The sequence below is a fragment of the Dufourea novaeangliae genome, unplaced genomic scaffold, assembly GCF_001272555.1.
Source record: "Dufourea novaeangliae isolate 0120121106 unplaced genomic scaffold, ASM127255v1 scaffold177, whole genome shotgun sequence".
NCBI lineage: Eukaryota > Metazoa > Arthropoda > Insecta > Hymenoptera > Halictidae > Dufourea > Dufourea novaeangliae.
This window is the reverse complement of record NW_015374070.1, coordinates 761,798-905,976: the sequence shown is the minus strand read 5'-3', so window position 1 is coordinate 905,976 and position 144,179 is coordinate 761,798. Positions and strand designations below refer to the sequence as shown.

The 144,179-nt window shown below is 33.6% G+C and overlaps 6 protein-coding genes across 8 annotated transcripts; 3 read left to right on the top strand and 3 right to left on the bottom strand.

The window, feature by feature from the left end:
* Positions 1-76,778: 76,778 nt before the first annotated feature.
* Positions 76,779-77,965, bottom strand: LOC107190385. The gene is made up of 3 exons (XM_015579180.1): positions 77,881-77,965; positions 77,526-77,597; positions 76,779-77,356 (listed from the first exon to the last, which is right to left on the bottom strand). The coding sequence occupies exons 1-3, from the start codon at positions 77,894-77,896 to the stop codon at positions 77,088-77,090; spliced, it is 357 nt and encodes a 118-aa protein (XP_015434666.1). The 5' UTR covers positions 77,897-77,965; the 3' UTR covers positions 76,779-77,087.
* A 1,671-nt stretch (positions 77,966-79,636) lies between these two features.
* LOC107190376 (alkylated DNA repair protein alkB homolog 8) lies at positions 79,637-82,207 on the top strand (the record flags this gene model as incomplete). Its single annotated transcript, XM_015579174.1, has 7 exons — positions 79,637-79,755; positions 79,852-80,083; positions 80,177-80,296; positions 80,392-80,595; positions 80,667-81,052; positions 81,122-81,277; positions 81,674-82,207. Coding segments are annotated over exons 1-7 (1,734 nt in total), but the record flags the coding sequence as incomplete, so codon positions are not given.
* A 663-nt stretch (positions 82,208-82,870) lies between these two features.
* On the bottom strand, positions 82,871-85,380 carry LOC107190370 (high mobility group protein B1-like). Of its 3 annotated transcripts, none has more exons than XM_015579167.1 (7): positions 85,080-85,158; positions 84,288-84,372; positions 83,821-83,998; positions 83,554-83,672; positions 83,336-83,478; positions 83,101-83,275; positions 82,875-83,024 (listed from the first exon to the last, which is right to left on the bottom strand). In XM_015579167.1, the coding sequence occupies exons 3-7, from the start codon at positions 83,927-83,929 to the stop codon at positions 82,962-82,964; spliced, it is 609 nt and encodes a 202-aa protein (XP_015434653.1). In that variant the 5' UTR covers positions 83,930-83,998; positions 84,288-84,372; positions 85,080-85,158; the 3' UTR covers positions 82,875-82,961. The 3 variants fall into 3 exon arrangements, with proteins under 3 accessions (XP_015434652.1, XP_015434653.1, XP_015434654.1); XM_015579168.1 differs by lacking the exon at positions 84,288-84,372 and adding an exon at positions 84,942-84,970 and having other exon boundaries at positions 85,080-85,104; XM_015579166.1 differs by lacking the exon at positions 84,288-84,372 and having other exon boundaries at positions 82,871-83,024; positions 85,080-85,380.
* Positions 85,381-89,951: 4,571 nt separating this feature from the next.
* LOC107190362 (exosome complex component rrp45) lies at positions 89,952-92,743 on the top strand. The gene is made up of 9 exons (XM_015579157.1): positions 89,952-90,059; positions 90,135-90,229; positions 90,768-90,990; positions 91,456-91,673; positions 91,755-91,982; positions 92,059-92,192; positions 92,300-92,385; positions 92,454-92,580; positions 92,679-92,743. Exons 1-9 carry the CDS (start codon positions 89,994-89,996, stop codon positions 92,741-92,743), a joined length of 1,242 nt encoding a protein of 413 aa, XP_015434643.1. The 5' UTR covers positions 89,952-89,993.
* A 295-nt stretch (positions 92,744-93,038) lies between these two features.
* On the bottom strand, positions 93,039-94,838 carry LOC107190368 (histone deacetylase complex subunit SAP30 homolog). Its single transcript, XM_015579164.1, has 3 exons — positions 94,482-94,838; positions 93,266-93,493; positions 93,039-93,167 (listed from the first exon to the last, which is right to left on the bottom strand). Exons 1-3 carry the CDS (start codon positions 94,650-94,652, stop codon positions 93,039-93,041), a joined length of 528 nt encoding a protein of 175 aa, XP_015434650.1. The 5' UTR covers positions 94,653-94,838.
* Positions 94,839-114,955: 20,117 nt separating this feature from the next.
* LOC107190406 (high mobility group protein DSP1-like) lies at positions 114,956-143,371 on the top strand. Its single transcript, XM_015579204.1, has 5 exons — positions 114,956-116,059; positions 130,476-130,703; positions 140,737-140,900; positions 141,047-141,221; positions 141,530-143,371. Exons 1-5 carry the CDS (start codon positions 115,487-115,489, stop codon positions 141,638-141,640), a joined length of 1,251 nt encoding a protein of 416 aa, XP_015434690.1. The 5' UTR covers positions 114,956-115,486; the 3' UTR covers positions 141,641-143,371.
* The last annotated feature ends 808 nt before the right edge of the window (positions 143,372-144,179 follow it).

Genomic DNA, 144,179 nt, shown 5'->3' with positions numbered 1-144,179 from the left:
GGTAAAAGTGAAAGGATCCATTAAGGCTCCTATGAAAGTGTTGGACAACCGCAGATATCTTGAAGAATGTACGTTTCAAGACTTTAAAGAACAAATGTATTTTCAGGCGAGTAGTAATATCGAAGGTTACGTCAGAAATAGATGTACACCTGCTACGGAAGAGAGACTCGGTGTAATGCTGACACACCGGTAAGTATGTACATACATCCTTTGCCTACTTGGTGATGAGTTGATGACATTAGCGCTTAGCTCTTTTAACCACGTCCCTTAGTTACGGGGTGACTCAGTAAGATTTTTCTAAGATATTCGATTTTGTAATGAGAATGGAAACAAGTATGAATAAGATGTTTTTTTTTTAGCTGGGAGGTTGGTCATGCAACACGGGAAACGGTAGGAAAACTTGTGCTTAACCCTTCGAGCACGGTCCCTGGGTCACGCGTTCGCGAGAGCGATATGCACACAGTGACGGAGCTGTCGCGTAAATCGCATAGCGACCGATGTTTGTTTACATGCGAACGACCGGGCCAAGACGCTGCGGAAGTATTAACTACTAAATATAATTTGTTTTATAATTCACGAGATTTTTATTCTAGTTAGTGTAATAAGACCCACGAAAATCCAAATGTAATGTGGAACCAGCTAATCATTACATTGTATACATGGTGACGGTGGCTCGAGCTCAAGCCATACTGGCACTGTGTTAGTACAGTGTCAGTGAGGGCCTCGAGCTCAAGCCTCGTCGCGCTGTGAGTAGTAGAATATCGGTGTGGGGTCAGACATGACATAGGGACCGGTGACCATGTTTCGTGCTCAGAGGATTAATGGAACTTCAAATATTAAGAAATTACTGTCACAATACGCAGTGATTCAGAATGCCGAAATCACTAGTAAAATCCATTTTTGAGTTATAGGTGTAACAAAAAATTGACTGTAAGTGTTAATGAGATGATGTGAGCATTTTATCCATATGTGCACACTTATAATTAGATCTTTGCCTGTTCTGTACAGAAATATCAAAAAATTATGGTAAAATGCAGTAGTATCGTATTGGGTTTCATGTCTTCCATTCATTACATTCTCTGATTCCACAACATGTGTAAAATCAGCTATTTATACGAGAAATTTCTCTCGGCTCTGATCTCGGCTTTGAAGTTATATGCGTGGGAATCAGACCATCGGAAAACAAAATTATGCATGTATTGGATTGGCCAAAAAGTTCGTGTGGTTTTTGGTGATAGTTGTCTTCAGGCGCTCTGAAGTGCAACTAACTTTGGTTCAAATTTAAGAAACAAATGGTTATTTGGTGGCTCACATTTACCTGTACATTTTAAACAAAAAGTTTGAATATTCGATTTACTTTATAATTTTGGCATAATTTGAAGTAACCAAAAGAAGCTTTTTGGGTATATTTTTCTGTTTTATGTTGAAATAAGAAAAAAACATGGCGCAAACCTATAAAAAGTTATGCACAGTATACGGTGACATCATATAAGTGCAAAACTGAAAGCAATATTTTGTGGTAAAATGCTGAATAAATTGAATTTAGTTCAAACCTAAAATATTCGAGTAGATCGTGGAATTAGTCACTCTAAGAAATCTTATTTTCGAGGTTCCAATTTTATCGAAGAAAGTTGATTTGGCTTTGTTAGATCTTTTATTACTGTTGGTCTGGCAATCAACGTGTTGAGATTGTACAGTGGCGTACAAGTTTACGAACAGACAGATTTTACACTTATTTTCTAAAAGCAATATGTGAAAGAAATTTAACTTACATTGGGTACAAGTGCCTAAATATTTATTCGTGGTACTCTTTTCTTTTACTTGTCATGTCCATGTATCCAATATTAATTAATATTGTTTTAAATACCTATCACTTTTGGAAAACAATATGAAACATTTATCTGTCCGGAAACTTTTGCATACTCCTGTATATACTATCTACGCGTAACAATGTAAAATAATAATAAAGAGTAATTGAAAACAAGAAAAAAAAATCTACGATACTATCGTCGTGACGAAAGGTATGTACACCATTACACGCGCGCTCCGTTTCACGAGAGAACGGAATTATTCCACATACATATGTATGCAACATTTGTTAAGTGTTACGTGTAAATGTCGCAATTATTCAATCTTTTGACCCGCGCCATGGGACGATGATAAATACCGGCCGGGTGCCGAATAAGCGGACGGAGCGGCGAAGATCTAGCGCTAACTATATTCACCTTGTCAAGTCATCCTGACTTAGTAAACACCACGACAAGTAATGCCCAAGATTTTACGGTGACTTGACTTACGACAGAAGCGGCTGTTTATCACGATGTCAGGGTGACGCTCGTCCCGTTCAAGACGATAAAACGAATGAGCTATGCGAGGAACACTCTGAGAAATGGTGCGTCGGTCTTGAGGACCTTTTGTTGCGACACTGATTTTAAATTAGAATTTATAGGGTGCCTGAAAACGTTCGGCCGAGGCCACTGTAGTTACTCCGGGAAATCTATTTATCGCGATGTAAAGCCTGCTTCGGATACGCGAAGAAAAGAATGTTACCGTTACCCTCTAATAAAATGTACGACATATAGGATGATTTTGGGCAAGTATGTGTATCTTGGCACGGATTGAATTTTTATACGAGAAAAATTCTGCGCTACGGTTCGACAATATTTTAATAAAAAGTCACAGAAATTATTGCTGTATTTTTTATTATGTAGTAATGAGTAGGCTATCGATCTGAATGTAAAATGACATATTTAAGTGATTTGTAAAGCCAGATGTAACATCGACAATTTTTTTCTTCTCTTAAGAATTGTATTAGAGTAGGAAGAATATAGAAAATTGATTAAATCTACCCGCAGTTTAATATTATATTGTATTTTGAACGATTTCTTATGTTATAAATTCATAAATCTGCTGTACTTAGTTTGAAATATTTGTACAGTGTTTTGTTTAACCGAGTAAAAGATTTTCTTTAATATTGTATTACATTTCTATTATTTGATTCAAAATCATGTGTTTGATTACTTTATTTTGTAATTAAATAAATATTTTCGGGAATAATCCTGATTCTGTTCAGAAATAGTCGATAAATTGGAATCTAACACGTTCTTTGAATGTGAAACAATTCAGAAAATATTGAATTGTTGGGCACTTCTGAAATGATATTATTTGAAATATTATTTAAAATATCACGTTATTTTCTTTCATAATTATTTCCCTGTGTGTGATCACGTCTGAAATAACATTATTTGAAATATCATTTCAAATAACATGTTATTTTATTTTCTAATCGTTTGAAAGAATTTGTAGAAATAATTTTGAAATTGTTCTTCGAAATTATATCAAGTGACTAGGTCTGAGTTTGGATAATTGACACTTTCTCTAAAGTGTAACACCTCTCTTCTATCTTCCACGCCAGTGGAACGATTATTTTCTTTCATGACAATATTAGATGGTCCCAAGCAAAAACCTATCACGGATGAGTTTTTCAAATAGCGGGTTCTGTTTAAAGCAAATTGCTTATAAATAAAATCTTTTTCTTGCATATTATTTTGAGTATTATTTCTTTTGCCAAATTTCAAATACAAAAATAACAAAATAGTTCATTGTTTGAAATTGCTATTATTTCAACTGAATCGACAATATAACAGTATTGAAAATAAAGTTCCGACATTTTTTTGTTTCAAACAGTTATTTCTCAGTTTCATTTCAAATAAAATTAGCCCAGGCTGCGGCGTACGCAACGTGATGGGAGAGTGAATTTGTGTGCGTGAAAGTACGTGTGGAGGGGAAGTGCCTCGCGTGGCAATGTGTCGAGTGGCAATATCGTAAGAGTCCATTGTAGTTTCTTTGCAAAAAGAATCCCAAATGTCACATTGCACAACAGTCGTCTACACTAGAATACTCCCTTAACGCCGACGTCCGTTCCCCTAGCTCGAGCTGTCCGGAGCATTATTTTCGTCCGCGCGTATCACTCGGCGATAACACAACGATCGAAACAACTGTGGCAGCCGTTTGGCAGCGATCTGGGTCGTGAAAATTTCAATCATGCCGCGCATTAGGGGCATCCAAATCATCCGGATCATCCGGCTGGCGTGTTTTAAGCCGCGCGCATCAATCTGTTCGGTTCAGTCGAGGCGCGTCGCGATGAAAAGACGGATGCTTACATGGATAGGTGATCTGGCGGCACGCCAACCCCGTATGGTCAGTAACGTTTATTCCGGCCAACTGGGTTCGTTGCAACGCCGCGCGCCCCATCGGGGGGATCCGCTTTGGTCGTCGGCTAACATACGCCTCCGAGTTTTTATTTTTATTCTCGAACGGTTTCAGGTTTATGTATCGTATAAAAAATCCCGGTTGCGTATCAAACGAATCGCTCCTGGACGTCGCGTTCCGCTCTCCGATTCGATTTTCTATCATGTCCGATCAATGAATATCCAAAGTGTTTCCCTCCATGATATCGATTTACGCTGAACAGGACGCGTCTTGCCTGCTGATGAGCACCGCGCGACATGCGTCAACTGCACAAAGACATTCAACGCGTTCACTGACTAAACGTCTACTGTCTGAGTAACATCGTGACGAAACACAAATTTTAATGATTATTGGAACTGGTTGTTACTCTAAGTAGTTTCCCTCGTTTCCTGAATGTTTTTTTTACTATTTTTCTGGCGATGGTTGAATATGGTATTAATGAAATGAAATAAACTCACGAATCGCCTTGAATACAATGAACATTATTTTTGAATGCACCTACAATTTATATGAATCGCTACTTATTATTCAGGGTGTCCCACCTAAGACCAAACACCTAAATATAATTTTTACTTTTAATGAAATGAGAAATGTTTCAAACCCAGTTTGAATGGTTTCATTGTTATGATATTCTTATGATAATTTTTTCAAAATTTTGTTAGGTCGTCGGTTATTTTTTACAAGACAGGATGCATTTTTTTATTGCATCGTGTAGCACGTGTTAAGGTGCATTAAAACATGTCAAACGTCTGACCTTGAGGCGAACTTGAACATGGAAAAATAATGACTTAAACTTGTCACATGAACTATAACATATTTCAATTTGAGCAAAATCATATAACATTACATATAATACTCCACACACACATATAATACTCTGTCTCATATTTTCTGGCTTCCAGCTTATAATAAATTTTATATACATATAAGAAAACTATATTCTTCTTCTTATACCATAAATAATCAGTTTGGCAAGTGTATTTATGGAAATAACGAATGAATTATTCATGTTATAAGTTACAAATAATGCGTGATACACGCAACTAACCGTCCAGGTAAAAATAAGTTGGAATAACATTCACCTTCGTCTCAATTATGCTCACTTAAAAATAATTGGACATTGCTCAGATGAAATCTGAGTGCTAGGTTTATACTACTGATATAATGAAATAAACATAATTTCGCAGTAAAATTAACAGATATTATGTGACTGTCTGAAATAATCATATCATACCAGGTAGAACAATATTTTTCATTTCTCTCTGATAATTTTCGCTATAAAACACAATTTCCGTTAAATGTAATTTTTTGAATTGTCTAAACATTAATACATATTCATGTGTTCAGTTTCCTTTTATATGACAAGAATGATAACAGAAGGTACAGAATTTTGTTCAAATATATGAATTATTCTTGAAATGATAATTGAAATAAAATAAAAGATTCTCTTTTCAAGTATTTTTTTACGCCATCAATATTATAAGCCATACTTGAAATAGTACTTATTCTTAGGAAACACTTTGAAAGGATAATACTTTTATGTGACGGCACATTCTTGTTGCAGCAGGATAATACGAAAAATTTAAAACAATGGTATAACAATATCAAAATTATAGTGCTAGTCTAAATAAAAATGATTAATTTACTATTGATTCAGATTCATTGTAAACATATAAGGTTAAGCATTTTAAAGATTTTACTATCTACCTACGTTTATACAATTACAATAACATCCGCCCTCCCGATACATGTGACGTTCTACATATTTAATTAATGGTAAAATTGGAAACATTAATTATAATTTGCATTAATATAAATTTTGATAAATATATATTATATCGTAATATAATATTATTATTATTATTATAACGCATCGTAGTGCATTCAATTAAGGAATTACGCATAGTTTATTTAGAGAAAGTATTGTTATCTGCGGAAGTTAAAGCGATATCTATATAGAACAAACTTATTTACAACAAATTACTACGTTGTTGAATATTCTCCTGTTCTCACAATTAATTTTAATCTGTTATGTATAAATTAAACTAGTTTCTATATGAAATTTGATATGTGCGTTTTCCTATCACTTCCTGAAATAACAAATTTTAAATAATAAACTGTATATAATTTGTAAGCTGAATATATCCTAATCTAAAGTATAATAATCAAGTTTCAATTAATATGAATCTAAATTGTTAATTTTTACTTTAATATCAATTAAATACGTTATATGTATGGGTTAGCTGGATATTTCTGTGATTAACTATACATATATGAACATCCTGTATCATTTGAGACTTTAACGTAGCTCTTATATCAAATAAGCTTGCCAATCTGCAAACCGAGAATAATCTGGTGCAATGTTACGGGGTAATTGAATGTAATCTTTCGTACAACATTTTAATACGAATAACTGAAGCTTAATTGTTAACTGATTATAGATCACAATAAATAACAGCTATTTGTTAATGCAGTAACACGAATATTACATGCAGGGATCGATGCATGGTTAGCCGAGCGTTCATTTCTCTCCATTAATCACGTTCATGAAATCCAAGTGCGTCTGTGTAATGGCCTATTAATAGGATATAATGGCCATTGCATCTGCTGACATGTGACTTTGTAACTGAGTAATTTGATTAATGTAAAATCATAGGCGTAAAGTATCTACGTTACATGTAGATGAAACAAAATAGTACCTTGCACAGGATATTCCATTTCCTGAGTTGACGTTAGGTAATTCTGTTGAGAAAATGACTAAAAATACGAAAATTTTCAGACAAAAAATTAGTTGTTTAAAAAAATTTGTATATTCTGAGGCTTGAAAATTGTCTGTTTTCTCAAAGGATTACATACATACAGGTGATAGAGAAGATATTATATGTATACATATACAGGGTGTCCCATGTAATGCTACTCACTATTTTTCTGCCATTTGCGGCCATGCAGCAAAAAGTGTTTTAAACTACTCGATCTGAGACACCCTATATAACAATGATATTTATAAGTTAATACAATACATACAGAGTGTGACCGAAAAAGTGGTACAAACAGGCAGAAAGTGATTTCCTATGCCAAAATAAGTCAAAAGTATTGAATAAAATTTTCTTATTCGGGGCTTAGTACAAATTCAAGAAAATCCAATTTTAAAAATTCATCTAAAACGTATGTATTCGTGCTGGCGGCAAGTAGGAATGAAATGTAACGAACAGACCGTGTCAGCTCGGTCCTATTCAATTGCACGCGTATCCAGCAGATTTTCAAATTCTCCAATCTTGGAAATGAAGCGTCACACGAAAGAACTTTATTCTACATTTTCGACCTACTTTTTTATAGAAAATAACCTTCTGTCTGTTCGTACTATTCTTTCGGTCGCACCCTGTACAATCAATACGTACATGCAAACATGAATTTTAAATTATTCTTTAACAACTGACTTTGATTTCAATTACAGAATCAGAATTCAATTCAAAAGAGACGCCATCTTTTACAGTTGAAGGTCAATAACGTTTTTGGTTTTGTAGTAATAAATACCAATATTAAGTTATTATCATCCAATCCAATTTATAACCGTCGAATTTAAAATGTTGATCGCTACAGGTCCTACAGTAGTCCAGAATCAAAATTTAGCAGCTCACACACGCTTACTTATAGCTCAAGCGATCGAAAATTTCGGAACTGACAATTTTATGAAAGTAGAAGCAGATAAATGAACACATTATTATCAATCTTAGGGATCCTCTTCGATAACATCATCATTTGTAAATCTTGATGAATGTTTCAAATTTTATGAAACTTTTTTCTATTTTTAATTGAAACTGATGATACGAAAGAGTCTGATGAAAAATAACGCATGGGACAAATCTTCCATGGTTACTAATAAATTGTTGTAAATGTTTTGAAAAATACAAGAAACTTGTTCTTGACCATTTGAGCTGCTTAATTTGGATTCTAAACCACTGTGCGTCCTTTCTCTGGCGTCATTTCACTGCTGCAGACGTTCGCGCATCGCCAAAAGACAAAACGATACAGATTGGGGTAAATTCAGAAGGTACGCCACCCTTTTCGGTTGAGGGCCAATAACTGTTTTGGTTTTAAAGTAATTAATATGATCTGCTTTTTATTACAATAACACGCTACGAAAACATACAAACAATTCTAAACTTTTCTGATGCAAAATCAACCAATTTTTCTAAAAATGACTGTTCGGCAAAGGACGTCTCTCCCAAATATTGTAGGAGAGATGTCACATAATTTATTTTTCTTACATTTTTCTTTCTTATATTTTCTGTCCCACGGTTGTTGTATTGTAGGGCATACATTGTGGAAGACTCATAGAACCATTTTTGGCATCAACAGCATTTGATCCACTCAGTTGTCTTTTTAGTAGCAAAATCATTTTCCCAACAATCTACGCAATATTAAATTTATAATTTAATATTATAATTCGATCATTATAAGCCAGCCAAAGCACCTATCACTTTATGTGGCATCTCTCCTCATTTTACCGGACAGACGCCACATGTCCAAAAAACACATGTACAAATAAAAGTATATAATACGAGAAACACTGTATTTACCAATTAACGAGAAACCATATTAAACAATAAAATAGGTACTAACATTGCTTGTCTCTGTTACGTTTCTAATAGGCTTTAATGTTTGACATACACAAAATTCAGTTTCTTCTTTAATGCGACAGGTGCAACGACAGCCGAGCAGACAGTAACTTGTTGTCTTAGGCACACAAGTGGGGTTATAAAAAGACGCAACATATGTAATTATCTTTTGCCAATCGAAAGATATTGCAAATGCGGTGCGTCTCTCCTTAATGTATCCTATCTGCCTGCGAGATAATAACATACAATTCCGACGATGTACATTCTAGAACCATTTCAAACATCAATGAACGAAACGAATAGGTAATATCGGTCATTCCGACAAAGCATCGCAATTAACCGTGTAAATCGACGTACATACGGTCGCGACGGGTGTTGGTATCTCCCTGTTCGTCGTTCCCCATAAAAATCTAAATGCACCTGTTCGACGGGAATGACACGACACGACACGACACATCATCCAGGCGGTAATGCTTCTTTCTCGGGTCGTTATCGCGCCCACCGGTTTTCTCCGTGGCCCCCGAGCCCACCGTCAAGGATAACTTCAGTCAACAAACTGTACGAACGCGTTACGCGCTCGAAATGCGGTATCGAGGCTGCGATAAATTCTTCGTGGTGTACCCGCGCCGTCCCGCCACGAGGGTGGCCGACGTATCTTCTTTCAGAAAATTGCATGGCTGCTCGTAAAGATAAGTACTTAATTCCCTGTTTTGCCGGAAATTGTATTTCTCCGCGGCGCGCGGACTCCATTCCGCTTTATGTATCGTACCCGCGAACTTTATACGACATGTAAGGCTTAGCACGACCGCGAAAAGGTGTTCGTTCCTTGCCAGCACCTGGTTTCGAGACACGAAGACAGTAGACGGACTTGCTTCCGGCTGACCGCCGGACGCCATTTTAACCGCTTATCTGCGGAATCAGGATACACCCGGATACCCGAAGTATTCTGTTCCGATAGATTAGATAAACATAGATCATTTTACTTTCATACTTTCCCGGAACTCTTAGTTTTCCCCAAGCCGACCAAGTCAGACGACATCACGGGGCCTCGGCGCGGGGCAATGGTATTTATTCCCTATAAACCTCCGGCGACCGACGCTCGGGTTACGATACAACACACAAAACGAATCATCCATGAATAAAAATGTTAACTTTTACTCCTCTCGGTGTATTTTTTAAAAAATATTATGAATTTAGTAGGAGATTCTCCTGATGAAAATAAGTTCAAACACCACATAAATCAGAGTACCTTTAAGAAGATACAATTTGTATCGCTACATAAACGTATTAATAAAAATTGTTTTCATTGTATTTCCCTATTCAGAAACACGCAAACATTTTGAAAAACAGTGCACACGTTGCAAATACCGGGGCACCTATTACAGAATTTTCTCCCATTTTTCGATTGACAATTCTAGGTGAAAAAAATTAAGAACCCTACAAAATGATGACAAATACGATATAAGGCACTGACGTTTTACATTCTTTTTTGTTCTTATTTAACACTATTTGGAGTGTGTATTAACAGACATGTGTGTAAGGTGTCATGCTGATCGGCACGTACCTACATAGGTCAAGTCTTGTTCGGCGCATTATTACATATTAAAAGAATAATCAACGATCGCGCTGCATCAGTGAAACGTAAAAAATGTCTGTGTATGCATTAACCCTCCAAGCACGGAATATGGTCACCGGTCCCTATGTCATTTCTGACCCCACACTGATATTCTACTACTACACAGCGACGGCGAGGCTCGAGCTCGAGACCCTCACCGATATTACTACGCAATGGCGGTTGCTCGAGCTCAAGCCGTTTTTCGACTCTGTTGACAAAGGATCACTCCTTTTCCAGTTGTACTTTCAAACTAAATTATTTAGATGCGATCACTACATTTAATATTGAAATATGGAAAACTGTCATATACAGGATGAGCCACGTAAATAAAATCACCTAAATATCTCCATTACCTACTTGTTATTATATAAACAAACACCTCATGAGAAAATTACACTATTTGAAGAGACACGTGTAACGGTTAAAGAAATTTTTTTCAATCATTTTTACAAGGTCATTGTAATTTTTTTAATTCGACTCCTATATTTCGTTCTATATCCTTGGAAACCACAAAAAGAGCAAATTCAATAATCTTAATAACTATACTGTTCCGGTTAGTTAATCTCAAGATATTTTCATTTGAAGGTAATTAAAATTTCCTGCAGATACATGTGGCATATCGAATCATACACTTGTATCGAAACGTAAACATAACTGTTATTGAGAGCAAGTAACTGAAAATATCTCCACATTAAATGACCGGAACGGTATGGTTATTAAGATCGTTGTATGCGGGCACATGACAGATGAATAATACGTTTTAAACAAATCAATTAGTTAATAATATAAGATGATGTAAATTGAACTAGAACTTTTTTTATCATATTACAGATATAAATATACGTATACATGTAATATACATATAGTATATATTTAAGAATAAACTACTAAAAAATTAAATGAACATATGTACGTACATGAGTAGTGATTAGTAGTAAAATCACTGATTTTATATTCATAGTTTCCTGATCGTGTACAAAAATTATACGCTGGCGTAGAATGACCTATATACGTTGTGTTTAAAAAAATACAGTCCACACATACAACCAAACGAAATCCCCTAAATTCAACGTGCCAACGAAATCCATGTTTTACTATGATTACAGATTAGTATGGACATTAAATTATGCCAATAAGTCAAACACAAGAAATATAAATATTTTCAACGTCGCGTACAAATTGAGACCAATCATCATGCCTTTCTAGCATAAGTGTCATCTATTCACATAACAATCCATAAATTAAGCGAGTCTCATTAATGAAAAACTTTTTCACGCATCAGATTTCAGACGATCCGATGTTCTCGCAGATGTTACAGTCGCCCCAAAATCACCTGGCCGCTCGAAGTCACTTCATCCGTTGAAAATAGCGCTCCCGCAAAAATTCCTTGTGAGGGAATACATGACGTCACAATTCCTCCTACTGCCATTTTATACTACGTCACTTGCCTTCATCAGCGTGTGGAGCAGCCTACACAGGTATACTATTTTCCCCCACAACCATCTGACTTTTTCCCTGAATTCCGTCGATCTGGTAACGCTGGTTGTAAATTACATCTGCCATAATCCCTACCTCTATTCTATCTTAGTTCTTGTTTCTATCCAACAGACGCGGAGCATGGATCTATGATCTCTGGGAACGGGCCAAGTACAGGGCATCAGGGCAATTAAACGCTCTGACAGGCATCGGTATACCGAATGACCTTGAACGACCGCTTAATTTTGATCCTACTGTATCGCTATAAGACCCCAGTAGAAAGGCCTGAGCTGTTTGACGTGGGTACGCATAGAAATAAAGTGTCGATGGAAACGATGCCTGGCGTTGCACCGAGACATTAATAGCCTTTAGACACGGAGTATTTTATTGCCGGTAACCTTTCAGTACATGCAATCCAGCAGTTCTGCACCGTTGGCAATCGTTACCGTCCGAGGGTCCACATTTCCTTAGAGGGAAAACGTCGGACGACGCATACTTAATGAGCGGCTCCGATACCGCGGTCTCTTAATGCGTCTCGATTGGAGCGATTAATTATCATTCACGACGCAACACGAAATAAATGTTTGACGTCGCCGGAAAATTCATTCGAATCGCTCACCGTCCGATTCCCAAGCGTCACACGAAGTCGATGGTTTTAATTTAAAACCCGCGTAAGGATTGACGATGTCCCATGTATGTGTGTGTGTGTGTGAGTAAACTAATCTTATTTCCCATTTACGTGCCGACACTCGATGAAATCTCCTTGTACGCGAGACAGTCGAGTAATTCCGTCAATCTTTCCTCTTCTATGTTGCTTGTCATATTGCGAAATATTATAAAGGGACTGCGGATTTTGTGCACTTATAGCCTATGTGGCTCTTTGAAATACGATAAAAAACAAAACGTCTAATCACGTCTCAATTTCTGCTCAATACTTATATCTTTTATTTAATGTAAAAAGTTAAATAATAAATTAGTTACACAAAAAATTATTTAAATTCGTTCAGTATTTCCGCACAAAATACTACAGCCCGCTGTTGAATAGATGGCAGCATTTTAATAGAAATAAATGTAATAAGTGTGTCCGTTTTATAGAGCATAAAAATCCATTCAATGTTATAGAAAAAAGGTTATTTATCCTAACTGTATTTAGATGATTTTACTAGTTTACATTTTCCTACGTAACATCTACTAATTATAAGTTAGATAGTCCTGAGTTATCACTTGAAATGTAGATCGCATTATAATAATAATTGTAATAATTACAAGTCGCTTTCCGTTTTGTGAATCATTAAGAATTTCTAACAATATTAATAACGATGATGTTGTGTTATGTTTAAGTTGTTGATGGTTCAGTTACTTATATTCAACTTGTGTGTAAAAGAATATAGTAAGTATGTTTGAAACTGTTTCCTACAGTAAAGATATATCTACTAATAAAATACTAACTATACTAATAAAACACCATCTTTTGGATGTTTTAAATGTTGATTAAGATAATTAAACTAAAAGGGGCAGGTTACTAAGATACAAGATATATATATGATCGTATTTTTGTTCAATACCTGATATACTCTATTGAATAATGATTCAGTTCTGCCTAATTCTCTACTTGTGTTGACCAATGCAAACTATATTCCATTCTTGAATGTTTTTAAATACCTACGTGTTAGATTAGAATGTACAACGTAAATACATGTACCTTACGGTTTTAATGAGGTAATAATTACAACGGCCTCCACATAATTAACCAGGTTTTCAATCCATTAAAATAGTAATAATTTACGTTCGTTTCTTCATACAGGGATTGATAGCATTACGGTACAGTTACAGCTCTCATAAAGCCGTTGCGAAAGAATAATTGTGTGCAAGAAGGATATTATTAAATCAACTAAGGCACTGTCTGATGGCAATAAATTAAATACACGGAAGTCAACGTAATCGATGCAGATTAGGATTTCCTGTTTAAGTGTTTGCTTTTTGTAGATCGGATCTTTTCTGGAATTAAAAAAAACAGGTACAGTGGTGTGCAACTAAGTACAAAAAATACAATACAATCCTCATCACGTTAAAGTATTAAGTAAAATTGTATTAGAATTAAGATATTTAATTTTTACATTCTACTTAACTAATAATCCTGCAACATCAATTGAAGGGTCAGATACAATTAAGGGAACTAGCGCTCGAGAATATGAAAAATATTTTTGCAGAAAAAAAAACAGCAAATTGACGCTTATTTGAGAGAACTTTATTTTGAAGAATTATATTTATATTCTTCTATTCTGAGTTTTAATGTTAAACAAATTTGTAAATAATTATTGCAAAATGTGTAACTTTATTTTGTGCAACCCACACACGTGGTATAAATTATGTACAGATGCCTGATCAGGAGTGTTATAGGCGAAAGTCAGGGGACCTGGCCCCTCCAAAAAAAATTCCAGTTACGCCAATGTACATAACATATTATACTCGTAAACAGGATATATTGTGAATAGAATCATGTTTTAAATAAGGACATATTGTGAATGCGGTCATGTTTTATGCACTTCACACGTTCTGCAGCGCATTCATTATCGTTACATTAAAATGAAAAACACGGGCTAAAGGTGATCCTGAAGTCGTTGGACAAGACTTAAAAAGCAATTGTACACGAATTTTTGTCAGAGTTTTTGTAAAGTGATATTCCAAAGTTATAACAATGAATTATTAAAATAGTCGACCGAGACTTGAACTTCACTATTTAATCGAAACTAATTTAAAATTCTAAAACACAATCGGAATTGAGTGTCTGCGAACGTTGAATATGCAAAAAAAATTATACACACGTGATTTTCATATGGAACCGGTATTTCTGCATGTTGTTATTTTGTTATTATCATTTTGCATTGTTTTGTCTTCGCACGTTGTACCTGATATTTTACACTCTATTAATTCTTAGAAGATAGCCTGTCTTGTATTACACGATCCATAATGATACAACTGTCCGACGTGTACTAGAGCGGTAATTCATTTTCGTACTCGCCTTTTTACTCTTGAAAATCTTCATTAGGCGCGCTAGTTACGTCTCTGGCTGGAACTACCCAGAAATAGGTCATCGTACATTCATACCGGTAAACGTGACAGGAATTATGAATAAATTCCGAGACAACCAGTTATTAACTACTATTAATCACAGACTTCCTCAACCGATTTGATCGTGCGAACGTACGATACGTAAGAAGTATGATTTAACCACGAGATAAAAATCGTACAATTTATCTCGTGATATTAAAATTTTTGTTCTGAGCTCTTTTACGCTATACATATTTCATAATTTTATCACCTTGAATATGAAATTAAAAAGCATAACAGTGTTTTAATTATTCGTAGTCAATATACTTTCTTCTGACATTGTAGTAGGAACAAGTATTAGTTTAGCTTTACCTTCTTATTTTGGAATAATAATTACAAAATTACAAAGTATCTGTGAAGTAATTCTGAAGTGAAAGGAACTCAATGGTAACTGTGAAGAGGTTTATAGTCGTTTTCTTGACTACATACCAGGAATTATAGCCATACATTTATTCAAGTATTCCGTGACAAACGAAAGAAATAAAAAAAAAAGAAATTGTTCCTTCTATTTTACAATTTGTTGCCCATCGTTTAGTTAAGTTTTATTTTAAATAATAAAACACCCACAAAAAAACACGTACCTTATAAGATGTGCCCCTTGATGCCATTTAAGTTCAACCCCTAAAATTTGTCACAAAGCGTACTGTTAAGTCATTATTCGAGGTGATCAAATTAGATGAGAAACCCTGTACATACATATGTATATTATTCATATAACGTACTGTTGTGTCATCGTATTATTATTCGTTGTAGATACCTGGTAATAAATAAATAAATATACTAACACCTCAGGATAATAAAGTAACACAATAATACATTTTTATACTCGATATCTGGATTCCTTTGTAATAAAGAATGTATTTCTATAGACACAATCATCTGTTTTATTCGCTATTATGTCAGTACCTCGAACAGTAAGCTTCGACAGGAAAGTTTGTAAATCAAATAACATTAGCATCTTTCCGTGAGCATGATACAACACACTATCATACGTGGGTTCCACTATAAGCTGGAGATTATCGCACGCATGAAGTTAGTGCTAAACTCCTGGTAACAACTAATCTAGAGCCTCGGATAATATGCATGCCGGGGCTTCCATACAGGATGCTTCGTGGAATAGACACACGTGAAACTTTAATCAAGCCATTATACACAACGGTAATTTTACTTCCTAAATCTAATTTTATAATATTCCTTTCATAAATATTTCATTCGGATATACGGCTGCTTATATTCGTTCCGAACGTTCGAATATGGAAAACGTTTGCCTAGGAAAAATGTAGGTCAAAGAATTACGAATGTAGCGTGTTACGAAAACATGTACAGAAACTTAAGTGAATTAGCGGTTACCATGCAAGAACGCATACGGCAATTATCTTATTGTAATTACAGGTGGAAAAATTTATATAACGATGAGTGATACTTTAATTAGTAGAAATTTAGTAAATATATTTGTACATAACGGTACAGTGTATATAATATTTTTTAAAGTTACATTTCATTGTATTTGTTAATGATTTGATTGAAGACATAGTATAGTCCCGCACAGTTACTCGACTCACCCTGTACAATAATGTCTCGATGAGTGCGACGAACTCGGGTCCGCTTCGGAGCATTCGTGACAAAGCGGAAAGGTTTTCAGCCTCTCAAAAATTTATTTTGTGCCCGAAGCCGAACCGCTGCTTAGTTTCTATTTACTCTGTTTTCATTGGTTCTACAGGGGGAGTCCCCCTATTTGAAAAAAGTTAGATGGGCCTAAGAAACAAATTTTCGAAGGATTCCTAGTGTCAGGATGGAGGAATTTCAATGAACAAGAAATTCGTTTCATTGACATAGAGTGCAAACGAGTATTTACAATTCATTCGGGACACGTACAAATCGTCGCTCGTTAATATCTATCCCCGGTGCGGAAGGGGAAAAATAGAAAATTTCCGTTACACCGTTTCTGATTTGTCACGGAAGGAGAAAGAGGAGGGGGGAGACGAGGGACTGTGTATCTCCATTTAGGTCCGTAATAAAACACGCGGTACGCGAAAGTACAACGAAAATGACATCGACACGAAAAACTCGTTGACGAGGAGGGGGAGTGGGGCCTAGTTTCATCGTGTCGTGTCCTGGCCAATAAATTAATGGCCGGTCATCATTGCGCTCATACACGGCTCTACAGGCACGCGGACACATCGTAACGCATCATTTGTCTTCTCATTATAAATGTGAGCCACCGCTCTGCCACGCCGTGACAGTGGGCCTGAAATAAATTGCCGTACGCTATACGTTTGTACTTTCGTTTTATATTTAAAATGACTACATCGGTGAGGGCTCGTGCGCGCATACGCTCTGCCTCCCGGAGACAAATTGCGCATTTGCATAATGCTGTTATTTATTAATGATTGGCGATACGGGCCACTCCTGATGCTACATAAATACCCACCTGCGGCGTCGGCCAATCGACAAGCTTCTAATTCGACGTCCGATTGCCGCTTCGTATCGGACAATTTATATACGTTCCTTTCGTCCCTGATACCATTTCAAGCCGGGAAAAAGAACGAGTGCCGCCCTGGCATTTACGATTCCGTGTATACTACCTTTACACGATTCTTGCCGTAAAGAAACGGCAGAGGAATCTGATAATCCCGGTTCGGTCCAAATCTTATTTAATATTTGTAATTCTGGGTTCTCATTTGTACAGGAACTTTTATTTAAAGGGATACACCACTTTAAGGCGTCCACAAATAAGCGACGTTTGGGAGTTTTTTCGTAGGTAATTACTGAACATAAGTTTCGAGGTTTCAAATGATATAAATACAACTTCCTGCTTTAGTTTCTAGTTTTGAGAACGTAAAAATGTTACAAAATTGATTCGTTTTAAGAAAAGCAACTTTGATCGTTTGTAAACTATTCAATAATTAACATGTCGAAAAAAATCCTCAATCCTTGCTACATTGTGGACAATACATTCTTCCTTATCGATTAAAAGCATTTTTCATTTCGAATATTCTAGTCCTTGCAGGCAATGACGGCTAACAATCGATGTTCTAGCACTAAATATTATTTTCTTGAGACAATCACGTTTACATGCTGGGCAGATGAAGTTCAGCTCTGCAGTTCTGCAAATTTCGTATCCCCATTTGAAGCAAATGTAACAAAAAACTACACTATTCCTACTACTATTTCCGTTAAGAAAAATATTGGAATCGATTAAACTGCATAAGCATATCATTACTTGAATACTCCCAGTAAATATTCATGCATTCACAGAATTTTCAAACTTGTCTTCCCCGAATGTACCGTAAAATTAGTGGAATAAATTATTACACTACCAAGATTTACTGCAATACTTCATACCCGCTAGACATTGCTCATATGACGTTGCAATCTTAGTATGCCTTCGTACACATAGGTACTTACATAGCCATTAGTTTAAAATTCGATGTGGTTTTTAATTTCCTTCGAACCACATAAACAGAACTTTTAATAAAGAAAAGAAAATTCTGTTTAATACAAAAGTGTATGTATACATTCATAAAGTTGAACTAATAGTTACTTTTCATAATTATAATTTATAAAGACGATCGAATATATGTTGAAGTGTAGTTCTTATAAGCTTGAATGATTAGTAAGAATCTTAAGCATCAGGTTACAGTATTCAAAGTTATTAAGCTCAGAAGTTAATATGTAGCAAATACGAAATTCAAGACAAAAAGTCTTTAGATATTTTGAACTGAAAAATTTGTATTTCTTACACATCAAACTACAATATTCAATATTAACTTGGACAATAATTAATATATATCAAATACGAAATATAAGACAAAGAATCTATAGACCTTCAAAACTTAAGAATTCTTATCTTTTCCCAAATTTCAAAATTGCTTCCAAAATATCGAAAACATGTGTCCCGTTCAGCATCTACGTCATTTTTATTAAACAAAAGCGGGACTAGCCACATAGAATTTAAATTCTATTACCATTTACGAGAAGAAGTGTGGATTAATCTTTGGTCAATACTTACATTACGTAATACTATAATAACGATACCTTAAATTTTGAAGACAGCTAGCACGCGACTAACCAATCACACTGTCTATCAGAGACTGTCAAAACATTCCCCTTGAGAATACTGGTCACCGGCTGACGGCCTGGCGGTCAGATGTGACGGTGACGAATAATACGAATATCTGAATGCAAAACCCATTGAACAATATTTTGACATACGGCTGACGGTCAGTTTCCTGCTGTCAGTTAGACGAGAGTGTGAATCAACTTTTACATGTTTGCGCCTTATACAGGGTGTCGCTTATGCACATTGTGTTTTGCACAAATAATAAATTGGTTCCAATCCTTCAACTATGCGTGTATGGCCTGATATTTCCATAAACAGTTCATTTGTGAATGTAGTTATTAATTGACGACGATTGATTAGTTGATTCGAAGCATCGAATTGGTGACTCTCTACAGTTGTGTTGCCAGAAAGAAAATAGTGCACAACGTGTTAACAATAACGTACTGATTGTTATATGACAAGAAACACTTCAAAAATAAATTTTCTACTTAAAGATAATGGAAAAGAATATGTACAGTACACTTCACGAAAATTTTAAGGCCTTGAAACTTAAATGGCATCAAGGGGCACATCTTATAAGGTACGTGCTTTTTGTGAGTACAGCCATTTCAGAGATTTCAAGGTCACCTTGATTTTTTTGAACAGAATGACCTATTTTTTGTACCATAGATCGATAGAGTATTAAATTCTGAGTAAAAATGCGTTGATCTTCATACATCGTAAACCTAATAGTTAACGAGACATTTATAGAACAATCATTGTATTGAACTTGAGGGGCATCAGTTCGAGCACGTATAGCTTCCAAATAGTAATTTGATGCTCTATCAATATGTGGTACAAAAAATAGGTCATTCCGTTCAATAAAATCAAGGTGACCCTGAAATCTTTGAAATGCCTCCACCCACAAAAGAAGCACGTACCTTATAAGATGTGCCCCTTGATGCTATTTAAGTTCCACGCCTCAAAATATTCATAAGTTAAATCATTATTCAAAGTGGTCAAGTTAGTTGAGACACCCTATACATATATGTATAGGATTTCTCATAATCGGAGGTATGACTCAAAGAATGGTGATTCTCCAGAAATAATATAAGTCGAAAATATGGAATAAATTTGTTCGAAACCTGTTCCATTTACGAGAATATTGAATATGACCTTGAATCGAACCTGAACCGAAAATAAATCGAACTTGAGTCGAATTTGAATCGAACGTAAATTAGACTTGAATCAAAGTTCAGTTGATGGCGTTTGAGGGATATGCTCAGGTAAGGGGAACGATCAATTACGTATCTAAGGATGAGCAAATAACGTTCAAAGCTTTATTCCACGTTTCTGACTTATTTTTTGACCAGAGATTTGAGGCTTTCACGGCCCGGCATCATACAGTTGGTACGTTGAGGCTTTCGTTTCCCTACATTACTCAAGCTAATTAGATTTATTATAGAATAGCTGTTGAAAAGCAGAAACTTCAATTTCAATTAAAATTTTTATTGTGACCGTATCAGTTTGAGAATGAAATATAAGTTGTAAATGATTGAAACGAAATTTTGATACCCGTTACACATAAAATCTGATTCCAATCGCTGCTGCATTTCCTGCACGACGAGCGCGGCTCTTTAAATTTTTTATTAGACACACTGTCACGAAGCAACAATTTATATCAACGAGTTATACAAGTTTCCACGCGTATATCGTATACTAGCTTCCTGATTACGCAAATTGTACCTACACCGATAATGGATCCACTTATTTATCCTGACAGATCGAAAAACGAAATATGTAGACGTATATGGATCATGTATGTACATATAATTTTTTCTGTGAAACCGTAATAAATAAACCGGAGTTGTCCCATTTCGAACCTCTATAGAAAATGAATAATGACTAGATTATTGGATCAAACAAGATATATGGGAATCAAGAACACTTAAAACATTGACTGCCGTATGTTGTCGCTACTAATAACCAAGCAGTAAAATTTTTAAGTAAAAAGAACCGGTGATTATACTATCGTGGTTGACAAAAGTATTGGCCCGCCGTTGTATTAAATACATAAAATTCAATGAATAAAAACAAATGGTTATACAATGTTAATCTTTTTATAATATTTATATATAATATCTAGTTACTTCTGCGTAAATTGCGACCACGTAAGTAGATAATAAAAATTAATAAAAATATGTCAGATACAAGGGTCGAGTGCAAACGAAAGTGTTCTTAATATTTAATTAGCAGTTCTTTAATTTAAGTACTTCTTTTCGTTGCCATTCCACTAATAATGCTTGCTTCAAGTGTATTTTATCGGTGACAGCGTGCTTTCTTATCCGTTATGACCTACCATTATTAGAATTTCTATATATTTTTTTAACTTAATGAAATTACATAAGTTCTAACTAAATTTCCTTTATTTCATATGTAGTCTTAAAAAATGTTTTTATTAAAGTGCAGACGATAAGGTTTCATGTCTCACCTAAATAAATTTACCATACTTCTTTAATGAGTTATATTGTTACATAAGATTCACACTGCAATTTACACGCAGGTTATTACATGTAACCATTAATCAGTGTTCGAGACACACTTTGTCTAATACAACCTGTGAAAGTGTTCCACATTTTCATTAGCACCCTGTAAAGTTATATGTAAAATACTGTATTTAGCATAACATGAAACAGGAAATGTGATGCAAAGTACAGGACTACATAGTTCGTATGAAACGTCACATTTTCTACATATTACAGCCAGTGTCCCAATATTTATGAGCAGAAGTTTACGTGTGTACATACGCCGTAAAACAAACCATTTAACAGCTTCCGAAAGTGATCCCCGCGATGGCGCCGAGTAGCAAAAGACCCGCCGCGGCGCGCTGCGCGTTTGACACCGACGGGAACGTGGGGTGATTCGAGGCGGAACGCGGCGCGAGGCCTAAATCAAACCGGAGCCATTCGGTCAAAGAGAAATGGCGAATATAAAATATCGGCGAAAGATACAGAGGGAGAGTCGGAATTGCCGGGTACGAGCGTGCCCAGGCGTTGGAGTTCGCGCGACTTCGTGGCGTAACCAAGATATACGAGCACTTTTCCCCAAAAAAGTGTTAAGGAATTATGCTTCGCGGAGTAAATGAGATGTGTCTGCACTGGGACATAGATCACCGGCACGCTATCCATTCTTGAATGCCGATGGTCGGAACGGAAGCGCAGGATACCGAGGACAGAGAGCCAGAGGGGGATAGGAAAATCGTCTCCTAGCGGCCCGTATCCCGCAGCACATCTTTCTACCCGACACTCGGGGGATCCAACGTAGCCATTTCTCTGCCCTGTTATACGCCGCCTATATACGTATCTACTACCCCCGGTGGGTACCTACAGCCAGCAAATAAATTGATCCATTACTCAACCAAGCAGTCATCTTCCTTCCTTTGCTTCCGTGCTCGTTCGGTTCGCTCGTCGCCGCGCGCTGTCCTTCCGCGTGGAGCCTTTTTCCTCCTTCAGACTTTTCCGGGAATGCTGCCAGAGATTCGGTAAAGCCCCTTTCACGCCCTGTTGCAAAGACGATGATACGCCGCGATTTACTCGGGTCGAGTCCGTCTAGCACCCGGCAATCGGGGAACCGGGTGAATTGATGGCAGTTCGAACGAATTCGTTACTACATCCGTTCGCAAATTGGTTGCAACTATCGGACGGACGGAGAAAGGTGCTTTGTATCTTCGATCGTCATCGTTAGACCCGTGGAGATTTATGTCGACTTGTATATTACTTTTTGACACGGAGATTGTCTGTCTTGAATGTATACTTAATATTAATTTGATGCAGATTGAATTGAATTCGAATTCATTTACATTACTTTTATTGGTTGCATATAAAATAATAAAAATATTAGGTTGTTGAGTATGAAACTTGACAAATGTCAAAACGCAAACTTTGACATTTATTATCTCTCGTTTGGCGCCACATTTCAGTGTCAGGTTAGGTTAATTTTAAAGATGCATCTTCTGTTTACATGAGTCACGTATTTGTTTGCTTAATATCTTCATTAGTTTTATTGGTTGAATCATGTTTACAAAACTATGGAAAAGTCGAAAATTGTTTGGTAATGGAATTTCAACCTCGCCATAGAGTCACGTGATAGACCACAGTCATAGGTGTGTAATGATCACCTGAGAGTCGTAGTAGACTCCAATCCATCTCGAAGTACCTATGAATTGGCATCAATATTCAGTATATCCACACCTTTCATATTGTCTCATTTTAGTCAAATCGATAAAGTAGAGATGTTATATTCTGTTTGTCAAATTTCATACTTAATAATACAATAATATTTATTTTAAGGAGAAAACTTTTTGGTACAAAGATAGGATGCGTAGTGTCCTTTTTCTCTTAGGTTGCAGATGTGCCATGGTTTGTTTTGACCCCATTTATAATTAATGCGATTTATGCGGATTTTTATTGTTAAATAAAAATTAATGCTCAACTTTAAGTACCCTTACGTATTTGTAACCTCTGTCAGATACAGGTATACGGGCCTGTAAATAATTTGAATTAAAGTGTATAATATACTAAAATACAATAATATAATACAGTATGATATAATGAGAATAATAATTGTAAAGTAAGAAATCTGTCATTTTAACGGGTTTCGTAGTTCTAGTATGAACATACGGAATGGTGTAAAGTAGTGGAATAAATGTAAGATGTGAAATATTTTAAAATAGTGTTTTTTTCTTCAACTATAGTTGAAAAAGAATTATGGTTGTATACCTACTACCAATTCGTGGCTTAAACATTTCTTGTTAGGGTAACAGATTAGAATTGGTAACAGGGAAATCTAAAGAAAATGTTTCGTTCTTTCTTTTTCATTTCTTAAAGAGCAGCTGTTTTTTAAAAGTAGACAAGAACTATCATTTTCAGTAAATGAGTATTTGTTTTTATAGAGTTAGGTGTTCATAGTATTAACAAATGGATTTTTGTACAATTTGTAAAGTTTTGTATTTTAAAATACTGAACGTTTAATCTACACATAACATTATGTTTGAACATTGTATAAACATGCACGGAATTGTATTAATTTGTTGATTAAAAACAAAAAAATGAATATAAACAATATAATTAACCTACGGCTATTGTAACTAAAATATTATTTACTGGTGAAAGTTCTTAATTTTGTCTCTTTTATAGCACGAATCTTATAACATGCATAGTTATATGTAGAAGTCTCGAAAAACTGATTAAAAATGAATGTTAAGATATTATGATAAAAATATGACGAAAAATTTTGTTTTGTGTTGCATAAATGGCACCGTCTACCCTTTTCTTATGATTTGAACAATTTTCTCAAACATTTCCTACATGATAGTATCAGGTTATATCATAGGTCACACGGTTTTTTCTCTTACAATAAATAATTTAAAAAATCAATTTCTTAATATATTAGTCACAGAAAGGAATTGTTTGCATATCAATAATTTAAAGTAGATCCAAGTATTAGTTTGTATGAACTTAAAATAACTCTTATTATTGTTAGAAACTATATTATCTCATCGAATGACCTGATATTATTTAAGATTTTGCTCTAATATACTTGTAGTGCAACGTCAGATCAGAGAATTAAAACTCAAATAATCAGGTTTTACAAACTAGGCATAATATAGGATCATCGAATCCTTCGATATTCTAGATATAACCCAGTTTCAAGTTTTAAATTTATGAAAGACGTGAAAGTGTTAAATCCACCGTAAACGTCTCCGACATAAAATTATTATCCAACAAGGTCGTATTGTCCACAGTATACCAGCAGGAGACCGTCATAAAACAGCTACTGATGTTCGAAATGAATTCTTGGAACGATATAATGCAAATATAAACTATAAATTTGTACAGCATCGCCCAACTGACTCTGGTTTTCCATTCATTTTTAATACCACCTTTGCTTATTTACAAACTGTTAAATTCAAGAATAATCAGATACTTTAACTTTATAGTGTATATACAAGGTGTACACTAACTCTTGAACACCTTAAATATCTCACTTATTTTTTATGATAGGATTGAATATGCAAGGAAAATGCTATTTATTTGTAAGGGGCAAATATTATGATAAGTAAACAATTTTTTTCGAAGTAATATATTCCGACATTTCATGATCGTGTGAATTTCTTTAGATGGAACAACACATTTTTATCATCATGACGTAATAGCTGAGGTTAAGACCAATGAAATAACCTACGATAGCATGACCTTTATGTGACCTTGAGTAGATTAAACCGAGGTGTATCTGGTCACAAAGCGAATCGGATCAAAATAAGAATTCAGTACATGTTTCTTACATCACGATAGAAACGAACATTCCGATTGTTGGTATTACTTCACCCCTCACTTCCGCAGCTACCGCAATTGTCCGTTATTAATTATTAATCATTACTAATCGTTTTGTTCTGATTCGCCACGATATACCCAACGAAAAATCCAGAAATGTATGGAAATAGCCGTAAATAATGAAATAATTGCGATAGATAAATTAGTGAAGAAAATTTATTTTAATATTCTGTAGATGATAAACGAACAATTTTCTGGTCTTTCTCATGTTTCTGAAAGTGTATGGTTATTTGAATCGTGACTAGTATTAGTAAACACGTTTCTTGTAGCCTCGGTGTTGAACAACTCTAAACAGATTAAATCAGAAGTTTTACCAGTGCTTACAACTTATGGTATAGTCATGGTAAGTGCTTAGAACTGTTTGATACTGAGGTTACAAGAAACGTGCTTACTAATATTAGTCAACGTTCAATTACAGAAATACTATGTTAAGCTGAAGAAGTTTTTACACTGCCATGGGGATAAACCATTAGAAAATTTTCTTAAAAGACAATCCTTAAACTTCAATATACAATATAGAACTTATAATAATACTGTTCGTCAAATGAATACTGTTCTGTGGTCTGATGAGGAATGAATGGTCACTAGACTAAAGAAGTCATTTGTTTAATCTATCGCAGAAGTGGGCAAGTTCTTCGATAATAAGAGCCACGTATAATACTTTTTGGCGAGGTGATGGCTAGAAACGTAGGAAGGAAAGGAAAGGGAAGCGTTTCCTCCCAGTGCTGCTAGTGGACTCGTCAGTAAAGCTACCTAACAGACTCTGCCTTAGACGTGGGCATATTCCGATGGTCGGTTAAGGACGTATATACATATATAAATATCTATGCAAACGAGGAAGGATTTAGATAGTTGCGGGAAAAATGTCAATTCCACAGGCCTCTAGTGGTCACTGCAGGAGGTAGTGCCGCCACAACTTCTCAGACATTTTTGAATGTTCCAGAGCTACAGAAATAAAATATTTAAATATTGGTACATACTATACTGCCATAGATTTTCACGGGACCCGCAGAGGGTTGCTTTGTCTTGTCTTCTTTTCTATCTAAAATTACCTCATTGTAGACAACGGTGTTAGGCGTTTTGTAATAACTCCGCGCACACAGTTGCGCTAAATTAAATTGTCTGCACACGCACGTTTCTTTGAAAGTAAATCGTAAGGCAAGGTGTTAAAACGTTTGTTGATACAATCATAGGTAACGAGTTATTATGAAGAGTAGTTCTTATTAACTCACTCTGTGTATCAACATATACCAACGCATGAACTCTATACAAATATAGTAAAAAAAATGTACCCCAATAATGTATGATACATATGAAAACCGGTCGTTCAATAAGCTTCGTTACTCCCTGTATGTATAAATACATACTTTGAAGCATTTTCAGTCGAATATTAAAGGTGAATTGCATCATAAAATCAAAGTTTTCAACTCGTGTCCATCATTAAAATTGAGTTATTAATCATGCGAACATTTGCTGCTTTCTCCCTATTACTCGCCTACTTTACTCTCTGGGTTGTTCTACTATGGATCCTTCCACCACTGACTTCCTTGGGAATTGTGCCAAAGATTCGGTAAAGCTCCTTTCACGCCCTGTTGCAGTGGTGGTGATACGTCGCGACCTCTCGGCGATTTACTCAGCCGCGTCTGCTTCTTTTATTACGACCGGGGGTGTTTACTGTGGATATATCCAACGAATCTGAACAAGAACTGCACATTTCCGACGACTACACCACCGATGACAAGTGGACTTCAGATTTTACACATCAAACATGGAGTTGGGGAAAATACACGGAAACAAAAAAAAAGTTAACTGAAACTAGTGAAGTATTTTTCTTATTTCTGAACGTAACCCATTGTTGACGGAAGACACGAACCTTCGTCTTTTGTTCTTGAAGTGTTGATGACGGGAGACGGCACTTCGCGTCTTCTACACTTCATCGTATACTTTTATTCACTAATGCTGGAACAATCTGTCAGATGTACCAAGTGATGTTGAAAGTCATAGTTCTGATAGTGGGAACTTCTAGGAACTGAAATTGGGGCCTGGAACTTTTGGGAACTGGGAGCTCATATGGGGACATGCGAGTGCGTATTTTAGAGAATATTGTTGTCGGTGGGAAACAAAAATATCTATGTACGAAATACCGTGTATATACTGCAAAAAAAGGAGGGGCGTAACACGATATATTTGTAAATTTTACTTGCTACTCCTCCATAAGGGAAAATCTTTTCAAGCATATCACACCAAAAGACACTACTAGCATTATTATTCAGTGTGCTTATAAAATTTTTATAAAAAATTTGTTGTTGTTAACACTTATTTTGCACAGTATTATACGCAGTATTATGAAAAATGTGATCATCTAAATTTTTGGAAGCTTTAAATAATCTTGAATAGAAGAGATTACATAAGTATTAATTGTAACATTTTTGCTATGATAAAATGTACATCGACGCCCAATTATCAAAGTATATGTTGTTCCATATAACAAAATCTATTCACGATGTTAATATTAATAAACATTCGTTTTATTTTCTACAACCTTGCCCTCCTTGGTTACAAGTCCTATCTAACAAATTATCGTGCTTCAAAATTTTTTGAAATATTTCAAACTCCACATGTTTTTCACTTCTTAATTAAAATTAAGAAGCCCTGCGTACTTTGTAGAACTCTAGAAACAGTCTAACTGTTTGACCTAACTGTTTTTCATATGTTTTTACTAGATTACATCGTTAATCTCAGTTGTCATTTGAAATGCTGATTGTTTATGCCTAAAAAATATAGTAGATATGATTTAAACCATTTTCTATATTAAAATGTCTTTATGTCTATATTAAATGTTTAAACCATTTTCTATCTTAAATATTATGATTTTAACCATTTTCTATATTAAAATTTTATGTAGTTAAGACAATTGATTCAAGGAGGGCAAAATTATTTAATATAAATTCATGTAAAGAAGAAGATCCCTAGGAAACGCGTATCACCATACTACTGTCTGTATTTCCTACGAGTAGAATCAGCGAGTAATAATCAGACATATTAGAATGAATTTTCAAAAATCCATTTTCTTGAAAGTAAAACTCTATGTGAAATAAGTTAATTGCAAAATTTTGATTTATTGTTGCATAGCGAGTCACCTTACTCTCCCTTGCACCAGAAACGTGGCAGCGTCCTGTGCATCCCTAGTGCATGAAATTCTGTCGAAATGATTTTCGTCGCGAAACGTTCGAAGAAACTTTTCACCGACAAATCAAGAATATATTTCATGACTAAAAGTACCTTTCCAGGTATCTCCGAAACGTCAGATTGCTTCACACTCCTGCCACCGTATTCTCTATTTCTTTTTAAACGTCGTCCCTTTCTCTAGCGAAGAAGCAGTTGCTTGAAATGGGCCTGTAATATTAAAGCGTGCGAGCAATTTCTCCCGTTGTCTTTCTTGCTTCTATCCATACTATTCACTTGACATGACAAGTATGCAATCTCTCACCGACTTCAACTACGGTCTTCTTGAACACAGATTTCCACTCACTTTCTTGCATATTTTCCGACGAACAAGTACTTCATCATGCCACGAGACAAGTGTAAAAATGGTATCTAACTTTTAACTCTCATCTTGACAAGACGTTCGACAGGAAATTGGATACTTGACGTTGTGAATATTTAAATGTCGTTGCAATGAAGTTATTTTTTTTTCAAATATAAATTGAAAAATTGTTCGTCAAATTTAATTGAATTTATGCTGTTTTTCATATAAACACGTGAACTTAAGATTCATTGCTCGACACGTGTATTTTATCTTGTGCACGTCACGTAAAAATTGTAAGATATTTTCCTCGAAGATAAGTAGGTATAGTTAGCATTAGGTTTTATTAACAGATAGACCAATATATTTAAAATTTTCAATTAAATTAGGCTCAGGTATTCTAATGAACAAATTATTCAAAGGATATAATAATTCATTGTATAACAAGTAAAATTCTTTAATTAATATCTTACTTTTTATGCACTTTGTGCTTGAAATGTACCAAGTCTAGTAATTATAACGTTTAATCTGAAACATAGTAGTGAATTTTGCGTAGACAATATTATAGGCTTCAGCGAAATAACTTCGAAAATCATAAGTGTTTACAGTAAATGAAGATGTTATATTTCAAGCTGTACTGAATTTTTCAAGTATCTAACAAGTATTTAAATTCAATTTTCATGGAACGAGCATTTATTTTCAGCTAGCAGATTAATCTCTAATAAATTGAGGTATTTATCAAATCGTGGTAACTCCATCGCATGGAACAAAATCGTCCTAACCATGAAAAGTTCTCTTAAAAATAAATTAAATTTCATCTGGAACGCCTTTTTTTAATTATCAGAACCCTCGGAATTAATTAGGTGGAAACATTAAGATAAGACACCCTAAATGTAATTAACGTTAAGGTGGCGTTCTCGATACATATTTACTCTAATGCAGTTATCTAATAATAAATTAGTATAACTTCTTTATTTTCTATATGATAAGCAAACAACTTAATTTTTTTCCGTTTCGTACAAAAACAACAAATCTTTTTTGCACCAATCTGATACAAGTACACACGGAGTCACAAGCAAGATGGAAGGAAAAAAAGTGTGTGACAAGATGGACACTTTTGCCGTATGAATACGCGTCGAAGATTCAGAAGGGGACGCGGATGGTCGGTCCTTTGTAACGTCACGCGTGATATAAAAGAAAATGGATGGCATCATTAGTCAGCGCGAGTTCCGGTTCCTCGTTTCTTTTTTCCAACGGCATTTGTCAACAGCTATCGCAACGTCTTCGTCAACGTTACACCGAACCGGCTCAATTTGTTACCTGTATTTAGTTTTTCATACAGGGCAATCAACGTCCGTATCATGCCTTAATGACCCTCTCGCGTGTGTGATCCAGTATATAATTCAGTTTCGCTGGATGATCTTTCCCGCGTTGTAATGACTTACTATTTTCACTGTTGCATACCGTCGTTCGGTGTACGTTGATTAAACAAGAGATTAATTAACACACATGGGACTTCCTGCTTCGTACAATACATCAGTTTGTCATATGTCAAACTGAAATACGTTAACCTATGTTGGTGGAAACTATTTATAAAACTATAATTTGAGGATATTTGAAAAAAAAAACGAGGAACTACTTATTTTATTAGATAGAGAATAAGTAATACAAACAATTTAAAAAATATGTTATTTTTATTTAGATTTGTTATCATCAATGTTATTGACATTTACGTAGGTACATTATTATATTGAGTCACTTGTTTCATACTTTTTAGATCCGAATTTAATTTTTACATCTATCTTTAGTTCGATCTAAAGGGCTGTGTCTTTTTTACGGATATTGGAACATTCTAAGTTTCTCTTCAACAATATGACGACCGATGACAATGCTGGCGCAATATTAATGTCACCTGGTAGTTTTCAAATATTCAACGTTATTGAATTTTTTACCTACATACATTTTTTACGTACATTTTACATACGGATTTTGCTTTAATTTAGAAAACAAACAAAAGACAAAATTTCTGCAAGATTAACAATATTTATGTCCATGCGGCACATTTTACATGAAATTCCCCGAAGTTATTCAGTCGAATTTTTTATTTATAACTATTCTAAGACTCGCTCGGCCAAAAACTAAAATGGGTAACCCGTATTCGTGTCCTCTCCTCCATTTTTTCGAATTAATTAGTTTATTTTTCTTTAGATATTTCACGTTGTTTAAAATGGAATTAACGTGGGCAAAGCTCTTTGATTAAAAAAGAAATAAAAATTGAAAAAAAAATAAATAAAAGACGTAGAATAAAAGTTTCTTGTACGAGACTTTATTTTCGATATCTGCTTCATCAGATCAGCTGTAAACATTAATTTTGTTCATACATGACTGTAATCATTTAATTATAAAGTAATTATTTAATTAATAATAATTATAAAAATGATAATCGATGAGCAGAAATATTATTTTCTAGCAATGTTGTTTCTTAATTTTCGTGTCTCTAGACCTTCGACTGTTAAACAAAACATTTCATGTATGTACATATATTATAATTATTATTGAATATAATTATGTATTAATAATAGCTATTCTGAGATATTATTAAGTAATAATAATATTACATACGTTTTCTACCATTAGTATGTACTTATTTTGAATAATATTAGATATAAAAAATGCGAAATAGTTGTATTGTTATCATAGTAATATCAAAACATTGTAAGATAATCGCTACGTGATGATTAATAAAGCAATGTTTATTGCCTCCAATCCAGAAAGGAAATAACACGATAAATCGAGCGCGTATTACAACAGTGGAAGGTTTCACCGACAAATTAAGCAACCGTATTTTTCACGTACACGCACTCGTCGTTAAAATTGCACTGCTCTCGAATTATACATACGGTCCTCGCAATAGCTTGACAATAAATGGAAAACGAAAAGGATGGAATAACAATTTTTACGTTGGCTCGTGTGTGAAATTGCTTTTTTTATCGGGCATGGTCGAACGATTAAACCTGCAGTTGTTTGCATATCCGGTTTATGTTTCAATCTGGTTCCATCAATATGAATAAACACCGGTACGTGAGATAGCTTACTTCTGCATTAATATGTATTGGCAATAAATCGATATCGATAATTAAAATCTGTGCCTGCCAGCAGCGGCGGGGCCTCCGGGGCGCGCGCGATCGCGTTTATATAAAAGTTCAATTTGTTATATGTAACTGCACGAGATGACTATAAATATTACGTTACCCTTTTTAACTGCGATCGTAAATCCATGTGATTTATGCCCCGACCGTCTGTAAGAGCGTGAAGGGGTCGAGATTTCTATGTATCGTTCGACTCCGTCGTTGGATTTTCATATTTCTTTCCACTAAACAACAGCCGGATTACATTCTTCATTTCGCATTCACATAATCGATGATAATGCGCGTCAAGATAAATTCAACGAACTAATAAATAGTAATAGATATCTTAAAAATAGATTTTCTAGTTTGAATTTTTGTGTTAAAAACTGGTAAATAAGGAACTTCATTATTAGTATCGCCGCCCTTATTTACTTAATTTTATTTAATTAAGAATTTTATATGCAGTGTTTACTTTTATATCTATATACATATGTATATGTGTACATAGCTTTTAAAACTTATCATTCAAAAGCAATATTTTCTAATTTTTATTTTCATAAAATGAAATAAAGATTCTTACAAAATAAATGGTTCTATTTAATGTGAATATTTCATTCCACATATCAGCACAAAACTAACGTATAATGTTTGTAATAATGATGTTATGGCTGATAAATAGCTACCATTAATTACCTACACGAATATAATCCAATAAACATGACTACATATCATATGCTATCTTGGGCTGTCCATAAAGATAGTTCATTCTTGTATACCAGTAGTCTTACAAAGATTACGTATAAAACTAATTTCATTGAATTCTGTTTGCCTAAAATTTTCATAATCATAAAAAAGAGGTTTGATTATTATTCTTACTAACAAAAATTTCACAAATAATGAACAATCTACGGCAGCCCCTTGGTTTGGCCGCCCAGGTGCGGGGACACCTTTCGCACCCCCGCCAGGAACGGCTCTGCTAACACGTTACGTACATTTGGATGACAATTTTTTATTCAGAGCTAAAAATAAATTTTCGTGATAAGGTATTTAATGACTTGAATTTAGTTGACACCTACGACGACATTCAAAAAGTCTAGAAAAATAACTACCATCCGTTTCATTGAAAAAAATGTTCTACTTCCATCAGGTCGATAAAAACGACACTTTTACAAAACTATAAAGATTTATAAGTTACCTACTTAATTTCTTTGTTTATATATTGTGATAGAAGTTGTGAAAAATCTCTTTAAATGCATTGTTATAACATTTTAATCATTTTTAATGCTAACTAAATTTCGTCATTGTTACAAATGGACTTAAGGTGGACCGAGGCTAATCGGATCACGTCATTAGGGGTGAATCGGATCACACTTTTTCTTCGTTTGAATATTTTTATGATTATAAAGGTGATAATTATTTATATATAGATGGTTCGTAAGTACATTAAAAAGACCAATCAAGGTTCATTGTGTCCAGAAAAAATGAAAGAAGATTGGAAACAGTGCAATATCTGCAAAGAGTGGTGTCAAGAAAATTGTACTGATAGAGGTGATGTTAAACGACACTAACTTGCATCCTATTTGCCAAGTAGAGTCAATTGATTCCATTATCATTAAATTATATTTTTTTAAATTAATGTAAAGACATTTTTAATGAAAATTTGAGTTGTTTCAGATATTTCTCACTTTTTCGTTTTTTCTTTGCAAAAGAAAGATTTTTAAGTTTTTTTTATTCTTTTATTATTAATGTTCAAGTTAAATGGGTACTAATTACGAATTTATAATACACAATTAGCTTTCTAAACATTAACTATTATTTTTTTATTATCAAACAGAAAATGATCCGATTCGCCTCGGTCTACCCTGTACCACTTTTAAAAAGTAAATTATGAAGCTAATCGTTTATCGAGAAACAAGTATAAAACCTCTGTAGAAACCATTGTAATTGTATTAGGTTGATGAATATGAAATATCGTTTTCACAAATGGAATCTTAAACCACACGTAGTTTCCTCGACGTTACTTAAACGCCATCTCTCTTGTTGTTTATCGTGAATTACTTTCCATAATACCACTTAAAACATTATTGCAGACAACATTGTTTTGCCTTTCTTTTGATTAATTCCTAATAAAGTATCACCAGCCTCGAATTTCACGATCGAACGTCGAACTGTCCTAATATTTACATAGTTTATGTTTTCAGCCACTTTTACAGCACTTGTCCCAAGTTTAAACTCATACAAAAATATCACACGAATTTTCTGAATATGCATAACCGTTTGATAGTGATGTTTTAATATATCTGTTACATATCTTATTCTTACGAGTATTCAGAGTGCGTGTATTCAGCGTATTTCGTCTTCTTCAAAATAGTTCGAAACAATAGAAAATCAGATAAAATTTAACGGATGTTATTGACCCAGCAAATTCAAGTTCCGGAAAAACGACATTTCGTATGCACCCACCGTGTAACAAATTGCAGAAGAAATTAAGAGAAAAACAGTATTCCGTGTTCGCTAATTTGATAATTAATACAGCACGCTTATCATGACTCGTCGAAAGTCGTAGAGAATTCTGGGCCACCGGCGCCGCGACGCGCATCTGGAATGAATTTTTCGCAAAAGACACCAACGGCACCGGGCCGAATCTCGTCTGCGGGTCGACGGGAGCCGAAAAAAAATATTTTCGCAGGGCAGATGCGTGCGGGGCGGCGTTGTAACGGGGCCAACGAGTTTGCACATCAGTCACGAAAAAGAGGGATTAAAAAAAAAAGAGGCGGGGTAGAGAGAGAAAGAGAGAGAGGAAGAGAGTGCCAAAAAAAACCGGGAGAGATGGGTTGCCCGAATGAGTGGGTTGAGTGAGTGAATGACAGATAGACAGCAACCAGACAGGAAACTGACAGCACGGCGACGGGCTGACAGCTTGCCACTCTGCCGAGCGTTCGCAACATCGAGAATTACCGGCTACCGTACGTGTTGATCCTTGTCCCATTCATCGACAAAAAAGCGAACGAACCTTCCGATTTTGTTCTATCTGGTCCGACAGGATCAATGATCATTTTCAGGCGAACGGAAATCCTAACCCTTAACTGTTACGTTTGAATTACGCTAATATAATATTTAGAAAGTGGAGTATTATGTAGCTTCTTCCTATTTTATTTATGTCAGATTGTAGCATATCACTTATGCACTATTTCCTCTTTTCCAATTGCATTGCTGCTTTATTCCTGCTATTTTTTTCAAGTTTATTCTGAAGGGTAGATTCTGATGTAAACACCGTAAAAAAACGGCTTTTTTAAGATTTTTGTAAAAAAGAAACATATAACACATAGTTGTGTAGTAAACGGTCAGTCTGGGGTTTATCAATGTACATTTTAAAATATGAAAACAATTTCTTTGTTATTTTGTCTAACATACAAGTACAAAGCCCAGTAATGACGGTGACGTGAAAAAAATTGATGCCCAAACGGTATACATAAAATCTTGAGATCCACTCATCTGAAATTAGAAAACCGAAGTTTTTTTTAAGACTTATAAGGATGGATATCGTATCAAACATATTCAGAAGTTTTGGTTAACAATTACATGTGTTATTTAACATTTTTTAATGATTATCTATTTTTAGAGCACTTTCACAAAAGCGGGTACCAATCAGCGAATTTTCTTTATTTTTTAATAAAAATGCTAGATCTCCATCCATTTTGGAATATGCTGGATGCGCGTCCTATTGAACAGGACTTGATTAACGCGCCTGTTCAGAACATTCCATTTCTACTTATTTTCAACATGAATACATACACATGTACGTATCTGATACATTTCGAAAATTGATTATCTTGAAAAGGAAGCATCGGACGACAAAATTTTATTGTCTATTTTTGAGTTCCTTATTACCTGTTCGGGAACTAGGAATAGGTTACAATTTAAAAATTAAATATCTTATAAACTAATGGCAGTTCTCTTCGGTCACCAATTAGAAAACGTGTAAAGTTATAGAACGCGATTAATATTTCAATGTTGAAAACGACGACGTACCAAACGAACAACAGAACCTCTTGACACAGTGTTTAACTTCGTGCTGAACGTATTACCGAATTCCTATGGAGGCGTCATCGGTCAGAATAGGAGCGACGATTCCATGAAAGTACGGGTTACTGTCAAAAGTAAACCAACGGCGAGGTATACTTATGACTACAAATTATGTATAATTCCGGCGGCCGTAACGACGTAACAACGGGTCGGTACATAATTATTTAACGTAATCACCAGTACGCCGGAGCGGTGTACTGCCTTTTGAAATTGCGCTTAAATTACAGTCGTATGGCATTTGACGAATACCAGTCACGTGTGCCGTGCTAAATGTGCTCTCAGATACGAGCAGACGCTCGAGACATAGATAAAGGGGTTATGAATTCTGCATACTTAACAGTTCAATCTCGAGATATTAAAAATAGTATAGGGCAAATTGCATCTGCTATACAGAGACTATTCTAAAAACGAATTGGACAATCGCGACTATGTGCTATTTTTTAAGGTAAACAAAGTATTCAACGCCTGTAAATTTGGAAATTATATCTAATATTGCCCAAACGTCAGTTTATTTTAGTAAATTCATAGTTACTTGACAGTTTTCAAATTGCGTAGTGTTGTGCAAAAGTCTTAGACCACCTAAAAGAAGAATAGATTTTAGAACATTCATTACTTTATAAATGGATTTAACAGTAGAACTATCAAACAAGTCAAAATGACTTGTCAGTGCGCTCTTGTAACGATGATTAAAATGTTATAATAATACATTTCTCAAATTTTTTGCAACTTTTACTACGATATGAAAGTGAAAAAATTATCTTATATTTGATATAGTTCTTATTACAATTTCTTCCATTTATATGCGACACTGAATATACACGATCGCTCAGAAGTATCTAGACACTTCATTGATTGGTAGTAAATGAATTGCAAAATTTAATCCTATAATGTCACAGTACTTATTTGTTTAAACGTAACAATTGTTACTTTCGGTATTAAAAAATATTTCTGTGAAGCATAGTTATGCTTCATAAATGTACCAAAGTATTAACATTGCTTCGAAGGTCTTAAAGATTAGAAGAAGAGTAATTTCAACCACATGAAAATAAAAAGTTATAAAACACAATCTACCGAGCGTATTATACTGCGGAACTAAATCATGTCGATTATATACAAGCAATTTCAAGGTTAAGTGTACAATTACAATTTATTAATAGCACTAATTACCTGAAAAGGGTATTAAAGCATGAATCTGATGAAATAAAAATACTGTGCAAATTGTTTTAGTAACTTATGGTAGTTTCCACAATGATTCAAGTGGAAGCAATTAATCAACGTTAACTTTAATGAACACCTGTAAATTTATTTAATTGCATTCAGTCTACGATTAAACGTCACACGATTTAATCAGTCCGCAGTCCTGCTCGTTAAAATTGCGGGGGAACGGAAGTACAAGGAACTCACAAATTGCAAGAATCAGTGTGTTGAATGTCAGAAATGATACAGTCACGTTTTCCGCTGCATTCTTTTATTCTCGTTGAACATACGTAGAACTATTGATATTGAGTATAACATCGTCTATCATTTTCTTATTTGTACAAAAAAAATGAAAACAATACTAAGAAAACATAAAGTAACTAAATTCTATATAAGGATCTATCTCACAAAAATATTTTGTTTGAAACACTCAATACTTCAAATTCTATATATCATTTAAAAATTTCAAATATCGTTCACTACTGTGTGTCAAACAACTTAGAACTTTCCTTGGGAAATATAATATCATTAATAGTATCTGTATTACTACAAACTAGAATTTATAATTCTCTGTATTCCATCAGTTGCTTTTTTAAAGTCGATTAATCGCTGTGTGATTAATCTCGTTGATATAGTAACGACATTTTATCTTGTTATGTTAATCTCTGCTTCTTTAACATTCTTTTTCATGATTTCTGTGATTTTATTCTTTTCCTTGATCATTCTTTTTTATATTCGTCTTAGTTTCTATTTCTATTTGTCACTATTTTCATGTTAATCTCTTTTTGTATCAAAAGGCTACCGTACATACATATTATTAATAAATGAAAATCTTGTTATTACTCTCGCAATATTTGAAACACAATATAGTATCTCATCAGTCAGTTATCCGGAACATCTAGTGTCCTCTGACATTTCTTAACATTAAATCATCATGAATTAATATTAACTACACACATTTATTATACAAAAATTATTTATTTTCTCATTTTCTAAATTCAAATTTTATATTATTTTTTACAAATTCCTATAAGTGAATGTGAAAGTTTTATATAATATATGTATATCGTGTCGAATATGGATCACGAGTGACCCGACCTTCGACTTTCCATCATGCAAGTGTTATACAATGTACAAGTACGAAAATTTTCTTTACACTTAATTCAACTTCAGTCCAAATCTCATAAATATTAACTGTTCGATTATTCGACATAATTATTTGAAGTCGGACGATACTTTTCGTAAGTAGCTATAGTTACGAGTCGACGCTTATTAGATTCATAATCAACTTATTCCTTTCTTTTCTTAAATCTTTTCCTCTATTCGTAATAATCAGTAGCCATCGGTGTTCGTTCACAGAACGAACTCTCGAAAAAGCGTCACGGTGCTGTAATATTACCTCCATAGAAAAATACGAACAGTACATAGTTCCTTGTGCGGCGAACACGCACATCCCTCCCTATTCCTTCGTGATTCAACGTAAAAACAATATATGTAGCTTACCAAAATAAAAAAAAACACGCCATTCTGACATTCTTCAAATACTCCCAGCACTGTTAACAACACTCCGTTTCATGTTTGAACCGTTTTCGTCCGTATTTGGTATTAAATGAATCCAGCATGACAGGTCTTTAATTCATAGAGCGTATCCTACGGCGATCACTCAGCTTGCGTAAAAACGGCAGAGCGTTATGCAGATTGATTGTCAGGTCGGGGGAAACAGGGAAATGGGAGTGCGGAGGAAGCAGCAAAATAAACGCAGTATCGTAGTGTACGAGTAACAAGGGGCAAAGTGGCCGTCTCCCCACCACAAAATGCACACCCGTGTTTCTCCTCTTCTCCCCCCTGGCGAACCCCGTTCCTACCTCGGCCGGGCAGGTGAGCACCGGAGTCCGTGGCGCGGGTTACCATTATGTCTACAGCCTTGAATTAAAATGCCATATAATGACACAGCTAGGCGGCCTGTATAATTTATGTCCATAAAAATAAAATCATAATTACAGAGGCGCGGACTGCGAAAAGACGGTAATAACATGGCTGCCCGCCGTGCTCGTTGCGTGTTCCGCGCGTGTATATCGGCGTCGGCCGTTGATGCTCGGCTTCGTTGCCGTTGTTATTGTTGCCGCTATTATTACTATTGCTGCTGTTATACCGTCGATGTCACATGCCAGCATCGACGCGCTGTTTACTACCCTTTATTTCGAGTAAGAACGTTTAACGTGAACTTATAGGAATTTTCAACGACCGCCAAAGTGTCTGAATCATGTTAAAAAATGGGACAACTGAATCTCGAAATTTTCTATGAAGATAGTGCTGGTCCTAACGTATTACGAAATGCTAGGAAGATCGAAACATTTCATTCTGTACATTGGAACACATCTAATGATATCTACTGATCACGATTCGTGGTTCACCCTGTATAGTCCCATTTCTGCTGGTCGACCAACGCGTACTTTACTTCCCAAGTCGAAATCCTCATTTTTCAATCGTTAAAACCATATCTCACATGTATTTGCGGATACCACACCACTACAATAGACGTCTTCAATCAATGGTTTTGTTTCTGCTGTTGTTTTCTTGAAATTAAGTACAGAAAAATAAAACGACGGATATGCTCTTCTGTCAGATGCTATTTTAAATCAACTTAAACTAATGTTTTTCGATATAAAATTTAACTTATTGACATATCTTGTTATAGAAGAATGGCCAATGTTTGAGAAACCAAACAAAATCAGTGTGAAATATTATCTCACAGTCAGTACACTGGGACACCACTTATTAACCCAATATATTGATTACATCGAAATTTCAATTTATGTCATTGGTTTGAAGGTCTTAACATATTCAAATGGTTGTGTAAGTGTCAAGAAAAAAAATATCTATACACATACAAAAGCATGATTTTTGTCGTCGATTGACAGTACTGTTTTCATTGTAACATTAGGTTAAAAATTATTTCCACCATATCGTATCTTAACCCTCAGAATTTTTTAATATTCGTACAGCAGCGTTGCTTGGGTCCATTTGGACCTCTAATACTTGCTATACTTTAAACATTATTTTCGAACGCAATCACTCAAGATGACCGGTTTTTTTATATCACTCAATATAAACTCCTAATAATATAAACGATTCATAGGCTAATGAGTTCGATGGAACTTTTAAAAACTCGAGTCCATGTGGAATATGGATCCAGGCACCACCGTGCGAGGGTTAATATAAAACTAAATTGTTGTAGCACAATCAGAAGTAAACAATGTTTAACATAATATTATACTGACAGTAGGATCGTCAATTGATTCAAAACATGTCAGCCATTTTTTCGTGAAAAAATCACACAGACTGATTTCATAATGTACACTCGAAACGAGAAAACGTTGCGAAATAGTCGAACCCGGGATTTAGGGGGTAGAAGAACACTCGCCGTCAGCTTAACGTCGAGATCTTAAACTCCACCTCCCCTGGTGAACAACTGCCGAGTAAGGAAAATTAATAAATGTGCCAGAAAAATTAATGGCGCCGAAAACTCGACTTCGACGACATTAATCTTACGTGGCAAAGTGGCAACGGGTTTTCCAAGACGGGCGAGCGCGCGCGCGCGCGCAAAAAGAAATCGTTTCAGCTCCGTTTCTCACCGTCCGTTCCCGTAGTGCAAATCGTCATGAGACTCTGAAACGCGAACGGAAAGGCGATGTGAGATCGCGTTGATGAATGCCCCCATTACACGAACACCGCTAGTTACTCCTCGGAGATAAACCGCCTTCATTACTCACTTTCTGGCGTGACCTTATTCCCCCCTACGGTCCCCTCCTCCTCCGCTACACACCTCACTCATTCTATCTCTCTCGCCTTCTCTCTCTCACTCTCCCCTCTCTCCCCCTCTCTCTCACTCTCTTTTTCTCTCTCTCTCTCTCTCTCTCTCTCTCTTACTCTTTTTCTCTTCCTCTGTCCGATCTCTTCCCCTTCACCCCTTTTCGCTCCGTCACCTTTCTCTCTCTCTCTCTCTCTCTTCCTCTGTTGTACACCTATTAAGCTAATGTGAATTAATAACAGCAGCTTTTTCTAGTCAACGGCCGCTTTCTTGCAACAATACCGGTGTTTTAGTACATAATAAATTCCGAGCCGCGGAAAATATATAACTGTGACGTGAAAGCGCGCGCGTTCACGTCAAGGGGTGGCACCGCGCTCTTAACAGATTGGATCGTTTATCTTCCGGCTCGAAGCTGCATTATGCTAGATGTGTATTAATGCGACAATGCAATTATCGGCGGCGGCGGTCAGAGTCGACCGTTCGTTCGTTCGGTTTTTGCTTTGTCACGGGGTTGGTACCGCGATAACTATTTTTTGTCCGAGCTCCGCTGATTTATGGAATGATTATTAAGAAACCGTGGGTTTATTAGCGTTCGTTAATACGAGGTGTGTACAACGATAAATTTTCGAACTGATCGCGATACTAGCGGTATCGACTGTCTTTCGCCCGGTAGTAAATGTTCGCCAATCGTACCCGGGAATGTTATGAGACTTTTTAACGACGACGCGTACAGGTTACGGTTATTCGAACATACCCTTGCGTTAGATCATGCGCAGAGTTCTTGTTGTAATTCAAACGGTTATTTCAAGTAAATAATTTTAAATTGAGGGGCTCCTAACAAAAACGACCACTGTCGATTTTTGTACCTTTTTGCCAGGAGAGTGAAGAAATATCGTTAAGAATCTTTAGAGTCGAGTAATTTTCCTTTCAGAATACATCAGGACATACAGTAGCGGACAAAAAATTTATTGCTTTTTCGATTTGTTTTATCTTTTATTACCTTTTAATGTCAACTTCAAACTTTAGTATGTGTTTAATATATATTCTGATAGAGGACTGAAGCTGCATAAAGCCAGTACATTAATAATTTAAGTTAATGTTAAGGAATAATAAAAATTTTAAAAACTTGAAAAGTGGTAACCTTTTTGATCGCTACTGTAGGTCGTTTTTGATCGCATAGATGCAATCATATTGTGAGTCTCGCTTCTGCCTGACAGAATCTGTCATACTCATACCAGAAGTCTAGTTAGTCAGATCGGGTATTAAAGTCCCTTTCAAGCATGTTTAAAAGTAACCTATACTCTGTACAACAGAGATTGATTTCAATGAAAGTTTCATGAAGTGATGGTTTTAATGGAACTTCTTTGAAGATTCGATCCTCCTGATTTATAATCCCTTTTTTAAAGAAACTAGTTTAATACATTTTTCACAAGAAATTCCCAAATATTCATGCATTAAGGCTGCCCCTTAAATGATGAAACACTTACTAAAGTTTTTTTTCATGAAATGGTACATTTCATGACTAATTCCGCTGAACTAAAGGGTTACAGTCAAGAGAGGAATGCACAACTATGTTACTGCGACGCTATACAAGAATATTTACATATCCCATAAGTTCCAATAGCCTACCAGCGGAAAGAATATACTGAACACGACGCGTGTAAATATACGTCCATCTTCAACGCGTCGTATGTTACGCACTTTACGTCAGCACCGCCGTCACGACGATAATAGCCATACCACTGTCAACAAAGACGCCATCATAGTTTCTGCGAATCCGCCGGTACACATGTCCCCGCGTCCTACGCCGCTGGATGCTTGCATCCGATATTCCGCGCACGGCCACGCACGAAAAACAAAACGCCGGGGAATACGTTTCCCGCATATGCACGTCTCGCGTGTATCCTCTCCGTAGATTCATTTCGGCCCCGGGGACATTCCGCTGTCAGCGCGGCGTTATCGCGGATCGCCGCGCGGCCGGTAAAACGTTTTCGGGCTCCCGCGCCGATAAACCATGAATCCGCAATTTACAGGAAACGTGAGTGATTCGTTTGCGTGCACGCGCGCGCGTCCGCCCGACCGCCTGCACGTGTAGGTACCGTTAGGACAGGGGGACAGGGTCATACACGCGGTTGTTTCCTTGCGGTCGGACGTTTACCTGACGGTGTGCTTTCCCGATGTAACAATTAAGGGCCGTTTACCTCGTAAACTTCTAACAGTGCCATTTTTTCGCGGCACGCACACATACGGGCCAACAGCTTGACAAACTCCACGGGCGGGCAACGGGTCGCGCACGTTCTGTGGATAGTCGTTAACACGTAACGTAAATTTCGACGGCGGCATCGCTCGACGATAAATATGCTGCCGCCACTGCGGTCCGTAGAATTGTAATTTGTTAGATTTTAATTGATCGTTAGAGATTCTGGTGGATTTGACTTGTAACCTGTACGCTTCTTTTTTTTATTAATAAAATGTGTTCCATGTACTGCTCTCTTACTAGCTTTCGGGACTTACAGTACCGGACAAATGAATTCGGAGACAGATGCTTGACCTTGTAGAGTGTTTGCTATTGGGGCATTCCACGCGATATCGGACATTTTTTGGAGTAACATTTCGGTTTTTTTGACACTCTAATATGCTGTAGTCTTTAATGATGTATGAACGTGTCTCGAAGGATTTTTGAAAATTTTGAAAATTTTGGATTCTATAGCTGTTTGAAATACATATAGTGTCAACCTTTTATCAATAAATCATAACTGTTCAACTAATAAACCGATCAAAGTGAGCCTTGTAAGTGCCTATATTGGAAACATAAGAGTAGGCCCCATTTTGGGAATTTGTAGGCAAAAACACGAACTATATCCCAACTGTTGGATACCGTTGGCTAGCCACAAATGCTACTAGGGCTAGGGTTAACAGACAGACAGACAGAAGTGTCTACAGGAATCATCCAGCAGCTGAATATCGGTTCCTCTATTGTGACCGCGTAACAAATACAAAATTAACGCGAACTCATGTTAAATTTTCTTCTTTTCATTGACCGTTCCCGGTCTGCGCAGATAGAGAGCGAACGGGTGTTTGAAATGAAATAAACCAACCGTCGCTTTCCTGACGACAGGCGATACATCACTGTGACCAATTCACAATGGGGCATTACTCCCCGGGAGTGGGACAATAGCTATCTCCGGTGTGTATAAACGTGTATGTACGTGGTTATTATTCGCACGCGCACACGTGTCACCGCCGACGGCGACAAGTAGCGCCATTGGTGCTGTCTGAAACGAGGCCCCCGGTGAACGCGACGCGGCGGGTTTCGAGTAGCCGTTGCGGAAGCGCCGCGACGCGAGGCGCTTCACTCAATTACCGTGCTCGTTTAATGCACTCGCGTGGTGATTCACGGGTGGGAACCCTCCGTCGTCCGTTGTCTTCCGCGATAGCTTAGAACCGCGCGCGCGCGCGCGTGTGTGTGTGTGTGTGTGTGTGTGTGTGTGTGTTTTTGCCACACGCGTGTTGCGTCCGCTCGTCCGGCCGCGGCGGCCTTCGAATAGGCGATTTTTCATGCGTCGCTCTTTACGTCTCATTTATCGTGCCAATTAACTCGCCGGTAATTACGACAGGTGTAATTACTCCGAAGCACCGATGTAAATATTGATCGGATAATATATGTACATAGTACACGATTGATTCGACACACTCGCTACACGCGAGGATACTTATACAGGGTGAGTCATTTAAATCGAGCACCGCGAATATCTTCGAAGCCGTGGATGTTACCGAGAAATGTTTCGGATATATTTTTAAATGGTTCCGAGGGGGGAGTAACTTGGCGTGAGTAGTATTTTAGTAGGTGGACGCTTCGAGGACGTAACCCTTACACGCATAGTGTTGCAATTTGGCAACAAATCTACATTTTCTAATCTAGCCGACACGTAAACACTTATTGCATGCTGTATGGAAGGGGGGGGGGCGGGGATCTCCCTCTAGAACCAATCAAAACAGAATAAACAGAAGCTAAGCAGAGACTCGGCTTCGTGCAAAAAATAAATTTATAAGTGGCTGAAAACTTTTTCACCTTGCGACGAATACTTCGAAGCGGACTCGAGTTCGCCGCACTCATCGAGACATTATTGTACGACCAAAGTATAAAATATCGAGATTCAAAAATTAGGTGTAAGTTACTCACATGCAGAAGCGAAAGTGTAAAGTTGCATTATTTCTAAACAGAAATAAGACCTGTTTCAGAAATTTTCACAATACTCCGTTTGCGATTTGTTTATATTTTTGGCGTATATTGTTCATTTGACAACAAACCCTTTTTTCAAATAAAACAATGCAAAAAGAATGAGATCAACTATGGTTTTGCAGCACATAAATTCCAAATTCGAAAATGTTTTATTATGCTTAAAAAAACCGTGCATTTAAGGGTTAAGGTCAAGTTTATTTTTTTTTCTTCAGTTGATTAATCGATGCAGCTCCTTATTTCATGCAAGAATGGTATGAAGCAATTTGTGTCAAGAAACTATTAGTTTAAGAGATATTTCAGTTTCAATATTGCGAAATTGTACTCCATTTTGGTAACGCTAGTATGCGTGAGATCCAATATTTTATGCTTGTATGGATGGCATGCCAACACATTTCATAAGAAATGGCTGAAAGGGTTACTAGGTCATTTGGTGGCCGAGTATGTAAATCTCTGCATTCAAGCTAAAGGACGGAGTTTTGAACGTCAACTTTAAGAAGGTAAACATCATATTCGTAGTATGAATTCGCAATTTTTAAATTAAAATATCTCCTAACCCAATGGTTTTTTGACATAAATAACGGAGAACTACATTGAATAATGTATTACAAAATATATGATCCTACATAAAAGAAACAAATGTGACCTTTATATATTCTTTACATGTCCACCTACAAAAAGACTAGTCGCACCAAATTATTTCCGCCTCGAAACCATTCATCTTTTATCTGAAAGATTTTTCGATATCAACAATGGTTTCTCAATTATTACTCAAATAATTCTCCACTTATGTTAATGTTAGTTCCATAATTCCACAGACATTTAAGATGGTATTTTTCGTTGGACCAGCTTGTATACATGTATCTATTGATAGTACATTCTCCCTCAATAACTTTTCCAATTTCCTTTAAAAATTTAGTTTGTTTATAATTTTAGACATTTTATAAAAGAAGAATAAAAGAATCTTCGAAGTGTTCTGTATCGTTTTTATGCTATAACAAGAATTAACAATCAATATTCTTCTGATAAATCACTTCCGAAGTGTTCTTATCATTTTTATACTATAACAAGATATTAACAGTTAATATTCTTCTGTAAAATCGCTTCTGTAACACAAGGAATTTTCGTTTTCCCAGTCCCATAAATAAATGCATAAAAGAAACACGTTTCATACGGAAATAATTTTCGTTACATCACACGCGAGACATTAAGCATGTTATTATATCGATCAAGCGTCTCTTCTGATGAAAAGTGACCTTTTTGTAGAATGCACGGATACTTCCGTGAGTCCCTGTAATTTCTGCCCGATAAATAACCGATATCTGAACTTTCATCTCTCTATGATAGTATACCATTACAAACTACATAGACGAAACGGGTATTCACTGGTTGTCATAATGCCCACGGAACATCCGTCGCGCGTAATGGATAGCGTTCCTTAATGACACGTCGTTACGCTAACACATTTTCAGTTGTGTTAACTACGTCCAGCGGATCTCGAGTGAGACCTATTCAGTAATATTTCTCGTGCAATGCCAAGCCGGTAACAAGTAACCCCGTTCTTGAAGTTTGATTGTATCGTCTGATTCTACTGACTGCTTGAACTAATTGCTTGATGATTCTACGTGATGTATATAAGATACACGTCCATGATTCCATATAAAACGATACAGCCGGCCGTGTAGTACATCTGTACCTGTTCTTTTAATTCAACACGTCAGATGTGTCTTGTAAAATATTTATTCCTGCACTGCCTAGAGGCAAACGAATACGTTTACATAATTGCAACGCGAATGAAGTATTTGTAAAGCGTGCGGTATAATTTTACATCCGGTATGCCGGTCTATTATTCCAGCCAAAGTAATACAGAATTTCATTGCATAAAAATCATCTTCGTTACAGAAACATGTCAGTAACCTGTAAAATAACTTGCAAACGATTCTAATAAATCATATCAATGCTGCTGATTACGTATTACCGGGAAACTTGAAATGAAGTTGTACGGGAACGTTTTACTAGTTGGATACTAGATCAATTTGAAAGGTTCTAAAAGGTGGAATTAATGTATTACAGACGTATAACGGTAAATACCAGGTTTGTACTAATAAATATTGTATTATCAGATACGAGGGAAAAAGGAGAACTGACAAATCGTTTCGATTAACTGAATTTGATGTTTCTTATCAACTTAACAGTTTCACAACGAGCGATTTTAACGCGCGACCTAAGACTGGAGCCACGTGCAATTTTCAAAAATGTGTAACTGGTTACCACAGGATTCTGGTATTACAATAAGAACGGGAATCCAAAAAATTGTTTCATAATATCATGCTTGTAACTACTTGTTGTTTTAGGTTGAAAGAAATTTACACGTTACAAATTCCAACAGGAAAATTTTCAAATTTGTACATATGGGAATGTTAAAATTCAAAAAACTTAAAATTCATTACATATACATATACTTACATAATAATTTGTGAAGCATTTATATTTATATAAAGGAACCCCACAAAATTTGCAAATAAAGGATGTGTCACCTACACTTTGAAAGTGAAACTTTGAAAAGAAAGCAACGCATTTTCTTAAGCTTTCTGTATTTTGTATCAACAAACACGAAAACAAATCAATTTGATTTTCAGATCAAAACTATGTTTAACTCCATTCAAACGCTCGTTAGACTGTTCAACAAATTTTAACTTATTTCTTACCTCATAAGCGTTAACAGGCGTTTTTGATAGATCTTTATGAGCAGAATATGAATATACAATCTGTTTTTCCCAGCACGTCCAGTTGTTGCAAAATCGATTTTAAGAAAAGGTGCAATAATTATCTGCGATTTTAAGAAAAGGTGCAATATTTTATATATTATATAAATAATAATTAGACGCGAAATAATTATCTGGGCTCACCTGAACAAAATGATGCAACTTGTTGTTATGTAATTTGCATTTAAATATGTTTAAATACTGATAATTGGTGTTAAAAATGGGGAAAATCTAACCATGGCATGCGATAGAGCAGACCTTTCCGCTACGGAAGGTGTGCTGAGCGTAATGCAAGCGCTAAACGCGTGCAGGCAAGGCGACCGCCGTCATTGAGTACCACTGCTGTCGCCGCGTGTTTCGCTGAACTATTTCGCTTCTCTATTGAAAAGAAAACAGATTTTGTAACTTTCCTTGACACCTTCCATAGCAGAAAGACCTGCTCTATGATATACTATGGTAAGATTTTCTCTTAGGCCATTAGCTTTTCGAAAAAAATTGTAGAATATCAGCTAAAATTCATACGTTTTTGATGTCCTTTTCACTTTGACAATTATTTAAATATATTTTAATATCTATGATATAATAAAAATTTACACCATTTTATTCGGGAGAGGCCAGAGTATAATTTCACGTCAAAAGCAACTCAATAATTCTTATTATAAAAGCACAATATACCTCGAAAGTGGAAAATTTCCAATATTTAAAAAAATTGATTTTGTCAAAAACTGTACGTGCTGGGAAAAAACGGTTCACCTATTACATGTTCAACAGTGTTACTGATGAATTTGAAATCCACCCCATAAATATAAAATGGCAACCAGTTATAATATTGAAACATTTTGTCATATAACAAACAGTTTACAAGTAATTCAGGTAGTAACGTTAGGTGAATTACCCTATATGTATAATGACTATAAGTATTTTTTCGTTTCGACTCGCAAATTCTAAACGGCAGTTCCGTGCGCACAAACTCAATAATATAATCGCCGATCAGATAATCGACATACAGACATATCAATGTGTAGATATGCGCTACCGTGCGATCTTCCCAAAGAACAAAGACCATAAAAGACTTATTGCCCGATTCAACGTAATCACTTTCCCGGTGGGGTTGAAAGTACGGCCGAGGCCGTTTGCCGCAAAGTTTTGGGGTGGACGGGGAAGTAAATCAAACTAGAATTACCGGCTGCTTAGCATACGGACCGAAGTCTCGTACGAACAAGATGGGGGAGTGAGAGAGTGAGTGAGTGAGTGAGTGAGTGATGAGAGAGAGAGAGAGAGAGAGAGAGAGAGAGAGAGAGAAGGAGAGAAAGAGAGACGGGCAGGCAGAGTCGACGACGACCGTGAAAGGCAACCAGAAATAATATCGCCATGAATACAAGAGTGAGCGCCATTACACGTAATTGTGATCTATAGGTGTCATATATTACGGCGTCGACGACGTATAAAGGGCGTTCAGGCTTGCACGCGTAAATCCCCGTTCTCTCCCTACCGCCATTTTCCCTTCCACTGCCGTACCCCTCTTGCTTCTCCCCCCCGCCCCTAACCGAAACTACTTTCACCTCATCATAGACGCTTTATACTTTTCGCGTGACAGCGACCTTTTACTGTTTTCATGTTTCGAATGCGGGAAACCTTTCCGTTTATTCCGTTATCGTGTCCCTGCGTCACGTAAATGAAATGGAATATCAGTACACGTCCATTCTTATCAAAGTTTCAAAGCTCTTGGTGTCTCCATGCCTGGCCGTTTCAAAGCACCCCGGTAGCATTGCGCTTTGCAAGTATGGTTATATTTATTAATTTACGATAGTCATCTTGTTCTTGAAATTTGCAGTAATGTATCATTCTTTTGATTTATTATTTATAAACGTTGAGTTATTTTATATCTAACTGCATTGCACACTTAGTTTACAATAGTGTAGAAAGGTTTTTTTAAATATGCGAGGTACGCCTGCACTTCGATAAAGAATTACATTTATTTCTTTCGCAATATGAAAATTAGTAAATTTCTTGATTTGCTGAAGTATGAATCTTACAGCCTAAAACTAACAATTGGGTCCAGGTAGAGATCTTCTACCATTTCATTGATAAATTTATTTCAGTTTAAGAAGCTTCTAAAATTGACATTCATCTGTTATGTATATGCAACGACTATTCAACTTCCTGTATTCCTCATTTAATTAATATTAACTAAATTTTCACCATCATCAGAAGAAATTATTTCTAAATCCACACATTATAAATGTTGCGAAAAGTTTCGATAATTTTTAACTAAATACAAAAATCCTTTCGTATGTAGAGTACATTCACCTGTTTCAGGAGCAGGTAACAATTTCCGCGAGCCCCATGTCTCAGTTTTCCTCGTGCAATATTTTATTTTCCGTTTTCTCGAAATGTTATTACCGCCGGGAGATATACGTGGCAACACGGCCACGGATGGGAAATGCATAAATCACGGCGATACAATGCGCGCAAGGAATCAATCTTCCTTCACGGTCCGTGGTTTCTTGTTGGCGTTCCGTGGCAAGAGCGTTTTCACGGTTTGAAAGTGGCGCGCGCGGGAAGATCGATTGACATCGCCCCGGGCGATAGGGGGGGGCGATCGGTCGATGGCTACGGGTCGGACCAGGACAGCTCTCTTCTGGCTCTCTTCGATTCTCTTTCTTTGTGGGGCCGAGGGCAATATTACATATCGCGGTGATGTATCGTCCCCAGTGTTCGGGGTGCGTCACGGTACGTTACACCCGGATCGCTCGCCGCGAATAAAATCATTGTTGGTAAGTGATTAATGATTCTGTTATAAGGGGCAAACTGAACGCAGCTCCCTGTCTCGACGATGCTGTAAACTTCGCGACACTACCATGCTGTTCCCATGATCGATACATTCAAAGTTACACCGCTCCCTCCGTAGAATTGCGCTTCGTCAATCTCGTTATAATGATGTCGGCATCCCCACCGCGTCATTGGGCTGGCTAACAGTATATGGACCTTGTTTCAGGCTTACTGACTACGAGAGAGGAGGGACAAGACAATCACCAGCTAATGAGACTATCGCAAAGTGGGATGTATCGCTGTTTATAATCGCATTGCCACACGTACTGAAAATATAAATCGTATGGTAACAGTATATCCACTCTATGGTCACGTTTTGTTGATCACCTTGTACCGTGAATTTAACTGAAAGTAGGCAGGCAATACTTTACTATTGTAAATGGCAACGGACGGAGGGAAAATGACAAAGGCAAGATATTAGCCAATGAAACGAATGCAGAATCAGTTTTGCTACTGTTTATAATCATGCTGTTAGTTTCGAGTTACATTTCTATACAGAGGGAATAGCGTAACTTTCGCGCTTCATGTTCTCTTTATGATCGTATCGCCATCAGTATCATATTATGAGTCTAGCCGACAGTAGACAGGATGTCCTTTAGTCTTGTCGGTGACAAGAGACAAAGAGAACAGGACAAAAGCGAGACACCAGCCAATGAAACGATTGCACGATAGCGTAAGTTGTATGGCTCAGTGCTTTCTCCATAAAATCTTTTTACAATCGCATCGCTTTCGCTATCGTGTTATAAGTCTAACTACGGAACAGGAGAAAAGAGGAGAGATCACTATAATCCAAAGATATATAGTATACATCTGTAATACTATAACACTGTATACTATAGTTCATTGATTTCTATAATCGCGTTGCCAATTCCGAATGGTGTACGTGTAGATAAGGAAAGAATAGTACAATCCAAGATTCGAAGCTTTGTGTGATAGAAAGGGTGATCCATATGTTTGAGGTACATTTACTAATTGGTTATCATTACTCATTACCTATATATTACTTTTTAATGAAAAATATCTGTTGATATATAGTTTCATCTTATTTATAATTTAAGAATTTAAAAAGATATTGATTACCACCATAGATTGATTAGAAATTTTCTTCACAATATTAGATATTCATGAAGATATAATTTTTTCAAAATACTGAAAACTAACACCGGCTTCCATATCATAACGCATTCGTAAGGTGAAAATTAAATTTCCAGCTGAATACTGCAAAGTTTTATCATTAAAATGAAGAATCAGAGTCATAAACTACGCTCTGACACATCCTATATCAAGTTACATATTTAGTACTTGAATTTGAAAAAAGCTCTTCCGTTGGAATACCGAATTCAGATAATGGTAAACTCATAGACGTAGGAAGTATCAAATAATGAAAACTTGTGAAGTACATTAAGTTATTGGCGTGAAAAATTAAAACTTTAAAAACCTCTTTTTTTGTGAAATTGCTTGCCAGAAACAGTTGCCTGCGTTCAGAAACAATCGCACACCATTCTCGACGCTCTGAAGTCTGCACCGAATGTTAAACAGCAACGCGATACGGAACTTCACGATGACTCCAGGATTTCGATAATTCTGGTTAACTTACAAACGACCACCGCCACGGGAATAATATAGTAAATGCACGACGATTCTATCAAGCGAAAGAGCATTAATGATTGAATCGTAGAAGGCACGGTGATCGTATCTCAGCAACAGCAACTCCAATCTACACAATTTATCAACGGGGCACCGGCTCACCCCGCGCTTCTTTCAGATTGATGTTACTATAACAACACGTCAGTTATTCATTGTGCGCCAGGCAGTGCATTAATCAAGCCCTCGCTCTGACATCAAATACAAATGATATTTTATAGCGTCATAAATCTTCGCTGGCTGTCACCGTTCGTGGGCGTTTGCTACGAACACGTCTCTTGGGGCACCCCCCCCCCTTCTCTTCCACTCCCGTATCCTGTTTTGTCCTGTCGGATCCTGGCAGCTCCAGTTAGCCGCATGACTTTTATCTTGTCTCCGTTCAATTTGGCCTAATGATTTTTCCTTAATTCCCCTCAGCGTACACGGTTGCACGAAAACACCATAGAACTTTCATTATACAGAGTGTCCCGCTTAGCTTGACTATCTTAAAGATTCTTTTCGCCCCTAGTTATACGAAAAGTAGGTACCGAAGGAGGAAATTGTTTCTTTCAAAGGGACAGATGTTCATGTGAATTGGTCATACCGTTCGAGATTTCTACACCGTCGTCATTGTTTTGGGACGAAGTAACGTACTTCAGTTATGGCATCGTTAAATTGCAAGGAAACGAGTGTAATTGTGCATAACGCTGACTGTAGTAGATATTAAAACGAATTGCGAAAATGAGTTAGGAAGATGATTGGAATTCAATTTGAATTGATATGTTATGTTTAACACTAAACCTACCACGACCGGTCAAATGACTGGGTTTGCCATTCTAATTCCTATCTTGCTGAAGAGTCCGGTAGGTTTAGTGTTAACAAGTATTTTTTAATTGAAAATTTTCGATTCGTAATCTCATAGGAAGAACCTATATGAGTTGAAATGTAAACAAAATTGAAATACTTTACAGCTGTATTTAGAAAATATTGTGATATTTAGAGACCGGAAGGTTTTTTATTTTATTTTAAAACAATGGGTATCTTGGTATAAAAAAATTCTTAATGTTGTAATTTACTTCAAAAATAGATACCGTCCTTCCAATGCTTTTAAGTGACAGCGTACAATATAATTAGATATCACGGATCAGAGAAACGTCTTGTAACTATTAGTATAAAACGTTATGAATTTCCGGAATTTACAGCTTAGACTTATTGTCACCATTATTTGGCAAAATAAATCAAAAATAGTAAACAGAGTTCTTGTTGAATAATGAAAACTCAACAAAAGAACTTATATATGATATGTTTTATATATAATAATTAATTTCTTTAACACACTTTACTCGTTTTTTAATATAATCGTTTGTTCCAATGGCGCCCTATTCAAACTAAACTAATAAAACTGAAAGTTCGAAAAAAGAAGTTAGGGAAGTGAGTTCGTTTTCGTGAGTTCCCCTTAAAACTTTCCAGAAGTGAATTTGTACGTTGGTTCTCCTTCCACTTCTTAACAATCGACTATAGATGTCGGACTGAGTAACTTCACTTTCAAACTAATTGTAAGAACAGTAATGATACGAACACAGAAGATGTAAAATCTCTACACAGACCTTTTTCTACATTACCCTGTAATATAGAAATAAATTTGCAGTCAGGAAACATTTTAAGATTCTGAAAATTTTCATTGAAATAGTGAAAACCATAAACCGGAAGTAGGTTATTGGAAACTAGGAGTGTTCGGATACTCGAAATTTCGAGCCTCGGTTCGGGACATGGTTCTTCAATCAACTCTTCTACTTAAAGTTTCAAGTTTGAAAGTATTTACACATTCTGTAATGCAATCGGATGTAAGAGTTCAGGAGCAAGGAAACCATTACATAATATAATGTATGAAATAATATTATTTTATTTTAAATTTAAATAAAGGAAAACATAACTGCTCCCCTTTTGTGTTATCAATTAATTTCTAATGACTGTAACAATATTGCCAGCACGGTAAAATAACCGTTCGCTGAACACTTACGCTCAGATAGTACATGACGCTCAATGATGCATTGAAAACGGCTTAAAAACGCTTTCGACCTAAAATAGCCGTACACTTGGCGTCTGTAGAAGAATGGGAAGTTACTATCGTGCTGTTGCTGCTAATATGGGCGATTGTGTATGATTGCATTTCCATCAATCTATTACATCGATTTTTCGAACAGTTTTTGATACGTCTACCCTCTACAACGCGTTTTAGACTACTGAATAAAATGGTACGTCGTATCTATCAACAGTCGATTCAGCACTGTTTGTAAACAGCATATCCTACAGTAATCGCGAATATTACTGTGAGCATTTTAATATGCTCTCTGTATCCAGCTTCGGGTATTTGAACATAATTATGTGATTACAAAGTTTCGGAATCCTAACCCGATTTCGAAAAGAATTCTCGACCCAACCGGAATCTGTCATCTCGGGTATACGTACACCCCTAGTGGATCATTTGTTTCATTTAAAAAAATAACATATTAATGCATGTCAATAAGTATGAAGTAACTAAAATGGATAAAGATAATAGTATGCTATCGAATAATTTATAAATTTTCTAACAAATTCAGTGAGTTCTGTACATTTGCTAAATACATTGTATGTATATTACCACAGACGAGATATATGAATAGACCTAACATGCAATGTAATTTTCTGTCCCATGCTTCGAGGGCGTCAGAAGCCCCCTTACCATTTTAGTGTCAATACCCGACGTTACCGATAAAGCATGAATTCTGAGTATTATTAGCACAAATGAAGTGTTATATATTCCATTCATATTGCGTGTATCTATACAATTTGACGGGAATAAAAATATCCGATGCTTCAGTTTAAAGTTAAGGGATAAATGTGACAGCCATGAAACATGAAACGAAAAAGTATATATTTTTTCACTTAACTACAAGGCAATTTATTCTAAATGCATCGTTAATGGACATTTTATTAATGTTACTTTTTACATGTTCTTGTTTTATCAGCGTGATTTTCGTGGGACACCAAGTCCCATAAGATGTTATGTCTATTCTTATATTTCGTCTGTGATGTACATACATACAAATGAAATATAAAAACCATCTTAAAGGAAACACGGTCTGATTTTTCGCAACACTATTCTCTAAGCAACTACGATGATCTGTACTGACAATTTACAATTCCATGCAAACCGTGATCTCGTCTCATCCGTAACACTAATTCAAACCACGATTTACCCAATATTGCTGGTGGTTGGGCCGATCTGTCGACCACAATACAAACTACTACGACTACAACTACAGGCGAGTACAGTGACAAAGTAGTAACAGAATGACTCCCCATCCGAAGATGCAGAGCCATTAGTAGTTGCCCTTTTCAATGACACAATTTGTGTCGGGCCTCTTCGGCATATAGCCTCTTCTATTTCGGCAGTCCACCCACCTGAAACCCTCAAGCTGCTCGGTTGTGGACGACCAACAACTCCAAGAGTCTGCATGATTGTACCACGAGTGCAATCGAGCAGGGCGTTCGTTTCGACAATCCTATCCTACCGACTGCGACCGCGACGACGACCCCCTTGGGGTTCACCGAATTTGAAGAATCGAAATCGAAATCGGAAGCAGACAGCATGCTCCGTCTGGACCAGTTTCGAATCGACGCTACAAATTATCCCGGTAGCAGGACTATCACGCGAAACCTACGCGAGCCTACGCGAGCCTACCCCATCGGAGAATGTGATAGCCTGCCCCGGCCCCTACCTACTTACAGTCTACTCGCACACATTCACACACCAGAAAGTATGCTACCTGCCTACCTAGCCCTATATTTAAAAAGAATTTGGCAAAAGACAGATTCTCACCAACACACAACACTCCCCGGTTCTCAAGCATGCGCCCGGGTGCAAATCAACCGGACACCTAGGGAGAACGTCCCGGGACGTCTCCGACACCCGAGCGCGACTTTCAACATGCACACTCTAATAGGTACGTACCATTTTCCTGAAATCGACTGGCAAAGGCTAACATCCATTGCGAAAATAGAAAAATTGTTTAAACAATATACGTATACTTGGTATACTTTATATCGATTGTGTTAATTTTCTCGTCTGATAGCGAGAGACACGAAAGCAGTACATATTCCATGGAAATTTTATTATAAGCATTATATAAAGCAAAGGTATATGTACGACCGATACCGGAGTTGTGAGTAATTGTTCCAAGGAGCAACTATACATGAAATGTTAATTGATAGAAATATAACCGAGGCAATTCCACTGCCTAATAACCACACACACAAGTGGAAAATACGTCGTGCACGGTAAGTTAACGCATTGCCAATCGCATACATATTGTTATTATATATGAAATCAAATCATCGTTCCCCGCTGCTCTCGCCCAATCAAGTAGCACCTGGCCACGTGAAAGGGTTTGAGCAACGAACACGGAATAATTATCCTGAAAATCCTGACTAAAACAATTATTAGTTTCTGCTCTTCTAACGGTCTAATATGTTCTCATTGGTTCTTACTTCATTTGCAACAACCATGACTCGACTTTGTATTAATAAGTAAGAAGATCCTAATGTAAATTCATTTTCAACAACAAAAAGACTCTACATCATGATTATGTAATAAGATATTTAACTCTATACATTGAACAACCCTCGGGCGATTCTGTCGTCAAAGTCAATGTAAGACACATAACAGACGTGTGACAAATCATGTTACTTTGACTCAGAAATCTACCCGTTGCGAAATCCTTCTTGTACATGGTCTGTAAGATTACATTTATCCAGAATTTTACGTTCTAGCTCAATCAATGTATATCAAAATGCACTATTTAATTTTTATGGCTGCCTTTGAGAAACGTAATAATACGTATTTCTGATATAATTCAATACGCATTGTTAATGTGATTGATAACATGCAATGCTTCATGAATATTCTTATGTGAATTAAAGATATAAACGAGAACAAGTGTTAATCTTAAACTTCTTCGCAGTAGTCTGGTATCATATGAAATCCTGCATTTATAAACCAAATTAGTAAATAGTAAGTAGTGAAAAATAGTATTACTAATTACATTAGTACATACATGTAACTTGAATTAATTATCTTAGTTGTCTACAAGTGACAGTACAACTGTTGAAAATAATGATTAACACACTAATGGGTGAAATAAAATTTGATTAACATGCTAACAACCATAAAAATTGACTCTATTACCAGAGGTGTCCAAATGCTACCCACGAGCTACAAGCAATTACAAGCCTCCCCTCGTGGGTTTCCTCCACTACCGACCTCAGATTGACTCGACCAAGTCAAACTAAGACCCATAATGAGGGTATCTTCGGAGGGAAAGAATGCTGCTCATAAGCAATAGATGGACACCTCTGCTCTGCCCTTTATAAAAGACAAAATATTCATTCCTTCTGAATATATACGTCCACCATACAAATATGTTTGTAGGACACAATACATGCTGGTGAAACACAGTAGTACCTTCCCTGCATTTAACGCTCACACTCCATGAAAGTGGTCGTGAGTACACGCCAGTACGTCTCGGTAGTCTACCCGTGTACGTAACCGTATGCGTTCTTTGCCAGTGGCAACGAAAACACCGGCCACGATAACTGGAAATCGCAATGCACTTTTCAATGGTCATACATGCACAACGTGTTAAATTGTTCCATAACACGCGGTTTTTCACTAGGGCGTGCATATCGATGCACAGGTGACATAACTTAATACGTCTTCTTTTTATGCACCGATACTTTATTGCGATTCCCAGTACACGTGTTCCACTATTCATGGAACTTGCAAATACGAATGATACCTTTGTGTCTTGCGACACTGGTTCCGGTTTTTGAAACGTGCTGTCGCGTCTCGTGGTATTGCGCTAACTGCTACAACATGCTCATCTGAGAAGGCACCACCATGTTTTCTCCTCTATTTTAAACATACCGGTGTGGCTTCCGTTCTTTCTACTCTATATTCAAATCTATTATCTAAATTTCTTTTACACATTAATGAATTCAATACTATTTTTGTACCAGCTGACTGTAGTTGTAGACTATTGTGAATTTATTGTCTTTTCTATATTCTGTAAATTTCCTTATGTAAATTGTAATCCATTCTACATTTATAAATGATACCAGAAGACGACATTGAAATTATAAGTAAGCAATGTGACTTCGTTCGCATCACATTCACCTCTATATCAAACTTTTAAAGTTGAATTCATAAATATATTTTTAATATAAAATATTTATGAATTGCATTACTAATTGTGAACACGGCATACAAGAAGACCCTAGCCTAGCTAAGGAACACAACAGATCAATGTTACTACTCGCAGATATGATTGCATATCCGCGTTCACTGTACTTGCCAAATTTAGCACGTATACAACCAGTCGCCCGTGCCGCTTCGGACCTATCGTCCTACAGCATGATTGGGGACCAGAGGAATAAAAAAGCATGCGACTCACCCGATGATAGAAGGGCTCCGTATAAGACAAGAATCTTGAATCAAGTGCAGCTTTCCTCGAGGACATCTTATTGAGTACTCAGTGATGAATGTGAACTTTGCTGGACATTATCCTGAAATTCCTGACGCAAAAAATTATTAGTTACTACTCTTTTAACACGTTAATATTCTTTAATTCTTTCTCATTCAATTTTTAATTAAAATGATTCAACTTTGTATTAATAACAACTGAAAAGCAAAGATTGGATACTTATTAATTTAATAGAATTCAGTCATTAAGAAAAAGACCCTACTGGAAATTCATTTTTAAAGACAAAAAGACTAATCATGATTCTTTAATAAGATATTTGACTCTAAATATTGAACAACCCATGGGTGATCCCATTGTCAAAGCCATTGCAAGACACATAACATAAGTCTAGCAAACATGTTACTTTGATTCAAAAACCTACCCATCAGAAAATGTCTTCTTATACATGATCTCTAATATAATGTATGTATGGAACACTTTTTTTTAATGCAAAGTATCAAATTTTTCAATCATGCAAAATATGAAATTAGATCAAGCTATTCAATGATATTCTCATTGGATATCATTCAGTATTATCATTGTGTGATTATATTGGTTAGTGCAAGGAGGAAGTCTGAGGTTGTCACATTCCTCCCAGAATGTATTCAATATATTCTAGCCTACAGAGATTCATATATACAATGCACTCAAGGATACGCATTGAATATTAAGAGTATTAATACTGCTTTGTCCAATTATAAAATGTTTATTAATTGTATCAGTAGTAGAAAATGCTATGTATGAGAAGACCCTACCCTGGCTAAGAAATACAATTGATCAATGTTACTACTGAAAGGTATGATAGCATACCCATGTTCAACCATTCATACCATGTTGAACCAGTTGCCCGTACCATGTTGGACTAATTGTCCTATGGCATGATTAGGCACTAGAGGAATAAAAAAGGCATGCAAAGACTTACCCGATGATAGGAGGGCCTACAGTCATTGCTGGTGGAACTTCACAGTAGGATGTCCGTTTTAGTGTTTGACTAAAAACAAAAAGACAAGACAAATTTATTATACTCAATATTATTATTAGTGATAAATGATACACGCTAATTATTGAATTTATAGTATTTATGTATTATGTTGTAGCATAATACATAACTATGCTGTAAGCATGTTTGTTTTTTTATTTAATCCACATCCTGCTTTTGTACATATTCAGAAAATCCTTACAAGTACCAAAATTGCATTAGTTACGCATACTTTGATACAAAGCATGATAAACTATACAGCTTGTATTAATCAAATTTATATCCGAAACTGTATATAAATGCAAATACAATAATCTCATACGGAAAGACACGAGAAATTGTTTATTTTAATACGATTTCACGACCGAGATACAGTAAATCGCAAACATTTCCAATTTGAATGTCTCGAAGTATTGTCGTTTAAATTTTGTAACATTCAAGGAAGCCATTTTGAATACTTCAACTAAATATATGAATTGAAAAAAGTGCTCGAAAAAATTCTCATTTTATCTTAACACAAACTACGAAATCACGATTATTTCACTTACGGTTAAAAACAATATAAAAATAAGTAATGAAGTGTCACTTTGTTGTTATAATAAATGTTATAATAAATGTTACAATAACTTACCAGAATTCACCAATTTCCCACCGAATTCCGTTTGAAGGGACTCAACGATACTCAGAACGGTAGGGCGTACTTCCAAGCCGAAACTCTGAAACAGAAAATAAACATGCATTTTAGGTAATTACACAACGTTAAGAATAGTTACGTTACAAATGAACAATTATTGAACTCGTGGTGTGTCGCAAAGATTTCAAATTGAGCCAGAAATACGTAAACATTGTATTAATTGGTACACAGTGAAACCGAAAAGTAAAGCGGTACCTACGTATCGAATTAATTTGGGATTATTTAATCTATATTGAATAAATATTGAAGGACAGTAACGATAGAGAGCTAATGAAGGTACTAGTAATCAATATATATGAATAAAGATAAAAAGTAAATGTCAAAAACTCACTTTAGCACGAACAAACGGCTTCTACGTCTTATTGCGTCACTTCTCCGAGACGAATGACGCTTCGGTTAAACTCGGCCGGTCTCGAGCAGTTCATTCGGCTATCTTCGGTTGATTGCGAGTAGCTGATTGGTCAGTCAGAGCGGTAGCTTCCCGCCTAATCTACTTGGCGGGAAAAAACATGTGCACTACTCTAGTTTAAAAGCCGAATGTAACAGTTGAAAAACATAACACCACAAAGATATACATATGCATTTTGTCACTCATCTAACAGATAACATCAAATGTCCGTTAACATGTTTATAGAGAATACTAGATTTATTCAGATTTTACTTGATGGGAAGCACGATCTGGGAAACTAACATATCTCTCATTTTTGTAGACGAAGCCAATGTCAAGATTGATAACAATCGAAAGCCGATCGAAAAATTCTTTCTTTCTAACAAATTTGTTCGACACTTATGCACAAAACATGGTTAAACTCATTTAAATAAAATAATTAATATTTAATATCTCTCGCGAATACTAAGACGGGATTATTGTTTTATCATTTGTGATAAAACACAAATTATTTACTTGTAAAACTTGATTACCATATCTACATCTTACATGTTACAAATATTAAAGGACAGTAACGATAGAGAGCTAATGAAGGTACTAATAATTAATATACATGAATAAAGATGAAAGGTAATTGTCAAACACTCACTTTGGCACGAGCAAACAACTTCTACGTCTATCGCGTCGAGTTCTTCGAAATGAATGACCACCACTTCGGTTACATTCGGCCAGTCCCGAGCGATTCGTTCGGCTATCTTCGGGGAATCGCGAGTAGTTGATTGGTCAGAGCAGTAAATTCCCGACTAATACGATTATGTTCAAAATTATAACAGTTATTGTCAAGGACAATAACGATCAAATGTTAATCGAAGAATTTCTACCATGCCATAAATTTTTACAAATTTCTCGCATAAAACTCTACCAAGGCACATTTAAATTAAACAATTTTTAGTTAACAATTGCCACCAACATTACGACACGGCTATTGTTTAATAATTTACAATAAAATAAAATTTATTCCACGTGAAAGTTCATCAAACGATCCATATCTTGCAAGTTTCTGTATATCTCGATTTCTATCTGTTATAATTATTAACAATTCGCATTGTAAAAGGGATAATATAATGTTGAACAATTGGCATTGTAAAAAGGATAATATAATGTTGAACATCTCCCACCGAAAATGTGATTGTTATAAAAATTATAATATTAAACTTATTGTTTAATAATTTCACACGAATTGAGTAAAACTAAACTGTTCTTAAAACTGTAACAATCATTGTCAAGGACGATATCAATCAAACGTCGATCAAAGAATTCCTATTGTTCTACAAATTTTTATGAATTCCTTGTTTAAAATGCTATCAAGGCACATTTTCATTAAATAATATTTAGTTAACAATCGTCATAAACATTAAGACATAGTCATTGTTTTATAGTTTGCAATAAAGTAAAATTTATTACATGTAAAAGTTCATTACACGGTTCATATCTTGAAAGTTTCTGTATATTTCGATTTATATTTGTTATAAACAATAACAATGTGCATTATAAGACAGCTGACAGAATGTTTAACAATATTCCTCAGAGAGGTAATTGTTATAACAATTACCTTATTAGAAATAATAAATTAATCGAGAAATAATTTTTGGCGCGCTCGAGTTTTCAGTGCACTCAACGTTCGCGCATCTGTACGCGCAAGTTCACAGTCGCCGCGAGCCCATAAATACGAGCGCGCAATGAAAAATCCTCAGTTCACTTACGTCCGCGGACCTTGTCGAGGTCTTCTGACGATTGCTGACCACTGGTGGACACTGGTCAAGGGGGTTCAAGGAGTCCTCTCTATTATCCGAACTCGACTCAGAGGTTTTTTTTTTTCAATTATATGTGATTTATTTTTATTTATTTTAATTAACTGTGTTTCATTTTGATCTATTTTAATTACTTGAGTTTCATTATGATTTGTTTTAATTAACTATGTTTTATTTTGATTTATTCTAATTAATTGTGCTTTATTTTGATTTAATTTAATTCAATAAACTCAAGAAAGAAGCAATCCGCCGAGGGATTTCCATATTTATAGTATAAGCGTATTTAGATATCTAAGTTAGTTATAGAATTATTGTGAAAGGTGGATAGATGGAACTTGTGTTTCCATCAATCTTCCTTGGGTCTCCACTTGCAGCAACCTCCACGTGGTGAGACCCGGTAATCGGTGTTATCCTCGATAGTTTTGTAAATCGAGGATAATACCGAGCCAATGGCTGCAAACCCATTGTAAAATAATTGTAATGCATACCGAGTAGTTATTACTTTAACTGCCGTTGTTCTCCGCTTAGCATCAGAAAAAATTGGTGCTCTCCTTCCGAGAGCATCGACTCTCTGAAACATATTGTCCTTCAGAGAATATGCACTCCTTTTGTCTGTAATAATTGCACGGTATACAACTACATGGGTTAGTTGTAAGTTAAGTTAAGTTGATTATAAGACTAGTGTAAGCTCAAGAAAGAAGACATCGATCATCCGCCGTGGGATCTTCATTTTATTTTCAGGTAGACTCATGTAAGAAGCAATCCGCCGAGGAAATCAACATTAAAGCGTCTAAATTTCAGTTACCTTTAAGTTATTTGTAAGACTTTTTAAAAAAGGAGGTAGATGAAACTAATGATTCCATCGATGTAACTACGGTTACATAGATGGGATTGGGATCCATCTAGCTTTCTTTGGGTCTCCACTCGCAGCAACCTCCTCGTGGTGAGACCCGGGCAATTGGTATTATTTTCGGTAAAGTATCGTAAACTGACGGTAATACCGAGCTATTGGCTGCGAACTTAAAATTAATTTCTCTAGTTAGAAGAATAAATGTAAGATCGAATACTTTTGGTAAATGTTCTATCGTACATGAAATAAGTTTCATGTATTTTAAGAGTAAATGTAAGGTAGAAAATCTTTGTTAATTATATGAATACGTGAAGCTGAATAATAAAGTGCAAGGAGTCACGTATATATTCGACTATTTTAATAAATTCATACCTTACAATTGAAATAAAGTTGAAGTAATATCCTGTAGAAGGTTGGCTAGTAGAGAGCTCTTGTTGGAACGAATTTTATTATTTACTTACTCACAATGAATAAAATTATTGTTCTATTTTAATAAGTTATGTATTATCACACCCTAGACACATTTTTTTAAATAGATACTCATCTCATTTATAAACTACATATCAATTTTTAGCTTTTTGCAGCTTTTCAATTCTATGATTAATCGTCTTAAAGATCTTTATCATTCTTATGCCCAGAGAGGTTATGACTAAGGTAAACATTGGTATAAGTTTGTCTGTTTAGATAACTAATAACGAACAATTGAACAGTGTGTATATCCAGCCTACCCTGTATAGCTACGTCGAATACGTAGTCTACGTACTTAGAGCTCGCTTAATATAGTATACCAGGAAATTTAGCCCTCTATAATCACGAACGCTACAATAAACGAGCTTCTATCACAAACGAGATATAAGAATAGACCTTACATGCAATGTAATTTTCTGTAAATTAAAATCTCTGTAAATAACAATAAAAAAAATTCAAACACTCTATTAAGTTTGCTCCATTAAATAAAACAACTTTTATATAAAACATTTTTTCGTATTCGTAATAGTTAGATTAATATAATAGCATATATACATTTATACCGGGCCTACATTGTATACATATGTGTCAAACTGCCGTTCAGGCAGTTGACTAGCGAAACTGGGACAATAATGTATGTTGGTGTACGTCATCATGGTGTCTAACGTAGTTCGTGAAGTCGGAAACTTTTATGTAAAGTGCGCTCGAATCAGCGTGATTTTTAAGGGACACCAAGTCCCATAAGATGTTAGGTCCATTCTTATATCTCGTCTGTGATATTACAGAACAATTTGTTCCTCTCACGCTATCCTCCACTTACGTACGGCGCTATCTAGCAGAGAGTAACCAAACCTTCTAGAACATTGTCGATAAGTTCAACCTCTCGAGATTGTTTACAACTTATGTAAAAAAAATTATAATAATTACGCACATTATGTATCCCTGTACACATAACTATTAATCACCTCACACTTCAGCTGCGAAATTAATCAACTGATTCTGGTCACATGACTGAATCAGGAAACAACGACCTAGATGTTCAGCGAGCGCAGTTACGCGTACACATTTTGCGAAAGGATGTACACAATGTGCGAACATTAATTTAACGTTCGCAACGTATAGTCAACACTCATACGGGAGTATCAATTGCGATTAATTACCACGATAGTGACCACGGTACGGAAACGTGTTTTACTCGCGCCTCCGCAGGTGTTCTTTTACACCTTTGATCGGCCTCCTGCAAACGACCGTACGTTGTTTCCTGCGGTCAAGGCGGTAATTTTCACGAAAAAAATAGTTACGATATGACCGACGCAGCCCCCCTGAACGAAATACAACCGGTGGATTCGAAGCGGAATAAGCAAACGAGCGGGCATACAATTAGACAAGCACCTGGCTCGGACATCAAATGAAATAGTAGAAGCAAGGGAAGGCAGGTTCGCGGCGTGCTCGCGGATGAAGAACAGAGAGATAAGGAGCCCCAGGCTGTGTCTGTCATGTCAGCCGGCGTAATAAGTTTGAAATCCACATCAAGCGATTAATAATGCTCGAGCGATTCACAAAAAGGTGCTGCATCGCCGGTAAGAGAGAAGTTGTTAAGCTAGCCCCGAGGCCCCCGCGGTGGCGGCCATGTTTGCTGTCAGTAACAACTCTCCCGCATTGCCGCTTGCCACCGCTTTATATATCTTTTCCAAATAATAATCACACGGTTTTCTCGTCCCTCGACTAGAAATTTCGTGGGCTGCGGTGAATACGCATGTATCGGAAATTACTCAGTCTCTGTTATCGACTAAATGTTTAATTCGAGGAAATATCGTTCATTTAGTACCGTCATCGTAATTACTCAAAATATGGGATATTCAGACGAAAATAAGTCCCCTTAAAGGACTCTAATTTTCAACAGATATAAGTTTTATAATATCTTCAAAACATACTGGATTTTTTAACTCTCTTTACTGTATTGCTCAGTGTACAGATAGCACTCATGACGCCTTGAAGACGCCCATTTTACGGCTATTTTAGATCTACGGCGGCTTTAAGCCGTCTTCAAGGCATCATTAGGCGTTCTGCGATATCTGGGTGTATGGTAATATCTACTTTTTTAAAATAATTTGATAAACTCGTAAGTTATTATTATTCCATTATTACTTTACTTGTCTCCAATATAGATAACTTTCAAACAATATACCTTTTATCATTACATACTTTTCGTTCTGTTTAATAAGCGATTTGAGTGTGCAAAAACTTTTTGTACACACTGAATTTTTTAGAATATAAAGAGAACCGTTTTACTAACCTTAAGTTATGGAAAATTCGTTAACTAAAATCATTAATTTTAAACAGAAACAAATTGAATACATTATTTATCTTTTCCGTACAATACTAAGACAGAGGTTTGTTTTTATACAAAACGTTGCAGAAATTATATGTTCTATTGGCAGGCACAGCGGCTAAAATATATTGTAATACTTTAATTGTTCTGGGCAGTGTATGTCATGAACCAATAAATATCTAATTCACTATTTTCTTAAGAAGTTCACAGAATACTTGAAATTGTAAAGTCCTTTCTCGATTTTTATAATTAGTCAAAAATATCGTAAGTTGTGAGAAAAATGATCATAAATACTGATGTGATAATATAGATTTCCGATTTCCTTAGAAAGTGAATACTGAATTTGTCAAACATAATGGATTACTCACTGGTACATCTAATTATTGATAATTAGAGAATATAAATTTGCTAGGAACTATTTTACTGACATTCAGCCGAATAGATATGACCAGCGTTGTTTCGCACAATCCGCAATCGCTTAATAATATAACGACAAGGGTTGCTTTTTAAATCGACAACATTGCAGATATTGCCGTAAATCGTTAAGAAATCTCATCAGCTCATTTTCGTAACTTTCAACAAAACTTCTTGTTACAACTCTCAATACACACATAAGACTCACGAACACCAATTAATTATTCTATCTTGCAATTTCTTACCGCAAAACCAACCGACAATAAGACTAGAAAGCAAAATGTTTGTGTTACATAAGACATAGATAAAAGGTAATACCTGTTAAGATATGTAATAACTATTAGGATTAGTACAGCGAAATTACGTAAGCGCGAAAGTGGCAAGAACGGAAAGTGGTAACATTTATTATAAACTGAAAGCAAGAAAATACGAATAGATTTTTTCAACGGTACATACAGTAACATGAGTACAGTTCGCATTTGATTTTTTGATATGCCATTTTATTCCTCGGAGGCTATTATTGATCCACGTTAAATAAAAGTGTTACAACAACAAAAATCGCGTAATGAGGGGGGGGGGGAGAGGGCGTGACAATACGGATGCAGCGACCACGTGATCCCATTCAAGTTAAACGTTCGCCGATAATGACGAAGATACAAGCCGAAAGATTTATTAGCAGTCAACGGTATACGCGCATCTACGTGTGCAGAAAGGAAACGAAAGCTCGTTAGTCAGGTTTGAGTTAGGTAGTCGATATGGACGTCAGGCACAATTCGTTTCGTTGCCTAATTATAAAGGCCGTAGCCCTCGGAGGCCCGAAGCGGCGTCGTTTCAACTTCCGAACCGGGCCGTGGATGCCAGCGCCGATTTTATAAATTATTCAGGCCGACGATGCCGGGAGGACGGAGCGGCGCGATGCAAAAAATTGAATCTGCCCGGATAGTTCCTGTCGTTGCCGAACATTATTGTTATTAATGTTTCGCATTAATTACGGAGGGAAAAAGACGGCGCTAAAAGTCGACACAAAGATGTTTCGCTCGGGCTCAATGGAACAGTCGTTCCCCTGCTGGTGTAAACGACGAAATAAATCTTCCGTGTATTTCTGTCCGTCTAAATTTTACCAATGACGTGAAATAATACTCTTATGATTTGTGTTGGTTTGATAGATTATTTAAATGACTCGACCACACGAAGGATGACTTAAGTAAAAGTTATTTGAGATTAAAACTTTGACAATAATAGATTTACAGTGAACAGGAAACTTTTTCAGTCTGTAAGTTTATGATGGACACAAAGAGTTGTATAATACAGGGTGTAACAAAAGTAAAGGTCCCTGAAATTGGTCACTCGTAAGGTGATTTGGAACAAGCTTTTTCTTAGCAAAAATGTTATCCGAAGCTTTGTTAACGAGATACTACTAGAGCAAATGTTTAATTTGATGTTAGAGTTCGATGGACAAAATGAGTGTAGCAAATTTGAACGAAACTTTACTGGTCGCTAATCTGTTAATTCATTTGGTAACCCACTTTCCAAATCTATATACTTTTCTTATTTCATGGAAATGGGTGTGGATTATTCCTTTGCTAACATGAAACCTTGTAGCAAGCATTTCACACGTTGCTTTTGAATTTTTGTCAGCAACATTTCGTAAATTATCACTATTAATTATACTGGGATATTCTTCACGCGATTCATCTTCAAGTCTCCCACCCACCATTTTGAATTTTTTGAACCACTTTTGTGCAGTACAATTACTGATTTACACAATCATTTTGGAATGCGGTAAAAAAGGAGATGGTAAATAGTGACCAAATTTATGGTTCTTCCGACACCTAAAATATTAATGTGATATGTATAATTTTACAATACATTCCAAGGAATTGTGAATGCATAATTAATTACCGCCAATATGATGTGAAAATGGTAACAAAGACAGATAAATAGAAAGGTGCATGGAACGACAAATTGGGAGTTGTTGACTTGAAAGAATCGTAACTTCTAAACAAATGCATAAAATGTAAAGATTCAGACGCTACTTTATAGATCTATAATAAGATGTCTATAAATGTCGAAAGAATCATAAATTTTACCACTTTCTAGCATTTGCTTTAAATTCGAATTTATAAAGGAAATGCCCAATTAATGAAAGATGCAAGATTAATTTAATAAGATAAAAAAAGGGTAAATAAAGATATTCAATAATTTCAATTTTATCATATTCAATACAAACGGGATACAATGAGCAGACGCGGTAGCAAAATCCTTTTCAATTACACGTATAATCGGCAGATTTTCAAAAGCGATTATCTCGAAAACGAAGCATCATACAAAAAAATGTTCCTCTATATTTTCGACTTATTTTTGCATGTAGTATTAAAATATTGATCATTGGGTATAGACATAATTTCATTGTTTCATTAATGCAAATCAACGCACGAGCGCCATTAATAACGTCATGTTGGCGAAAAGAAGGAAAAACTAAACAGAACAGGCGCAGATAGTTGGAATTAAATTAGTGTAAAAATGATCGGTAGTGAACTAACAGGTCTGGAATTAGAAAGATGGGGGCCTCGGTATGTAAATCTGCCGGCGTATAACAAATTCTCACGTGATAAAGTTTGCTGCTGGGGTAGCACAGCTCGGAGTGGGTCTCCGAGTAGTATGTATAGTGACAAGGCAGCTGATAGCGATCGTAATTTATACTCGGCCCGCGTATTCAGCATTTCCAATCTAAATGAATGAACAGCAATAGATAAGGAAGAGCTAATAAACGGTGCTGCCCTAAATCCTTTCCAAACAGATTACATTACGTAGAATCGATATCACAAAATTAACAGTTTGCGAAAATAGATGAACGCGCGTTCTGCACTCTTTACATAAACATACCAGCTGACTGCCATTTTCTTTAAGTATTCTTTGCAGTTGAATCACATATGTATATTGAACTTTCCTATTTGGTCTGTGTGATGATTATTCTTACAGTAAGCATATTACCATTACAGGAAAGTTGTACAAAAGAAATTTCTAACGCGTTTTAATCACTTCCATAATAATACAATTTTCATTTAAATAATAATTATTGCTCAACTCAATGCGCCACTTTCAGTAAAATAATTAAGGTTTGAGAATTATAGAGCTCTCGGTATGTGCATATAAGTATCAAATACAAATTGTGTTGATTATTTCTAAATAGTATAAATTATTCCCTGAAAATATTATAAACTATACGTATCATGCGCTTAAATCGTAATTTCAACCAATTTTTTTATTGTTGTAAGGTATGTACAATCTAATTTAAATATGTGAGAGAAGAAGTAAGAGATATAGACCTAAAATGCACAGAATGTACGTTGTTTTGTACCTATGTGCTATAAATATTTTACAGAATCATTGGAAGTACCTACAATTAATGTAATTCATTACCTATATATACAGCTGATAATGATGTAACAATGCAGCTTTTTTTTTGTGTCTTTATATTTTTATAAAAATAGGATTACTTGTAAAATATTTTACTTTCACTTTGTGTACATATTGCACTTACTTTAGAGATTGAATCAAAATTTTTATAAAATGCATTATTATATATTCCACAAAAATACTTATTTCTACGAAGTTGAATAACATAGCAATAAATAAGACAATATATAAATTCAAACAACTTTGTGGTTAGCATTTGTCGGTGTTTTACGAAAAACATTTATAACTTTTAAGCAATAATATTAAAATATCTCAAACAAATGGAGTGTTATTAAAATCGAAAAGAAGCTAAATTTCTGAATTACAATAATAGTTACTAATGAATTACCTACTAACTATAATGTTTAAAAAATAACCGAGCCCATCATTTATACTTTTACCCACCGTGACGCAATCTACAAAAAAAGATATGATATCTCCCGAAGTCGCAAAAAGTGACAACTTTGAGTTCTCTTTTATTGAAGCCAGATGTCTGCTTAACATAATTAAAAAACAATTTCCACTGGGAAAGGGGTGGTAAGTAAATTAAAAGTCTAAAGTCATGTACAACTTGTATCTTATTTGAATGTTACCTACAGCCCCAATATGAAAAACTTATTTTGTATCTATTTTGTTACTTATCCTCTAAAGTACTTACTAGTCTGGTTAATATCATTTCCGAATCCCTACGAGTAACACAAGTACATTAGTTTAAAATTGACTTTAAAAAACACAACTAAATTCGATGTTAAATTACACGTTGCCAAAAGCTAAAAATAAGATAATTACGCGTAAACATATCGAGGTATATATTCAGCTGTTGACTTGTAACGAAAGAACACTCTTCGAGTTTCAATTTTTTGAGTTTCCGCCACATTTTCGTGATATCGAACCACCGTGAGCCGTCGTACAAAATCTCTATAGCCTGTGAGAATTCATTTGATTTCCAGTATGATTTATCCACGGCCATTGTTTCGCAATGACCGATGAATGAGATCTGAAAGGAAACTACAAAGCCGACACGCAAAATATAACCAGGTTATCGATAGTCGCTCTCGGGATTAGCAGGATTTCGAGCAAGCATCTGAGTAGTATGGATGGTGACTAGGCGAGAGAGATAGCGATCGTAATTTATATCGAGCCGAGCCGCTCGACGTTTCCAATCGAAACGAACGAGTCGAACGGTCCGGGGATATGTTCGTGCTAATAAATGATGAAAACTGCTTTCCACTACTTCCTCATAAATATAGTAAACAACTGGCGCGAAATTTACAAGTTCTAACGTTTCTTTATGTCGGGCAGCAACGCGATATCCGTGTATATTACTCGCGATACAGTATTGTCGCCTTGTTGCCTCTCACATTTCGTTCCGTTGGGCCCTCGCGGAGATGCAACATTTCGTTACGCACTATTTGATTTTATGACACGCGAATATCGTTACGCGATATCGTGGAAGCAACCGCGGCGGTAATAAGATGTAATAGTTTACGATCTCACTTTCTTTTAACCCTCCGAGCACGGTCCCTGGGTCACGCGTTCGCGAGAGCGACACGCGCGCAGTGACGGAGCTGTCGTGTAAATCGCATAGCGACCGATGTTTGTTTACATGCAAACGACCGAGCCAAGCCACCGCAGAAGTATTGACTAATAAATATAATTTGTTTTATAATTCACGAGATTTTTATTCTAGTTAGTGTAATAAGAACCACGAAAATCCAAATGTAATGTAAAACCAGCTAATCATTACATTGTATACATGGTGACGGTGGCTGGAGCTCGAGCTCACTATTCAATATTCTTATATGTAAAGTTAATTATATTCTCGTACATTATAACTTAGAAAATTAGAATTCACTAAAATACAAAATAAGTTAAATATTTTTTATATTTATTTGAATTTCGCGGGAATGACCCTACTTTAGCAACGTTGCCAAGTCCTCAACATAGTTACAATAACCATCCAACTACCGACACATCCTGGACTTTATTGTCAAAGATCTTCCTGGAGTGTTCGACATGGTACATGATTTGATTCATTATCAGAAAGCTCAGTATTTATAGTTTCAGTACCTAGCTTTTGGTTAACAGTTCCAGTTTCTGTAAAAAGAAATGATTATACTTCTAGAGCTGTGTTAAAAACTGAATTTTTGACAGGCTTTTTCTTATTTATTTCATCGGCGACCTAGTCAAAAGAAATATATGAAAAAAAAAAACAATCTGTATGAATTTTATTTAATTATCTAATCTTTCGAATTTGGCACGAACCACCTTAGGACCACCGACTTAGACGTTCGTCAGATGTTTCACGTCCAAAATAACGGAATAGAATGAGGGACAGACAGAGGTCGTAGGTCGCAGCTCGTTTGAACGCAGAGACCCGCGCGTCCGACGCTCATAGGAAATCCCGCCTATAGACCATCGTATCGCGTCGCGGCTCAGAAAGCGTGTTTCGATAATATCGTGAAGATCACGTGAATACATAATCGCCTTGTGTAACGGTGCGAGTGTAGAAATTAACACATAGGTTCATTAAAATAAGTCAGAAGGCGTGCGACGAACCTCCGATGCCAGGGTGAAAACTTCATAAGCGTTTCCTTTTCCCAACGGAGACAGAATGAATTACGGGCCTATAATTTATCCCGCATTATTGCGGGGCCTGCCCCATGGAGCCGGCCGCGCACGGTAAACATATGGTAATCAGGCGATTTGACTCATCAAGGCTCAGCTTTGTAAATGGCACGGATGTCCTCGGTAATTTATGTGATGCAGAACCGTGTAAGTGCGACCGGTGATCAAGCGAGCGCTCACCTCGACGTGCTATCATTAAATTCAATGCGAACGCATTACGTATCGCCACTTATGCTCGCGGCTGCGGAATTCGTCTGGTGGAAGGAAAATAAATGGCATGAAACAGGGAAGAGAGACAAGAGAGCGACAAGAGTGAAACCGATAAAATGTGCCTTTCACGTGTTGGACAATCACCTTGCCAAGCGCCGGCGAAGGATTGCGAGCAACGAAACGCTCGATACGGTTTGATTGATTGCCAGTTATAAATATTCGGCGTCGCGTATCTGCAGTGAAAAAGAAAATAAAAAAAAAGAAGGAATGATTGTCTGCAGGCAGCGCGCATTTCACGAAACTTTCTCCAATAAATTTCCTCTTTAAATTCGCACGTACACAGGCTAACGCGTGAGGTGAATTCTTGACGACCGTTTGGAAATATCCGAAACTGTACACCATCCTATTTTTACCTTTTCTTATCTTTACCACTTCGGGATGTAAGAAAATTGAATGACGATGGGTATGTCAAGTAAAATGAAAATATGTATTATATTGAATAGTAGACCGTGAATTTTGACGGTTCAACTCAAACTTTCCAAATTTTTCAATAATGTACCACTAGTGTAAAATTGCATTCCTTTAAACCAATCGCAAACTAAATGGTTAACAAATACTTTTTCAGAATCAATAATTTCAATAATTTCACAAATCTCATTTGAATTGGTTTGTTAGTTCAACAGTTATCGTTTATAGAAAAAAGGTTGACATTATATTTCAAATAGCTGTAAAATAGTACTTAACTATTGTTGGTCCAATGAATGACGATATCATTTCAAATTCACTAGCTGACAATTCGACAGAAGTTTCTGAAGCCAATTTAATCCGCAATCCGTAAATGTGCTAAAAATTCCATGACACTATACTTTTGGCGATTTTGAAACAATTTTCTCTGTCACCAACGTCGTTTATTCTATTTCTTTTGAGTTCGCAGATGGATAACCATAAAACCAGCACAAGGTAACTCCTGTTCTTGCGTACTCATAATTTATGACTTTAAATTAATCTTATCGTACCTCAAGAGGGTGACCTTGAACACATATGTTAAAGTCAAGTTCATTGTAGCCCTTCAATAGTCAAAATAACTGCTATATTTTTCAGATTTTTTTGTTTAGAACTTTTTCATAAAAATCGAGCGGCGGCAAAAACCTTCTGAAAGTCACTGAGGAGGGTGACCTTGACAACATACGTAAAGATCAAGGTTATCGGAGCTACCTCATCTATTTTGAATGTTTACCGAAATTATTACTTACATAATTATTTTAGTAGATTGAAGTAATATATCCTAATATAATACATATACATATAATGTAATAAAATGAAGTCCCCTATATTTATCACTTTTTTCATACATGTATTTATTCATTACCAAAATATTGTGTAAAAATATGTACAAAACTTAATACTATACAATGCATATATACATATTAACATAAACAATAAATATATACATGTGTACAAATTTACGTCGTACAATTACGTCGTGTAAAATTAGTTGTCTTGTTCACTGTCTTTTTCATCAGTCTCGTCTGGTAATAATATTCCAGCCAGATCTTTTGGTACAGGTTCTTTACTGTACATGCTTGCATTGAATAATTGTAACATTTCACCTGTGATTTCATAATTAGTGTAATTCTTATTTTTTTAATCTAATCTGATTTTTGTTAATATGGTTATCATAGCAGGTTTCACTCTGTTTCTACTCTTCATTTTGATTTCACTAATGAACGAGAAAAACTTTTCCACGTCAGCATTGGAGTATGGTAACGATAAGCATAATTAGCAATATTTTGAAAAATGTGGTTTCCATTAAAATCAGTGATAATACTAAATGCATCTAAAAATTGTAGAATGTCCAATTCTAAGAGTTTCTGTTTCTCTTTGCATGTAAAGTAAAACAATAACAAATACCATTCATTTGCCACATATGTAGCCAGAAATTTAGATTCGAATTTATTTATTATGTGATTTAAATAGTTTCTGTGTTTGGTTGAGTTCAAAATGATAGCTGGATCTTATAATTCTAAGGCACATAAGAACTCTTCATTAAATGGTAATCTTTTTATGGCATATTTATAAGAAGATTGATAAAACTTTCTAATATTGGCTTAAAATTCAATGATTTTATCATCATTGCAAGATGTATTCATATTTCTTATTTGATTGATTGTTATCACTGTTTCCCCACCAATGAAAACACTTTCTAAAGAAAGAAGGTTGTTTTCATCATAAATGTCAATGTCCTGTACATTTGTTGTTTCCAAATAATTCGATTTTATAAAATTGCTATCCAGAAATCTGACAAATCTACCACACTCTGGTAAAAGGCAATTAATTAAAATTGTGGATGTTTGGAAAATAGTACTGAATTGTGTGAATATACGTAGTACATAATTTAAGAATTGTAAATACACATTTGTATATGGACAGTTGAAAGTGTTGAACATTCTGTTTGCCATGGCAGACTTTTGTTCTATGCCAACCTCTGCAAATATGCTGAACAAAACTGTCCATTGATTTAGAATCAGGTTGCAGATGGCTGAATATTTTTTTTTCCATACAGCTTTCATCAACTTTTGGGTATTTTTTAAAACACATCGCTTTTTCGGACTTCTAGAAAAGTATGTGTATATCAAATGTAGCAAATCTTTATCAGGACTTCGCAGACATTCCCATACACGACATGCAATTAAATGCATGGGAAGACAGCAACTTCCTCATTATCCATCAATAAATGAAGAACTTATGAGTTCTATCTTCTCAGCATCACATTTGCATTATCCATGCCAATGCTAACTACATTCTTCCTAAATAAATTATGCTTTTGTAATGAATGTACAAAACATTTGTACAAGTTTTCTGAAGTACTATCCCTAATATGTATGTAGTCTAGTTAACACATCTGTATCTTTCCATTATGTACATATCAAGCTAAATACACAAATTTTTGGTTTCTGAAATATCTGTGCTTTCATCGATCAAAACAGAAAATAGTTTGTTCTGTAATAATTTCGAAGTTTCAAAAACGATATATTTCGTTACAACATTTTTAATTATAGCACCGATTTTCGTTCGTTTAAAACATATTTGTACTATTGTTGAATCAGGGGTAATAGTTGACAATTCGGACGGTACCTCCGATTTTCTTCATACTTTAATATTTTAAAAGGGGCTATCTGAGAAAGTAAAATGTCATTTTAAACATTGAAATTAAAAAAAAGGTAAACAGTAAACAATAAAAAAGATTAATTTTTTTATTTATTAATAAAATACTCAAATAACAAAAGAATTGCTTTACAATTAAAAAAAAGTGAAACTTATATTGATAGCCAGTTAGGTTTAGGTTATGTTCGGGTTAGGGTTCGCTTGGTTTTGGGTTACGAATTTAACTTAAAACTAAAGGTACTTATAGTTGTTTGTGACATTTTTTAAAATGATATTTTGCCTTTTTAATTAGCCCCTTTCAACATACTAAAGTATGAAGAAAATCGGAGGTACGGACCGAATTGTAAACTATTACCAAATCAAGCAATCCCAATTGAATAATTTCAACATGTCATTTCTTATACAAAATCGCAATTCACCTTTCTTCGTATTGTTTTCGAAACTTTTCATCTACTATTCTGTTTTGTATGTTTATTCTATGAATCACTGTTTTCATATGCTTCAGCAGGTCACTTTTCCCAGCTGTGAAAATACTGTTGCAAACTGTACACTTAGCTCTAAATGGATTCTCACATTTCTGCAGCCATGATGTAAAATTAGGGTCCTGCAGCCAAGCATCACGGAATTTTTGCCTTTTAGTAATTTTCTTTGGAGGAGAAGGAGAAAGCATACTGCTACCATTATCTATTAAAAAAATATTCATTATTAGTTGATTGAAAATGTTATAATAATGCATGTTCGAAAAGTTTATGACTTGATAATTAAGAAACACTTATGTATTTAGAAAATCATTGCTTTTGAAACTTAAAGTGATTCGAAGTAATACTTCAAGAGTATTAAAGATATCTCTTACTTGAGTCATTCTCTATGTCAAAGCTTTTATTAGCTGAACTAGGACCAGGAACAGCCATGCCGCTATCACAGTCTACATATAAAATATCCATTATTAATTAATTACTAATATTATAACAATGCATTCTAAATAAATTCAAAAGAAGAAGTAATTATGGAAATGACGTATAATGTAGTCTACATGAAATTAGGGTGGGTTTAAGTCATCGTTCTGCTGGTTTCGAATTCCTTTAAAAAATACAGGGGTGATTAATTTGGCGTGAAATGACTCCATAATAAAAGAAATACTTACATTTTGCAAAAAATGACCATTTTTTAAATTATATTGATGCAAAAGTGTTAAATATTTATCTTACCTGATTTCTCATTCATTTTGGAACATTGAAATTAAATTATAAAAGAATTTGTATAACTTCACTTTACAATCCATAAACATCCACAAGCGTCTATGCACAAAGGTTGCCAGAAGTAGGGCGAACATGGCCGCTTGAAGTCAACGTGACGTCAGGGAGTAGTAGAGGGGGAACACATTATAGCAATCCTCGCATAGTTGCACAAGACGTACTAGCACGTACTACAACGTACTAGTACACATAGCTCTATATAACGCATGTGACATCACATAATCTTTATTTTGAAACCTTCTGGCTATGTACTTACTATGTACAGGACTTTGAAATTCAAAAGCGTGTCGTCAATTGTCGTTAATGAGACGCGTTACGAACTACACCATCGTTGTTGCTACATAGGCGATCGTTTATTGCAACCTTCGGGGCTGTAGAGGGCCAGAATTACAGGAATACTGAATAAGGAAGCTCCAATCATCCGCGCGCTCTCCCCTCCATTCGGCCGTTCAGTTGTGCGACGCACCTATATATAGGGTGGGCTGGATATACGCAGTTTACGATCATCTTCATTATCTTCGTTATTTTTGAAGATATCAGAAAAGTTTATTCACAGAAGTTGTTTAGTATGGAAAGGGCTATTAATTTGCAGTAACAATCTTTTCGTTGGTTGAGGATATCCTAAGTTTTCAAGACTAATTATGTTTCCTTTTTAACGATACTGAAATATTGTGGAATAAAAATATTTTTTTACGTATGTGGATTCTTCTAAACATTCTACGTAATAAAATATTAAGGTAATATGTGAAAAAAATTAATAATTCGTGAGATATTTTATATACAAAATGTAACAACCTGTTCATTTTTTCTTGACCTATAACAAAATTATTTCTGCTATGTTATAGTCCCTCTGATACCAGATAAGTTTTGTTAATAAAATTTGTTTATACCTGTAGACATAATGAAGATAATTAATGTGATCAAAGTTACTGGACCATTGTTTATAATGGATGTATAATTGAACAGTAGTTTCATTTATTCTTCTTTATTGAAAACAATGTAATTAATATTATGAATATTTGAATTTGTTTAATTGTGACATACAAAATGATTAACAACTACATTTGCTTATTAATTATCTTATTTATGTATAAAAGTGTAGAATACAAGGGCCTGCAATAAACGATCGCCTATGGCCCATCGTATAGCGTGTCCCCCTCCATTACTCCCACACGTCACATGGACTTCAATCGGACATCGAATATGTTAATCTGTTTCTGGTAATGCTGTAAGCACCACCATGATGAATATACTTAATACATACTTGCCGAAGCTGAAAGTACTAACCTAAAAGAACATATCTTTTAGATTATGTTAATCTATCTAACATCATCTAACATGTTTACAGTAAAAACTGTAACTTTAGTATCTAAATTTGTATATTGATTTAGTATTTACAAATTTCTTGCTGTTATCAAATTTGTATTAAATTTTAACTGAAAAAATAGTGTCTAGCATTATACTGTTCATATCTATTTAATTTCTGTCATAAAATGTATAATATAAAGTAAGTACATAAAAAGAATATAATTATTTAATAACATGTGACAATAATGAAATCAGAAATATTTTTTGCTCTAAATGTCTTTATTGTGTTTGTTATCCTTTGTACTCTATATTTAAAATTTTGCTATTACATGCAATTATATATGTCCCTAAAAATATGTGAATTATATGATTACAGAATATTAAAGAATTGAATATAGTTTAATGTCCTAGAACGTAATGGAAGAAAAATTGAGTAAAAAAAGTTATCGTAAACAGAAACGAGCCTATCATAGGCTCCTCAGAGACATGAATATTAAATGCTGTGATAATCCAACAAAGGTTACTATTGATTTTAAAACGAATAAAATACTTCATAATATTTTTTATTAATACTAAGAAATATATTGAAACATTCTATTTTATACTTTCTTTTAGTACATAATGATCTGTAATGCTGGTTTAGTAACTGGATTTCAACGAGAAACTTTACAAAATATTATTGACCCAATTATATCAGAATATGATGTAATAATGCCACCAAATAAATCGTACTGCTTCATTAAATTTTATTCTATAGAAGATGCTGAATATGCATACAACAGAATTCATGGTCAGATAAGAATTAATGAATTAGGTGCACTGTTATATGCAACATTTACAGAGTCAGGTATATCATTAAAAATCTTGAATTTAACTAAAACAAATGTTTCCTAATATTTCTAAAAACAATAAGAAAAGCATATTCTATAAACTGTTGTAGTTCCTGATCTAGATGATGAATTATCTTGTGGTTTTCCCTACGGACTTCGATTAGTAGAAAATATTATAACTGAAGAACAAGAAAAATATTTATTAAATTCGATTAATTGGATTAATGAAGGTACTAAGAATATTTTAATAATATTTGAGAAACATATATTATTGAAACACGATTAATAATGTTATATAAATTATGTTCAACTTTTCATGTTCCAGAGTCAGATTCATCTGAGTTAAAACATAGAAAAGTCAAACATTTCGGATATGAGTTTCAGTACAATTCAAACAGAGTAGACCCTGATAAACCAATTACACCTATTCCTGAAGAATATCAGTTTTTACAAACATTATTTAAAAAATATCACAATGTGCCATCCGAATATGATCAGTTAACAATAAATCACTATTCACCTGGTCAAGGTACACTACATGAAATTTGCTTTTTAATGTACTTCCGTTTATAAAATCGTTATAATACTTTATAATTTAAGGAATCCCTCCACATATTGATACACATAGTGTGTTTGAAGATAGTATATTGTCTTTATCATTGGGTTCTGCATGTATCATGGATTTTAAACGGGAAGATAGAAAAGCTGCTGTTCTTTTACCTCCTCGTTCGTTGCTGATTATAACAGCGGAAGCTCGATATGCATGGTCACATGGAATTTGCCCTAGACATAATGATGTAGTAAAAAGTACAAATGGAATTACAACACAACCACGAGGAACAAGAGTGTCATTTACATTTCGAAAAGTGCGAAGGGGCGATTGCTGTTGCATTTTTCCAGAATATTGCGACACAAAAAAAACCTGTGTTAATACTGTCATCGATGATAAAACAGCAATGGGAATTGAAAATTCTTATGTACACGAAGTATATATTTTAACCCCTTTCGCGATTTTTCTAACTTTAGAAAAAATAACTAAATAAATACATTTATAGGTTTATGAAAATATTTCGAGTCACTTTGATGAAACTAGACACAAGCAGTGGCCAAATGTTTCAAAATTTCTTCAATCCTTGAATCCAGGTGATATTTTATTAGATGTAGGTTGTGGGAATGGTAAATATCTCTATGAAGAAAAACTCATATTTAAGGTATGTTTCCTCTATGTTTCTATTTAATAATTTTAATATACATCCTACTATAATTAGGTTGCTTTAAAAGACTGGGAACATTTATTATGGAACTCTATTTTTGTATAACTTTATACTGTGAAAATAAATAACAATATCATAATAAGTAAACTGAATATTTATACAATTGTACGTTTCTATGAACTAATTTCTGAGTGAAAATTTCTGTAGAAACTTATAGGTAAAAAAGAAAAAATTTAGTTCAATAACACTAAAATGTTATATTTTGGTATGATACTAATTAAAATGATCAAATGAGTAATAGAAGCAGATAATTTTAATAAATTCTACTTACAAAAATGTAACATATGTGTATATCATATAAGAAGATATAGTAAAAGAAATTTAATACTTTAGGTTGGCTGTGATCGAAGTCATAATTTAATAAAAATATGTCATAGTAAAAAATCTGAAGTCTTCTTATCTGATTGTCTATACTTGCCATACAAAGATAATAGTATAGATGCAGCAATAAGTATAGCAGTAATACATCACCTTTCGACTCATGAAAGAAGAAAGCAAGCAATTTCAGAATTGGCACGACTTCTTAGGCCTAATGGAAAATGTTTAATTTATGTATGGGCGAAAGAGCAAGAAAAGAATTCCACTAAAACTGCATATTTAAAATATAATATGAGCAAAAACGATCACCAAACATCGTGTATACAAAAACTGACAGAATACGGTGTAACCTTACCAGTGCACGAAAATCGTACGAAATTCATGTCTACTGATATGCTCGTTCCTTGGAAAAGAAAGGGAGGAGGAGACTTCCTCAGATATTATCATGTATTCAAAGAGGGCGAATTATCACAGTTGTGTTCAGAAGTACCTGTGTTTACAATAAAAGAAATGTATTATGATCAAGGAAATTGGTGTGTAATTTTGCAAAAAAAAAAAATAAAATAATTTGACTCAAATAAAAAAATTCTTTGACACGAACCATATCTTTTCTAAGAGATTTATACAAATTATAATTGTAAGCTTATTTTTAAAGAAAAGTAAGGATACAAGAATTATAAATATAAGATATTGCTTTAAATGATTTTACCTTTATTGGAAAAAGAACAAAATACATGGAATATGTGTACTATACAGGGTTTTAGATATAAATAGTCCCTGATATCTAGTTTTTTTTCATTATAAACATGAATAATGCGTAAGTAGACAAGACAAGTGCACTGTACAAAGCTCACTCTGCTTGACTTTTACTTGCTATTGTGCTTCAATTGTATAACATATTTAATAGCAATATAGATTATCATTATGATCATCATTAATAATAATATTATTATTATCATCGGCATCATAGTTTTCATTATTATTACTATTGATGTTAATATTAATTGTATTAGGTATCGTTTGTAAATATATTAGCACACCTTATTCACATAAAAATAGTATCCAATTATGAAATTAAATGAGAATATTTGATACCAAATGCTATTTCCAAGAACTGGAACCAAATTTTATACTGAGTGTAATTTCTTGTTTTTTTAATGTTAATGTCATCAGTGTACATAATATATACAACGATTGACAATACTAAACTATTAGTAAAATTGTTATATATTTTCAATTGGCGCGTGCTTGATTTAGGACAAAATATACTGTCCTACCTTGTTTCCTTCATTTATTCAAAAACTTACACGGGTCCAACTTCTTCGGGATCATAATTTTTTACTCTTTTGTTGTACGCAATTATTTCCTAATTAATAGAAATATTAGATGTTTATTTATTTAACTTCTTGTTTTTAAATTCAAGAACCACAAAGTTTTCTTACTCTTTCATATCGAGCTCTATCCTCTTCTGCTATTGCCATATATTTTGATTTAGTTTGAAGATCTGTACTCATCCACAATTTACCCAACTCTTTGGCAATATCACCAACTCCCATTTCTGGATGTAATTCTCTCATTTTTCCACGTAATTCTTGGCAAAAATAGAAAAATGCAGACCTGAAATAATACTTATAAACAAAAAAATCACACTCAATAATCAACATTATAAACACATACAATGCTCTTTTAGGTGCATCTTTATCTCTATATCTTTTTGTTCCTCTACGTGTTGGTTTCTCTGTTTCATCATGACTGACATAATGTCTGTCATAGTAATGCATTTTCTTATTGCAATGTGCCCCATCTTCAAGATGTACAATCTAATAACATACACTTATTAATGTTAACATTCTTCTCATATAAATCATTTCTTACATTATTCAACATAAACTTACTTCATTCTTCACTGGTACTGCATTAATAATAAAATTTTTGCTTTGCATATTTGACCATTTTGTTTGATTATTTGAAACACTGGATACATTTCCAGGTTTCATTACAGGTTCACCGCATTCTATGAGTTAAACAGTTTGTCATACGTAAGTTCGTCAGTACATTAATATACTCCCCTAGTTGATTACATTGTATGTTTATAATATATAATTCTTAGTTAAACATACAACTTTGTAGCATTTACATTTGAAAACAGAATAAAATTATACCTGGAGTCATATTCGTTTGACCAACAATCATTGTATCTCTCATTCCAGAATTCAATGAATTATCACCCGTTTTCGTGAGATAAACATTTTTCCTGTCAGATGAATCCATGATTATAAAAAATGTTCTTCTACAATCCTTTGCCCAAGAGATTAATAATCTTTGTAAAATTACAGTGATCTACATAAAATACGTTTATTAGTAACCATTTTTAATACTTAAAGAGAATATATTATTTTACTTTGATAAATCATTATGTACATAGAAACAAAATTCAAAGAAGCCAACATTTAAATAGTTCAAATTAGAATATTATAAATGTAAGTACATACATACTTCCTTATCGTTTAATTCTTTGAAAAAAAAAATAAAAACATTTGTTTTCAATGTTAATTTCACACTTTTTATGCATTATTGTTAAACTTATATGTAACTGGTTAAAAACTATTAAATATTAAATTATAGTTACCAGAAATATAGTTTATAGAAAGCATATAATAATCCGTTCTGACAACCTTAATAAAATTGCATTATATTGGAAAATTTTCCACATTCTGTAAAATAAACGCGACAAAATTCCAAATTATTTAACGTAAGTGTAACAATTAATTTATGGAATTAAGTGTAGGTAAAAGCATGTAACATATTTTTCTGTGTTTCTTAATAAATTGATTTTTAACATCATAGAATTTTCAACAACAAAAAAGTACATTTAATTAATAATACTTGAAGTTATTTATGTGAAATTTCTGCAGTTTATCTAATTATAATTTTGAACATTTTGACATTAAATACGTGAATTTCGTTTGTGTATACGAATTGCAATCAGAGTGCGTATCTCATATAATAAATCCACTTTACATATACATTTAATAATAATACTTTCACGAAATCTAAAAAAAAAAATATACTCGAAAGAACGGATTCCTTCGTTACGATACAAAATGAAAAAAACTTGCGTACATACTTATATCACACACCACTTACTGAAAGGAAAAAAGTAAAATATAATAATCAAAAAACAATATTTGCAATAATAAAACGAAAAGAACTGTTGAAACTGTCATATATAAAATAGATACGGGAGTAACGAAGGCAAGAGACGAATGTAACAGATATTTACCTACAGATGACGTACAAAGGCAATCGCTGCTACAACAACACAATATAAAAGCTGTCTCCCGATGGTTGACTCAAAAGAGTTAACGAGAGGTAAATAAAAATAGATTTAATCCGACACGGAAACGGTAATTCGACTTACCAACAATAATTGAAAGCCAGTGTTGCAAAGAAGTACGTGAAAAACGACTACAAGTAACGCAGAACGTAACTTATTAAGCATCCATTCCACAGATCGGTCCTACCTATACGCATCTATCCGTATATACGTATCACGCGTACTGTGATCAGCATTATACACGGACCACGTACAATACTTAAAAGCAACCTTTTCCGACACACAAACTCAAATTTATTGAAATACGGAATATTCACTGCTAAAATAACTTGTCAGTAATTAAACCATAGAACGCTGGTTATTGACGACAGAACTCGATGTTAAAAAACAGATCGTATAAACCAAGCTGATTGAAGCAGATATGACCGGGCATAGCTTGTGTGGTGTGCATGCATGCATAAATGTGCGCGCGCGCGCGGTCACACGCACACGTCCTCACATCACTTCTATATTATACTACCATAAAATTTCAGGTTTTATCTCATCATTAAATCTTGTTTCCTTGCAGTTTGAATTTCGTATTTGAAATTAATAAGTATTAGTGAGATTCCAGATAAAATATTTACTTAATGAAAGGAATGTTAAGGATAATTCATATGCCGAAATGTAATGATGTAAAAAGTGTCATTGACATAATTTCAGACTGCCTTTGTTATTAAAATAAAATGTATTCATCAAACGATATTAGGGGAATGGTATACTTTTTATGTACTTGTAATGATTAAGATATTATCAGTCAAATGTATAGATCTATACATTATTAGATTTTGAAATCTAAATAAGAAATTGTGTTATTACTTCCCAGTCAGCCAAACCTGCTCTAAACATATATTACTAGATTCTGCTGTATACCTGATGTGCAGATTTGTTGCAAATGTGCTAGAGGGTCTGGTACAGCAGTACTGACAGTAAACTAGCAACAGCAATATAACAGGCCTAGTGTCATAATGCGATGTCAGAAATTGAAGAGATCTGCTAATATTCTGACTGCAGCCTCACCTCACAAATACAGTAAAATTGTGCAACTTACTTTATTACAGATTAAATCGATTACACTTTATCTAAATGCAACTGCAATCGATATTTAAGTACTGAAATGATTATTTAATATTAAATCACAAAATTAAATGTATATGATAACAATTATTAATATAATATGCTAATGAAATATTAAATTTTCCGTATTACTGGCGTTTATATTTCTCCCATTTTATTGCTTATAATAAGAAATAAGTATATGTATATATTGCATTACTAAATAATACATATTTACATTTTATGCAATAATACATATATACTCGTAATGTTCAAAAACATGGCTGAGCTCACACTCTACTTCCACCGTGCTCATACCAAGCATATCTCTACCCCTGCTGTGTGCGCTGCCCTGCGCTGCCCCTTCGGATTTTTCCGCAAACAATCCACGTTTCAAATACAAACGTAGAATATGTCTATCAAAAGGAAGAAATCACGGACATCAGGTAAATTCACATATTCATTTTTTTCATTTAAAAATATTGTTAATGAGTAGAAATAAGCTCAACCACATTTTGTTATAAAATTAGTGTTCACGGCACACTATGTGTATACATGAACGATTAGACACAATGAAATGCAATGGAGTCTGAATTGAAGTAAGCATCGAATATATTGTTTATTAACATTACGCTACACTTATTTTTGTTATGTTTGCAGGCAAATAATATTCAAATATGTGTGAGAACCGATGACAAGGAAGGAAGAGTTGGTGACTAGGCAATGTGTCAAGAACCATAGATGACAGCATTTGGGAAGTCATTGTTTATTCGAACAGTCTCGTAATTTCTTCTAAACTATGGTTCCTACATTTGTATTATATATATACATATATTATTTTGTAAAAATTGTAAATATGGTTGAAATCGTATCGTAAATGTACATATTCAAGAAAAAATAAATATTCTGGAGGAATATAAAAAGTATTTAATTCCACCTGTCTAATTTAAATGGAAGCAATTTCAGAAACTGCTAGGTTATAACGTAAGATTTGCTCTGTTTCTACAGCGAATCTGACGTCACGTTCTACAGCAGAGTTACTGGTCTTATGCCGTGAATCTGACGACATATACATACAGAATGCAGCGACAGATGTATATGATTCCGAGGCACCAGATGCCGTGCATCTGACGTCAGTTTGCTCATAGGGTAAAGTCGGCTTCCGCAAGGGGAAAAAGCCATCTAGGGGTAAGCCTTCTATCACTTGATAAATTTATTTCAAATACTGAAATAAATGTTAAACCGAATAGTAATTTGGCATAAATGTCAGTAACTCTGAGACCAAGTAGTAGGGAGTCTTTCCCTTACATCACTTTTTCCCCTAGTGGAAGCCGAGTTTATTCGTCAGGGTAGGGTTGAATCGATACCACCAAGGTATCGATACTTTTACTCATTGCTAGAGTATATTGTATGAAGGTATCGATACTTACTCGGAATCGAAACAAAAGTATCGATACCTACTTATATCAAATTGTATTTTCCTAACCTTGATACCCAAAACAAAAGTTGTCTATACCTTGAGAGAGAATAAAATACAATACGCAAAGCATATGAACAAACATATATACATATATGTGTGTGTGTGTATATATATACAATATACATAATATATGATACACATAACAGATAAATATGTATGTATGTAGATATTGATGCAGTTTTTGACTTCATAAGTGAATTAAATTTGCTAAATTTAAGTAGTAAAATATTTGATTGGGGAGATAGCATACATATTGAACAAGGTACCTTGTATAAACATAACATCACTTTTATCGATCCATCCCTACGTGAGATAGAATTGTTTTTCGAAAAATATAAACGGACACATGTGAATGGGTATCCATACCGGTATTATGCTCAGGATAATTACATGAGATTTCATGATGAACTTACTATTTATCCTCATATAACATCGTGTAATTCATTAATATTATGTCGTAGAATGTTTTCAATACTTCAGAATAATACTTATAAATTTCTTATAATTTGAAAATGTATGAAATTGTAATGGAATTTCTCAGATCGATTCTCTCGCAAGCTCGCAAGTCATTAGAGATGGCGTGTAAAATCACTAACGGTGATTTATCACAGTGATCGCCGAATCACAATCACGGTCGTGATTTAACTTCATTCACGACCGTGATTGCGATTTTTTTATCTTGAGTGAATTTGCTCACTGCGATCGTAAGTCCTTGATCTTTAAACACAAAAACGTATTCAATATGATTTTACGATGAATTACATTACTATTCGTGTTTGTAAAAATTAGTAGAAAAAACAAGAAATTCTAAAAGAATGATTTATTAGATTCGAAGTGTGAAAATGTCTACATAGTACTTTGAATGTTTTAGAAAATTATTCGAGATAAAGATGTATGGAACTACGGAAAATTACTTTAGATTCCTTTTCCTTATTCTGTAAATTCTTTGATTGGAATATGAATGCTGCTGGAAGTATGAACATTTTCACAGGACAATGATATAAACGAAACTTTAAAACTTTTTAAGTGTTACAGTGATATTTCGTTGGCCTCTGTATTAATGCACTGCGCCGAACGCAGATAGCATGATGTTGTAGTCGCAAGGGAGCAATTGAATCGAATAGACGTATTGTACCGTAGCGCATCGTATTGTATTTCAAACATTTATATCATTATAATTTATATGTATATATGTATATTCCAATAAACATACGTCAGGTAATATAAGCTTCATTTCATCGAAGTGTCTTAAATATAACTGCATAAATATTGTACAATCCTATACTAATTATAGTTGTCTGGTTCAACAGGTTACTACAGAAACTAACTACTGCCTACGTCTTTTAAACTTGGGCTGTAGTAGTATCTGCAGAAACTGCCATGGTTGCTGGGGTTACTATATACTTTGCTCACGGAAACACGCATAAGTGTCAGTCAGATTTCGACAATTGTATGAGCAACATTAGACCAAGCTCGAGACTCGTACGAGCAACAATGATAAAGGATCACGTTTCAAAACTCTTGCGCATGCTCCGGGGGTTCTATGACCCCACGATCTCACCACACGGGGTCACTTTCGCCACCTCCGGGGGTTCTATGACCCCACGTTCTCATCACACGGGGTCACTTTCGCCACCTCCGGGGGTTCTATGACCCCACGTTCTCATCACACAGTGTCTCTGGCGCCATCTCCGGGGGTTCTATGACACCACGTTCTCACCACACGGGGTCTCTAGCACCATCTTCTGGGGTTCTATGACCCCAGGTGTTCACCACACGGGGTCTCTGGCGCCAGCACAGGGGTTCTATGGTCCCGCATTCTTTCCACTCGGGGTCTGGCGCCTCCTCCGGGGGTTCTATGACCCCACTTTTTCACACTCACGGGGTCTCTCACTACATTGAACGCACAGTTTCATCTATTTAAAAGTATGTGACAATTTCAGAAAGAACTGTTAGGTTTCTCGACCAATCAGAAACGATCACGAGAAATCACGAACACTGTGTAAAACACCGTAATTGGGAACGAACGTGATCGAATCACTCGTGTTTCACAAGTAGCAGTTCACGCCATCTCTACAAGTCATCGTGAGTCATCGATCTCGACTAATTATTGACGTTCACGTTCGTTCACGCACTCCTATCGATACTAAATGCATTTATGAAATAACATTTAACCACAATAATTCTACACATAAATAGTATATAAATGTAAATAAAGTATTAATTATTCCATACTATAAATGTTTATTCAAAAATTAAGAATATTAGACAGCATTATGTATTAGAAACAAGTTATATGTATATATATACTCACAATCAAGTGAAAGGTTATATTTATTTAAACATATACATATATATATGTATATATACTTTTTGGAATACCCACGTGTTTAACGTGTAAATGAATATATATATATAAAATCATGAAGGAATCATTATTAACAAATTGTGAAAGAAATTTCATAAATAAGGCAGTAGAGGAAGGAACGGTACGATCTTACTGTTAAAGTGTTTCATTTATAAGAACACAAATAAGTAATTGAATTTTTAAAAATATCTTTTAGCGATTAGATGGCAGAAATTTATTGGAAGCGCGGCCGGTTAAAATTTATTTTGGATCCAGTTGGGGTAGCTGTATGGTTTTACTCGGGCAAACTAGGTATATTTCAAGTTAATATTCTTTATAATTCAAAGAAATTTTCATATAAATGGAAAAAATACATTAATCTTCATATATTCATTATTCTTAAATTTTTATACTTCTTTATGTACAGATAAACATTAAATTTATAATATATAAATAAGCATGAAATATTTGTACATAATTGCGACAACCTCAATGTATAACCAGACATAAAGCAATTGTTCAAAGAAGTACAATTTAAAAATATGAAATAAATATTTTACATTTGAGGCTTTGTTAAAGATAAACTTGAACTTGAAAAATTATTTGATATGTATGTGTTTGTGGTGACAATACACAGTAATTGTAAATAATAAATATACGCATTAGCGTAACATTAGCAAAGTTTTTGTTTAATAGTATGTTTTAAAGTGATTTTTCTCAAAATCAAAGCCCTATTTTGCAAAAATTGATTCTAGACTTTCTGCTTACTTTTTCTCATCTGGTTGTATTACAAGTTTGTCTTCATTTTGTATATACAATCATAATTTGATGTTGTAAAACATTATTGTAGGGCAGTAGTACAAGTAACGTGTGACATTCAACAACCAAACACTTCTCGTCCCAATGAAGGAATGTTACACATTAATGTTGAACTTAATCCATTGGCAGCACAACATTTTGATGGTGGAAGACAATCTGAGTCTTCAATATTGATTAGTAGACAGCTTGAAAAATGTTTTAAAGATTCAAAGTGTATAGATCTGGAATCATTATGTATTGTGGCTGATAAAAAGGTTAATAATTATTCAAATTCTATAAGTACTATATACATTTTAAACTCATATTCAAGCAACATAGAATCAATAATGTATATTTAAGGGTGGTACAAAAGAATAATTGTCCTGAGAATCAGTGATATAGTGTATTAAATGATATCCTTGTCAGATATAAGCTACTAAATGTATTGTGTACTATTAAAAAATAATCTTCAATTAAGATAAGATCACACGAATCTAAACATAGGGGTTCAAAGAGAATTAATCCAGAATTATTCTTGAAATGTTGACAATCAATACAAAACACTCTACTATTTATCATGTTACAGAGTTTTCTGAATTTACTATGTTTGTTGCACCCACAATATCTTTCAAAATCGTACCTACAATACTTTTCTCAAAAATTGAACGATTTATATATGTTACATGTGTTTAGAAACCAAATTAAACATTCATTTGGTTTAAGTAATTAATATGATTCAGGTATGGAATTTAAGAGTTGACATAAATATTATTAATCATGATGGGAATTTAATTGACTGTGCTTCCATTGCAACATTAGCTGCTCTTTCACATTTTCATAGACCAGATGTAACTTCAACAGGTGAAAATATCATAATTCATTCTTTTGCTGAAAAAGATCCTTTACCTTTGACATTATATCATTATCCAGTTTGTGTATCCTTTATAACATTTGAAAGGTCAGTATTTTTACTTACTTAATTCTACTAAGCATAGTTTATTAAGTAGAACGTATATTTTAATGACATTTTGATTTTTAGTGGAAATACAATTATGGATCCCACATATCTAGAAGAACGAGTTGGTGTTGCTCAACTCACACTTGGCATGAATTCTTACAGAGAAGTTTGTAGTTTACATTTTAATTATTTGATGAAAACTATGACTGTGGAGGATGTGATATCAGCAGTTTCCAATTATGCAGCAAATTATGCTGCTAAATTAGTGAAACAGATTAAAGAAGCAGTAACTCATGACGTGGAAGCAAGGTTTATCTTTTAAATAGAATTCAGACACTGCTTTATAATCATTTTCAGTGGGTTAATGTTTAATACGTGTCCACAGGTATAATAAAAATGACCATAATACAAATCGTTTCAAAGAGTGCATAACAATGAGAAAATTGACTACAATGAACAGTGAATGTATTAGTATTAAACTGCACAAATGGGGCCAATTAGAAAAAGAAGAACCTGATGGTAAATTTCTTTCGTGCTTAAACGTTTTAACGTTTGAATAACCATTGATTAACGTTTCCTTTTTATTGAATAAAAATTAATTTGAATTTAATTGTGTATAATTTAAGCAGAAGCTAATTTGGAGGAGGATGAAGGTAACAGGTACAAAATTATAAAACCTGGAGAAGCTTCAGCTGAATTAATAGTAGGCAATGTAAGTATATATGTAATTAAAGTACAATTGAGACAATTCTAATTTTCTTTGTAAAATAATTTCTATAGGGTATGTCAGTTGGTGAAGGTGGACCTAATACATGGAATGTGTCAGAATCCTCAGAAGAAGAAACAGGTGACATTGAAATGACCACTGAAGTAAGAAAGGAAGAAAATAAAGTGTTAGATAATATAGGTATTATTTTATAAATTGCAGTTTCTATGCACCATTTTATTTCACATTTTTAACATGCAAAATATAAATAACTAATTATGACATCATTTCTGTTTTAGAAATAAGTGGAGATAGTGAAGAAGAAACCACTGAAATGTTGGATTCAAGAGATATAATGCAGTAAATGTAAATTAATAAAACCAACAAACTGAAATAGAGTTGAACACAAAATACTCAATCATTTACCTTGCTAAGTCAGTATATTTATTTACTTACTTACAAAATATCACTTAATAACTAAAGTGTAAATAAATAGTTGTTTAAAATTTACTGTTATACATAATATATTTTTTAGCATGTTTTATACATAGATCTTATAAAATACCTATGCCTATTAACAAGTAAAAATCATACATATTCATTTTATCTTACTGGTAAAATATTATTACAATAACAAAATTCATGAAATAAAGCCTAGGCTATGTGGTGTCATTACTTAAACCATTCTTTTGATCCAATTTGTTTGCATTTGTTTTTACTGTGTAAATGAAAAAGCTTAGTGCTTCCTTTTCAACTACAGGGATGGTCTTAAAATGCTTCATAAGTGTCTGAAAACAAAAATACATAATTAAATCATAGAATTATATGTTCTACATATCTTTACAGCTTCTTTTTCTTTCTGCAAATATTTACATTCTATACTTACATCAGCTAACTGAGCTTTATTTAATCCTGGACGTGTAGAAACTTTGTAGTGTCTCTTGTACCGCCTTAAGGTGCCGACTTGTAATTGGAAAAGATCAACTTCTGGAAGGTCATTATCTGTTTCTCCTGAATCTTCTTCTGAATCTTTGCGTCTTCGCTGTTGCTGTTGTTTAGATCTTGCACATTGGATCACTTGCTTATGATAATCACAAATGTATATATGACGTGCCTATTAACAAATCAGGTATGTAATGGCATAAGAATCTTACCTAATCATACATAATTGAACATTCAAATATTTCTTCTCAAATTTGCTTATATAAGAATAATTACAAAAAATTGAAAAACAATGAACACAAAATATGCATGCGTATATGTTTTATTTTATTGTATAAGCAGGGTATAGTGCTAAAAAAACATTCATGAATACACATTCATACAAAAAACATGTAAAAATGTTTCATAACGTCTATATGTATTACCAAAAGTCAATTAATAAGGACAGTTTAAATATTTATATAGCTTTTGTTAATTATTGATTGAAATTTTAAAAGATGTCTTTCCTACGAATATCAAAGTTCTATCATATTATACTTTGTATACAGGGTGATTCATTAGAAGCGGGCCATCTTAATATCTCATAAGTTGATGTCATAAACTGTTCTCACAATCCTTAAAAATATATTGCTTCTACTTGCTTTTATAGTTTGTCGAATACATGTATTATGAAGGAGTTTGCATTTCATGCATTATGTATTACTCAACGGAAAAATAGAGATACATGAATTTAATTGTAATAAGAGTGAGGAATATTTTAGAGAAGCACTTATTCATATAAATAGATATGTCTTAATATAATAATCATTTGTGGTTTAATGTTCTGATTATAAAAGAATATCAATGTACATATAATGACTATATTTCTATCTTGTTTTATTTAAAGAAATCCTGTTAATATTCAGAATATCTCAGAGTGATGACAGGAAGAATCTTCTGTTTACGTCTTACAACTGTCTATCTATCACATGATTTACATGTTTGAAACATCAATTCAACAGAAGATATTAAGGTAAACTGTTCCTAGGGGACCAACCTGTAGAACTAACAAGCTAAATGTTAATAACATATAATATTTGAAATGATAAAAAAAAAATTTTTAAAGGAAAATGGTCTCTTGAATAGCTGTTAATGCAACCTTTCGTAACTATTAATCTTACCACTTGATCGAGATTAAGTTTCAATCGCCGTTGCGTTACAGTTTTTTGAATACGTTTGCTGTAAGAAGCGTTGCCAGCTGGCCGAGTGCATCGTTCACCCTCATCTACAAGGCAACAAATTTGATCAGCAGCTCCTCTGGAATCTTCTTCACCGGTACTGAATCCATTCATTTTTTTTATTCTTAATAAAAAACTAAATCGGTATGAAGAGTATGTAGAACTTTAACAACCTCGAAATGTCACGACGTGTATGTTTGCGTCAAAAAACGGCGTGTCCCAGAGTAAAATACACTCGGCGACGTCTGCTTTTCACACTCATAATTTCCTGTCGGATTTCATTTGTTACACACAATTTTTCAACGAAACTCGTTTCTCTGTTCACGACGAAAAGTGACTTTTGACGCGCGATATCTGGTCTGTTGTTTGATGCAAAGATTCAACCTTAGAAATCGATAATTTAAATAGTAGAGTTTGCGTATTACGAACACCTCGATGTTAACCGATGTCGTCTAACGTTTCACTTTCTTTCCTTTCAAAGAATTAACATGTGAGTTATTTTTCCGTATTTACTGCGAAAAATATTCTCTGCGACTCTAGTCAACACGCGAGACATTTAACTTTAGTATTTTCTCGCAACGTGTTTTTGTTTTTACAGATTTCTGCGAAGTTCCGTAGTACGACACTTCACCAACTTCACCGCGTTTTGTTATTTACCCAACTACTGACAAATACATTGATTGACACGACTGTGTGAATGTGCATATGTATATATGTATATACGTATTATATATATATATGATATGTGTATACAGTGTATACGACATGGTTTACTTTGAGCATTCCTATCCAGTAAGATTCAATACTGCCAACGTTAGACATTATCATCGACAGACGATAAAATAGTTTTATGCCAAGTATGTATGTATAGTTTAAACGACTTATCGAATTTTTTATTAAAGCGACAAATGTTTTGATAGTTTCTATTAACTGTTTTGTATTTTTTTTATATTTGTACATATATAATTTTTTCTGGAGAAATTACTTATAATTTATAATAAACATTGTTTAATGATAGTATGCATATTGACACTGCTCTCATGTAATGAAAATTATAAAAGAAACTCATAAATAGAACAACTAAACATTTATACTATAATTTTAAGAGTTTATAGAATTATAAATTCTAGTTTTTTCGGACTCATACGTTGTGTATTTACTATATAACTAAGGAGGACAATGTGTTGTGTAGTGTATATGTATATCTACTGCTCTTATGAGAATTGTAAATTTAATTATTTAAAACATGTAGTGTTTCGGAAATATATATCGCAAACAAAGAGTTGTGTATAATTCGAAATAATGAGATTAACATACTACAATAAAAAGCCAGTTATGTTAAAATCTGTATTATATGTACACTATATATAATTTTTAATTATTTTACGTAATGGAATTTTAGATGCGACGTAAATTATATTTTATAGACGGTAATGTTGTTCTAACCAATAAAACAAATAAATAATTGATGGAATTTACAGATAAGTTCATAATACTATAAAACTTATATACATATAGTTTTACTTTGTTTAAATTTAAAAGAAATTACTTTTCCATTAGATTACAACAAATCAGCCGAGACATAATTTGTGAAAGTAACTTATAGTAGGGTGTTTCAAAATATACAATTTAATAAGAGGACAATACTAATTGTATTAACATTTTGAAAATCTTATTTTCTACAATTGTAAATGTTTATTTGACTAAGTGACAGGAAATATTTTAAGTACTGCTTGCATCACGTTGGTGGTACTGTAATTTGCGCCTTATATTAGCTGCGGAATGTAGTGCCATCTACGTTAATAATAAACCCTAACCTTAATAATTTAAATCATTTATCTGTCACGAAGTACTATTACCCAAGTTGAAAATAGTAATTGTATTTTATAGTAAAAAATATATTTATTTAGTTGCTTGAAATAAAGATTGTTAGGACCAATATCAATGATACACCGTAAATAATTTTCCATGCACGATTTTTCCCGCCCTTTCCACCAGCAGACATTTTATTGGGGGGGTAAAAAGAAACGCTTCAAAACATAAAAGGTTGATGCTGATTGGCTTACTTTTTGCGGCTTATCTGAAATAAGCCAATGGTAATACAGATTTTCCCCATACACACTTTCATATGCCGCACAAGTGGCGTGGGGTCGCGATATTCGAAGCTGAGAATCCTTTTAGCTGTAGAGGACCGTCCAGGTAAGAAAAATCGAAATATTTTTCTTTCCAAGCGTTGACAGATTTCAGCGACTAACAGTCGATTACTAGGCTATCACTGCCGTATGATACGCGTAATATGGGCAAACATTCGGTGAAGTGCTACTGTGCTGCGTACCGTGCATATACCTTTTATTTCTACACAACCGTCATAGCAAATGGCTGCCCGGAGATGTGTTTAGCAAGAAGGTTCTCCTGTACCGTGTGTCGTTATGTGCTGATACAGGAAAAAAAAGTCTCATGACAGTTTCAACTATCGTGAAAACATAGATTTTCTTAATTTGTAACGTAAAATGTCGGCGTGGCTTCTGTTACGTGTGTTTCGTCATAAATCAGCCGTCAAGGCTATAGCCCGCGTACGATCGGTCTCTGTTTGGCTACTTGCGCCATGCATTGGCATATATGGGATCTTGCACTATAGTACCCGTCATGGTTTTATAACGAATAATTTGCCACTTGATGCGTAGGTTACGGCAGCGAGCGTCGCGCAGTTGGAAAACTCGTGAAAAATGAGAGGGACTTTTAGTCATCAGTTTGTTATCTATGGCGTAATTTACAACATATTGTGATGCTTTTGATTTCCCGCTCACGTCCAATTCTTAGGACGTTGAAAGTTATATGCACGTAATCGACAATGGCATGTTTACGGTTCAATTCATTGGAATTTTTAACATGGTTAACCACCTAGTGTAACCTGCAGCATTGTAGTTCATATTATATTGAAGTAATCGAGTTTGTGGGTGATAGAAAGGGGAAAATAGAAGAGTGTCATGCACAGTATGTTTACACGTAAGCGTCTGTTTTTGCTGTGTGCGCCATATCGTCGAAATACACTGTGTGTAAGGCGCCAAAACAACACTGCCTTTTTTGCTTCAATTTTTATTCTATTTATACGCTCAAGATGTAACTGTACCGTTGGTCTCTGAAATTTCTCGCCGTTTCTGTTCTTTTATATTTTTCATATAAATACGATATGTGTGATTATGTGGGTAGTATGTGAAGATGATTATACATAAAATGGTGGGAATATAATCAATGGATGGTAGACATGTTTGCAATACGCAAACGTCACCGTACTTGTTGTATGTGCGTAATATGAGGTTATATGTAGTCCGGTGAACGTGTATACGTGATTTTATACTTCTTTTGCTCATATTCATAACATGTTATCGCAGCCGCGATTTTTTCCTCGAAAATGTGTGTAACGTATTTGGATGGTATTGTCATTATTTAATGGTCATGCAATTTCTAAAATGAAAATATTGCTTGGCTCTCAATTTCAATACCCGATATTACGTTTATAATTATTAAATAAATACTGCGGGTGTACATGCACATTTCAATTTTTATATATTTATTTTAGAAAATTTGAAATAACCAAAAATTAATTACTTCATTGCGCATTAAAATCTATACTTTATTGCATCTTGAATATTCAAGTATACTATAGGCACATAAAATCCACAGTCTAATACATATGGAACAGAAATAATGTTTCCAATCGTAACTAAAATATTTTTAGAGGTTATGAACCTTATCGAAACACGCCATACCACATTTGTAATTCTCTTTTTTTATTATCCAAAAAACTTTTTTCACTTGTAGAATTAGATTCTTCAACATTATGAAACGTCTAACATGTGTCTAACATCTAGTTTTAAGATGCTTAATATGAAGTACATTGATAGTTCTATGTCGAATGTACATATTCCATTTCGATTCGAGACCAATGGATCACAGATAAGATTCCTTTATTTACAACCTGCGACAGGCCGGTAAACAAAGTACTTCGACACTTATTGATTTAAAAGTTACCCAACTTGTTTTATAATTTTAATTTGATTCTTTTTTTATGGAGATTAAATACTTATTTAATAGCGTAGTATTAGTTGAGTGCAGCAGCTTTTATGGGTTTTGCTATAAAAGAGTAGATGAATATAATAGTTTAAATTCTTGTATAAAATAAGTACTTTCAGTACAGTTTTTTATCGTAACAAAGAAATTTTATAAATATTATTATTTTGAATTTATATATTTAAATTGTATTAATAAGTTTACAGAGTTTATTACAGATTGGGTTTAATACAACAGCTCTTCCAAACAGATCACTGTAAGGTTAATCCTCTATAAATAAGTGGAACCTATAAAAGCTGATTTTCATTTCCGATTCTATTTTGAAACAGTAAAACACACTCCATCGCGTAAATTTGTGTTCTATACGGTAATTTACTGTGTTACATTAACATTAATGTATAATATTACAATGTATATAAATACAAAATTATTATACAATGTATTATGTACAGAAGTGTTTATTGTTTGCACGAGGCTATAGCAACTGCATCGTCTGCGAAAAATCCAACAAAACTTTTGCACTAACCCAATAGAACTTAAACAAATATAAAAAAGATTGTAAAATACAGTTTAATTTGAAAAAAATTAAAATTTATGAGAAATTGGGGAAATTAAGATACATCTGTTTATGCTTAATGTGAATATTAAACTTTCCTTGTAATTTGCATCGAAAGGTCTTTTATTAATCATTTCAAATTGATAATGAAGTACACGTAAAAACCGATAAATTTAGGTGGATGATGAAATTCAGTGAATACTACATCGCACGCAATATTATGAAATCGAGAATAAACGAGAATTTCGTGTATATCAGAAGGAGAATCGTATTAGACGGAGGTACCACGGAAAATATAATATTACCGGCATCCATATGAACACAGTTTTGTATTATGTGGATGCATTTAATACTGAGTCCGCGTTAAGAGCCACCAGCGGATCAATGCTAGAACAATGTAAAAATTAATTGTAGAAAGATTATACTCAGCATTACTAGCCTGAATGGGACTCTTGTATTTATCTGACTGCAAATAATGCAACAAATTAACTTTTTCTTATATTATTTGTTTACTGTTCCGGTGAAATCGTTGCTGATGACGAATAAAGTACTATAAATCAACATTTTAATAAGCAAAAAATGTTCTTTGAACTTTTCATATTTTTGATATTAAATCGTATTAAATAACAGGTAATTAATAAATACATTAATTAACATATTATGAATTACTTAATATTAGGTCAGGTACTTTTTACTAATATTAGAATTGAAATCAGTGTTTAGTAGATTTATATCTACTACATTTACACGATTGATAGTGATTTGATAGTGCCATAGAAATATCTTTGAATAAAACTAAAGTATATTGACAATATGTATCTCAGTATCTATACAAAAAACTATTGTAAATTTTTATGTTTTATATTTTTTTATTGTCCTGATATTACTTACCACCGTAATACTAACATTTCCATTAATATTTATAGATTGCAGAATGATAATAATGAATATAATTATATAACTATTAATTATTATTATGATGATTAATGTAATTATTATCAACCAAACTAATATTTTTCGTCGTTATCATATTCCTTTGTATTTTTTATTGAATTAATTGCTCCATTTCATTTTATTTTTACTGGAATAGTGAGATATTTTTTTCTTTAAATTGATTGCCTTGATGTCTTCATATTTTTCTTCACTTTTATAACTTAGGTACATGAATTTATCAGTAACATGCTAGTATATATGACATGCATTAGGCAATTAATATATGATTTGATATTATTCTATTATTTAACTCTCAGTTGACATCCTATTTTTTCGAACGTAGTAGTTACACTAGGTCGATTCAACCCAAGTTAATTTTCAGTCAGCAGCTGTTCAAAAACTAATGGTTAAACTAAGTCGCAAAAATTCTGAGATAAAGCTTGAACATCGTAAAATATACTTTCATTGTAAAAAATTAACATTTAAAGTGTCATGTTTAAAAAAGTTTCGAAAAAAGTTTTTTAGGATACCTAAAATTACTACTGCATGGCTCTAGTAGTACCATTTTTAATGATGCCTCGAAGATATTTTACTTCAAAATCAAATTTTGAGTCATTTCGACCCAGTGTGACAACCGAGGGTTAAATACAACTTTTATAAGAGCTCATTGTGATATAAAGTACTCAAGTGTCGCACATACATATCTCTATATGTTACGTATATTAATAATCGATTATCGAGCATCAACATTTAACCAATGTTTATATGCTATAAAAGTTACACGTGACCACTATTAATACTCTGTTCGCGTTGCTACAGTTATGTAAATTTTACGTAAACTGATTGCCTATATACTAGGTGTACTGAAATTAATCGAAACAATTTGTTCGATAAATAACAGTTAACACATGTATATTTACATAGAGTTGACCGGTTTTCACAGTGTCGTGGTCGTTTAATTTTGCAAACTTTAGAACGTTAAAAAATTAAGTTAATAGCCAGTTCACAATTTAAGCTTTTGAACACAAGAGAATGCTAATATTGAAGAAATTATAGATGCTTCATCAGTTGCTTTTTAAAAGAAAACTATTGTTTAATAATTTTGAATAAAACACAAGATTTATTATCTACATTCATTTTGTCCATACTTACTATGGATGAACTAAACATGGAAAGGATAATTTTTTAAGACCTCTACACCATTTTGTCAATTGTTTGTTTTATACAAATAATCGAAGGAGTAGACAATCTTAGTCAAATTATTTTTGTTCAATTCTAAATTATTTAATATTTTCTTAATTGAATTGCAATTGTATAGCAACAGAATGTGAAGTCAAGATATAAAGCATAGATATAAAGTCTTTCGATATTAACATTTTATCTTTCCCTTTTTTTAATTTTTTGTCGTATAACTTTCCATTATGAACATACCGCTTTGTTAACATATCATTCACCTTTACTTGTTTTTAATCGTTTTTGGCAGTCTTTCTATTTTCTCTTTCAATCAGAATTGTAGACTGCAGTAAGAAGTTAAATGTAAAAGTCAGCACAATTAGTCTAATTTATAATTGAAAAGTTTCAATACAAAAAGTTATTGTGCCATATGTGTGATAGTATCGTTATGGTTTCTAATAACACACATATACATTAAGATACAAACAAGAATTATGTTTTTACGAAATGAATTTTTTACGTAAAATTAGTAAATTGCAAGGTAGTCAAATGACTTTATAAAGAGTGGTTCAGAAAGGTTTCTGCGGATTACATTTCTAAGAAACTGAAGAAAAACTGGATGAACGAATTGATTACTGGAGGTGAATAGAATTAAGAACATTACATACATTTTGAGCTGTTAACTTTTAATATTTGCACAAATATGTTTTACGTCGTTTTCTTAGTAACTCACTGTTGAATATTTACTACACTTCTCATAATAATAACTAGTTTATTCTTAAACAAAATGCTACAAGTATTATTTATTCACACATTTTTACCTAAGAATAGGTACACAATATAACTAAATTTCTAAATTAATTATTCGCATAAAATATGTTTTCTTACTTCTAATGTCGTTATCACAGTACTGCTCTTCTATTGAACATCATAATGTTATATTATGAACATACTTTTTATTACATTTTTTGAACACTCCTACAATTTTATATATTTTACGATAACAAGATAAACACCTATTATATATTACGTGTGAATAACTTCTGTCGAATTTCCGATAAGATATATAAAAAATTGACGACGCAAACGCATAGCGATATTTTAAATTTCAATGCAGATCTGTTGGGAAAATGAAATCTCTAAAATATATTCCTTCTTTTCAATGGTACAAAATGCTTCGTATTAAACAATTTTTAATACCAAATGAAATCTTGCAATGCGTGTAAAGGCATTAGTTAATAATATCCTTATAAGATTTTTGTAATATATGTATTATTTATTGTATGTTTATAGAATATAGAAATATGTATATAAAATATAAAAGATATAATTATTAAAGATTTAATATTAACAATAATTTAGACAATTGATATTGAAATCTTTAACAATTAAGAATGATTATCATAAAACTCGGTATGCTTAAACAATATTTACTGCGAGAACTTTCACTTTACTCATTATTTTATTGTGTTCTCAATATCTATTGAGTAAAGTCGTTAATGGAGTATCATTATAAAATTTTGGAAAATAGTTTAGAAATTGATACATTGGTATTGGAATATCAATGTTTGAACAGTTAAGAGTAATTGTGATTAAAATTGGTGTCTGAACAAGATTTAGTCTTTGTGATGCAATAGTTTAAATGTACCTTTAATGGATCATTACTACAAAATTTTGGAAGGTTCATAGTAAATAAGTAAATTTATATTGAAATATTTGGGTTCAACGAATTATTTTTATATTTAAGCTATATTAAACAACGAATAATATTCTTTTGACAAATCCGGCATGGATTCCGGTAAAAATACCGTCTTTTCGAAAGAGTTTCTTCGATACGTCGTAATTATTACACCGTCATGAGGCATACTTTCATATTCCCGTGGACCGTTGACCCACATAGAAGTTCCTGATATGTATTTCTCAATTGACGAGTATATACGTTTGAAAACGATTATTTTCAAGTAACTCGATACCGTATATAGTGACAGTACAAAATATTACTATTAGAATTGTATACAATTGAATTTTACATAATTCCCGAACACGTCTATAAACTGAATAATTGAAAAGGAATTTTCCACCCAAAATATTTGAGAAAAGAAATACAGGGACAAAAGAAACAAATTCATAACAAAGATGAATAAATTGCAGATTTTCTAGATTTTAAAATTCCATTTCGTGTTTAATGAAATCCATAATGAAGCATTCAAACGTAATTCATTTTGATCTTATCGAAATTCTGAATAAAGTGAAAAACGTTTTGTACGGCGTTCATTTTTGGAAATTTTCTTATAATAACGGGAAATCGTATATTCATATTCTTCAAATTCAACGAAATCTTTAGTAAACCAAATAAGTTTTCGTTTTTGTCCATCTTTAGAAATTGGCTCATAAAAACTGAGAAATTAGCTAATTTTGAATTTAATGAAATCTTTAACAAAGCAAATCAAAGCTACCATATGAAGTCCATTTTGAGAAAGGCTTATATAATTATGACATGAAAGATGGTATAAACGTGTATTTCGATTTTAATAAAATGCATAGTAAAGCAAGCGATCGACCATTTCAAGACCGTTTCCGAGAATTGCTTACAGAACTGAAAAATTAGATTCATTTGTTTCAATTGTATCGGAAATCTTAATAAAGCAGATATGTGTCGGTTCGAAGTTCATTTTCCAAAATTTACTTACAAAATGAGAAATTGCAGAAACCGGCTGTAGTCCAATTAACATTTACACCTGCTGGGTCCGCTACCTGGTTTTCAACCGCAGTAAATATAACTCAATGTCTGTACTTATGAAAATTAATACAGTTAATTCGCTCATGTTTTATTTATACGTTACTGAAACGGCCGCACCTGTTCCGTAGAATATATCCATATTTTGATAACATTAGAAAAAGGAAAAATGTGTACGACTTTCTTTTCCTGGTTGAAAAATCGTTTTCTAACCTGAACGAACGGTGTGTTGCATAGGAATACACGGAAATATAAGTAATTGTTTACGGGTTCTTTTGAGCACTCGGCATCCCATTTTTCTAGTTACCTGTTTGACCAGTTTTTATTTGGGCAATCTCGTTGTATTATTTCCGTCAGGTATGTGGGTGAAGCTAGAAAGAATGTTTACGGTAATTGCCGGAGCCTAATCGAACCTATCTTTACGACGTGAAACGCTTGCGGATTGGTGAACCAGCGTCGAAATAATGCGCCTGTGTAATTATCCGTACCGAAAAACGCCAGTAGACATCGAAATAGCCAGCCCCCCCCCCCCCGAGTAATTGCCTTTGTATGAATACGGGAAAGGCGTGCGTTTGAATTGCTTTGAAATAAAGTCAAATGAAATGTTATTTCATTTCGTTGTTCTTCGTTCGAACATTTTACATTGAATCGATTACCCTTATTACTTGTACTCTTTTCTGAAGAGTGAGAAAGATTGTTTTATGACATATAATATTTTAATCAGAAATAGGAGAATTATAGTATGAGAGATAATATTTTAGAACAATATAATGTTTCGAATTAAATAAGGATTATTTAAAGAAATAATATTTTAGAAGAATATTATGTATGTTTTCAAATTGAAGACAGAGTATTTTAAGAAATCTAGTTACTTTGATTGAAATAGAAGAATCATATTATGAAGTACAATATTCTTAGTTAAAGGACAATTAATAAAAAAAAGTATAGTATTTTAATGAAACACAGTAGAATTATATTGTGGAATATAATATTTTAAAAAGAAATACATGTATGTATAACGTTTAAGATTAAAGGAAGAAGAATATTGAAAGTTTAATACATTAGAGAGAAACATTATTTATTTTGACACTAGAACTACCAGCACTGAATGTATGCTGAACTAAATTGAATAATACCTTGACATGTATAATATATAATAGAATATACATAGTATAATGTCAAATGTACAATAAATTAAAAGTACACATAAATTCCGGCAAAAGGACCATTATGATTACAGTAATTGTAAAATAAGAAATTTGAAAGTCGTCATTTTGACGGGTTTTGTTATCTAGTTTAAATTATCAATGTTTAAAGAATAATGAGTGACTGCAATCGCACTTTATACGCGTGAAGAATGTTTACTGCTCCGGTGTTTTAATTTATAATATTTAGAATATCTAATGTTTTATTCCCATAAAAGAAGCATTGTTATAAAAGTTTTAAGCTTTCATCAGTAATTTTTCAATTGATATTGAAATATGGATGTTTAAATAATTAAGACTAATTAAAAAACGAGTAATAAATAACTTCCTCCGCAGTCACTAAAAAATTACTAAATAGTAATGAAAGAACAACGATAATAATCATCTTTTAAATGCATAATAAGATAATGAAACAAGTGAATGATAAAAACTGTTCATATTCTCAAATAAAAATATTTTATTAGCGTTTTGTATTCTTATTCTGTTGTAAATTTGCCTAACGATTGTTTTTATTGAATTAACTTATGTAGGTAGATGTTTAAATGCCTTACTTTTGAATGAAAACAGTTTTTTCTGTCAGAATTAATGTAGAGAATTGTGCTATATGATTCAGAAATGCAATGTAATGTGTGGATAAGATGCAGTTACTAGTATTCGCTACATAATATAGTTTTCACTAATTTATCAAAAATTGTACGTGTTACGTATCAAATGGTATAAGAAATTTATATTACCTAAATATAATTTTTAATGTTACATAACGATATTTCATACAATTTAACGATCCATTCAATTTATCAGCAGATCTTTCAGCATACCGTTACGAAATTTCATTAGCACCTTCACAAACATTCATTGATTCAAACTGTTTAATTTTTGAAAATTTTGTAACCCCGTCCAATACATTCTTACGTACAGTAAAGTCATATAATTGGTGTAAGTAAAATCTCTCACAGTGATTTATTGCCGGTGTATATACAGGGTGTCCCACAAATTTTGCCAACTTGTTTTGCATCTAACACCAAAATGTCTCGTGAATCTCGTGAACATAGCTTTTGAAACGCTTTATTAAAAAATTATAACTAGGTTACGGATATCTATGAATATATATTTTTATGATCTCATTTGCAGATACTGGTGTCCCACAATAGTTTGTTTATTCTGTTAAGAGCTTCACCAAGTTTTAATCAAAACAAAAACCATATTAAACTTCCTTAAAGTTATAATTTCTATTAAATTTATAAAATCTGAATAAAACATTATGTTTGTTACGTTAGTGCATTTGTAACAACTTCAAAAATATTGTATTGTTTATTTCTCTGCATAGAATTGAATTTACAGCACATCTTATAATAATTCTGAAAAAGATTAGGAAGGTAATGGTGTCAAATAAGATTTAGTTTCTTTGAATATAAAACTTTATCTCAAGCACTGCATTCTTAAAAATAAATTATCTGTAAATGAAGAAGTTGTAAAAGAAAATGAATCTTTATGAGATATTATTATATGTATATAATATTATAGTTAGTCATAATTACACGTAGTACTGTACCACTTTTTCGCTTTGTTTTATTTTTATTGTTTTTTAACTTCAACTTAACACTTCAGTATGTGTTTAATATATATTCTGATAGATAATTAAAAGCTGTATTAGACTGAGTATATAGGCAAGGTTCTAAATTTATATTAAGACATAATAGAAATATAAAGAATCAGTATAGTATTGAATTTATTGGAAAACGACTTTCGTTGTATAGTTCTTCAACTTCAGTGAATGCAATATTTTCTTAACTAATTAATTTTGTGTATCTACTTCCATACTATAAACTTTTGCATTCATAATTTGTCATCATTTCCATTACATTCTGTATTTTCTTCTTACAACTTCCTTCAAAGAATTTGCGAAGTTTTATGTATGACATTGTCGTTATATTTTTAACCATGAAACTCGATGATCAAATTTATTGAAACCCGTGGGACACCCTGTGTAATATAATCTTGAGGAAATGTCTACTATTTCTGCAAAATGTTTATTTAACTACAAACAGACTCAGAAAACGCGTTGTTTTAAACGATACATAATAACTTCACATTATAACGTACGTCTAGCGAAATATTTCATACTGTTTGATATTACATATGGCTATCCCGAGGATAACCATCTAAAAGTAAGAAATTAACTTCGGCTTAAGCATAATGCTATATTGTTGCATAACTGGTTTGCAAAATACTTTTCCGGTATTTCTTGTGTCCACGTACAATTTCAGCATTTTGAGAGATGTACGTACATTTTTTATTCTCTCGTTTTATCGATACTTTTTCGACTCTTAGAGTACTACGCGTATGTTAGTTCTTTTTTTAATTTTGTTTATAAAATAAAGGCGTGAAAGTAGAAAAATAATGTTCTTAATACTCTATTGAAAACTTTAGAATATTTTTCAACTGATGAACATATATAACAAGAATTAAATATTTTATATAAAACACGTGATGTAGTTTCTTGTTTTTCTTATAAAAAGATGCTAATTTTTTAAGAAAATATTTAAATATGCCTGAAAGGAAGAATTCAGTCGCAAAAAGTAATTGTCAGTGCATCAATGATTAATAGTATTAGTTATAGCTAGACTGCGGATTATATGTATTTATAGCCTATAGGGCACTCCCAATTACAATAAAAGACAAAACATTCATCAAAAGCAACGGATTTTCTATTTTATTCTTCAGTCAATAAGATACTTAAGAGAAGAAAGAAATTCCTACATTTGCTCATGTCTTTATAAATTACTTTATAAAATGTCATTTTGCATAAAAATTCGCAGTCTATGTAGTTATAGCTATTTGTGGATTAGATTTAGAATTAATTTTCGTAATGACATTATTAGACTGCAGTTGTTTTTGCACGTACAGATTTTTATGGATTAGTTTACATAAGGAAACAAACAAATATTTCTTACGTTATTAAGGGTGACTGATTCTAACTACAATAAAAAGCTATTATCAGTGAATTTTAATAAATTCTATAATTTTGTAAAGCTAATCTTATTAAATTTTTGACGATATTGTGTTTTAGATAATCATGTATGCTATAAGTGCATAAAATCCGCTGTCTACTAATTATTTAGAGAACGATAAATATATACGTTATATTTAATGTCACAATATTTTCGCTGAATATGCGATTCGTGTAATTTTCTGAAGAATTTATTGTATTATTTGCTCCACCAGAAAGTAAGTTATTTATTTACTTGACCTTCAAACTATTCATTATGATAAGAAATGTGACACATGCTCAACGTGTTTGTAAAAAAAATAAATCCGAAAAGTTCAAAAAAACTATAAAGTATACAAATTTTAAAGTATAGACTATAAACAGACAAATCGTATTTGATTTCTCTCCCATAGGTTTTCGTTTTTGAAAAAAGGAAAAATATAGATTTTCTAGTATAGCGTAAGATAACCTGAAACTTTAAAAACAACAGCGTCGTAGCTGAATCGGTTAATGCGCATATATATCTTACAATCGAAGGTCGGCAGTTTAATCCCGATACACACATGTATATAAATGTTTTAATTTTCACGTGATCCTGTTTTTTTATTAGTTTTTCGCTGAAACTAGTTTGCACTAAAAACTTTTTCTAAGCATTTCCACAATTATGTTTTGTTTATTGATGCATAAAATATTGTACATTGAATAATAACTTAATAATATGTCTCGGAGTAATAACATTAGAAAAACAAAAATAAGATGCAAGTAGTTTTCAGTTAAAAGTAGGTTGCACAATATACTAATCGCAATATTAACAATGGTTCGTTGAAATTAACTTTCCATAAGTATAGAATTATCATTCACAGAACACTACAATTACGTTTCATTGTTGTTATTACCAGAATCAACGCATAATTAATAATATACGATTAAATCGGATTGTTCAAAGGTTTATCGTATTTGTACAAAAGCAAGTTACACTGTACACCTTTTTGGAAAAAAGTTATAAAATTAAATATAATAGGTAACATACAGCTGTAATAAAGTTGAATAAATATTTTGAATTTCTAGAGTTTACAAATTTTAGAGCCAGATGTGCGAGAGATTTGTTTTTCTTTTCCGTTTATGAGAAAAACTACTAAAAAGATTACAACACAAAACCTGAAGTAACAAAGTAGAAATACTAAACATGAATCAAATTTAAGTTGAAACATGATTTTTGACCAAGTAAAGCAAAAATATTTCCCCGAAATTGGAACGGTGTTCAGAGATTTAAACGAAGCATTACTTCGTTTTTAAAATATTGTGTAAATTGAATCCTCGAACAAAAACGAGAAACCTTTTACACCAACCTAAACATAACTTACTCTGTCCACGTTCCCCTTAGTACGAATGCTTCTGCACCAACAATTCTTCCTATTTATCTCGAACAATTGTAAATAATTATAAACGATTTTAATTTTATTGCCAAATTCAACACACCGTTTTTATAAACGTTTCGCTTAAATTACAACTGAGCGTAAGAGCAGCCTTAACTATAGGAATAATAAAATTGAAAGTGATGTTGCGCAATACTGACAAGCATATCCAACTTGTATGTACGTATAGGTACCTCGCGATTACCATTTATTCGTTGTCAAGAAAACGGAGGAGAACGTTGCATAGTAGATAGATACACTGGTGTGTATGAATTCATTCGGTGAGCGTGCACATACCCACAAACGAGAAAATATCAAATATTTCGCATTGGCTCTTTGTACAAAGTGCATTCAATAAACGCAAATATAACGCTTCTTGCATACACAGTGCGGAATATGTATACCGATCCGTTTGGCATTGGTCCATAGAAGGTGTATTCCACTTCGTGTCATATGATAAAACTCTATGTACATCAGTGCAAGTTTTTTAATCATAATGTATTAGATTGAGGTTAGGTCGGAATGCTGCCTCTGACAGAACATATTCAATCAAATGAAGAAACATAACAATTTCAGTAATTGTTTATTAGATGCACAAATTGATTCGATGCTTATCATTGAATTAGTTATATTTGTACATACAGAATACCCATTAAAGATAGAAAATACAGTTGTATATACAAGAAGAAAATACAATCGAAAACTATTAATGAAATGCTTCGTATATTCGTCTATTTGCTAAACGTAGAAGAATTTAACTTTGACAAGAATCTAAGAAATACATAAAACTATGTAATTAATGTTGTGGAATATTAGACACATTTTTAATTTCCTCAATAAAAGAAATATTGGAAACTCTTTGCAAGGAGAGAAATGAACACCTTCGATCATTGTTTCACTTTTTCATTCTGTATTTTGCAAATAAATAAAGACGTATATTCTAATGCTAATGCTTTACGTTAAATATCTATAATAAACTCATCTATTCTCTTTATTTTACTATTTGTGAAAACATTTCTTATATTCACTCCGCAAATAATGTTTACTATAGACGTTTATTTTGTTCGATTGAATACTTTTTTGCAGGAGTATTACAACTAAGCCTCGCCTCGCACATTACATCACACAATTTTTATACACTACCGCTCACAAGCATATATAATGTATTAAAATGTTGTAAGTAATAACTAGAATCATTTTTATTACCTTTTTATGAAATTACGAGTTCTTAGATTTGCTTGTATTTAAAAAAATCTTACCAATAGTTTGTTGAACTTAAATACTCGATTGTTTAATCTACTCGCCGGTTTTAGATATCAATACTTTAATTACTTGCTGCAATTTGTGTAGCAATTTTTTAATTGTCTGTGAATGAACTTCTTTTAACGTTCAGAAGAATTCTATTTATTGTACCCATTCCGTGGACAAATAACCTGAAAACAGAATATATTAATGAAGAGACACTTAGCGACTTAAATTTTGTAATTTTATGTTAGTTATAAAGTTTATACGGGATAACAAAGCAAAGTAGTAACAAACAAAAGAAAATGATTGTAGAACCTTTCATCTGTGATTTAAATTACACTTTGTTAAAAGTAAGTATCACCGGCATGCCTTTTGAGTGTAGAAGGAAAGTTTCTTTTTTCATTTCATTATGAGAATTTTAAATAAATTATTATGAATTTTGCTTACTTTAAGACCCTTATTGTGAAGAAAACTTGTTCTTTGATGTTCGTGTTCAACAGCGCTTTGTACATATATTATTAAATATTTTATTTTTTTCTCTTCTGTTCTGTTTATTAGTCTTCATTTGGTAATAATCTGATTTTTAAAACGCGATCCTCACGATAAAGAAAAATTGTAAATGTTGGAAGAGAAATTCTAAGGATTCTACAATTAATTAAATATTTCTTAATGTTGAGTAAATCTGGCCGGAAGTGAGATGTTATAACAACATAGCGTATAAAATTCATATTTTGATGTTTTCATTTTTCTATGTCCGTGAATTAATTATTTTAATATAACCAATGGCTTAACTGTTTATTTTCTTGAACTGATACTTTAATGGGTTTTAATGTATTTTCTTCAATAAATTAACAGTTACTTTCACAATGCTCGAATGATTATTGCCACTAGGGGCATAAACCATTAAGCTATGTGTGGCAAAGGTCATTGAAACAATGAATTTAATTTAAAAAGTAAATTTTTTGAACTACTATTATATTCGGCGTACATTGGATTAATCACTTGACTTAGATCACAAACATTTGAGATACATGTGTTTAAACTATTTGAAATATTATAGAGGATGTATTTAATGTTTTTAGTACTTGATAGAGAAAACGTTAAATATTTAACGTCTTAATAGCATTTTCATTTTAAGAGTACTTCCCCCTATTGATATATCCTATCAGTTTACCGATTTGTTACCGTCTCCAACTGAAATGCAAATGCTATCTAAGCGACCAGTTTGTTTATACACGTGGAACGTTTACATTTACATTCATCTCTGTAGCCGTCATCGTGTGATATTGTTAAGATATACGTATTCAACTATCTTCCCACAAACGTAAAAATCGTTACACAAAATACAGTTACACGAATTTTATAATTCTTTTATATAGATTTTGTCCATAAGTATTATACTCAACAACTGTGAAATAATCTTACTGGTGGTCTTGAATACACGTTATCAGAGGAATGTTAAAGTTGAATAGTAAATACCTCTGCTAGAATGAAGTAATAAAAATGATGCAAGAGATGTATTCCATAGAAAGCAAAGACAGTGTTTTAATATTTTTGAAAGGGAGTGTACCTGATGGTACAATATACCAAAATTTTCAAAAATGTAACGTTCACCGAAGTTGCACAAGGGACAGGTTTGTCTGGTTTCGAAGAATAACGATCATTTTCTAATCTCGACGTTGTATCATCGAATCATTTAGTTAGTTCTCACACTGACAGACTTTCGGAATCGCGTGTTTCGCGGGAGATCGGTTCGTTTCGGTGGGAATCGGCTCGCTTCGCTCGAGCGAACATCGCGGTACCAACATCCTTCGTCATCGGTGCCTCTCTTTTTCTTGCCATTCCACCATTTCCCTTGTTCACCGTGGTGCCCCTTCTTGCATTCGTTCGTTCGTTCGTTCGTTACGTTGCCTAGCCCTGGGAATGCGCGGTCGCTGTACCTCTCTCTTTCTCCCGTGCGCTTGCCTGCCAGCCGGCTTGTTCCCTCCCTCCGTTTCTCTCTCTCTCTCGTTCCATCTCTGTTTCACTCGCTCACGCGTCTTATTGACCCGGACCCGGTTCTCGTCTCCTCTCTCTCGATTCGCCGGGTTTGCCTCCGACTCACCCGCCTCTTGATTGGGGGTTGAGTGGGAAGAAAGGAAGCCCGATGTATAAATCCCATGATATACATTTTCATTTTCTCTCGTCTATGCGTCACTTAAAAAAAAAAGAAGAAACAAAACTCCAAATTACTCCCCGGTCCCGCGTCGTCTCGTTGGCGTCGGACATTTCCAGCGTGGTTTCGTTCAACGTATAACGTGGCCACACGTGCCGATATTTCTCATGATACAATTTCGTAATGGACCTGATTTGTTCTGGCATTAATCGGCAATTCTAATTGAACATTTATTAAATTTACTTTGTGTGAACGACATTAAGATTTGTCAGTTATAAATTTTGTAGTATAAGATTTGTAAAGACAATCATTTAACAAAATTTCGAACGATAGATTGTGAACAAATAATTGTCATAAAGTAGTTAGTCATTAAGTACATTTGCGGTAAAACATAATTCACTAATGCCGATTTTGTATTTTAACGGAAATTATTGAATAAGTACTTCCATTCATCAGCTGCAATTTTAACTAATAGCTGCTTCAACCACACGACTCGTAGGAGAATATAAATATAAAATGAAGTATTGAATTAACCATACAAAATTTTCATGCATTGATCAAATGTAGAAACTTAATAATTTTGGAAAAAAAACGTGTATAGGGAATACAATGACTGAAAGGTGCCAAGTTAATATTCTATACATGTATATGTACAGTTGATACACCCAAGGAGAATATACGCCAACTCGAAGCTGAATTTCGTTCAATTAAAAGAAAATTTTCAAGGTTTCCCCCGTAACTCGATTCTTTGCAATTTAAAAGTTCTTCCATATCGACTGACAAGTGACATAGAGGAGCAAGCGTTCTTCGGTCGGTAAAGCCGGCTTGACACGCAGGAAAAAGGGTGCGCGAAAAGCAGGAAGTGCCAATGTGGAGCAAATTCCAGTGGCCGTAGCAGTGTAACGAAACTAAGAAGGGTAAAAAAAGGCGCGAGAAGAAAGAGCGCACGGCGACAAGTCAGAGTTGGCGTATCTTCCTCTCCCTTTCGCTCTCTTTCTCTGCCTAAAAGTTGACCTCGAGTTTCAAGGGTAGAGAAGGGTTTGCAGTCGTTTGCCCCTCTACCTTACCAGGGACTACGAGCCATGGCTCTCGAATTCTCTACGAACGGAAGAGAGAAAGCGGCGTTGCCTCGACGTTAGCCGTGGTAGTCTCCCGCCATCCCCACCACCGGTATAATGTAGTTCGATTGGTCGACGTGCTCGGGTTTTCCTTTGTGAGCGGGCGGGTGAAAGCGTGGCTTGGCAACGCTGTACGAGTTCGCCGGCGTCCGCTGGAAGGAAGGCTAAGCTCGTACGGGAGGGAGAAGGACAGAGGAACGCCGAGAAAGAGACAAACAGACAAGTAGCGAGTGAGACTTCGGGTCGAATGGAAGGGGATCGAGTTTGAGAAAGAGAAAGAGAGAATATACAAGCGTCCAGCCAGCCCGTCCTCGCCAGGTTCGCCCTCTGTGTGTGCGGCATCGCGTGTAGAGTCGGTGGCGAGAGAAGCAATCCGCGCGTAAGCTTCTCCATGTGAAAAAGCTATTACGCGTTCCACTACCACTGTGCAGCAGCCAACGTCGGTGTGCATATACACGTAAAAGAAGCATTGCGTCTCTACGCGCGCGTGGTGTCGCATAGAGTGCGTAATTAGCAGCGTGTGTACAAGCAAGTAAAAGAGACGTCCCATTTCCAACGAAGAAAACGCCGATATACGTATATCCCCGCATAAAGGAGGAGAACAGTGAACGTGTAAATGAATGAGAATAGTATTTTCTTATGCTTAAATATTTTGATTAAAATAACACCAAGAAGGAACGCTGTGTTTCTCGAATGAAAATCTCCATGAGTACTTAGGGGAGGGCAGAAAGGAGAAAAAGAGAGAGAGAGGGAGTGAGAAAGGAGAACGGAGAGAGGAGAGACAGCAAGAGAAAGAGAGAGAAAAAGAGAGACTTCACGGAGCTAACGAACGGTTGAGCGTAGCGTCGAGTAGACCGCATCCCAAGTATAACGTACGTATTCACGAGGACCTTCTCCTATACATCGTGGAAAAAGCGTGTATGAAGTCGCTTGTGCTACCAGGAGTACTAGTAGTGATCGTGTAGTGCGCCGGCTGGACAAGAGAAACGTGGTGTGACGACAGTGAGAGAGCACGGTAGCGCGTGCGGTGCGTGTCGCGATACACGACGGCTACGAACAAGACTCCATACGAATGTGAGGGTACGTGTGCGTTTACGTGTGGTGTGCGTGCATACACCTTGTGAGAGCGAGCGAGCGAGTGGAGCGAACGAGCGAGTGCGTGCGTGCGTACGCGCGCGCGCAACGTGTGCGTGCCTGTATGTCCTGTACGAGGGAGACAGAGGAGCGTATGCGTGGTGGTGTGAGTGCGTGAGTCGTGTAATTTCTTCGTGCGTCCTTCTTCTTTTCGTTGTTGGTGGGACGGTTCGACAAACCAGGCCGAAGTGACAGACAGATCGTCCGCGTGTACGATATGTCGGAACACCACCGCGTAGCCGGTGGCTGGGGCACAGCAAGCCCAGGAAGCCGCGAGGATGGCTCCGGTGGTACCGCCTGGTGGCCTTCAGGTTTAAACGCGGTCTCAGCCGAACAACAACAGCAACAACAGCAGCAACAACAACAGAATCTACATCAACATCTGATGAACCAACAGCAACAGCTATCGCAACAACAGCAGGCGCAACAGCAACAGCATCATCAGGATATCGTTAGAAGTACCGCCGCCGCAACCCAGCAGCTTTTCTCCTACAAGATGGCCTCCAGCTTTCAGAACCCAGCCACCACGGGCACGCAGTCGAACGTTTCGACGTCTACGCCGGTTGGTTCCTGCATGAGGGGAGGCTATGATTATAGATTAGCAACCGGGACTGGCGGAGGTGTACCTGGTACACCTTCCGCACCACCGCCTGGCGTACAGTGGTGGTACCCAGGTGGAGTTATGGACGCCGGACAGAACAACCTGCATCAGCAATTGCAGGGCCAACAACAGCAGCAGCACCTCTCGTCCATTACCACACAAACGTCCACGCCCCCCGTTATGTCCCCGGTATGTTGCGACCACGATCGACCCCCTTTCATATGCTTTTCTTCTTTTCTCGTTCTTGCCTGCTTCTGATTTTTATTCTTTCCGTTTTTCTTTTTGTTCACTTTGATTTTTTTTTACCTTACCGCCACATGTATATTTTCGCTTCCTTTAAGCATTCGGTACTCAGAGCCGGGGATCGGTTTCAGTGTTTCTTATCAATCGATCTTGCAGTCCTGTTTAACCTATAGATTCAACGCTCATAACTAGCAACACATTGCAGTTCTTATATATTAGTATTTTTTCCTTTCCTTGCGTAGAGAAGACCATGTTTCTGTCGATAATTTTTGTTACTACTTGCTCGCAACATAGTACTAATTTTTTGTTTTAGCATTTCTTTGTCAATAGGCTTGATCATATACATAGTTTGGCGATCGTAGTAACTACTCGATTTTATTGTACTTTCTGTTTGAAAATCACTAACTATTCGATTTCAACTAGCCTGGTCTACCATCGGAATTTTATTATGTCTTTACAGTAAAAATAAGGATAACAAGTTACGCTCGTAATTATTCATTCGATCTTATCAATATATATAGGATTTACAGGAAGATATAAATAATTTTAAACCTTTCATCACAAATCTTTGAAACCGTTGCCATCAACGTGGTTACGTATATATTGACTTCTCCGTTAAATATTTACATTCGTTATACCCTTGTTTACCTAGGGCTAGAGAACTATTTACACCAGCGCTCTGAAGGGAGCAAGCTGTTTTGAGAATTTTGCCACCGGACATATATGTTCAAATTCCAGACGAAATTCCTTAAAAGTTGAGTCTTCAATTCGTATTTCTGTTCGACATACTATAATTTTTTTTTATACAAAATTGCTTTCTTTTATAAAAATATTCGTAACATATCATACTGATCGAATTGATTAAATATTAAAAGGTACTTTCGTCGTGTTCAGAAAATCTTAATAACCGATTCTATCGTGGCTGCTTTCGCACTACCGTCTGCGTTTCATCCTGACTCGCGTCCCTTGCCCCACCGACCGTTGTCCGCTATTGATTCCGGGTTTCGTGCGGCCTTCTTCGTATGTACGTTCGTACAGCGGCTCTTGCCGCACCGGGCCCGGTTCCTTTCTTTTTTTTTCCATTACGACGATCGACGTCTTCCAGTTACTTATAATTGAAAATTAATATTCGAAAAAACGAACAGAATTTTCTCCCTTCACGGGTTTTCATGAAAGGGAATCCTGGTTTTCGTAATTTTTCGGAATTTAAAAATTCATCTTTAGGTCGCCCATTTTGTGCTTGCTTCCTTCTAAAAATAAAAGTTTTAGTAAATGATCGTTTCTTAATTTTCTTAAAACAGAAATTTTTTTATATTTTTCTGTGCTTCGATACAAGACCATATTCGTGGTCCTGTTTTTAGTCACTCACATTTACCACCAGTAGATATTGTAACGTTAGTTTGAATTGATAATGTAGAAAAGAATGAAAATTTTTTCTTTGTTTTGAAAGAAGGAAAGATTCTGGTTTCTGGTGATGTAATTACCAGTTATGTTCTTCATTTCTGTTGATTTTATTTTATATTGTAATTAAATATTTTAAAGGAATATCACTTTTGAAAGATTCTTCTATTTGGCAGGAAAAAAGTTTAATTTGCTTTTCTTCTGAAGACTATAAATGTACGCATATGTTCACATTTACGACTTGCAATTTAGACTTTCGTAATTGGATACAAAAGTTTCGATCAATAGCCTCCCTATATGCTATGAAAAGGGGCATTCTTTGCTCCGGCTGAAAATTGAAGAATTCATTTTTTAGGGGCTTTGGATACTTGAAAATTCCATTTTTCTTCGCATTGTCGTCCTTTGCAATTGGAAACAAATATTGTCTACAATTGGCAATCATTGGTCTTTTATCTGTGCTTTTATCTACAATAATTAAGAAGTTTAGGGCGTTTATAAGACTTAGAAATTAATCTCTGTCTTTTCAATTAGAATTTTAAAAAAATTTTCAGTTACTTTTCTCGATAATGAACATTTTCCAGATGTGTTCATATATGTCCCTTTTTCATAATGAAAGATACATCGCGATTAATATTTACGTATTCGTTATAAAAAAGATATTTTATATGTAATTTTTATATGTTAGAATGCATTTAATAAGTTCATCAGTGTTGGTTTCGAGAAGACACTTAAATAATTTTTATGAATATTTGAAGATATAAAATATGTCTACATGTGATTTCAATATCTGAACAGTGATTATGTTTAATCTGATTGCATAAAGAGCTCAATTAACACTCTCCAGGTGCAGCCCGAAACAATTGATACAAAAGGGAACGTATTTATAAAATTCATTTCATATAAAATTTTCATACTCTGTAGTATAATTTTATATATACGGTATTTCAAAAGGAAAAGTATTTCTTCGCGTATTCCATCAACAAATCTATTTTTTGAACTTATTTCTCTTACTCTCTCCATTTTGTAAAATTTATTCGTGTTTTTGCAACAGCAAGTATTAAACTGTAAACGATGTTAAATTCAGAATTTTTAAATTTCGGCATAAAGTTTGGTTATGTTCCACGTTCACCTAAACTTTTTTTTAACGTTGTTAATGTAGGGATTATATATGCAATACAAACGATCTATGGATTTACAATTCTATCTTGCCTTCTAGTTTAATGAGAGAAGATCGTAGTTATTAATGCAGTTCAACGTTAAGTCCCCTTACTATGTAACGTCTAATGGAAAAACTTAATTGCCGGTATATGAATTATTTAACATTCAGGAATTGTGGTTGTACGATTCTGGTTATAACGTATGTCTATAAAGATTCTGTTGGGATATGAGACGATCATTGAATAGAAATCATTTATTGGTAATCTATTGAATCCCTTTATTATCAACTCTTCAATTAATTATATTAAAATTGATATATGTCCTGGACGTTACTGAAACAAAATGATTTTCATACAAGATATAAATCTTATTCGATGAAAGGTAATTTTCAAATAATTGTACACATTTTAATCGTTGAACAAAGTACACTGTTCGCTCGTGGATTATTTCATTATTTTGTTCTTATATAGATGATATTTTCTCTTACATTTTAGTTGAATAAAGCTATAAGTTTATAGAAATAATTTTACAAATAGCTTATATCTTTATTCCAACTACGTATAGTATTCTATACAAAAATTGAACTGCTCAATGTCTATGTTGAAATTAACGATTCGATTTAAATATTGATTTGTTAGCTAATTTCACAGTAATATAAATAAACAATCGTTTAGTTTCGTTAAAGTCAATATTTTTCCAGAGTTTTTAGGTAATAAAGCATTCAAAGTGATTGATCATCTCCAATACTTCAGACATTCAATCATTTTGGATACTTCGTCATCACTTTAAAAATAATTCATGAAAACTGTTTACTTTATTGGAACTAAAAGATCTTTTAGTTATATTAATTTGAAATGTGTTAATAGTTGGTGAATGTTCATGTATTCACATCATCCTCAAATCTCAGACGTCTGCACAAAGGTAGTAAAGTAAAAATTTGAATAGAGTTTTATTCTATTCATTTTGTTATTATAGACATACTAAAGACCCAAGTACAAGGAATTCTATTCAATTTTGATTTTTACATATCAGTGTCTAAAATTGTGAATTTGCATGAACGTACACAGTCTATGAATGAATCATGGTATTTTTTCATTATTGAAAGAACATTAATAACTTGTAACAGATAATTTATGTCCAGGCCTGGTATATACACATTGTTCATGTATACTGCTTCGGTAATGGGTATGTAATTGTAGTCGGAAAATAGTTGTCACGCTACCGGTTTTTGCAATTCGGTAGAAGTGATCATAACAGTTTTTGCATCTACGTTGCCCGGCAATATCGACCGCGTAGAATAATAGCAGCCTGCGTAAACATTCTTATCTTCGAGACACAGTCCTATGTTAAATTCAAATTCGTTACAGGATGTCAACAAATCTGACGAGCTATAATATATACAGGGTGACTGAAAATACGGTTGTATAAACGAAAGTAGACGAAAAACGGCCAGTCAATAATTAGTTCATGTATCAACCATTAACAGTAATGTTAATGGAAAATATTCAAGTCTACCTTCAGCAAAACGTACATCATAGAAAAACAGTAAACTATACTGTTGAAACACGAGCTTTCGAAACATTCCTCGTCCGTATGAGATAAGTGAGCCTCTCAGGAGTTGAAATGGTTAGCACCGCGAAAGAAACAGTGGAGAAAATTGATGATGCTATAAATACCGTTATCTTTTTTTAAGTTGAGTTTGAAACACGTGAATAAACGAATTTCTTGTTAGGAATTAGAGGCGAGGTATAAATATTGGATTCACGTATGAGAATATCTTTCGGCATAGACGGTGGAAATTTAATAAGTCGATAATTAAATACGAATAATGAAAAAAATATTTAATAACCAATTAAGTTTTCAGAAATTAATTTACGAATTTAAATGAAAAAAGAACCTGATAACTTTTGTTTTTGATTTCTAAAATTGTATAAATTACACTTTTCTAAATAGCATTTACGTACAGTATTCATTATTATTAAATTTAGTAATAAATACTGTTGAAATTAAAACTTTTTTTTAACAATTTACAAACATTTAACTATTCAACATATTTTCGTCATGCACGGGCGGAAGATATTTATGACTCAAATTAATATTAAAGATAGAGCTTTTATATTGTTAACATTACAATGGAAATTCTTAAATTTAGAAATTTACAGAGAATTGTGCAGCATAATGAATGATTTTGTCGCGAATTTCTTCAGTTATTTAAGATAAATAATACAATAATTATACAGCATTAGGTATTTCAAAAATTAATGGACTAATGTTTATGGTTTCTCGTGATGTTAATATCACATCAAAACTTTCTTGCATAATTGAACTAATATTATTAGTGAAATTTTGCAAGTCACAATGTGAAAGTCCCCAACGCTAATAAATTCTCTTGAACAATAATCAGAAGTTTCCCAGTAAAACTAGTAGAGTTCTGCAAGTAAATCTTACAAGTTACAAGCCGGCTGATTGTTCTGTTTCACGTTTTGAGGTTATGTGCACAATCAATAGTCAAGAACATTAACCTGTAAAAAAAGTTATCAAGCTTCGCAGACCTTTACAAATTCTACAAGTAAATTTGTATAACTTGTACAATGAACTAATAATGTTAGTGAATTAACTTGTAGCTTGTAAAATTGTAAAAACTGTTTGAGCAACAGAAGTCTAGAAGTTACAACTTGTAACCCTTTCAATTCACTAACATTATTAGTTAATAAATTATTGTGTAAGAGGCCCCAACTAATACACCACAAATCACAGAAATATGTTTAAATCATTAATCACACAAAGATGTAATTCAAAGTATTTTTTGCTTGGGAACAAAATAATTCGTTACAAACTCTACGTAATTTAACGTTAAAGTAAACGGTTTTGCCGTGCATCGAAAACGTATTTGGAGCAATGTTAAAGCGGGGCTCGAATGAAAGTTAAGGTTGAAGTCTGTGTCTATCAGTCGGAGAGAAAGTCGGAAAGTGGTCCGAAAATTCAAGATTATGGTGATAGAGGTAAATGGAAGAGGCCAGGCTCATATTCTTCCACGTGTACGCCCGTCAAGTACCGAGAATGACGTTATTTAAAAGAAAATTCAGTGAACGGATGAAATATTTCATAGAAAAAAGTATTTACGTTAAACATTCGGTTTGTGAACTAATTCAGTTTGTTTCTTTAATTTACATTTGCAGAATTTTATGAACTGTATTGCTTGTTTTCTTTTTAGAACCGTTCCGTTTTTTTTATTACGAGTATTAAATTTGCTTTTAGTCAAAGTTCAAAGAGATACTGTATTTTATATTTTGTTTTTGTGTATCGTTATTCGAATATCGAGTAAACATTTATCAAATAATCAATAATGTAAAAATCAACTGATCTTTATGCTTTCGCTGCATTTTAGCCGATAAGATTTTCTTGGTAAATTTATTATTTCTTTACAACTGGTTCTATATAAAGTGTTGAATTTTCTAAATTGATACGTTCGATCGTGTTTCATACGGAGTCGTTCAAAATAAATTAAACTGGACAATAAATAGCCTTGGAATTCAAATAACTCGGTTAAATGAGTTTCAATTTGAAAAAATGTACGTTGAAACGGTATGTTTTACGTGCCGATAAAGATTGCTTTTTTGGTAAGTGAACGATTCAATAAAAGAGCTACAATTCCGAATGGTTTTGAAAATTCGTTAGTTTCTGCGTCTCCGTTCTTTGACTGTGTTACAACCTGAGGTAATTACCCTAAGTTGAATCTCTGAGATCAGTACTTTCTACATACACTAGCAAATTGAGATATTTTAATTACTACAAATTTCATAGCTTGATCTTTCCCAATATGCTATAAATTAGACGATATTATTTCGTGTCTCTTAATTATAGGATAGGTCGAACAAGGTCGGAGGACCACTTAAGGTACAGAAGAAATGTAGCAAACGTTTATAGGAGTCAGCCATGCGTTGCAGCTATTCCTAAATACGCATGTTTCCTTTTGTATTCGTATACTGAGGTCGAACAGTTCATTTCAATTGATTCTGAGAAGGATCAAGTTTAATGGACGTGTTCGAGATTCATGTTACGGAAGAATCATAGACTTCTTCGAGTTAAAGTTATTTTCTTTTTATATTGAAGAACTGAAATGATCGAGATGTACATACATATATTTCTTCATTAATTACTTAAAGCTATTAATTGGTTTATGTTATTTAATCTTCAGAAATGTTTTATGGAAGATATATTGCATTCTTCTCGTACAGAAATAATTGCATAATTAATTCATTCTAATATAAATGGGTATTTTCCAAGGTATAAAGAATATATTGCTCATTTTAATGCGTAATTAATACATGATGCATGAAAGTACTTGAATAATTAATACGTCTCGAAGGTTGATGCTAATTCACGTTCACGTTGACTTATTGTGAAAATCTGAATCGAAGAAAACTTCATTACTTCAGTTATAGGATACATTAAATAGAACATAAAATACAAATTTGATTAAGCTTCCGTTAAAGTTTTCATTTTACTGTATTTTGTGTATTCGCATATGCTGCAAACGCACACGTTCTACACTGCGTCACATTTATTTCGATAACGTTGCTTTGTTTTTACAGTTTTTGGGATAGCGTTGCTGATTAGATAAACAATTTTATCCTTATATTAGAACAATTAGTTTCTTTTTATTGTATTCAGCGGTATGAAGAAAGCATAGAGATTCAGACAAAAGGTATACAAGCAACTTTATTGAATATGATTCAGTATTTACTATATTTTTCGTTCTTGAATGATTCTTTTTGTCAGAACTCTGAAACACGTATGAATTGCAAATTTACAATCGTATTCTATTATACAGAATTCTGTTCTGCGAAAATGATTTCGATTCATATTCGTTTCATAAATGTATAAAGTTTAATAATTAGGCACGTTATGCAAATATAAACCATTATAAAATATTTACACGTAATATCCTAGTACATATTAATAATGAAAAATTAGGTTAACTTCAAGTTTTAGAATTATCGTCCTATTTTGTCTTTTTTCCTTTTGTTTTCCGTGATTCGCCTCGCGTGCATCTGATAGTTTAATGAAACTCTATATCGAACATCTAGACATTCAAGTTCTATCTGATTGTTCTTTAGCTACTAACACGCGATCTAAGTTTATCAACATCTAGAAGATTTAATCTTACTTGATGAAGTAGAGTCCCCCGATGCTTTTCGATAAGTTTTAAGCATGATTAAAAAATATCTATGTTCCTGACAATATTGAAATTTGAATTGGACTTTTTTGTTTAAGTGTCAGTAAATTGATGAATAATTATTTTTTGAATTTCTAAATTTATTTTAATTAGAATTTATTTAATAGTTCTATTGTAATTCGAAGATGTGAAATATTTGTTATATTTCAAATGTGGGAAATATAAAGGAAGCCCCAGAATTGCAATTTGTTTTGCAGAGGATTAATTACATCTAACTTGCTTTATGATACTCTCACACTGGATGCATTAAATACTGTAACGCGGTATAATAATAATTGTACAGTTCTTGCACCATGCCTGTTACGTGATAAATAATGTCGACAAAAAATCTTTTACACGATAAGTGGTTTACATCTTAATTACTACTAGGGTAACATTGCACCAATATCTCAAATTACTTTACATAAGTAAAACAGTTTGGATTACAATAATTGTTCAATTTTATGAACTTCCTACTTTTTTCTTTCTACAATATATTCTTCTTTAAATTAAAAAAAGATTTCAAGTATACGCGAAGTGTTTCCTAATGATATCTGTACATCTATACAACCATACAAGAGATGTGGCTACGCGTTAACTAGACTAAAAAAATGTGCGTTACACTTTTTCACAAGGGAATTTATTGTTGAGAAAATTAATTTTTAATGCAATAAGGTAATAGACTTATTTGAATGTCTCTACACGTGTGTGTGTGGTTAATTTCTACATAAAATAGGTAGTTATTTACAAGATAGTAGTTTTCTTCACAAATTTTCTGCCCTTTACACGAAAACAGTTTGTCTCATTTACGAATCACCAAAAAATGGAAATATTTGCATATTAATATTGATAACTGGAGGTTACGGGTGTTTGTTAAATATTAAATTGTATGGGTTCATTTATAATCAAGTTAAATGAAACAACCGTTATACTGTTAACCGTTATATACACAGCAGGAGTAATTAAACCGAATTCCCAGTTAAATTGAACTGTTTTTTTCAAATTTTCTCAAAAATAAATTCTCTACTGTAAAATGTACATTTTTTATCGATCATTTTTGTTTCACAAATATTTGTTGTTCAATGTGTTTCGTTGTCGGTAGTTGAAATGAATTTAAGAAAATCAGACGATATTTTATTGTTGAAAATTAACCTGGAAGAAAACTAATTTATTATTTTACAAAATATTAATTACTTTACAAAAATCACAATCGAAAGACGACGTCTTTCGTCATTTATAGAGTTCGTTAAGTTAAATATAAAATGAAAGCTTCATTAATCATTGTTAAAATTCACATTTTTATGTGTTTTACATACTGAAAGCAGTCTAGCGATGGATTTTTGTATACGCATACATATTCCCTGAATAACATTTGTTCATCTTTCAATGCACTAAGGTTCCGAAAATTACACGAAAGTCAATGGAATTGTTCTTCTCCTGTATGTGGCACAGAATACAAAACAGTACACTTCGGTAGCTTCTGCGTCGAATGGAAAAATACTTCTTTAGTTGAGGTAGAAAAATATTCGTATAATTAGAATTTGGAAATAAAAAGAGGTATGTTATTAAAGAAATAATTTCTGTAATATATCTGGTAGATCGTTCTGAGCTAAAAAGTTCATAGACTTTATTAGTATACACTGACAATACGAACAGTTCCACCCATCGAAATATACAAAAAGTTTATAATGAACATCGATCGAGAAATAATTATTTCCGATAACTGGAGCATTTTTGCTTCAGATTTCAATCCATTAAATTTGTACAGTATGCACAGGAGGCCTAAGGCTGAAGCTTGGCACTTTCCTAACGTTTAGTATGTATCCTTTTCAGGTACTTGTACTTCATCTATCTTTGTTACCATTAATGTTACCGAATTCTTTTAGCTTCACAAATATGAAACCCTTCTTCTAGGAAAATTTACATTTTGTTTAAATCCATACACAGAAAACATTGTAAATTGTGTAGCTTTAGGTGAAGTTGCTATCCTTTAAATGGCTATTAGTTGTGGTGAAAACAGACGCGTCTATTCCATTGGCTTTTATTAATCATTGACGTTCTTATTTTATTGTGGCTTATTAAGTTGTATGCGAGGTATAACAATATATAATCCGCAATTTATGTATTATTTGGCTGGGTGCCTGAAAAATATCGATAATTAAGCAATTGATCTAGGGTATTTGAATAGCAGGTACTATAGTTTTTTTTAAAAAAGATACTAGAACACGTGTCGAAAAGAATGGAAAATGTATCGAACATTTTACTGCAAAGTAAATTAAATTTCTCTAACGAAGATATTTAAAAAAAATCTGGAAATAGCAATTAAAAGAGCTCGTTAAAAAGCAGACAACATTTTTATAATTTCATGAATAAATGTTATATATTTTTTTTGACGAACTACAGAGGAACATAATAATTAGTAAATTTTACCATTTAAAAACGAAAGGTAGAATTCATACTTTAGAAGTGAATAAAATTCAGAAAAATTTGCTTTACTAATTTATTGTATTTAGAGCTAAACTTAACACAAATCAGTGTGATGACTTGACATATTTCGTCGTGAATATTAGATGTACTACATTTGACTAAAAATTGTAGATGGATAACTTGGGTGGACAAGTTCATAAACTGCAAGTATAGGTATATACGGACGATCAGTATGTCTAGTTTAGACGTTTTTTTTTCATAGACATCTAGTACAAATTTATTTAAACTATTCGCACGCAATTGTGTCATCCGATAATATAACTTCAATATTGTACGCAATGCGTCGCATGTAAAATTGGAATTTTTTTTAGAAATGGAATTCATTCGTTGAAAATACATATAGCACTTTTGAATGTAACGCCAGAGATATACAGTAAAAACTCCCATAGTGTTCTCGTGATTCCCATACTGCTCCTCTACTAATTGTTTTCCTTCAATCACTTTGAATTTTGGAAAACCGTTAAGAACTGTTTCTCTAGCTTATCAGTGAACTACTAGTATTCGAAATTCTTATGGAAACATTTATTAAAAGAACACAAAATTTTATTTTCATTATTGGGTGCCTTATCTTTCTATTATTCTTGTATAGTGGAACATTGAACACTAGAACTGGCGACACTGCAGGTACACGATATTTAATTGTGGAATATAGGAATATATACAATATGTAATACAATTTAATGTAGTATAATATAAAGTCTACAATCAATGTAATACGTCTAAATAATCTATAATCTGAAGTAACAATCGGAAATCCGTTATTTCGACGGTTTTAGTAGTTGTGTAGTGTTGACTCTCTAATTTGTATGGCTCAGCTTAAGACACAAGTACGGAGAATCCTTTGATCTCTTCTTGGATGCTCATCGAAATCACAGAGTAGGGTACAATATAAGAAATAATGCTCTAGCTCTATTCTAAGCAAATAGCAGAGGAGAAATGGTGAATGAAAAGTTTGCATGATGCAAGTTCTATTCTTCCATGATATCTGCAAAAACTTGTTACAAGTGCATTTCCAATTTTAATAATTTCATGTTTTTTTAAACAAAATTTTCTGGCTTTCAAACTAACAGAAAAATGTATCGATTTATTTTATTGTATTAATAATCAATACAACATTTTTTACAGTACTTTATAGTAATTCGAATTATGAGACTAGTTTGACGATTAATGAAACAGTAAAATACTATTTTATAATTATTTATGTGTGTCGTATTATTTGAAATTATTTTCTTCGATTTGATATATTTCTTTTCAGTCTTCTTTTCATTTTTACGTCTTAATTTTCAGCAAAACGTTTTGTATTTTCTATGAATATTCTCTCTGTGTTAAAGTATTGAAATCAATGAAATTTGATCTTTTATATGGAAATAAAACAAAAAAAGAAAATTAGTAGAAAACGTACACTTAGGAATACAAAGAACTCTCGTACATGTGCTTTAGTGTTAAACAATGTGAACAAATTATACAGGATTGCAAACTTTATTTGTACATTCTATCCATCACAGTGATAAAAAACCATTATATAAATATACAAGCGCAAATACTTTCGTTTCAACATATAGCGTTCCAAAATTTTTTGTAGGAGGAAATTTGTATGTTACATTGTTTGTGGATATCTTAAGCAATTTGTTTATTGAAGATTTATGGAGAGTTTAGAAGAGAGTTTAGAAACTTGTCAGATCATTCGAAATAATAAAGAGACCCTCATACGTCTTTAGCAATCCATGAAGTAGCGCTATGAAACGTGCATTCTTGCTTAGTGATGTCATTTTGAATACTTCCTCTAATGAGACACTTTGAAACGCTGTACCTTGGAATTAAAGCACTTGCGGACATATGTTTGTATGACGTTTTTTTATTATTGCAATACGTAGATTGCATTCGTAAAGTTTGGCTCCTTATTATAAGAACACCATGTTTAGTGATTTACACAAGAACATTGTAACACGCCATGGCAGATGCTTTCAGTGATGGTGGATCACGTTTGGTTGTTGAATGATAATGAGTAAAACTGCATTTGTAGCAACTTCTGACTTGCAGATCGCAATGAACTAAATATTTTAATACAGTTCTGTATGTACTCATGTGTTAGTATTAACTCACAAGCGACCGCACTATGTGTTACGCACCAATTTTAATGAAACATTGTAGAAAGATAGTGGATAACTAGATTCTAGATCCAGTGGTACAAAGGGAAATAATCCATCAGATCTCTATTGTTAAATATCTTATAAATTATTGAGTGTGTACACCTACGGCTCGAGAGGACTACTTAGGATCTAGTTGTTTAGTACTTGTGCAATGACATTTCATCAAAATTTATGTGCAGTACATTGTTCGGTCCTCTTGCTAATAAAACGCCTAGTGTAGAAAAGAAAATTCTAATTTTCGTTTTTACAAATTACTGTCTGGAGTTCCAGCCACAGTTGGGAATTTACACAAACATCCGCTGTTTAATCATGTGTAAACTTAGTACGGGCAATTTTGAATTTAATAATTGATGTTTGTTCCTTTCTATTGCGAAATGAGAATTATTTGCGGAGACTGACCCTTCTTTGGTACCTTATGATTGGACTTGGGTACCCTATTTGCGGACTGTATGAGCAGAGGACATTATAGCGATAACCAAACTAAATCCACTAATTGAAGTACTGTATGCAGTCGAAGACTTTCTAGTAGTGAAAACCACATTCGGTATCTTGTACCTAAAAAGCGTGTCGATTATTATAGACCACTTCAAAAGGTCCCTAAGAAGTCACTACATTTTTTTAATCGAGAACAAACAGGAAGCGGTTGTTGAGGACATGAAATGTGCTGATATTCGAATATTTGACAATTAGTCGCGATTAATTATAAATATTAATACGACTCACGTTTATCATATCACTGTTGAGTTTTAACTTTGAATTTATATATTTTAAATATCAAAGTTTTGCAAATATTGCAGCTAGCTTTATCATGACTGAACTGCAGATATCTACGCATATATGTCGTATTGTAAAATGTATAATAAAGTGTAATAGGGTTTATTTATTTGGAACATAACAGAACGCTTCACAGACTCAACAAATTTATACTTGTTTTCTGTAATTTAGCTTACAAATCAATATTTGCATAAACATTTACAGTCCATTGATCAGTCATTGCAGGGCTAGCTGCAATGTTTGCGTAACGTTGGTATAATTTTTCCAAAAGGGACACGGTTATACCTTCAAGCTTCAACAGTGATGACTTGTATCATGAACCAAAAGTCTCAAATCTCTAACTTAGATTGCTTGTTAGAAATTATAACACTCTTGTGTTTCTCCATTTTTCTTTCATTATTTGTGTTTTGTTGATGATTTTTTTACTTATTCTACATAAGTAAACGACATGAGACAAAGAAAGAATTGTGAATACTTCTTTCATATAAATTTACAGTCGGCCATAGTAAAGTGAGCTGAGTTAAGTTATGCGTACCATATTCACCAGATGTTTCCCCAACAGGCTATCACCTTTTCCGGCATCTGGTGTTCTTTGTGAGGAATGAAGCGTCCCCTATTCAAGAAACGATATTAACTGCATTTGAAAAACTCAGATCTAAAAAATACTGTTTTTTTTATAATATGGAATATGTCAGTTAAAATTTCGCTGGAAGAAAACTATTAAACCTTTGAGCGCGGATCACTCCAAAACTAAAAAATCCTTTTAGAGAACACGAGGGTCCTCAAGGTGATCGTTGCCGAGGATACATGCAGCACATATTTTATTCTATTAAAATACTTTTAAACACTAAAACAATTATGCGTATTGTGTGATTATTTAGTAATAACATAGCAACATACGATATTTTTCGAAGCACGAATCTGGACGTAATCCTAGAGATCGATAGGACCAAACGATAACCGTGCGATAAAAAATTCTAGCGTCGATAATTGCAGAAATTCATATATAATTATTTATTTTTATCGTTGTGGACGTTTCAGTAACGAAATGACGCCGTATATTATTCACTAATATAAGCACTCATGTATGTAGTAATAACAGTTCATTCAGGGATGTGCCTTGCAGGCACAATTGGTTCGCAAAATTGTTAACAATCTGTTTCTTCGATTACAGCATCAGCTACAGCAGCTAACGCAGCAACAGAATAATCTTCAGCAGAATAACGCTCAGGGCTTACAACAGCGAGACAATATGCCGAGGGGAAAGGACTCGAAGCCAAGGGGACGGATGACCGCGTACGCGTTCTTCGTCCAGACGTGTCGCCAGGAACACAAAAAGAAGCATCCCGAGGAGAAGATCGTTTTCCGGGAGTTCTCCAAAAAATGCGCAATGAGGTGGAAGGTAAGCAATTAATATACCATGTTATATGTTCGACATTATTTGACTTTTCAATATACAAGACTCCTAAGATGCTATCATTTCTCAAAGAGACGAAGCAAATTGACAGAATAATGTAAATTACACAACAGTCCCAGGTTGTCGCTAACAAGCAATTTAAGCTGCTGATGCGATACTAAACCTGTTTAAAATTTCGTTGTAACTTTTTTTTTAGTTGCATACACGTACCGACATATCGTGACTCACAACTTTTGTTCATGAAAGGATATCACATACTTTTTGATCAAATTATTTACCAAAATGTGGATTTTATTTTAAAATTAAAAAAATTCATCACAAAAGGATGATAAAGGTAACAAAAGGAGAATGTATAAATAGAAATTACAGAAAAGTTTGAAAGTTAATTGCTATATCAGAAGTCTGTGAACGAATGTGTGTCACTGTAAATTAAGAAAGAAAGTAATTAATCAGAGACTGTGTAATGTAGTACCCTTGGCAGAAAGTATGTAATCAAATGTCTGTTGTAAAAATCATTCGTGTAATTTCGGTGAAACATTTTTCACTAACAGTGAAAAAAGAGGATGTGTCTTCTCTATTTTAGTAAAGTATGGATATAACACTGCATATCTTTGTTCATTTAGAAAATACAGAATGAGGAAATTAAACAGTGAATGGAAAGTATTCGGTCATCGTCAGACATTGAAGAAAGCTTCTTAAAATGTTCATTATGAATCCTTTTGTTCAAGAAGTTAAAAATGCTTTAACATCTTCTGACCTTATTTACACAGTTTTTCACGAACTTTCAAATTCCACACACAACGTTATAGTACTGTATATTCGAGGAACACAGAAACATTTCTTACATTGTTAACATTTTCTTCGGTAAAATCACCACATCTACTCAATTTGTTTAATATATACATAACAGTATTTTACATTTATATCTTGTATATAAACAATTCTTACAGTGAATGTGTCAACTGGCTTGATTAAATATTTTCTGCTAAGGGTAGCATTTTCTTGTCACTTGCAAAAAAAAAGAAAATGTGTGAAATCGAAATTCATTCATACTGTATAAATACGAGTAACAGATATGCTGTCTTGTTTCTTAATTTTATTTTGCTATATGTATATGTTTGTCCTATTATGCTGAATACCAACGATTTTCGTGTGTTCTATGAACTGCTGTCTACATTTCCATGATCTCTAATTTTAAGTCATTTTCCTGATATATCCAAATACGCAATTCGATTTTGATGCTATTGTATAATTTATTAGAAATTAATGTTCCCAATTTCTTACAAATAAGCAATCTGAAATCAATGATTTTAATTGAATTCGATCAAAGCAAGGTGGGGAAACACGATATGTTGTATTTATGTTAAAGTATAATCTAAGAAAACTTAAAGTTGTCGAAACTAAAATACGTTTAATAATATATTGCATAAAATATGAATCACAAGTGTGACTCAGAAGAATTTTTGTTCCGAGTGATTAAGTCTGAATTATTTAATAAAGACAGTTTAAAATTTGTAGAAGCTAGAATATAAATTCGAGATAATTAAGCAAGTTACCTTTTGCTTCATTGAAAATTCTGAATTATTTACGTCTCACACATTTAAATTGAATCTAAAAACAAAGAATAAATTCAAATCAAAAATAGTTTTATTTATGTACTTTTTGATGTTACTTCTTGTACAGATAAGTTACTGTGGATACAAGGAAGATAATCGTAATCAATAATTAGTAGTAAAAGCCCTGTATTATGGAATATAAACCTTTTAATATACACACAAGTGTACATAAACCTGATTGTTTTTAATGATGTTTTTTAATAGAAGGAACCCTATATACTCCTACAAATACAATTTTCCTGTAATTGGTTCGTTAAACGTACTTCAGGAAATAATAATGGCTTCTAGCGTTGTTCGTTGAAGTAAAAGTGTAACTAATTTAAAGAGCAATTCACAGTTAATCAACCTTGTCTGGAAGTTGCCAGATTTCTTTGAAGATTGCGCACGTTTTATGACGGAAATAAAAATATTTAATGAAACCGTTTACATTAATTAACCAATTGATTGACAAAGCCATTTTATAAAATATTTTTATATATTTTCAATAGGATCCTAAAAGGCTACAAACTATTTCTATTATGAAGCCATAAGACTTGATTATTTCATTTTTTATTTATGTTTTCCTCGTTAATTTTTAACATTGCCTACGGCGCTCTGCTCATTTAACTTCTGACGTTTTAATAAACAATTGTATTATTTTCTTCTGACATAAATTTGATTCACCAATCATTTTAGAAGCTATTGCAGGGTTCAGTTCTCATGTCAGTTTATCTACCAAAATGAATTCCTTTAAATTTATCGAGTCATTAATGTATGAGTAAAACAAAACATTAGAACGAGATAATTGTTTAACAATTTACTAAGTATTGTTAGATTGATGGGAAATAGATAACCGTAGAACATGTAAATTAAAAAGTATTTGTTACATTTGGAAAATATTTAGCATTTCGTCAATACTTTTTGTGAGCTGATTAAAATTAGATTTTGTAGAATTGAAGTGATTTATTAATAGAGTCAAAAACTTAGTACTCTATAACAAAAAATGCTGTTGAATTAATTCTCTAGAATCTAGAAATATGTTCCAGTATGTGAATAGAAAATGAGAAATGTTTTAGAGCACTCCCATTTCCTATCAATTTTATCAGTCGATTAAATAATGATCATCTAAAAAATATATTTTAGTGAGCAAATTAACATGCAAAATTGATAAAAAGAAAGTATAAAACAGAAGAGTAACGTCAGTTACTACGTGGATAATCGTGTTCTGAGATTATGATCTGATGTATCGAATACATATTTGATCGATGCAATTCTCGGGCTACCTGACGAAGACGGCACGTGATGCATCATCGATATTTAAATCACGTACCAGTCTTCGATTATATGAATTTTACAGAATTTCTAGCCAAAGAACTGATTTAATGTGAATAGATCAGAAATATTTCGGAAAACGGTTACCGTATTACCTACACCAACTACCTGTAATCCTGTCACGAATAGGATTAGAATCGGGACCGGTTTACAGTCGAGTCATTTCATAGATTTCGTTCTTTATAAAAGGTGTTTTGTAATATGTAGACATTCCTTTGGGGACGAATTCAACGCTCATACAATGAACAAAGAACAGGAAATTGGTTTTTCTCAAGTTATAGTCCTCATAGTGAAAATTCTAATAAATCTAACGTGAAATTGATTTACAGCAAATGATTTCATACATTTTGTTCTTCACAAAAGCTTTTTTTATAGTATGTCAATATTTTAGGGATGGTAAGGGAATAAAAAACTGACTTTCTCGTGTTATAGTCGTTCTAGTCAAAACTTTCTTAACTATAATTTTACAGTCAATGAGTTAATAGTTTTAAAGTGATTTGTAATATATAGATATTCCTTTAAAAATGAATTCAACATTAAAAATAAAGAAACAACGAATTTTCCGAGTTATAGTGGTCGTTTCAGTAAGAATTTCTGATAAATTTAATTCCAGACTAGCTTTTATACAATTTTTTTCTCTACAGAAAGCTTTTGTAACATGGACATATTTCTTCAAGGACGAATTCACTATTACAGAAAATGATCAAGAAACTGATTTTCCTGGGTTGTAGTAGTCATGTCAGTTGAAATTTGTAGTAAATCTTATCTATCTTTGTCATCTATCTTTGTCACATGAAATTTACTTGATAATTAAATGGCGTAATTTTTAATATTGTGTATCATAGTTTAATTTAATTTCTTAAAATTGCATATTTGATCAGATAGTCAAAGTTTCACTGTATATACAAAAATTACACAAATATTACTCTGAATGGATAAAAATTATAAATATATACGAAATGAGAAAGAAATGAAGATGTAAGTGTATTGTATCATAACAACAATGTAGACATGTATGAAGATACACTGACGTTAAATACTTTTATCGCTCACTGTTTCTATATCAAGGTTTGTGTACTTTAATAATTATTAAGAATTGCAATATTTGAAATGCTGTAAAACGTTCCCTTACAAGAAGCTATAAATTACTGCCTCTTTAACAGTACAAAATATATGTATCTGATTTAAACATTCACTGAAGAGAATTAACAGAAATTCTATGTTCTTTTTAAACTGTTCGATACAGGTTCAAACATTAACAGTTTTCTGTTTTTTTCTGACAATATTTCTCAGTATTGTTCTATGTCCTATATCATTAACAGAAAAAGTGATTGAGATACGATTAATAATTTATCCATGTATGTTTACTAAGACCATTCTTTCTTTCTAGCGAGTTTTATTAGCCAGTTCAGTTTCTGCTTATAATTCAGAAACACTATAGAGTATCTGCTGTATCGTTAAACTGCTGTGGTTGCAAGTCTGTGTTTGCAAACATTTATCCAGTCTCTACAGCAATTCATTCAACACACGTGTATAGAGTGTTCTGTTATGAAACCAATTAACTTATGTAGCATACTTCAAAAAAGTCATACAAAATGTTACGAGAAAAAGTATTTGGGTACACAATTCCCTTATATTGCCTACATTGAAATAAATATGCAATAATTGCATCATTTGAAAAATTACTTTAATGGAAACAGTGTGTCGTCATAGGAATTTTTATAATACTGAATTGATTATACTGAATAAGTATGCAACAGTGAGAACTATAATCTTCGAAAAATTCTTTCACTAAAAATAGTGTGAAGTCAGAGTAATTTTGATCATGTAGAAAAAAAGGCTTAACTTTAAGTCTTAACTTTTTCTAAGCAGCAAATGTATGTTTAAAAAATAAGGAAACACATGTCTGAACGATTGCTTTAGAACACGATATTTGAAATTATAGCTTAAATTATAGTAAACTGAGAAAGTGCCTCCATTATTTTAAGTAAGAGTTATTACCGCACATTTGTAGTTAACGGACTGGATAGCATAATAGCGTTTCCCATGGCGAAGGTCTTCGGAGTCTCTTACTACGTGTTTCTTTTTCGTTACAATATTTACCATTTGAGACATCGTCCTTTTAACGACTGTGCATTATCAGCTATTTATCTTTGACATGCATAAGCAGCTTTAATTGTTACAATTACACATTTGACCAACATGTGGAAATCGTATTCCAGGTACAATTCTAATTATAAATTCATGTTTTTCCCTTCAAGAATTCGATTTCACAGTGTGTACAAAGTTGAGTCATAGAACATTTTCATTTGTGTTTTTTTAATTTGTTCCAGCTGAAAACATTGAACTTTTATCTGGTACACATTTTCCATTATTATTAAATGTACTGAAGTAGTGTTAAACATCAGAATTTTTTTTTTAGTAATTTTTATTCGTTTAATTTTCACAGTCCATGGCAGGCGTTATTCGCTACTCAATTTGATAAGCTCTGTAAAAGCCAAATTTCTGTTTCTATGCATTTACTTCAATTCACTTCAAATCTGTTAAGTTTAATAATATGAAGATTTGAATGAATTTTTATACCATTTATCTTCTACGATTAATATATTAAAACCCATAATATGGGGAACAAAATTGTGTTCAATTTCGATTTATATTATATAAATTTCTAAAACTGTGATTTTGTATAAATATCTGCAGTGTACTGACAACCCTCCTTCTTGTTCTATTGATTCGTTGTCCGCATTCTACAAAGTTGCACCGGAATAAAATCAATCAATATTCTTATTACTACTGCAATAAAAGATTCCTTTGTTGCATTTCTCATAAATATTTGCAAACATACCGTACACACTCGTAAACAGTGATTATGTATGCCACGGAGACATGACATAATATTATTATATGCAGAAGATGTTTATGGAATTTCAAATCTTTACATTTTCGAACATGAGGAATACGTAGATTTTAATAATAAGGCTGGAAACAAAATAACGCGAGAAATTGGCCTGTCCTCAACAGAGAGATTTCTTTTGGGATGGATTGAAGAACGACTAATAACTCAAATCATTTGCATGTTTTACAATTTCTTATTGTGGATATAGCAAGTATGTTAATACCAAAAAACCTCTAGAATATTGAAAATTAAGTGAAATACAAAGCAGCAAAGTAGGCGCTCGGCAATGTGCGTGTTCAGGTGGTGAGCATGATTTCAGTTGACTGACTCATCTGATAGCAAAATCGTTGAAAATGAGTATTCTTTGACTCAAGATCTTCAAGGTGGAACTTTCTAAAAGATTTTAATAAAAACTCGCAAAATTATACAAGAAATATCAACTCTGTAAATTTTTCCTAAAATTCTCTAAAAATAAACATATAAATAAATTTTTCAGAGTTCAACGATTTTAATGAGCGAATTCTATCTTGTAGATATTGAGTCAGAGAGTACTCATTTTCAACGATTGTGCTTTCAGACGAGTCATTCAACTAGAATAATGTTCACCATCTGGACACATGCATTGTGCAGTGCCAATTTTTGGCAGTTTGTATTTCACTTAATTCTTAATATTTTGGAGGCTTTTTTAGCCTTAAAGTACCTCTTATACCTATAGTAAAGAATGGTAGAATGTGCGAATGATTTGCGTTATCGATCGCTCTTCAGTTCAATCCAAAAGAAACCGTTCATTTCAGTCATCTAACAGAGTTGGGCAAAATGTAATCTGATTACAAGATACAAATCTCAATTACAATGGAATTGCAATGTAACAATTACAATTGCAAGAGAATTATAATTACATTGTAATTGTACTTTAGATTTTGCAATTAGATTACATTTTGTCCAACTCTGCCATCTAATGCTTACTACAATTTCGTTCTGACTCAACATAGAGTTTCTGATGACATTGTTAATCATTATTAAAAATCTTTGTCTTATAACATAATTTTCATACGGTTGAAAGTCGTGACCGAGCAGTAGCTTTACTAAAACCTCCTAAGAAATACTAATTTTCAGCAGAAATGGAAAAAGTTTCATCTGTGTGTTGCTTTCTAAGGAAACGATTTTGAAGGATATAATATTATAGTCTTGTATATAACGTGGATACGCTTTTGTAAATGCAGTCTCATCACTGAGCTGCTTTCTTCTTGCACAAAATCACAGTGATGTGGATTCATTTATAGAAGTAGAACGTGAATTGACATTTATATTCGTTATTAACAGTTTCATTACACCGAAGGTAAAATAAAAATTTCACTGAATGTTACTAATTCTTTATTTCATTGCATTCTAGACATCTGTGTGTACTACAAATGGATAGAGTGCCTGCCCAGTATACTGATTACTAGACTATGGATCTTTATGCAAATTCAGATTCTTATTGATTAATTCAGTGAACTGAAATTTTGTCAGAAATTTGTTTCCTTTATGAAAGACTCTGTTATGTCCATACTAAAGTGGTATTCATAGCAATCTTTACGAAAATTGTTACTGTTTTACATTTACATTTACATTTACATTTACATTTATATTTACATTCACATTCACATTCACATTCATGATAATAACTCCATGAAATCCAAACTTACTTTTATTTCAAGTACACCGTGGTCCTTTGTGCATTTATAACATACGTTAATGCACAAAACATAATAAGTATTGTAATGCAGTTTAATAATGTCCTCACATTTCGACACTAATAGAAAGTTTAATGGGGGTTAGACATATAAAAGAAATAAATAGCTATTAAAAAATAAGCTTACAAAACTTCTATAACTTTCTCTAGAATACTGGTTTTTATAAACTATGCTGTAAATATGAGAGTTGGGTAAATGTCAAGAGTCTAGTGTTCAGTATAATGTGTATATGTGCGTATATTGTGTGAATATATTGACAGCAGCAAAATACAAACGTAAAGCTACAATTTTGTCAAGTTCCACTTTTCTACATGAATAGATTGTGTATAATAATTACTGCAATGTTTTTTTAGATAAAGAGACTTAAATAATATTTAGTCCATTTGTGTAAAAAAGTGAAAATCAACAAAATTGCAGTTGTCCGCTTGTATTATACTTTGTTGCCATTGATATATTGGCCAGACACATTTTTTCGGTAAAAGAACTTTGAGATGCGAAACAACGTCATTATGAACAGGTGCCACTCTAACATCTGGCCATCCCACCCCTCGAAAAGGGAGACACTTTCTGCGCACTTTTCTTATGGACTCAGGGCCACATGGTCTTTAGAAGGATTAAAGGCGTTGACCTTCTTGGTTATTGTGGCAAAATGTTAGCCCGAGCAGCTGCAAACTTTTAGCCCGACCTTTCGCGAAACGCTTCGCTTCCAAATACATTTTCAGGCAATTTTTTCCGTTCAAAATACGACCAGCTTGAAAGCAACATAATTCGATGACTGTAGTCTTCACGTTTAATGCGAGCTTTCATCGCTGGATTCGTTGTCCATTATATCTAGTTATATTTTTTAAAATGAAATAAAGAAAGGTACTTAACATTAATTGAGTATATGTAATTTTGCAATTCTTTGGTTTTGACTGTAGTTCCCTAAAATCTTGTCAGGTGAGCATGAAAACACCTTAAAAGTATTAGTTATTAAACGAAATCGTTATTGTATTTATTGAAAAATGATTTATTTTCTGTAATTTTTTTATAAGATGTTTTGTCTCTAAACCTATTACACTTGAATTTTTTGGTAGAAAGTAAGGAGTAACCTAAGGATATTGTAGTTAAATATGGTCTCCTTTGTATGGTCGAGTTTGGAATTGAACAATTAATTTATTTAATTTGAATGAATCATAAGAAGAGAATACAAAACGTAATTGAACAAAGCTTGACATGTAAAAAGCGTTTGTCATTTTTTTTTGTATTTTGATTGTTGTCCTGAATGTAATACATTCTCATCAGGATGTTCTGAATATAATTTTATTTTTTCCATGAATATAAAGTAATTATTAATATTAATAATAGTAATAGTTTTAATAATTGATTACCCTATTAACTGAGGAAGACGATTTAACTCTGGAATTTTTTGCTTCGCTATAGCTCTTAATAATTTTTTATTTTCCTTTTCCTTTGCCTATAGAATCCCTGGTCCAATCGTGCCAAAGTAATTGTATTACATCTTCTTTTGTGTCTATTGCAGGACAGAATACCTCAGACCCTTTTTATTCGTCTTCACTTGTGGTTAGTCATATATAGCATGAATCTATTGTTAAAATTGTACCTTAAAGACTGGTTCATAAAAAGAAAGCACTTAGTAGCAATTCAAATAACAATATGTGTTAATTATCTAAAAATCGTGTCTTTCGTAAACATCTTCTAGAAATTGTAATATTGTCTAATTACGAGAAAAAGTTCTCCACTTTTAAGTAAACTCGGGTACAAAATGCGCTTCAATAATTTTTAAATTGCATCTACGCTTTAACTTCTGTCTTTATCGACCGATCCTCCCGAACCTGTGGCTCACCCTCGCCCGGTCTCTTGGCGTCACCGTCTGAAAACGAACCCCCTCTTCGTTTATTACAAATCTACTACCACATTACTTAACCAGTATTGTTTACTTCGAATATAAATTGCCGAATAATTAGAAAATAATCTGCAAGAATAAATATGTAGAAATATATTCAACAATTTTTTTTATCATATGCTCTTAAAAACCCAATGATATAAATTTGTGTTTTAATTTTTATAAGAACTTTTGTTATAGTTTTTGTTTAATGTGTATAAATAGTTACTTATAAATATATCCACCATGATGTGATACACAATTTTTGTTAGCATCATCACAATGAAAGGAATACACAAGTCACCGTTCCATTCGATCAATAACCTTCAGGTTGTCTAGCAATATTTTTAATATTCGATCGAGCGCAATCTTTGATTGCTTCTTTATATAGATGTGTTGTTTTAATATTGTGCCAAATGAATCTCTATTTTTAAGAATTTATCTGATAAAAAATGTATGTAAATAACAATTAATGGATTGTTAGATTTTGTGTGCATATCATAATGTATGATATTGTAAGCATTATGCACTGTATCTATATGTAAGGTTAATTTTATGTGCCTTATGGTTGTAGACTATGTCAGATAAAGAGAAGAAACGTTTCCATGAAATGGCAGAAAAAGACAAGAAGAGATATGATGCAGAAATGCAGAATTACACACCACCCAAAGGCGAAAGTAAAGGCAGAGGCAAGAAACGCAAACACATCAAAGATCATAATGCTCCTAAGAGATCACTGTAAGTAATGCCTTTAATATAAAATATTTGTAACAGTCTACTAAAAGATACCTTTAAAGAATTTCCGGTTATATATATTGCTTATCTTTACATTTGTGAATAAAGAAATAATTTCTTAAAAAATGATACGTGGTTACGTTCACCAGGTCTGCTTTCTTCTGGTTCTGTAATGATGAACGTGGAAAGGTCAAAATGCTGAATCCTGAGTTTGGTGTAGGTGATATTGCTAAGGAACTGGGCAAAAAATGGTCAGATGCAGATCCTGAGACTAAATCGAAATATGAGGCTATGGCAGAACAAGATAAAGCTCGATATGAAAGGGTACGTAATCTTTCTTTAATTCGTGCAAAGTAACCGAAACATCAGCAGGAAGAGTTTTCAATAAAAAGATATCGGCTATTTTGTAGAATTTATTATTAGTGTAGGTAACCAGTTTCAGTGTTTATAATGATGCTATAAATATGCTTGTTTTACTGAGCAAGAATATATTATATTTGTTGAACTTGTAAGAAATGGAATTAAAAAGAGTATCGAATTTTGCTAAGAAATTTGCCATTTTATATGTCGTAACTTATAAAATGTTGTACATCAATTGTGTATGAGCTTGTATTATTTTTTGAATAATTTAGGAAATGACTGCGTACAAAAAGAAAATGAAGGACGGTGCACCCGTAGTAGCAAATCCAGTGAATACTGTAAAAAGCGACAGTGAAGAAGAGTATAAAGAAGATGATGAATAGCGGATACACGACAAAATTTCATCTATCACCCCGTGTCCTTGATCCTGAAAGCATACCTCACCTACTGTACGTACCATTGACCTTAGCGTGAGCGTACTTACACCACTAGGGAAACGAATAACTAATCACCAGTCCCCGATTATTTACAATAATAATTCAAATACCCGCGATTATAATAATTATTTTAAAATTGTATGTATGTGAGGCGCGAGAGAAGACCGTGTGAGTGACATTTGTATTTTAACATATTGATAGTAACATGTAAAATGGCGTAGGATAGCAGAATGAAAAGAATATGGTGCCCACTTTGTATCAGGTGGAAGGCGCAGGGGCTCAATCATTGTTGACATTGTCTCCAGACTATGTTAAAAGCTAACGTAGTTGCAAATCGTAATACAGGATACGGCGGCTCCATAGTTGGGCGGTATCACTCGATATAGTTTGATATTTATCAGTTCAGTTCATTCGTTGCCAGTGTAAGAAGACTTATTGTATATCCTTGTACAGAACATTTCTTTAAATCAAATCTGTCGCAGGTGGGGCATGGGGCTGCTTTGTATGAATGTAACTGATTTAAGTACGTGTCGTATAGTTGTAAGTATTAGGCTAAGTATATTTTAAATGCAACTTCGATTCTACATCTGCGTCAACATGTGATAGTTTTCACTAACAATGTATTCTAAACCAGGAGATTGAGCCTTATATAGCTTATAAGTAATTGGAATCGAAACAAATATCTCTGATTGACAATTTTTCGAAAATAACACAAAATTGGGACGACGACAACCCAGCCATGGAGCAGTGGTATTGCAAAGTCCTTTAATTTACGCAAAACGAATAATTTCTGTTCCTCATATTATTGATAGACGGAGCTATCTAATTTCTTTTATAAAACTGATCATAAATTTGTGTTTACGTTGTCTTAAGGATTATTATAATTTCTCAATCTTTTTATAACGACATTAAAACGATACATTTTCGTTATTATCAGAATCAATTGACAGTCTTCAAAGACATACCAAACTAGAATTGTATTTTGAGTTTTATCTAATTGAAGTAGTCCCTGCCCTTACCATCGTCATCCTCCCTCTCATATTCATTTTTCCAATAAAGGAAATACGTTTAAATCCTTTCAGAATCATGTGATTCCGTTCATTGTTTAAGAAAGTAAGATAGGGCGTGTCTTGTATTGCCTCGAGTCATCTGGTGTACAGCAGGCTGTATTATAATAAATTATTGTGGTTTCTTGTAATATTAACATTCCTAGATCTTAGTATGTACAGATCTTAATCATTGAGATTAGAGCCAACTGTGTAAGAAGCATACCAAACAAAACCGGCTAGGTAATGCAGATGTGAATTTCGTGGCCAAGAATTGGTATGCAAAACGAATATACAAGAGGCTTTGTTACAGTTCAGACTGACTTGCACCTTGATTTGGCTCAGCAGGTAACCACTACTTTTTGACATAAAGCTTTTCATCTCCCCTGCACATTGTCATATAACGGATAATTGTGTGATTATATAAGCAAAAACAAAACCTGTTTTAGAGGGAGCTAGAGGACGAATACTGTAAAATATGAAATTGTAATATTTTAATACTGATTTGCAGATGTGCATAATTTTAACATAGCTGGTTAAAATGAATTGTACTGATACGAAGGTATCCATTTGATGGAGATAATTAATAAAAAGATATTGAAAATTACGACAGAATTTTCTGTATTATTATAGGGGAATTATAACAGTTATAAAAGAAATGTTTGTTTTGTATATCTCTTAGGATAAATAAACTTTTCAAAAAATTTGTGAATATGTTTCTGGTACTGCTCCAAACCTGTTTCTAAACATTTACATGTGCAAAATGTTTAATTCTGAAAGCAGTACTAGACTTTAGAGTACTAACACTTACGATATTTGTATAAAAGTAAGTATATATTATGTCCATTTGTTTATGACATGAACTATCTTTTTTCACACCTGCTTTCTTGTAATACGAACGAATAACATCCGCATTTTACACATTTATGCTGGTGCTAACCACAAGAATAAGCAATTAATCCAAAAAATGGAAGTAATGTGTTAACTTATTTCATGTTATACACATTACATGCTTCAGCGCAAAAGGACATTACTGTACTTTTTTATATGTATTTCATAGGTTCGAACGATTTTCTATTATTTTATAAGCATTACCGTAGGTTATAAATGTACCCTTGACGTAGTATTTCTAACAATAAATCAATAATTGTTATGGCATAAATTTTTTGTTTGTATATCAGAACAATTTAATATCTCGTAGCCACAATTCATGATTTAATGTGAATAACACATTCATACATGTAACTGGCAATATTCATTTGTTTTATAATTCCATTGTAATAAACTAGCGAACAAAACATGTAGACAACATTGTTGCATTTAGTTAATAATCAAGTGTATTTTTTTGACTTTATCAAACATTAAATTAACATATGTTTTGTGACTTTATTAGAATATATTCATTCTTCTTATACTACTAATTCATCTTATTTATATGT

Bases quoted from the DNA above. Each gene is read 5' to 3' on its own strand.
- LOC107190385 (XM_015579180.1), bottom strand. The intron at 77,357-77,525 runs GTAAGAGATATC...TTTTTTTAATAG, and splicing joins TGACATAGAGAATGACTCAA to ATAATGGTAGCAGTATGCTT.
- LOC107190406 (XM_015579204.1), top strand. From the start codon at position 115,487: ATGTCGGAACACCACCGCGTAGCCGGTGGCTGGGGCACAGCAAGCCCA. The intron at 116,060-130,475 runs GTATGTTGCGAC...CTTCGATTACAG, and splicing joins CGCCCCCCGTTATGTCCCCG to CATCAGCTACAGCAGCTAAC. The intron at 140,901-141,046 runs GTAAGTAATGCC...TACGTTCACCAG, and splicing joins AATGCTCCTAAGAGATCACT to GTCTGCTTTCTTCTGGTTCT.
- LOC107190370 (XM_015579166.1), bottom strand. From the start codon at position 85,160: ATGCTTAATAAGTTACGTTCTGCGTTACTTGTAGTCGTTTTTCACGTA. The intron at 83,999-85,079 runs GTAAGTCGAATT...TATTTTATGTAG, and splicing joins CTGGCTTTCAATTATTGTTG to ATCACTGTAATTTTACAAAG. The intron at 83,673-83,820 runs GTATAATTTTAT...TTTAACTCATAG, and splicing joins TCAAACGAATATGACTCCAG to AATGCGGTGAACCTGTAATG.
- LOC107190362 (XM_015579157.1), top strand. From the start codon at position 89,994: ATGAAGGAATCATTATTAACAAATTGTGAAAGAAATTTCATAAATAAG. The intron at 91,674-91,754 runs GTCAGTATTTTT...TTTGATTTTTAG, and splicing joins TCCTTTATAACATTTGAAAG to TGGAAATACAATTATGGATC. The intron at 92,193-92,299 runs GTAAATTTCTTT...GTATAATTTAAG, and splicing joins AGAAAAAGAAGAACCTGATG to CAGAAGCTAATTTGGAGGAG.
- LOC107190368 (XM_015579164.1), bottom strand. From the start codon at position 94,652: ATGAATGGATTCAGTACCGGTGAAGAAGATTCCAGAGGAGCTGCTGAT. The intron at 93,494-94,481 runs GTAAGATTAATA...ATTTGTTAATAG, and splicing joins AACTTAATCTCGATCAAGTG to GCACGTCATATATACATTTG. The intron at 93,168-93,265 runs GTAAGTATAGAA...TTTTGTTTTCAG, and splicing joins ATAAAGCTCAGTTAGCTGAT to ACACTTATGAAGCATTTTAA.